General features: G+C 35.7%; 5 protein-coding genes across 11 annotated transcripts; all 5 read left to right on the forward strand.

Annotated features, from left to right (window-relative positions):
* Positions 1 to 1,353: 1,353 nt before the first annotated feature.
* On the forward strand, positions 1,354 to 25,874 carry LOC128220019 (remodeling and spacing factor 1-like). The gene is made up of 15 exons (XM_052928252.1): positions 1,354 to 1,504; positions 3,296 to 3,393; positions 6,483 to 6,581; positions 7,357 to 7,491; positions 8,006 to 8,085; positions 9,541 to 9,692; positions 11,846 to 15,921; positions 16,571 to 16,718; positions 17,464 to 17,591; positions 18,003 to 18,107; positions 19,477 to 19,553; positions 20,492 to 20,558; positions 21,402 to 21,486; positions 21,999 to 22,305; positions 22,589 to 25,874. The coding sequence occupies exons 1-15, from the start codon at positions 1,363 to 1,365 to the stop codon at positions 22,707 to 22,709; spliced, it is 5,820 nt and encodes a 1,939-aa protein (XP_052784212.1). The 5' UTR covers positions 1,354 to 1,362; the 3' UTR covers positions 22,710 to 25,874.
* A 14,341-nt stretch (positions 25,875 to 40,215) lies between these two features.
* LOC128218859 (mitochondrial fission 1 protein-like) lies at positions 40,216 to 49,503 on the forward strand. Its single transcript, XM_052926593.1, has 5 exons — positions 40,216 to 40,346; positions 46,956 to 47,088; positions 47,718 to 47,797; positions 48,081 to 48,186; positions 48,766 to 49,503. Exons 1-5 carry the CDS (start codon positions 40,302 to 40,304, stop codon positions 48,852 to 48,854), a joined length of 453 nt encoding a protein of 150 aa, XP_052782553.1. The 5' UTR covers positions 40,216 to 40,301; the 3' UTR covers positions 48,855 to 49,503.
* A 3,224-nt stretch (positions 49,504 to 52,727) lies between these two features.
* LOC128220492 (tubulin beta chain-like) lies at positions 52,728 to 65,154 on the forward strand. Its single transcript, XM_052928912.1, has 5 exons — positions 52,728 to 52,870; positions 60,420 to 60,528; positions 62,034 to 62,285; positions 62,631 to 62,734; positions 63,562 to 65,154. The coding sequence occupies exons 1-5, from the start codon at positions 52,814 to 52,816 to the stop codon at positions 64,381 to 64,383; spliced, it is 1,344 nt and encodes a 447-aa protein (XP_052784872.1). The 5' UTR covers positions 52,728 to 52,813; the 3' UTR covers positions 64,384 to 65,154.
* Positions 65,155 to 69,773: 4,619 nt separating this feature from the next.
* On the forward strand, positions 69,774 to 73,892 carry LOC128219175 (uncharacterized). The gene is made up of 3 exons (XM_052926989.1): positions 69,774 to 70,671; positions 71,037 to 71,171; positions 72,697 to 73,892. The coding sequence occupies exons 1-3, from the start codon at positions 69,774 to 69,776 to the stop codon at positions 73,527 to 73,529; spliced, it is 1,866 nt and encodes a 621-aa protein (XP_052782949.1). The 3' UTR covers positions 73,530 to 73,892.
* Positions 73,893 to 77,725: 3,833 nt separating this feature from the next.
* On the forward strand, positions 77,726 to 86,249 carry LOC128220243 (uncharacterized). Of its 7 annotated transcripts, XM_052928559.1 has the most exons (6): positions 77,726 to 77,861; positions 79,027 to 79,119; positions 81,652 to 82,593; positions 82,966 to 83,100; positions 84,939 to 85,166; positions 85,470 to 86,249. In XM_052928559.1, the coding sequence occupies exons 3-6, from the start codon at positions 81,699 to 81,701 to the stop codon at positions 85,775 to 85,777; spliced, it is 1,566 nt and encodes a 521-aa protein (XP_052784519.1). In that variant the 5' UTR covers positions 77,726 to 77,861; positions 79,027 to 79,119; positions 81,652 to 81,698; the 3' UTR covers positions 85,778 to 86,249. The 7 variants fall into 7 exon arrangements, with proteins under 7 accessions (XP_052784519.1, XP_052784513.1, XP_052784517.1 ...); XM_052928553.1 differs by having other exon boundaries at positions 84,939 to 86,249; XM_052928555.1 differs by lacking the exon at positions 77,726 to 77,861 and adding an exon at positions 78,238 to 78,451 and having other exon boundaries at positions 84,939 to 86,249.
* Positions 86,250 to 102,638: the final 16,389 nt, after the last annotated feature.

Consider the following 102,638-nt stretch of genomic DNA (forward strand, 5'->3'; position numbering starts at 1 on the left):
TTTCGTTCGCGAATCATCGCACTTTATATTTATTTTTAAAATGCAAATCACCATAAAATTCAGGAAAAACAAATAATGCAGTCCGATTAAAAGACATAGATATCTATTTTAACATACTCGTACTTAAATGCAGAATCCCTAGTTCCTGCGAAGCAATGTTGCCTCAGATCGTGCACAAAAGTTCGTGGAAGAATATTTTATCAGGGTGTTATTTTTAACAACATTTCTTAACTTAGAAATTGCGCTTAGAGTGGACACTTGTACATTTCATACCGAGACTTAATAATAAGAGGAAAAAGTACGTATGCTTCCGCCCCATCATGTGTTCAAACAAATTGAGATAATTTTCAATTTCGCCCACTCGCTCAAACAATGTTCGGCCAAAATTTGTAAAACAAAAAGTATTACCTTAGCTGCAGTTTTAAAACTATCAATTATAAAACATTTTTATTTTTTTAATTGAATGTATTAGAAATAAAATTGTTCTACAAATATTGAAAAAAGAAGAAGAAATACAGACAAAAATAATCAGGCCCCACTTCACTTTCTCGAAACTTCTTAAGCTTAACAGGCTTAAGTAGCTTATTTCAATTAGCCAAATACACACTTAAATTGAATTTTGATAAATGAAAAATGGTTTATTTTGGTTATCGTAAAAATAATTCATAGATCAAGTATAAGCACTTTTAAAGAAGTAAACATTACGTAAAGTATTGAAAAACAAAAATAGTGAGCTGAGCTTAATCCTGTTATAAGGAATTTAAGAAGTTTCGAGAAAATTGGGCCAGGACAACATATTGAGATAAGCTCACTATTTTTGTTTTTCAATACTTTACGTAACATTTACTTCTTTGTGAGTTGTTTTTTACTTTAAATTGGAAATATCTTTATTCGGTCATTTGATAACGTCGAGTAAAATAATGATAAAATTAGGGTTATCAGATGCATTTTTTTGGTCCAATAAAAATGACCGGGCGACTCCCTTAGACTTAAAGGGATGTTGAATGATTGTATTATTTTAATTATTCACTTTTCTTACAATTTTAAAATTCATCCATAGAAAAATCAGAAACGGCCTTCTGAACGCGTTTAATAATTCAAACAGTACATTGTGATAGGGGCATATAATCCAGACTTTGGTTGCAAACTGTGCCAAAAAAATGGTGCTCTGTAACCGTATAAAATTATACAAAAATAACAGTTTGTTTCGAATCATAAATATAATCAATTCCAAGGAAATGTATCGAACGACAAAATTATACAAATCAAAAGTATTAAATATGATGGAAATGACGGTATAATATATCACAAAGATATTTGGCTAATTTCTATCGCTGAGCTTACTTGCGGATTTACTGCAAAATGCAGAAATCTGACAGTTATGAGTTAGATCCTAATTTTGCTGTTGTTTGTTCCTTCCTTGAAAGATTTGGTCATCATTTCGGCGAGGAACATCGAAATGTAGCTACTGACGACCTCAAAGCATTTTTGGAAGACGAAAATGGTATAATTATTTTAAGTCGCGAAATTATGTGATTTTAAGTTCATTTCTCATCTGAACTGTTTGTTTTATTCGATATCCAAGCCTTTGCACTAGTAGCTTTTTTGTGATGGAGTTTCAGAGCAGAAATATATGCCCTTCGTACCTATCAGAACATTATTTGATATAAAGAAACGCCCTGAAGCAGGGATATAACTTAACTTTTCCAGACTAGCCAGCTGGGCTCGTAGCTTTTTAAATTAACGAGCCCAGCATCAAACCCACTAGACCAACATTTTGTATACACATTTTATTTACCTCCATTTAAAAACACTCATTTTTTATTTCAAGGGAATGACCGGTTCAAAACAATACATGTAAGTTGTCATAGACAGCTTTGTTAAGGTTTTCAAAATGTTTGCTGCCTCACAATTTCCAAAAGTCTTTCTTAACCATTTGGAAAAGAAAGGGACCGTTTGTGTGTATCACTAGTTTCATGTTTTAATACTGTCAAGTTTATACAATTCACAGTAATGACAAAAATATTTTGCAAAACTGGCAGACATACTGTACTCAAAACAAACCAAACCATGATCGGTATTGGATGGCCATGGGTGGTAGATCGCCCGTTTAAGGGAGTATTTAAGCACTGGCTGATTAATTTTTTCATATTCTCCAAAATGCTTTGTTATTCGGCCATGCAAACCTCAACACTGTCAAGAATTTTCCTCATAAGTCTACATGGGCGCGGCCATATTGGATTTTATGATTCATGATTGGCTATCGCAATTATTCTATTTCCCGTTGCCCGGTACCCATTTGCAAGAGGTATTTCTCGGCGACCAGGAGCATATTATTCGGACCCCTACGAAAAAATCGGACTCGTCTTTCAGGCGTCTTTTCAATTTCAGTCGTCCAGATCAGAAATAGGTTGACATTGGCGAGTGGGCGAGTGATAAGTTATATCCCTGTGAAGTCCTTTTAGATTTTCGTTAGTGAAAGATTCATGTGTCCATATTCTTTGCTGTTGTAATTCAATGGTTAAGGCACAGCAAAGTGATTATAAACCACCATTTGTCCTAATTTTTATTTTATCAAAAGCTGTTTTAATTTTAAAATGATATCAAACAGACTCCACGAAATCTCTTGTACAGTCAGACCTTAAAGTTTCTTCAGGAAAATGCATTCAATTTAAAAACAAAATGCTATATTAGGCATAAAAAGATTGGCAGGTGCTGGTCCGTGCCTTCCAGTAATAAGGTGTACCTACAACTGTACATTGTGTAATAAATGAACACATGTTTAAACAGGTCTTTTTTATAACAAACAGGGTATTGACAGGGTAAATATATGTTTATATGTATTTGAAACCAATTATTACTGTTTGTGGAATTGAAATGCAAATTAAGGTTATATAATTCTTCATAATTATGGCCTGGGATTGAAGGTGGAGAGTTGTGATGTTACAGGGAAACGTCCAAATGGTCCAAACTTTCCCTTAGTACAAATGTAAATCAGAAAGATTAATAAGGCCTAAAAAAATACATTAATTGCTTATATAGAAGATAACTTTAACACCATTCTCCAATGATGAAAATGACATTTTTATATAAAGCCTAATAAAAAAAAAAAAAGGATGTAACCCTAACCAAACAATTTTTTTTTTAGGCCTAAGTCCTTACACCTGCTTTGATTACATGTATTTCATGAATTGAAAATAAATTATGTTTTCTAAAAATATTAATTTTATTATGACCATAGATAATGTTCTGATTGAATATAACATAACTGTAGTTTTTTATTTCTTTTTATCAGTTGGCCAAGAGAATGTCTTCATTAAGCTGCATCGTAGACTTTTGAGAGGAATTGGAAATACTGTAAAAGCTGAACGTTTTGCCAAGGATTTGATGAAGGTATTCAGATATTTAAATCCAAAAAGTCTATAATAGACAAAGTGGCAGATATAAGCAGAAGTGATATTCTGTGGTGTACGATTTTCAGCTAGTTTCATTATTACAACATAAATATTTTTCCATAATAAAATTACAGTGAAAAAAATACATGAAAATATTGCCACTCAAGTATTAATTATAAGAGAGTCTACTTACAACACGATACTTTAACAACAAACAAATAACAAAAATAAAAATAATATGTACGGCTTGTTGGTAACACTCTGTGAAAAGAGTGTGTTATAACACTCAAAGGAAATGTGTCTTTTACTTTATCAATCATACTCAAAAATATGGTATATCAATTTTAAAGCTGTGCTCTCACAGATTTATTGTTTTGACATTTTTTTAATTTATTTGCCTTGGAATGAGCCATTTTTTGCGTAAATATCTGCATACCTGTCATATAAGACTGCTGACAAAAAATTAGATCGCAGATTTTCGATTTCCGTTTGAAAATTAATGTTTTATGGCTCAAAGCGTTACTTACAGTTTAAGAAAACTGCATAAAACATTTTTGAATTATAACATAAAAATCTTTGATCTAATTTTTTGTCAGCAATCTTATATGACTGTTTTCCATGCATATTTGCATACAGTGCTCCAGCTAGCCCGTTTTTCAATGGCGCAGCGCCCGTGCCCCTTTTCTTACCGCCCTGCCCCTTTTTTGAGTAGTGCCCTTTTCACAAGTGCTCGATTAGTGCCAATTATTCCATTAGTGCCCTTTTTACTATTGAAATCATTATGAAAGATCGGCAGCCCTTAATCCTCTGTCTTAATTGAGACAAATTACGTAATACTTGTGATAATATTGCTCCCGCTAGGTGTCACCATGCCCCAATTGACTGCTTAAAATATGCCGTACTGCCCTTTCATCTTCCCATGTGCCTTGACCAAGTCATATGACAGCTAATTGTGTATTTGTGTAATAAGCAGACGACCTGTGTATTCATAATCGGTCATCTTCTAATCCGATAATTAGGAACCGCCAAAAAGAGAAACATCGCCAGGAGGCGGGACTATTGAATGTCAGCCAATCAGAATATACATTGAGAACTCGTTCATTCAATATTGAATGTTCGTAAAATGCGAAGGGATGGTGAAAAATGTTGTCAAGCACAATTAAGTCTTTTAAATAATTGTTAAGTGTATTGTACAGACGTGAATAGCCATTTTAAACATTTTTGACTTGAAGCAGACGGTCACTGCCGATTTGCAAACATAAGAAAGGTGGCGCTAACACAGTCAAATACATCACTTTTTCAGTAAATGTTTTGAAAGTTTATTTGTAAAATATTCATGATGAAAATGACTTTGTTACCAACAAAAATATGTTGATGCTTTATGAAGTGTTTACCTATCATGTCGACGATCATGTCAAAATTCGCCGAAAACGCCATTTTGTCAGAACGAATTTCGGGGTTATTTTATCAATGTTCTATGTTTTAAAAGTGATTTTTTAAGCAAGGGCAGTGATTTTTATTGTCAATTTATTCTAAAACATCAGCATATTAAACATTGTTTTACGAAAGACAATTAAATAACAGCCAGGCTGAATGTTGCATTCGTACCCAATTCCGATCGTACCAAACAAAGATTCGTCCCCTACATATTTTATTTTTTGTGTGTACTTATTTGATTGCTTTAAATGTTTTAACTGTCATTTATTTTCTTCATTTTACATGATTTGTAGGAAAAATATGTGACATTGCAATAAAGAAGACTCCAGACAAGTACAATCATACAACCACAGACAAATTTTAATTCAAACACACCCTTCTAAATTTTGAGAAAAAAAACAAAAATTTTTCAAGTCTGGATATCATGAAAAATGATTTAAATTGAGTATGAAAACAAAACAAATTCTAGGGGGAGACCCCCCAAAACCCCCTTTGTGACAGTGGCGGACCCCTCCCACAACCACCCCAATCGCACTTACACGATTCATGTACATTTTGTAGCTTGCCCTTTTCAAAATTCCACCCTGCCCTTTTCAAATCCTGGCTGGAGCACTGGCATAGATTGGCTCATTCAAGACAAAAAATAAAGAAGTTGTCTTAACATTCAATCTGTGAGAGTGCAGCTTTAAGATTAATATCATATATATAGAGAAGATCTCACACCAGAGGTCTTTTTAATACGAAATTTATTAATTAAATTTTCTAAAATTGATAATAAGCCTTTGTTCTTTGCAATTTAAGTAAATGAGTTAATAAATTTCGTATTGAATGATCATGAACGACAGGTTCTATTATTATCATAAATATTTTTGTGATAATTTACAGAAAACATTGCCATTTTCATCCCTATTTATCAGTGTGTGTATACAACGTGATAAATTGCGTCATAAATGCTACGACGGAAGACACCATTTTGCTTCGAATGAAGACTTTAAACAAAGATAACTTTCCTATTTCTTCACCATTTAAAATGAAATAAAGCGCAGTCTACGCCCCTTACGGAGCCAGGCCTTCGGTCTTTTACCAGAGTTTGATTCAGAGTTTAGTTTCTTAAAACACTTCGACAAACCTTTTCACAAAACGGCTGTCTGACAGAGCACTGTCAAAACAATAGTTTGGAAACAGGTTTGTCGGAGTTTATGAAACTAATCACCTTATCAAACTCAAGTAATATAAGGAATGCGGGGCTCTATAAGTGGCATAGACTACCCTTTGTTTCATTTGGAATTGTGAAGTAAAAGAAAAGTTACCTTTGATTTAAGTCTTCATTTTAAGCAAAATATTGTCTTCCGACGTAGAATATATGACGGAATTTATAACGTGGTATACACACACTGTTTATTAATGACATAAAAAATACGTAATGAGGTTATTTCATATTTTTGATGCAACTTCTATGTTTTTAATAATGAAATGATTAGGATTGTAGCGATTTTCAAATGATTTCCATTGAAAGTCTTTGATGCCAATTATAAGATAATTTTTATTTTATTTTTCTGTTGTTAATAAATCAACATGTCCACTAATAGTTATTTAAATATCATGAACGGTACACCACTGAATCATATGGTTTGTTGTTTTCACTTTTAGTTTGCTGAGGATTTCCCAGAAAGAGATGACATGCTCATACAATCTGCTGGCTACAACTATGGAAAAATACCTGTGGCGGCTAAATTAAGGATTTTCAAGGTAGACCATGTAGATTATAAGTACCTTAGACCTATAAATATATGGTTTATACATGTAGGTCGGTGGATGTACATGATAAATGTATTATGGTGGAAAGTAAAGTAGTCTATATGTATTTGTACCATACTGGAATGTGTTTCGTGGGTGCATTAATTGACAGAGAATGTACCCAGTAGGTATCCTGCAGTTGTGTGTTTGTAATTCAGTGTGTTTTTCTTCACCCTTTTAGGAATTGGGCACAGGCCTACTTTTAAGGGTCATTTTCACTAAATTGGGAATTCTAGGCAAAAAGAAATGAATGAGAGCAAAAGAAAAGAGCAAGAAAATATCTTCTTTTTTAAGAATAAATAGCCCAACTCTTTTATAAAAAAAACAGTTTGGGGGTCTAATTTCTTTATTAAAGGTATAAAAGTAAAAACAAAATTGTGAATATTATTTTTGCATATGGGAAAAATATAAGTTTTAGCATTCACAATGGGGCAAATAAAAATAAGTCATAATAAACACACTGAAATCATAACAATATTTTGATAACCACACTCAACTCATTGCAAGATACATTGTAAGTGAGAATATGGTACAAAACTGTTAAGACACCCAACCATCATTACTTATGGTTGAAAATATACATAACTCACGCTTCAACCTCATTGTGAACTTGGTGAGATAACAATGAATTTTTTCATGTGTCTTTTGTCTTTTTGTGTTTAGTATGATTTCTAGTACAATGTAAGTGAATTCTTATTAATAAAACCATTTTTTGTGTTACCTGTAGAATCTGCTCGAGGACCAGTTTGAGTTCAACGACCGGTTCAATCAGCGTGTGAACGAGGATCTGGAATCCAGTGGGGACATCAGACACACACCCCTCGGCCACGACAAGCTTGGGCGAGCTTACTGGTGCTTGCTGGTAAGAGTAAAGATCAGCTTTGTACATAGTGTAATTACTGTCATCAAATTTGAACAAGCCTGAATACTTTAATTTATATGCTACAATAATTACAATTACAAAATTGAATCAAGTTTTTAACCCAATGGCACAAAATTATTATTTTTTTATCCAAATTGAGATTATTGTTTACGATCCTGGGCTTGATTTGAGCTTGTGTGCTTATTTTAATCACTGTAAAATGATAAATTTTGTAAGTTGGAATTATTTTATTGAAAAATGTATATACATATATACAAGTGTGCATAAGGTGTTTGTTATTAGCTTTATTATAACACTAAATCAGCTTTAGAAAATTGTTGAACAGTCTATCAAGTGAATTGCAAAATGTTTGAAATAAAACTTTTAAACTTGTAAAATGAAAGCATAAAATATTCATGAAAAATATAAATGTAGATCACAAATAGGAAACAGTCAAACACTTGGAAAAATTGTACCAAGTAATGTGCCTGATGCACATGTGTGTTTACTTTAGGACAAGACGGGGCGCTTGCTCCTGTACCGGAGTTTGAGAAATGAGATCACACAAGAAGAAACATGGGCGCTGGTGTGCAGGTATGAGTTTGCTGGGGTCCGGATTAATGATCACTTAAACAGTGCCGACAGTCTGTGGTCACTATTGGCGCAAGCCCCAGTACTGGTCAAATGATCAGCAGGATTTCTGAACATGTTAATTTTACGCAGCAGGGTTTATTGAACTTTTTGAACTTTGCATGCCTGTATGAAGATGATGGGTGATTTGGGTTTGCAAATGGCAGTAATGTCTTTCTAGCACACCGGATAGGCATTTCCGGTGAATTCAGCAGTGCTGGAAAACTCCATCTGGCATCCCCCCATGCCAGATGAGTCACGCGCTGTGACGTAATACTTTTTATTTCTTTTATTTTACACTCTTTGTAACCAAAATTATGAGATTTCAATGGATGAGTTCCATAAACATTAACTTTACAAAAATATACCTTCAAAACAGAACAAAATAACCCTCAAAAGACGTGATACTAAAGGAACTTCTTGACGTGGGCAGTGAATAAAAATTAGTGGGCGTCATGACATCAGTAAACATCAACGCATGCGCTTTTTGGTGAAAATACAAAAATGCGCTTTTCTACGTATGTTTTCACAAAAAAATGTAATCTAAGGTGTGCTAGAAAAAATATCAATCATGTGTTTCCGTTCCGGATAAAAAAAATCCGACCCTCGGGCACGCTGCGTGGCCGGTAACTCTGCAAGCCTCGTTACCTGGCAACGCAGGTGCCCTCGGGTCGGATTTTTCTATCCAGAACAGAAACACATGACAGATATTATTAGTCTGTCTTTCTGTATGTTGGTTGGTAGATGACCCCCATTGGTTAACATTGGAAAGTCCAAATTACAAGAAGTTTATTTATGATGGCTACACACAACATGGATAAAAAACCTGGTACGAACACATTTTGTAAATGCTAGTAATGGGCATTCAAATTGAACTTGGTACCTACATTCTTCTAAGCCCATAACTTGGGCCTGAAGAAATGCCTATTTTGAACTGAAAAACACCAGACCCCTTTTTGCAGTAGCTCCTCCGCTCTCTTGTTAATAAAGGCTATTTGAACAATAAGGTGAGCTCTACTTCTCACCTGCACACCTTGTTCAAGCTTTGCATGGAAGGACCTTCAAACATGTTATTTTAGCAAGAACATAATGTATTGCATTACATAAGGGTTCCCAACAATCCATCGTACTTAAATTAGTTAGATACAAACTCTACTTTGCATATAATGCAAATTATGGCCATTAATTATTCGACATAGAAATTCTGATAAAAGTTTTGCATGTAATCTACAATTTACAGTTATCCATGCATGTTTCACCAAAACTTTGCAATCCTTAAATATAACAGTGTTGGAATTGTTGAGTGAGCTGTCTCTGTGAGAGCTCTTGTTTTTTTATAATTATTTATACCAGGATTTACAATTGTAAACATGGCATACTTCACTCATGACCATATCTGTTTCTTATTTTGCTCTGCAGTGATGTAAGTGAATTTGGAGGTTTCATTGATCTCCTTGAGGATGGGTCAACCTTGGAAAAAAATGATGACCCCTCGATTGATGGCTCCACCTCCATACCCCTCCACACCCCCATCAAAGTCTCCGCATCAGATCTCACTGCTGCTAATTCAGGTAATTTCAAGAATTTCTGTCAGTGGCTGTTTGCTCATTAGCACTCCAACCAATTGGCATTTTCATTTTTTTTTTTACAAGGATGATCAAGTTTAGAAATAATTGAGAGCTTTTAACTTCAGACTGCGATACATTTGTAAAAAACTGTTTTTTCAAAATGTTTCTATTAAAATAGTAAGAATTAGCTTAAAATGGTTATAAATTGCTTTGAAAGTTTTTCACTAGTGACTGAGCCCATTATCTTTTATTAATTGAACCTGCCGTATATTAACTGAGTTTTAATTTGTTTGAACTTGGTTTTGTGAGTTTGTTACATACCCTGTTCGTAAAAGAAACTTGAAGTTAATTTTTACACCTTTAAAGCTGCACTCTCACAGAATTACCGTTTTAACAACTTTTTAATATTTTTTTTGTCTTGGAATGAGCGTAAATGTCAAGAAACCAGTGACATAGACTGCTGACTAAAGATCAGATCGCTGCAGGGCTCTCACTAGGCTGAAAATTTTGGGAGAAGTGACTTTTCCCTTCAATCAATGTAGGGAGAAGTGGGGAGAAGTGGGGAGACTTTAGGGAGAAGTGTTACTTTTCGTAACACCTGATACAAAAACTATGCTATACCACACACCTGAGTTTATATTCACATTCAAGTTGATAAAATATTCATAAAATAATGTATCATTTTTGGGTCAGCAAAAGTGTATTTGTCAATGTCACATAGTTTATCTCCAAATAGCATCTAAAATGAAAAAAACAACAACCCAAGACAGCTTAGGATTTGAAACAATCAAAATGACCTTATAAATGAACTGTCAACATATTGGGGGGACGAAACTTATTTTGGAACATTCAGGATAGGGTATGAATGTCACATTCAGCTATGCTGTTATTTACTTGTCTCAAGCTAAATAATTTTCAATATGTTGACATTTAAGAACCAAATTACATTTAAATCACTGTCCTTGATGAAAACTTTACCAATACATTATGGAAGGTTGAGAAATTACCTTGGAAAATTGTTCTGACAAAATGTAGCCGACAAAATGGCGATCTCGCGGATTATTTTGACATTGTAAACAGTAGAAAAATACTGTAAGTAAACTCAACATAAAGCAAAAAAAAATAATTTTGTGTTTATAAATCAATTTTTTATCATGAACATTTCACTTAAACCAATAAAATATTTGTTGATACGTCATGTTATTGATTTTCTTAGCACCACCTTGCTGATGGCCCAAGATGGCTATGACCGTCTGCTTCAGAAGCAACAATGTTTAAAATGTCTTGCATTGTTTGTCCAATACATATATCAATTACGTTTAACTTCATTAATGCTTGACACGATTTTTCATAATTATGTCGCCTTTTCTATCTCATTTTAACGAACTTGTATCATTTGATCAGGGTCTTCTCAATGTACATTCTGATTGGTTAACTTTTAACGGCCCAATTATCGGATTAGGAGATTACCAAATTTTATGAATGTCTAATTGCAATATTTTGACTAATGGGACAGTGGTAAAATACCTGCTGATTGACAGATTTACAATGTGCTAAAATTTTCGGCGAAGTCAATGTCACTTTGATGATACAAATGGGCGAAGTCTGGGAATTTTAGGCGACCACTTCGCCCAAGTCGCCCCCCTCGCGAGAGCCCTGCGCTGTTTTCGTATTAACGTTCATGTTTTGTGCAGAAAAAAATCATTTTTCTTAAAGCATTAGTAAAGCTCTTAGACACAAATCATTCATTTTCAAGTGTAAATAGTCTTGTTTTGTTGGGGAAACGCACTTGTCCAGTTTGGCGACCACTAACCAAACTCACATATGCCCAGGCTGGGAGTCGAACCAAGGCTGCCTTGTTGAGACGCGCTAACCACTGCGCTAACTGTACAACCCAAATAAAACATTCAGAAAGATTATCGACAATATGCATTAATATGATTTGTATTAAAAAAGCCAATCATTGTAATGCCTATTAATGGTGCTCATATGACATAATGCTTATCAAATCAGAGTGCAAAACTGATATATAAACATTGACATCACAATGCGTACAGTATAAATAATAAGTTTTCTCTACATAATATACTAGCAGTAGGTAAATACTTATACCATGTCAGTGTCGCTGCCTGATTTCTAACGTCTTGGCCTTTCAGCTGACTGTGCTCAAGCCCTGTTCTTCAACTCCCCACGATTCTTCAAACCCCCAAAACTGCGGAGCAAGCAACACATTCATCAGGAGGAGAAGAAATATGACATGCCCCACTGTTCAGTGAAACTGGAGAGACTAGATAAAAAGACGCTCCGCAAATACTGCAGAAAGAGTAAGGGTGCTTGGAAACAAAGTGGTAAGGAACAGGAACAAGACAAGCTTGTTGAATCCGAAGGAGTTAAGACTAATGCTGCTGGTGATGCTAGTGATGGAATGGTGAATAACGGTGGTGTTAAACCCTTAGATGAAGTAATTTGTGACATGGGTGGAGCTAGCAATGGCATTGTTAAAGGTGGTATTGATGCCTCTGGCGATGTTATTAGTGATGTGGTTGTTAAAGGAGGAGAAAGTGCCAGTAAGGAGACGATTGCTTATGAAAGTATATGCGCTAGGGACCATTTGAAAGCTACAGATAAAGTTGTGGGTGATGATGTTGAGGAAATAAAAGATCTGACTGACAATGCTGAAGAGAACAACTCAGCTACCATAAGTGATATTTCCACTTCCAAATCTGTGGAAAGTAAGGTTGTATCCAATGCAGATGATCTCAAAATTAACTGTGCAGGAGATGCTAGTTCTTTAGATGTTTGTTCGACCAAAACTGCCTATATAAGTGTAATAGACAAAGGTGATTTGTGTTCTGTTATTACCGTAAGCAATGACAATTTGACTACCAATAGAACTGTCAGTGAATCAGGCATGGAAAAGTCCTGGGCAGCCACCAATAATGCATTTACTAAGAATCAGGGAAAAGAACACAGTGTAAATTCATCCTTGAAGGAAAATGTAAAATCTCAAGATACTGATAAAGAAAAGAAAAGTGAGTCAGGTAGCTGTGAAAAAGCATTTATTGATGTTATTCAGGAATTACAGAGTCTTCAGGGAAGTGTAGGAATCTCTGATGACAGAAATGAAAATGTTACTTCTCCAAAGAACAATAAATGCTCTTCAAAAGCAATTAACCAAGACATTGAAAAGACTAAAAGCAAGGCTGAGAAAGATGATATTGAAGCAGAAGGTGAGGAGAAAGTAATTGATGAGACATTGAAGGAATTGATGGAACTTGAAGAGATCATAAGCCAATCAAGTCCAATGAGTCCAATGTCAGACATAAGAAAAGGTAACATGATTGCAATGTCAAGACCATTCGATAATACCAAAGACAAACCTGACAATGTTGTTCTTGCAAATGAGGTGCAGAATCTGTTAGATACTCCTGAAGATGCAAGTGGAAAAGATACTTTGAAAGTTGATAAGGATAGAGACTCGCACATATTTTTAACTGAACGTGAAACAAAAAATGGAGCATTAGGGCCAGGAGAAGATAAGTTGGAAGAAGAAAGATCTGAAAATATTCAAACTCAAGATAATATGAAATCATATATTTCAAAACAAGGGGAAACATGTAACCAAAGCATTGATGGCATCGAAGAGCCAACAGAAAATATTGAGATGGAAGATATTGTTAACAATCAAAGTAACACCTGTGATAATGCTGATAGAGATTGCCCAGGTGATGAATCAAGGTCTGAACTTGAAAAGGGAGCTGATTTACTTAAAAATTCTTCAGGTCAAAAGCATACAATGGAAGCAGACAAAAGCGAAAGCACAGTTGAAGCAGACGATAAAATAAATGCAGTTGCTGATGAGAAAAACAATGATCTGCTTAAAAAGGTTGAGGAAGGAAGTAAACTCAGTAAAACTGCAAAGAAAGAAGAAGATGATAAGGTTTACAACCAGAAATGTTGTGAATCCATTACTAAAGACATTAAGACCAAAATGGAAGTGGCCATTTCGCCTTCACAAACTATTAAGACTGAAAATGTACATTGCAAATTGGAAAAGAAACCTATCATTGCTGATTTAAATATACGAAATAAACAGATTAGTGATTTGAAAAACATGTATCTTCAGAAATTAGAAGTCATTAATGTTAAGAACATCAAAGAAAATGATGTCAAATGTGAAAAGCCTACATTTGCAAATAATGGGAAAGTGAAACCTGATGATTCAAAAGAGAAAATTGGAATAACTAGCATTTATACAAAGGATGAAATTGGAGATGAAATCATGTTGGATGATGGTGAAATTGTAAAGATTGAAAGAGTAAGTAGTGACACAGAGAGTGAAGAGGAAACTAAAACAGTGAAACATAGGGACGTTACAGATATGAACGAAATGAAAAATCTTTACATGCAAAGTGACAACGCTGAAACACCTGTAGAAGTCAAAGGTGATAATGCAGAAAATAAAAACATACTGGAATTAAAGAATCCCTACATGGAAATTGTTAAATCTGGTGAACTTGATACGGGCATTAAAAAGAAGACACTGTCTCCTTTGTCAAAAAATCTTGCTAAAATGGCGTTACGTACAACATCAGATAAGAAAGCTTTGACATCAAAACAGAGCTGGAAATGCCGCACACTTGGAGATTTGTTACGTGAAAAACAGTTAAATGAAACTGTCATTCCTGTAAAACAGCTTACCAAAAGCAAGTGTTCTGAAAGCAAGTTGAATCACTCAAGCCTACCAGTTTATTCAACTGCTGCTCCAGGCTGCACTACCACCTCTTTGTTAAATAATTCAAAGCAGATGTCTCCACAGACAATGAAAAGTGGCGATTCAGGAACTATTTTGCTATCTCCACTTCATGCAAGCAGCACCTTGAAAATTCTAAGTAGTCAATGTGCATCTGCATCTCCAACAGCACCAATAATAACTTGCCCACCTGCACTTATTACATCCATGTCATCATCATCACCATCTTTCACTATAAATAGCTCTAGACAAACTCTTATTATTGCCCCGAGGCCATCATCAGTTCCATACTCCATTGCTGTCGGAAGTAGCAGGTTATCGGGAACCTCAGTGTCTGTTACTTCTACATCATCTTCAAGTTCGGTGAGTTCAGTGGCAGCTTCATCATCCCCAGTGATTTTTTTACCTTTACCACAGAATACAGTGTCCTTTGCAAATGCACTGAAGCAGCAGACTTGTCCGACTCAGTTGTCAATGAGATTTCCGGTATCGACGAGTCTTATAAGGCCCTCAAGTAACACTACAATGAAAGCTGGTACGATAAAGACTTCATTGACGGAGCCCCATATATTGGTTCCCTTGTTTGGTTCATCCCCTGCATCGAGTGCACAACCGGCCACACTTAAACAAGGAAACAATGTGTTCAGATATGACATTCAGAGCAAAATGCTTGTTCCTCTAGTTGATGATAAGAAAACTTTTGCAAATGCTGGTGTTGAAAATAGGCCTTGTGTTTCTTTGATCACAAATAATCTTATGCCAAACCAATCATTACAAATAGGACCTAAACCACAGTCTCAAAGAATTCCTTTTAAGCCAGAGATTTCCATGATAGATGGTAAAAATAAGAAAAATGATGTTACCCTGGGTGTAAAAATGGAAAATTCTGCTATTAAAAAACAACTTACCAGTACACAGACTACTGTTAATGATAATCCATGCACAGTAAGAAAGAAAACTGTTGTGATTGGAAAAGATGGGGTCCATTATGATAAGGAAACTGGCAAACCCTTCCAGTATTCAGATTCTAACGGTCAGGTATTGGGAGTGTTGCTTTACTGCGGAATGGACGGGAAGTTTTATGATAGAAAAACTGGAATAGAGTTTAAAGTTCCAGGAGTTCTCAAGTTTGTTAATCATCGGCCAGGTGCAACATTCTTCATACGAACAAACACTCCCGTAGGTGGTGTAAAGGGGAAATTATTGAATGCTTTATCTTCTAAGAAAAAAAAATCATTTGTAAAGAAACATGCAAGGGATAAGAAAGAAAGTCAAAAACCAAAACCAAAGAAGTCAAATAAGAAAGGGAAGAAACAAAAAGGAAAGGGAGGAACTCCATCAACCTCTGAGTCTGACTCAGAATTTGAGAAGATGTTGGAATCTGATTCAGAAAAGAGTGAAAACGATAATGATGATGATGTAGATGAGGATCGATATATGAAGTTATCACGCCGGGTCCGGGGTGCAAAAGGAAACAGGGTGAGGTGGTGTTAAATCATTGTAAATTTGATAACATGATAAATAAAGATTTTTAAACCCAGCAATTCCTACAAAACTGAATATATTGCAGTCTTTAGGTTTCCTTCATTTATGAATCTGGTGGCCTCTTCATTCGCCGCTTTGAAAACTTTATGAATAAAATTATGAATGGGAACCCTTCTTCAAGAGCTTTTTTGGTTTCAGTGTTCAATGTATATGGGGTAGACTTGATTTAAACGACCTTTTTTTCTTGAAGTTGAAAGTATATGGGGTAGACTTGATTTAAACGACCTTTTTTCTTGAAGTTGAAAGTTTATGGGGTAGACTTGATTTAAACGACCTTTTTTCTTGAAGTTGAAAGTTTATGGGGTAGACTTGATTTAAACGACCTTTTTTCTTGAAGTTGAAAGTATATGGGGTAGACTTGATTTAAACGACCTTTTTTCTTGAAGTTGAAAGTTTATGGGGTAGACTTGATTTAAACGACCTTTTTTCTTGAAGTTGAAAGTATATACATGTAGGGTAGACTTGATTTAAACGAACTAGATCTTGTGTATGTTGTTCGGTAAATGGATTTTCTGTCATGCTTTGCATGATCAAGTAAATATGATGTCATGTTATGTGCATTGAGAGATCATATTGTTTGTAGAATGATTCCCCAGTATCAGTGGAATGTGACCGTGATGGCAAGAACAGGGCGTCTCCGGAAACCAGTGGAAGTGAGGCAGAGGAGAATCTGGATGATGGCGAGCCAATAGTACTGGGGCGTAATGCTCGCCGTGCAGCCGCCATGAATAGTAAGAAAGGGTTAATGTACATTTATATAGCAAGAGTTTTAAGTTGTCTTAGCTTGCAACATTGTTATCTTTAGCATGGCCTTTAAAGTAATGATATACTAGACTGTTAGCTGTTATGTGAGATCAAAATTGGTTGTCTTCCACTTTCTCGAATGAAAAAATAATTTTATAGTTTTGACAAAAATGAGTCCTGTGCAGGAAAACTGACATTTTCAAATTAGCAAAGCATTGCTTAGGCCTAAAAAAAATATGTTTGGTTAGGGTTACATCCTTTTCAAAAATAGGTAGGGTAGGTAGGCTTTTTTTTTTTTTATTTTTTTTTTTTTTTTATTAGGCTTAACATAAGAATGTCATTTTCATCATTGGAGAATGGTGTTAAAGTTATCTTCTATATAAGCAATTAAGGTTTTAAACTACATATTAAAAGCAAAAAAAAAAAGAACAATTTTTTTTTTTTTTTTCATTTTTTTTTTCAAACTGACTATAAAAACGTTAGGGTCGGCGCCTATTCCGTAGGTAGGGTCGGGTATCCCGAACCAAATGTATTTTTTTTTAGGCCTTAGTATAAGCAGATAATAGTTTCTATTTCGTTTTGAAAAAACACACAAATACATTGAAAAATTATCTTTCTTTTTTCTAAATTTTGTCTAAACATAAAACTTGAATAATAACTATCCTTTACCTCTACTCATTTTGTCATCAGCATAACATGTGGAAAGTCATAGTCCTTTTTTTTACCCAACAGGGGTTAACTATGCTGAAAAAGATGTGAACAGTGCTGATGATGATGAGGAAGAGGAGGAGGAGGAGGAGGAGGATATAGACGATACAGACCTGTGCAAAGTCTGTGCATCAGCAGCCATGCCACATACTGTATGTTTATTTAGCGCAGGGTATAATAAGGCTTAGCTTGAGAAAAACTAGCTAAAATGGTATGAGAGCTGTGCTTGGGAAATACTGTATATATATAGGCTTAGTTTAAGTGATACTGTGTATCCTCTCCTGTAAAGCTTTTGAAAAATGTTGACAACAGATTGAAATATGGCACATATTGATTTACAAGTTGTTGTGTGAGATGTGTCATGTCATATGTCATTTGAAATTGAAATTACTCACACATATTGATTCAACTAATTTTAAAAGTGATCAATGGTAGTTCTAAAAGATGGTAGCTTTGAAATTTTGGGAAAGTAACTCAGTATCATTTCTCAAAATATGGTGTCTGCTTTATAAAGGAAAAATCTCTGATGATGTACAATGTAAACACATGGTTATTCCTTTCAGATCCTGCTGTGTGATGGGTGTGACTCCGCGTACCACATGACCTGCCTGTCCCCACCCCTTTCCCTCGTACCCTTGGAAGACTGGTACTGTCCTGTTTGTGAACATGTGAGTAGATATTGAGTTGAAAATATTAGCCAATGAAAACTGCTTTAACATACCGTATTTCCTCGACTATAAGACGGGGAAATTGGGTCCTGATTTTGAACCTCAAAGTCTTATAGGCGAGTCTATTAGAAATTTAGAAAGAATAGAGTCAGAATCAGTAATATTCAACATACGGTGTACGACTGACTGATTTATTGTCTGCTGATGACACCCCAATAAAAGTGACAAGATCACACCCATCGGATTAAGACGACCGTCTGCTTTGTTTCACTACGATTAACATTCAATATCTTCTAATTGGCAAATGCTTGTTATCGGTCCAAACATTGTTTATCACAGGAGGCTCATTTTACTGCCTTTGCAATTAAAATATTATGAAAACAAATCATCGCGTAATTTTTTCCATGTCGGAAATAAAACTTACTTTTTCCTTATGATTAGGCTATGAGTATATCATGCAGACTTACTGGCATGCTTCAATACACATTTCATTAATCGTTTAATATACATTAATTTATCCGCAATCATCAAAGGTTATTTATTTCTCATAATTAATGTCCCATCAACTGCAATCCAAACAATTACCTGCAAAAATTTAACTTACTAACTCATGAAATGGAATGTGTCGTGTTTGTCGGCTGCAGATCAAACAGTACAAATTGTGACGTCACAGCACGAGCTGTGTAAACAACAAAGGTGCATGGCAGTGGTTCGTATTTAAATTGGTCAGCCTTTACCGTATAACCCCATTTACTCCCAAGATTGCGTCTAGGCTGGTTAGAACATACCATACGATCGGAAAAATAATCAATAATCCTGGTCTGAGAACCTTCAAATCATGGCCAATAAATATATTTGAGTTTACTACAAATATGAATGAAACTTCAGCTGTACGAAAAAAATCCTTAACCGCGTAACGTTGTTCTATTAATAACCTACCTCCACAATAGAGTTCACAGTTGACATTTAATCTGCGATTTTCATTTAAGCAAATGAACAAATTTAGTTGATAATTGACTGTATAGCTTGAACATTACCACAGACTTGGAGAAATTCAAGTGCTGGATTTGCTTTAAAAAATGACCCCGTCTTATAAACGAGTCTAGACAAAAACACCAGATTTCATGGACAAAGTTAGGGGGTCGTCTTAAAAGGGGATCGCCTTATAGTCGGGAAAATACGGTAATGTGTGTGACTATGCATACCACATGACCTGTCTATCCTAGCTCCTCTCCCACATGCTATTGGAAGACTGGTAGTGTGTGTGAACATGGAGTACCGGTATATATTGCATGGAGATTTTTAACCAATGAAAAATGCTTTTAATTATCAGTTTAATGTCAGTAATAAATGTCTTTTTATTTTTCAGAAAAAGTTAATAGAAGCCTTGAGGGCGAAACTCATAGTGGCCAGAAAAAGAAGAAACCGATACAATGCAAAAACAAGGTATAAATAAGTGCCAGGATGTAGAGAATTGTGGTAAAGGGACACAGTCACAGATTTCTTGTTGGAAAGGATTTTTTAACGTTGTTTAAATGGAATTGTTACCTCCTTTTGTGAACAATCACCAAACAGCAACTGGCACATAATACTCATATGCAGGGCTCAAAAAACCAACCAATTGCTAGTCTGGACCGATTTTGACCTGAAAATTTGTTCATTTTCGATCCAAAACTAAGTCAGTAATCTATGAAATACACAAACCGGCCGTTACCTGGTTTGTCATTCAAACAGCCCCTGACACCCCCAATAAAAGTGACAAGATCACAACCATCAGATTAACACAACCATCTGCTTTGTTTCACTACGATAAACACTCGATATTAGAAATGGCAGAGATATTTTAATGGCAGATGCTTGTAATCGGTCCAAACACATGGTAGCATACAGGAGACGCATTTTACTGACTGTATAATGCATTTTTTTTATATTGTTTGCCGTGTTATTTTTTCCATGTCCAAAATAAAACTTACTTTTTTCTTACAATTAGGCTTTGTGTATATACAGGCTAAATGGTAGACGTGTCTCAATAAACATTTTATTAATCGTTACATTTATAAATCCGCAATTATAAATGGTTATTTATTTCTCCTAATGTAGATCCCATCAACTGCAATCCAAACAAACACCTGCGAAAGTTTAAGATATAAACACATGTATTGAAATGCGTCATTAAGACAGCTACAGAGCCAATTCCAGTACTCTCTGATGTCAGAGGATGAGATTAATAGGCGCGTGGTAATGTATTGTATTTAAATCAGTCAGTCAATTACTGTATCATCCCATTTTACTCTAGGCTGGTGAACCAACTACCCAGAAATACCAGTACTGCATATGTCAACCACTACAATTTCTTACATATATATGATTGTCGTTGCTTTCAGAAAGCACTCGTGGGAGATATCAGTGGAATCATTTAGTATCAGCAGGGATAACATCGTTGGAGCCGAGGTATTTGTCATACTAAGCAAGGCTAATGTAATGGTGTCTGATATAGAAATGCGTTTGTCATTTCATTGTGTTGAACTTTGATGCCTGGTGACTGTGACCCCATATAATTTGAAATGGTATGGCATACTGATAACAAGTGTGTAAAATAAATGACCAAATATAAATGAAAAAAAAAGTTAATATAAATTAAAGAAAAAGTTATTGCAGTTTGTATTGTTGAATTTCTTCAACCAAAATCAAGCATGAAATTAACTACTTTGCAAGCTCTAGGCCGAAAAACAAATTTGTAATATTATTTTAGGTATAATTAATACAAATTCTTTCTCTTCATGCAATAACCTTTCAATCAATTGATATCAAAATATTGGGTCACAAGTAGTGATGCTCTGACAATCAATTATAATCCAACATCGATTAGTTCGGCCTGGACAATAGATTGTATCTGGTTATAATCAATAGTCGATCCAATGGGCAAGTTGTTTTTTTTCCTTTAGATAAACAAAGAAGAAATAAAATCGATACCGGATAATAATCTCGAAATAGTGATAATTTGTTGAAATGAACATTGACAACATAGGTATGAACAAATGTCCTTCCAAGACAGAGTTAAACTTTTTTATTAGTGTCAATAAAATTTAAGTGTTGACCAAAAAAAGGGGGAGGGTGGGGATGAAAATCTAGCAATTAATTTACAGTTGCCTTAAGGAGATATCAAAAACTTCAATGAGTTAAATCTAAATGATTTATGATTCTAGGGTCAGTCAAAGAACATTTTGATTAACATGTACATGTATACAGTATGTTGGTTCACATGGTTGTAATGGTTTACATGAATATTTCAAGGGGCGTGCAACTAGAAGGAAGACTGTGAATTACAGTGAACGACAGTATGATGACATCGTGAAGAAGGCTGTAAAGGACTTCAACAGTATGTAAACTCATAGATATAAATTATGTAGCGCATTTTAGGTTACAGACAAAATCCCAGTGGACAACATTGATTGATAACTGGTGTTCACTTGGGCCGAAGGTCCTGAAACTTGGTAGGGAGAGTGGTCATGACCAGCAAATGACCCCTATTGCCCTATTGATTTTGCGGTTATCAGGTCAAAAGTCAGGGCCACAGTTATCTTCAACACGAAAAAACTTGTCTGATCAATATAATGAGAAAGCTTGGACCTATGGTCCTTGAACTTAGTGGTGAGGTTGGTTATGACCTTAAATTACCCGAATGACATTTAATGCAATATGACTTATTGTCTGCCTTTTGGGGGGCATAGATTTTTACAAACGTTTCTTGTCGTCTGTTGGATTTTTATAATATTTTATATGCCTTAATGTCGAGTGGCAAGAGTGAATTGGTTGAAAGGTGTATATAATTTGACAATTTGCATTATAAAGTATATATAGAATGTTTTGAATGAAATATTTTTGTTTTAGATGAAGATGCTTCAAAGGACAGAAAACGGAAATCGAAAGAGGAGTCTAACTCAGACACAGATAGACACACATCTAAAGATGGGTCTAGTTCAGACACAGAAGAAGAAGAGTCCGGACAATTAAGACAAAATAGAGATAGACTGGTCCTCAAATTGAAGAAACATGTTAAACAAAACAAAAGAAAGTCCAATGAGCCACAAGGAGAGAAAAAGGCCACAAGACGCAGTGAAAGTAAAGGCAAGAAGAGAAGAAAGTTGACAGGATTGAGTGACCACGAGAGCTCCTCGGAAAGCGACTTTAAATGCTCGTAAGATTTTATTTTAACTTTGATATTATAAATAAATGCATTCTTTTTTTATCTGTTAAATTTTTGGTCACTGGTATCATTTTTAATTGTGCTAGGAGTTTTCATCTGTCACTAAGTAGCAGATTCATGGTCATGGTCTATTGATAAGATACTTGATATTTGCATGGCTCAAAATTTTTGGCCGGTCCCTGGGATATCGAGCCAACAGGTTTTGACTGTATGTATATCCTTATATATTGTGATGTATTGTACATGCATGTCATTGTGTTAACCTATTTTACAGTGACGGGGAATCTGAGAGCGATGATTCAGGGAAGAACGATGGGAGTGAAAACGCAGAACAGGTCGGGGAAATATACTACACATCGTCAGGACGACGGACAAAAAATGTCTCCTACACGTGATATTGTCTTGATAAATTGACTACACAACATCATGATTAAATGCCTCCCATATGTGATGTTGATCAGTGAATACACATCATCAGGAAATCGCACCAAAATGTCTCCTATACCTGATATCGATCGGATGAATTAACTACGCATCATCAGGACAAACCAACAATAATCATCTTGTAAATGTGATGTTAGGGAAATCTGTACTTTTCATGTTTACCCTCAGTCAAACCTCATCAGGGTTCTAACCAATCATGTCTCAGATATATAATTTTGGGAAAATATATGTATGCAAGGGCCAAGTTTGTTTAATGATATCTGGATAATGCACAACACATGGTCTTACATAGATACGCCTTTTTACTCCTGTACCTATAGCCTTTTTACTCTCAAGTTAAATAAGGAGGTAATTAACTTGGGAGGCTGATGTGGCCACGTCTCTATAAAGGAAAAGGTTAAGGCTATATGTGCGCATCTCGGAAATCTGAGCTGCAAATGTCAGGGACAAAGGATAAAAACCCATCTACTATATGTGATAGCTATGTCAATTTATGGCATAAGTATTATTTTACTTTTCAACTTTTTGTTGATATAAATGGCATAACAAGTAACCGTTATCACTTTAATATCTTTCTTAATGGTGACTTGCGTATATTGTTGCATTTACTTGTTTGAGTCATAAATTGACTAAAATTCCATTACCCACATGTATACTGTTAGTGTTGAACAGGGCTAATAAGGTTAGTTTATAATGCTGATATGCTCACATATTTTACATGTACTCTCATTCACTCATAAAATACTTTCATATTGTAACCTGATCATATGCCCCTATTTCTCGAAACTTCTTGAGTCCCTTATAACAGGATTAAGCTGAGCTTACTATTTCTGTTTTTTTTTTAATAAGGGTTATATTTACTTTTTTGCGAGTTTTTAGATGTTATATAGGAATTATCTGCGTTTTTAGATGTTGTTAGGAATTGTCTGTATGATAATCACAATTAACCATTTTTCATTTTTATCAAAATCGATTTTAAGTATGTATTTTGGCTAATTGAAATTAGCTTTTTTAGCCTGTTAAGCTTAAGAAGTTTTGAGAAATTGGGGCCCAGGATTTCTAGGCACCAACATTTCACTGAATATGGGTCCTTGACCTTTTTGCAATAGATCTATTTGTGGGTGTAGTACCTTAAAGTCTTTACACAATGCGAGGGTTCACGCCCAGATGAAATCTATGTGTCTGAACATGGGATGTTATTTTATACCATGATAATATTTTATTGGTATAAGATAATGCAGCTTTATTTATATTATACGATGTTATAGTGATTACCAATGCAATCATAATGTTGATTCTCATAAACTTTGTCAATCTCCTTATTCATTTTATGGTCATATCCATTTTTGTTAAGGTGAATCTCATCTCACATAAAAGTACACATTTACTTAAGTAAGTTTTTTTAACCAGTTACTCTTAGCTTCCCTGGTTTTAAAGAGAAAGTCGGGTTGTTGTGATCGTCGGTGTCAGGGTGTTTCTCATTGTGCATAAACTTAATCTTCTGCTATGACTTAAAAAAAAGTTCAAGAAATTTAAATCGGACTTGGTACAAATGTTACCCGATACAATACGCACAACTTTAATTTCTGATTTGACTTAAATAATAAATGAATTTAAATGGAACTTGGTATACATGTTGTCAGATACAATACGCATAACTTGAAATTGTGATATTACTTAAAAAATGATAAATTCAAATGGAACTTGGTACACATGTTGTCAGATACAATACGCACATGTATAGCATGGTCCATAACTATGGCTTAAATAATTGTGAAGTTATGCCCCTTGTTTGATTAAAAAACAACAAGAGCAGCATTGGCTTCCTCTCCATGGCACTCTTGTTTTCCATACCATTTGAATTGATCTGACATTATTGAGTCTCAAACAATTGAGTCATTTGTAACTATCATTTATGTTTTTGTCATAGGCTATGTGATGTTAATGTTACTTTTTGCTTGTTAAAGATACATGTACAAAGTGTTCATGAAGAAATGTTATTGCATGGTAAATATTTGAACTTCATTTGTTTATTTTTATAAACCCATTAATATGTGGTGTATAATACAAGAATTTCTTTTATGCTTTCTTGGTTGATAGTAATATTTTTTGCAAGCTATCTTTTATCCATTAAGTTGAACTTAAAGTATAGCATTGATGCGAATTCGGTGTACGGTCAAAAAGGCCCAGTACCAGAAAGGCTCGGTTCAGAGCCATTTTGGAAGTGAGCACTTTTGACCTGCATTCCTTGAACTAAAGAGGCAGCTATGAAGATTACTGGCATGATGTTGCTTAACTTTTAATAACTTCTTTTTTCTAAGAGGTTTTGAATAAAATAGAATATATATAATTGTACATAAATGTGTATTTTACATATAAACTGCTTGTTAGATTACAGTCTGTGTCATTATTTGCTAATATATATAAATTGTAGCTGATGTATTTGTATATTGAGCTAGTTAGGCTGCCATGATTTGTATATTTTGTGCTACATGTTAATTTGATTTTTTTTAAAATATAAACAAAAAAACAGAGCGGACATGTATTGACTTAAACTAAACAACTAACTGAGTTCAAAACTGTCTTGTTTTATTTTGTTTTTAGCTTTGATGTGCCATAGGCTGTGAATATATAAAAAAGAACTAGGTCACATTTGTATGTGGTTGATAACTATTGGTCTATTGAAAAACATGCACAGTTATAGTACATGCTTAAAGCTGCATTCTCACAGACTGATAGTTTTGACCTTTTTTTCAAGTTTTGTCTCTGAATCAGCTGATATTGATATAAGTTTAATCACAATAGTAGAGATCTCAACTGTTTGGAAAACTGATCAAAATTTCTATCTTATTAATGTGTAAGTAAAGCTTTTAGCGATAAAACATCCATTTTCGAATGATAATATGTGAAATTGCCATTTGATCAGCAGTCTTATATCATTCACAGGTTTTCCAAAAATTTACACTCATAATCTCATTCCAAGTAAAAAATAAATATAGAAGTTGACAAAACTGTCAATCTGTGAGAGTGCAGCTTTAATTTTAGTTGTATTTGTTAATTATTTCTAAATTGTGTTTGGTCACATTGTTATTAAGTTGAAGATAATAAATATTTGGCAAACATTTGAATTTTATTTATTTAGTGTTAAACAATGCATGTTCATAGCATAGTATGTGTTCAACAATAATAACAATTAATAAGAAAGTTCTGACCCAGCGAATCGCCAATGGTATGTGAATATACAAGTTTCTATACCTCATTTTATGTTGTCTTATGTTTGACCCAGCATAAAATATAGATCTATATCGAAAAGTTCGAGGAATAAAAAAACTTCAAAAGGCATTTACATAATAAATAAACGCTTGCTTAGCACTTGGAAGTCGACATGTGTTACCAAAACTGTTGTCTGCCTCACATGAAATGTAAACATCAATTTACTAAAACGAAGACGGCGATTGAGGACACGAGGTCGACCAAATACCACGATTAAAGGTTTGTTAAAGTAGTTTGAACCATGTTATTTATTTTTGCTTGATGTCTGTTATTTATTAAGATCAGTTTTGCTAGGATGCATGTTGTTTTTAATTAACAATATATTCGGATAAACATAATAAATGATAATTTCGGATATTATTTGAAACCACACACAAGCTGTGTGCTATGGGTTGATCTTGTCAGTTTTTACTTTCTGATATATCTAAATGCATTTCACGCTCCAGTCAACAGTCCAGGCTAACAGAATTAGCCCTTCCGAGTTATTTGATATAATAGTGTTCAAGCCCGTAAGTCTAAATTAATAGATGTTCAATATAGTTTTTTTTCTAATCCCTAATTTGATTTAAGGATTTGCCATATAAAACAATCATAAAACATCTGTCCTCATACAATTTTTTTGGACTACATAGATTGGCTACATTAATGTATGTCCTAGTCCACAGATGTATGACCTGGCTCCTATGCATTTAAATAGTTAATAGAGCTACTACATTAGGGCTTAATCTGAAGGGTCATTGAAGGTTGCTGCACCCTGTCCTTTTTTCAGTGGCACCCTTCTGCTCTCACAGAGACCAGCATGGGTAACCTTCCACCTTCATAGAATTAAATATGTTCAGCAGTATGTCGTACATGTACAAAATAACCAGCATTCACGATTTATTCAGTAAGTTTTACATAGTATTCAGTTATGCCCACAGAAATTAAGAGAGGAAAGTAATATATAAATACATTTGTTAACCAATATAATTAAGGAAAGAAAGAAAAATACAATTGTTCGTTCCAAAGTTGTCAATTGAATTCCACAATTCATCCTCAGATACCTGAATAAATGAGAAATCCCTACTAGTGGTCTGTCACCTTTGTTTAGTGATACGCAAGGGGATACATTTGTCAAATGGTCTGTATAACGAACGTGGCCCTTTTCACACTAACGGAGCATATTTAAAGTCAAGATTGCCTGACTTTCAACTAATGTGGCGTTTTCCCCACACTTACGGACTGTGTTTACGGTCAAGGCTACTCAATTAAGGCTGAACATAGGAGACAGTCTACTATAAGATAAGAAATTCATTCATTCAGTTAACTGTGCGTTCAGTCTGCATAAATCTTCACTGTGCTTCCTCCCATTTAATGGCTCATCTAACAGGCCCATGTGATTTCATTATATTTACAGGGCTCCTCCTCCTCCTCGGGTTCTGGAGTGGGTTTCGGTCCGCACACTTCTTCTGAATTCTCCTTCTTGACCGCTTTGTCCTTCCTGTAATTTAGTGAAACTACCGTGAAGGTCTCAAGAAAATTTACTCAACGCATTTTCCAACGCCCTCTTTTTATATCCTTGTACTTTTTGGTCACTTTTTTGAATTTTACAATTAGCTACATTGAACACAATGTGAAAGACCTTGACGCATTTCTTTTAAACTAAACCAATATTGACGCACCTCTTCTGAACCAACCCACGATTGCATTGTCGAGTTGAACTAGGAGCGGTTGAAAATCTCTCATAGCAGTATTGATAAAATAACAAAAAAACTGATTCAATTGAAAATTCTGCCACCTGTATTAATCAAAGCTAAAGTCGGGGAAATTTCCCACCTGGATTAAGTGGCCACCTGTCTTAAGCAGCCACTTTGACCTTTTTCAAAAGGTGGCCACTAATTACAAGTTTGACGGTACTTACTTGCATTCCATGATGCACTCGTTGGCGTGCCAGGTTTTGTTCTTCCCGCATATCCAGTCCACCTCATCTTCACATTTTCTCTCACAAGCTCCTGTTAACCAATGGAACAATATGATTAAGTTCTGTAAAATCCAATCATTGAACACAGATACATGTTATAAAAACCTATGATATTATATTGATTCATTCCTATTGGAATCTTGTACGTATTCTTTTTGTTCAAGAATTGTTTAAAATCGGGCTATTTACCTAGCAGAGAAACTTCGAGGATGCTAGTGATATTAATAGTTACGGCACCCACATCACAAGTTATTGAGATCGTAAACGAGCGCTGTCGCGTGAGTGCAAACTTCCAAGCACGAGGGTTGTGGATGATGTAACCATGTGTAAGATATGTTGTCAAGGACTATGTTCAATAACAAGCGATCGTATACTGAGTGTGTTCATTTAACCTCATGATAGTTATTACACCGTGACTGTGTAATACCGTGTTGTCATGGACAACGTTCAATAACTAGCGGTCGTGTTCTGAGTGTGTTCATTTAACCTCATGCTAGTTTTTGTGTAGACAAAAAGAGTGGAAACACTTTTAAATTTGGAACAAAATCTAATTAAAAAAATCATTAGCACATAATATACTGTCCCGACTAGAAAATGCATATATATGTTACATTACCGGTGCACCTTTCTTGAACCTTGTTTCGCTTGGCGCCCCTGAAATCATCATAATAAAAATAAGTGCTGATGTTCATCCTGAGGGGTCATGAGATAGTTCCCCTGGTGGGGATCGAATCACAACCTCATGTATAAGAGGCTAACTCCAAAATGATAAGAAAAAAAACAACGTGGTCATGTGCTAGATAAAGCCACAAGACTACTCTCACCACGATAGGGATCATACCATAAGAAAAGTTTCACCCTGATAGATATCAAACTCCTCTCTTGAGCGGAAGGCAGAAAAGTATACCAATTAACATTTTTCAGCCTAGTGAGAATCAAACCAGCAACATCTTGGATGAGAGGCAGACACCTATACAACATTCCTCTTTCACCCTGGTTGGGATCGAACCCACAACCTCTTGGGTTGGTGGTGACACCACTATCAGCCTCATGTATGTTGTGAACTGGTCAATAATTAATGAAATGATCGAGTGTTGTGAACGTCACATTCTTGACGCACAGGCAGCAGATACGTTGACTATAATCTTCCATTAAGAATTTGAAACTGGAAGTACGAACTTTCTGTCCAGCAATATTGGAAGTTTTTCACTGAAATGTGAACTGGAAGTTTGTCCCAAATACAACTTTTTCCACTATTGTTCAACTAGTATGTTAAAATAAATAAAATAATTTGCTACAATTGCTTGCAAAATTCACATATTTGTATTACAATACTTCATTTTACATCAAGTCTGATTGCAGTTGAGACCATAAAAGTAATATTAACAACATATTTTCATATTTTAAATTCCAAGCATTGGACTTAGGAACTTCAAAATTATGGAAGTTTTTGTACTTCTAAGGAATCGATTTGGGGAATTTCAACCCATTTTTAGGGAGTAATATACTTCCAAACCCTGTTGACAGGACCCACCCCTTGACCAACGTAACTGTTGCCCGTAACTTGACGTACGTGTTTATATATACATAATTATTACTTACGCGCATTTTAGGAAACACTTATTTGTGTAGGCTTTACAATCCTCATCATACACGGTCTTCTCTGGGTCAAGGTCGCATTTATCACAGCTTTTTTTGCCGTATACTGAAAGTAAAATGGGACATTCCTTTTTAATAGTCTTTCTTTCTAGATTTATTTTTCTAGTTCTTTTTCTTTCTTCCCCAAAAAGATGAATTCAGAATTTAACAAGTCGCATTCCTAAGAACCGTAGTTTTTTTTGTCAAGTTTAAAAATAAAATTTTATGTTTTTATATTTTTAAAACAATAAAAGATATTTTTTATTTTGAAATTGGAGCCCAAACCGATTTTGTATGAAGGAGTTGACGTATTCTTAAAGAAGCAAACATTATCATTATTTTATATCTTTTCTTTATATTTTTAAAGCTGCACTTTCACAGATCAACCGCTTTAACATTTCGTTTCTTGGAATGAGACTGAATCAGTTCATTACAAGACAAATTAAAAAAAAAAAAGTTGTCAAAACGGTCAATCTGTGAGAGTGCAGCTTTAAAGGGACTGTGTCACAGATTGGCACCAAAAAAAAGTTTTCAGGACTATTATCTAATAGAGTGTGTTACGCTTTGATATCATAATTGCAAAAAAAGTACCAAAACATAAAAAAATTGTGTCGGAGACTGTGTTCGAACCCTCGTCGCCAAAATTGAAATCCAGCGTCTTACTCACTGATCTATTTAGGCTTATTTTAATCGTGTGACATAATTAAGCTATACACCTACCTCGGTAATATCACGTGATAAAATCGACTAGCCAATCACGCACAAGGAATGAATTCTACCTGGTAGACATGCCCAGTAATCTTTTTAATGGAATAATACGAAATAACTGCTAAACTTAAATAAATTGTAAACTATGTGGTACTTCAGTTAGTAAGTTTCAATGCATTGCCAAAGATGTAATTTTTCGACAATTTTCTTTTTTCCCGCTATTTTATCATACGTGAGGCAGCCCCTTTAAAGCTTTCTTGTTCATTTCTAGGCAAATGTTTAAAGTCCCAATTTAAGTAAAAAATAACGCATTGTTCCCATCCTGAAAGGCCCCAGAACCATTTCCAAAATGGTATGAAAAAAACACGAGTTCATGCGCTTGATCAAGCCAGTCCCAGCACCATTCCCAAAACGGTATGAAAAAAAACGTGGTCATGCGCTTGATCAAGCCAGTCTCAGCACCATTCCGAAAATGGTATGAACAAAAAACACGAGGTCATGTTCTTGATCAAGCCAGTCACAGTAACCAAAGGATGCGATGCTGGCCCTCAGACGACATAGATTAAAATCCTGGGCCGATATTCATAACCCATCTTTCGTCATTTCTTAACTTATTTCGATTTCCTCAAAATTCATAGTCAAATTTAATGATTTTGTTTTATTAAATCCATTTATGAAGATACATAAAAAGAGGCAATATGGAATGTAAATCCTTAATTTGATGTTTTATGCATAAATGCCTATAAATGAACAAAGGGGCTTTAAAGCTGCACTCTCACAGATTGACCGTTTTGACAGCTTTCTAACATTTTGTCTTGTAATATCGAAGGGAAACTGTTGTTTTTTCACTGTTCAAAATTCAAAATAAGTTATATCCACACACTTATACAATATTTAAAATTAAAAGAGCAATTGAAAACGCACACAAAAATACGAAATAATTAGTAAACACTTACCAACAACAGCGCACAGCAGAATGGAAACAACACACAGAGTCCGCATTTTGGCGATGACTTGCACAGCTGAGAAATTATCGTTACCTTGTGGAGAACTGTTTCCTTATTATTTGGTTTGAGTTTAAGACCCTGGTTTATATAGGGTAGAGCCAATGTTCTTGGCTCCCAATAAAATGCCTAGCTACTCATCAAAAGATTATAAAATCATTCAAATTTTGATTGATTACGTGATTTATTCGTCATTCAACATTTTTATGTATTTTTGAGATTTCGTATAAAATAGTTGCCACACATTCATATGCCTTTCTGTACTTTCAGCGGGTCAATATATTCTCTTATATCTACAGTCAAAAACTCGTTATGTCGAAGTCGTTGGGACATCGGGAAGTACTTCGAGATAAGGAAAATGAGATATAACCGAAAAACAAAACGTGTTACACTGAACCCAAAATATTTGAAAGAAAGTTCGACATAACCGAAACATTAAGATTTCAGAGTTCGACATATCGGGTTTCGACTGTAGTTACATTGTTTTCATTGGTATGATGCTGCTATGAATGATTTGTCCTGTCGAGGGTTCGGGGAAGGGTGGGTGAAAACCCTGGGGATTTAGACAAACTTAACATACGCTACGGAGAGAAACTTTATAAGCTATGCTTTCGTTTCAATCCGATTCAATATATTAATGCAAATACCTAAATTATATTTAACGTGTATTATATGTATATATAGATATGTTAAAACCAACATACGTTGTCTTTATCTCATCCCTGTAGAAGAGAATTTTGTCAAAATCCCTGGGGTCGCGGTGTTTCAGGCATCTTAAGTGAACTGTCTAAAGACCCCTATATGCCCACTGTCTAAATACCCCTATATACCCGCTGTCTAAATACCCCTATATACCCGCTGTCTAAAGACCCCTATATACCCACTGTCTAAAGACCCCTATATACCCGCTGTCTAAATACCCCTATATACCCGCTGTCTAAAGACCCCTATATACCCACTGTCTAAAGACCCCTATATACCCGCTGTCTAAAGACCCCTATATATCCGCTGTCTAAATACCCCTATATACCCGCTGTCTAAAGACCCCTATATATCCGCTGTCTAAATACCCCTATATGCCCACTGTCTAAATACCCCTATATGCCCACTGTCTAAATACCCCTATATGCCCACTGTATAAATACCCCTATATATCCGCTGTCTAAAGACCCCTTTATACCCGCTGTCTAAAGACCCCTATATACCCGCTGTCTAAAGACCCCTATATACCCGCTGTCTAAATACCCCTATATACCCACTGTCTAAAGACCCCTATATACCCGCTGTCTAAATACCCCTATATGCTCGCTGTCTAAATACCCCTATATGCCCACTGTCTAAATACCCCTATATGCCCACTGTATAAATACCCCTATATGCCCACTGTCTAAATACCCCTATATGCTCGCTGTCTAAATACCCCTATATGCCCACTGTCTAAATACCCCTATATGCCCACTGTATAAATACCCCTATATGCCCACTGTCTAAATACCCCTATATGCCCACTGTCTAAATACCCCTATATGCCCACTGTATAAATACCCCTATATGCCCACTGTCTAAATACCCCTATATATCCGCTGTCTAAAGACCCCTATATGCCCACTGTCTAAATACCCCTATATGCTCGCTGTCTAAATACCCCTATATGCCCACTGTCTAAATACCCCTATATGCTCGCTGTCTAAATACCCCTATATGCCCACTGTCTAAATACCCCTATATGCCCACTGTATAAATACCCCTATATATCCGCTGTCTAAAGACCCCTTTATACCCGCTGTCTAAATACCCCTATATGCCCACTGTCTAAATACCCCTATATACCCGCTGTCTAAAGACCCCTATATATCCGCTGTCTAAAGACCCCTTTATACCCGCTGTCTAAAGACCCCTATATACCCGCTGTCTAAAGACCCCTATATACCCACTGTCTAAAGACCCCTATATACCCACTGTCTAAAGACCCCTATATATCCGCTGTCTAAAGACCCCTTTATACCCGCTGTCTAAAGACCCCTATATATCCGCTGTCTAAAGACCCCTATATATCCGCTGTCTAAAGACCCCTTTATACCCGCTGTCTAAATACCCCTATATGCCCACTGTCTAAATACCCCTATATGCCCACTGTATAAATACCCCTATATATCCGCTGTCTAAAGACCCCTATATACCCGCTGTCTAAAGACCCCTATATACCCGCTGTCTAAAGACCCCTATACATCCGCTGTCTAAAGACCCCTATATACCCACTGTCTAAAGACCCCTATATACCCGCTGTCTAAAGACCCCTTTATACCCGCTGTCTAAAGACCCCTATATACCCGCTGTCTAAAGACCCCTATATACCCACTGTCTAAAGACCCCTATATACCCACTGTCTAAATACCCCTATATGCCCACTGTATAAATACCCCTATATGCCCACTGTCTAAATACCCCTATATGCCCACTGTCTAAATACCCCTATATGCCCACTGTCTAAATACCCCTATATACCCGCTGTCTAAAGACCCCTATATATCCGCTGTCTAAAGACCCCTTTATACCCACTGTCTAAATACCCCTATATGCCCACTGTCTAAATACCCCTATATGCCCACTGTATAAATACCCCTATATATCCGCTGTCTAAAGACCCCTTTATATCCGCTGTCTAAAGACCCCTATATGCCCGCTGTCTAAATACCCCTATATGCCCACTGTCTAAATACCCCTATATGCCCACTGTATAAATACCCCTATATATCCGCTGTCTAAAGACCCCTTTATACCCACTGTCTAAATACCCCTATATGCCCACTGTCTAAATACCCCTATATGCCCACTGTCTAAATACCCCTATATGCCCACTGTCTAAAGACCCCTATATATCCGCTGTCTAAAGACCCCTTTATACCCACTGTCTAAATACCCCTATATGCCCACTGTCTAAATACCCCTATATGCCCACTGTCTAAATACCCCTATATACCCGCTGTCTAAATACCCCTATATGCCCACTGTCTAAATACCCCTATATGCCCACTGTCTAAATACCCCTATATGCCCACTGTCTAAATACCCCTATATGCCCACTGTCTAAATACCCCTATATGCCCACTGTATAAATACCCCTATATGCCCACTGTCTAAATACCCCTATATGCCCACTGTCTAAATACCCCTATATACCCGCTGTCTAAATACCCCTATATATCCGCTGTCTAAAGACCCCTATATACCCGCTGTCTAAATACCCCTATATGCCCACTGTCTAAATACCCCTATATACCCGCTGTCTAAAGACCCCTATATATCCGCTGTCTAAATACCCCTATATACCCACTGTCTAAAGACCCCTATATGCCCACTGTCTAAATACCCCTATATGCCCACTGTCTAAATACCCCTATATGCTCGCTGTCTAAATACCCCTATATACCCACTGTCTAAAGACCCCTATATGCCCACTGTCTAAATACCCCTATATGCCCACTGTATAAATACCCCTATATATCCGCTGTCTAAAGACCCCTTTATACCCGCTGTCTAAATACCCCTATATGCCCACTGTCTAAATACCCCTATATACCCGCTGTCTAAATACCCCTATATGCTCGCTGTCTAAAGAACCCTATTTATATCCGCTGTCTAAAGACCCCTATATATCCGCTGTCTAAATACCCCTTTATACCCGCTGTCTAAAGACCCCTTTATACCCACTGTCTAAATACCCCTATATGCCCACTGTCTAAATACCCCTATATGCCCACTGTATAAATACCCCTATATGCCCACTGTCTAAATACCCCTATATGCCCACTGTCTAAATACCCCTATATGCCCACTGTATAAATACCCCTATATACCCGCTGTCTAAATACCCCTATATGCCCACTGTCTAAATACCCCTATATGCCCACTGTCTAAAGACCCCTATATATCCGCTGTCTAAAGACCCCTTTATACCCACTGTCTAAATACCCCTATATGCCCACTGTCTAAATACCCCTATATGCCCACTGTATAAATACCCCTATATGCCCACTGTCTAAATACCCCTATATGCCCACTGTCTAAATACCCCTATATGCCCACTGTCTAAATACCCCTATATACCCGCTGTCTAAATACCCCTATATGCCCACTGTCTAAATACCCCTATATGCCCACTGTCTAAATACCCCTATATGCCCACTGTCTAAATACCCCTATATGCCCACTGTCTAAATACCCCTATATGCCCACTGTATAAATACCCCTATATGCCCACTGTCTAAATACCCCTATATGCCCACTGTCTAAATACCCCTATATGCCCACTGTATAAATACCCCTATATGCCCACTGTCTAAATACCCCTATATGCCCACTGTCTAAATACCCCTATATGCCCACTGTCTAAATACCCCTATATATCCGCTGTCTAAAGACCCCTATATACCCGCTGTCTAAATACCCCTATATGCCCACTGTCTAAATACCCCTATATACCCGCTGTCTAAAGACCCCTATATATCCGCTGTCTAAATACCCCTATATACCCACTGTCTAAAGACCCCTATATGCCCACTGTCTAAATACCCCTATATGCCCACTGTCTAAATACCCCTATATGCTCGCTGTCTAAATACCCCTATATACCCACTGTCTAAATACCCCTATATGCCCACTGTCTAAATACCCCTATATACCCGCTGTATAAATACCCCTATATATCCGCTGTCTAAAGACCCCTTTATACCCGCTGTCTAAATACCCCTATATGCCCACTGTCTAAATACCCCTATATACCCGCTGTCTAAATACCCCTATATGCCCACTGTCTAAATACCCCTATATGCCCACTGTCTAAATACCCCTATATGCCCACTGTATAAATACCCCTATATATCCGCTGTCTAAAGACCCCTTTATACCCGCTGTCTAAATACCCCTATATGCCCACTGTCTAAAGACCCCTATATACCCGCTGTCTAAAGACCCCTATATGCCCACTGTCTAAATACCCCTATATGCCCACTGTATAAATACCCCTATATATCCGCTGTCTAAAGACCCCTTTATACCCGCTGTCTAAATACCCCTATATGCCCACTGTCTAAATACCCCTATATACCCGCTGTCTAAATACCCCTATATGCTCGCTGTCTAAAGAACCCTATTTATATCCGCTGTCTAAAGACCCCTATATATCCGCTGTCTAAATACCCCTTTATACCCGCTGTCTAAAGACCCCTATACATCCGCTGTCTAAAGACCCCTATATACCCGCTGTCTAAAGACCCCTATATGCTCGCTGTCTAAAGACCCCTATACATCCGCTGTCTAAAGACCCCTATATACCCACTGTCTAAAGACCCCTATATGCTCGCTGTCTAAAGACCCCTATATACCCGCTGTCTAAAGACCCCTATACATCCGCTGTCTAAAGACTCCTATAAACCCGCTGTCTAAAGACCCCTATATATCCGCTGTCTAAATACCCCTTTATACCCGCTGTCTAAAGACCCCTATATATCCGCTGTCTAAAGACCCCTATATATCCGCTGTCTAAATACCCCTTTATACCCGCTGTCTAAAGACCCCTATATATCCGCTGTCTAAAGACTCCTATAAACCCGCTGTCTAAAGGCTCCTATATACCCGTTGTCTAAATACCCCTATATGCACACTGTCTAAAGACACATTTATGCCCGCTGTCAAAAGACCCCTATATGCCCGTTGTCTAAAGACCCATACATATAACCGCTGTATAAATACCCATATATGCCCGCTGTCCCCGTGGTAGGGCAAATCATTGAAAGGTGCATGACAAAATGATATCTATTTTAAAACTTTGCCATTTTTGACACGGATTTTGTAACCCTTGCTTGTGTTAACACTGAATCGAACCGTGGTCTCCTACCGCCCTTCTTATATTAAACTGATTGATATTTATGATGACTTATGAATATTGAAATGAGTTAACCTTGTTTCAATGGGACACTTTCACCACTTTTGATTTGTCTTTTAAGCACAGAAGTACCAATTAAAAACAAAAAATAACACACATTTTCTAACCCTTTCAATGATCTGCCAAAACATCTCTAAAAGTAGAGCAAAAAGGAATGATCATTAATTCCATGTGCTTTCGAATAAAAAAGTAGTGGTATTGTCATGACCTTTGTGTCGGCGTCGGCTTCACTGCCATGCAAAAACTTTGACCTTAAGTCCTTAATTCAAAGACAAATCAAGATATTCGAATGTAACCTGCAAAAGGAAATGAGCAAATGTGAAGCAAGGCCTTTGTTTCTGGCTTGTTAATTGTAAAGTTATACCCCTTGTTCGACTGAGAGAGAAACAACAAGACGAGCGTTGGCGCTGTTGTTATCCATCATGATGCATAGTTTTCATGTCCGAACATTAATGATTTATGTATTGATTTATAGTTTACACAAAGGGTGCCAAAACATGTCTTCGATGTTGTTCCAGTGTGTGTTTACCACGTGATAAATTACGTCATTAATGCTACGACGGAAGGCATCATTTTGCTTTAAATGATGACTTAAAACAAAGATACTATACTGTCCTACGACAGCTCTTGTTTTACTTCGGTCCTGCGTAACCAATCATTATGTGTACCTAAAGGTGCTTGCGTTCTACGTACAACCCTGTTGACTCCCGAGTTCTCCAGAAAATGCCCCCTGAATAACGCATACCAGAGGGGAAAGGGATCATTCTGGTATATACCATCTGATACATGTAATTGTCCATATTTTTTATTAAATTTCTTAATGTAGTTTCATTTCCGTTTCAGTTGCGTTGTAAGAATACGACAGGCCATGAAGACTCACGTTATACTTAATAGCCAGAGGATGCGCATTGCCATCGTCATTCTGGTGCTGATAGAAATATGCCATGTAATGGCTTTGGGTGCTGATAGTCTAAAAGACGGGGACCCAGCTACTACAACAAACATGTGCATCATTACCATGGTTACGGCGAAAAGTGACAGTCTCCTTGTTGCAAACTGTTCAGGGGTGAAAATGGAACAGTTTTATAAACAATTTCAGGATGTGAGGAACGCTGATGTAATAGATCTTAGTTACAGCAGCATTACTGGTGAATTAGATATGTGTCGGAGTGGTGAATTCCATAAAACTTCCAAGCTCATACTATGTCATAATCGTGTGACAAGTGTTGAAAGCATTTTCGGACATCCGAAAGCAGAAATTAACGTCTGTTTACCTAATATTCGATTTTTGATACTGAATGATAACAATATTTCAAATTTACAATACAAAGAAAGCAAAAGAGATTTTCACCTCTTAAAAGAACTGATTTTATCGAAAAATATTTTAACATCTTTGGAACTTTGTAAGGAGACGTCTATACCAGATTTAGCAGTTATGGATATCTCTCGGAATAGCTTAACAAATTTAAACACATCTCAATTTTCCAAATGTTCAAGTTTAACTTACCTGAATTTATCGAGAAATGCAATCGCATATATTGAAAGGGACGCCTTTTCAAATCTCCCTTCTCTGGAAGTTCTGGATCTATCTTTCAACTCGATCAAGTCGTTCTTGCCAGCAATATTCCAAGACCTCTCGTCTCTAACATTTCTTGATATATCTGCAAATATATTGGTAACCCTTCCTGACGCCTTACCGATTTTGGAGTGGTTTGATGTTTCACATAAAATGTGAGTGTGATAACTTCTGGCTGAAAGAACTTATTGACACACGGTCGTATTTGTTGAAAATTGTAAAAGGACTTGATGCTGAAAAGTTTATTCCAAAGTGCAGCTGGCCTGTCTATCTTCAGGGAAATTCTTTTGATGATTTGTCGTCAGTGGATTTTTCCTGTGATGAATTATCGAAAGAGGATTATCATGAAACGTTCCAAGACGACTCTGTGAAAGAAACACTACAAATGGTTGCAGAAGAAATTGGGACCAAGTTTGTTAAACTGAGATGGAAGCAAACGGAATGGACTAAACAGTTGTCGGTGGAAATTACATGCCGCTCGTTCGGCCAAAAGTCAGATGACAGTTATATCATGGTACCAGTATCTGTACAGGAATACAGAATTAAACACTTAGAGCCGGGCTCACCGTATTTCATTTGTTATAGTGTAGGAAGCGATTCATTTCGGACAGATAAAGAATGTTTTGAGATTCTTACAGAAAAGGTTGTGCATGAATATCCTAAGGAGCCTGAAGTATATTTTCCGTTAAACGTGTTTTCGAAATATTTATTCGAAATATTGATTTCTGTAATTGTTGTTTTATTGTCAATATTTGTTTGCTGTTCTTAAGGTTCATAAAATACACGAAGAAACAATTGTTCTGCTCCTCTCATCATTGACTCCAAATCATTTAATTTTATTTAATATATATCATATTTTTTTTGTATGAAGACCTATTTAATTGAAGCAAACATAATGTATACAAATCAAGCTTAATAACATAATCATCGGGATACAGTGGTATAGGTGTCCGCCTCTCACCCAAGAGGTTGGTAGGTGCGATCCCACCAAGGGTTCTTTCTCAGGACCTCTCAAAAAGCACACGGTATTGATTTCTGCCCAGAAAATGGAATCGAGCGTGATTAATATCAGCTGAAAGTCGACTTTGAATCGAGCGTGCACATAGCTTACTGTCAAAGCCAGTAACCGGTGACTAATCTCACCCTACACGTGCTGGAAATATCTGCAGTAAATGTAACGGCTTAGCATCCCGGTATCAATACCATGTTCTTTAACCGTGAAATCCACAAATTCAAACTCTTTAATATGATAAGGCGACCCCGACGGCCTAGTAAATACAGCGATAACTTTACTAAAAGGGGGAGTAACCGATGTGTAGAGATTGTTAAAAGTGTTGTCTGTTACAAACAAAATCGATTAACCTATTCGTTGAAAAGTAATCAAGTAGACAGAAACATAGAAATGTCAATTTCATTAAAGAGCATATGAAATAGTACAGAATGGAAATAATATTGAATGACACTGTTGATCCAAAGGATTTAAGGGTAATGAAACGTTCTCCATGATTTTGTCTGTATTTAATGAGATTATTACGCTGTACAAGGTGTTTAAATATGAAAGTGCATATATTTACGGACGATACAATTTTTCGGATATCTAAATATCGGGTACATAGAATTACCGGAATCTCCCTAACTACCAAAATCCACCGGAATCTACCGGAATCCCCTGAGAAATAACTTAAATTTAAAACTTAATATTGTTTTAGTTTATATAAATGTTTGGAGGTGTTTTAATTATTTACTACCCATTATATATCATTATGAGCGTATGTACGTACATACTATCTGAAAGGGTACGGGGATTCCGGTAGTTTTCATGTCAGTATACAACGACTATAATGAGTATAAGTCTGTATTTAAGGAATATGGATAAGGATTCCGGTAGTTTACCGCTGATTATGTTATGACCAAGCTACCGGAATCCCCTGTGAATTACTAAAATGACTAAATTTCAATACTATTTCAAGTATTTTAATGCTTGAATATAGAATGAAGTAAGAGTTTTAATCTAAAAGTGACAAGGATTCCGGTAGTTTACCGCTGATTATGTTTTGACCAAGCTACCGGAATCCCCTGTGAATTACTAAAATAACTAAATTTCAATACTGTTTCAAGTATGTTAATGCTTGAATATAGAATGAATTAAGAGTTTTAATCTGAAAGTGACAAGGATTCCGGTAGTTTACCGCTGATTATGTTATGACCAAGCTACCGGAATCCCCTGTGAATTACTAAAATAACTAAATTTCAATACTATTTCAAGTATTTTAATGCTTGAATATAGAAAGAAGTAAGAGTTTTAATCTAAAAGTGACAAGGATTCCGGTAGTTTACCGCTGATTATGTTTTGACCAAGCTACCGGAATCCCCTGTGAATTACTAAAATAACTAAATTTCAATACTGTTTATAGTATGTTAATGCTTGAATATAGAATGAAGTAAGAGTTTTAATCTAAAAGTGACAAGGATTCCGGTAGTTTACCGCTGATTATGTTTTGACCAAGCTACCGGAATCCCCTGTGAATTACTAAAATAACTAAATTTCAATACTGTTTCAAGTATGTTAATGCTTGAATATAGAATGAATTAAGAGTTTTAATCTGAAAGTGACAAGGATTCCGGTAGTTTACCGCTGATTATGTTATGACCAAGCTACCGGAATCCCCTGTGAATTACTAAAATAACTAAATTTCAATACTATTTCAAGTATTTTAATGCTTAAATATAGAAAGAAGTAAGAGTTTTAATCTAAAAGTGACAAGGATTCCGGTAGTTTACCGCTGATTATGTTTTGACCAAGCTACCGGAATCCCCTGTGAATTACTAAAATAACTAAATTTCAATACTGTTTCAAATATGTTAATGCTTGAATATAGAATAAGGTAAGAGTTTTAATCTAAAAGTGACAAGGTACCGGTAGTTTACCGCTGATTATGTTATGACCAAACTACCGGAATCCCCTGTGAATTACTAAAATAACTAAATTTCAATACTATTTCAAGTATTTTAATGCTTGAATATAGAAAGAAGTAAGAGTTTTAATCTAAAAGTGACAAGGATTCCGGTAGTTTACCGCTGATTATGTTATGACCAAACTACCGGAATCCCCTGCGAATTACTAAAATAACTAAATTTCAATACTGTTTCAAGTATGTTAATGCTTGAATATAGAATGAAGTAAGAGTTTTAATCTGAAAGTGACAAGGATTCCGGTAGTTTACCGCTGATTATGTTATGACCAAGCTACCGGAATCCCCTGTGAATTACTAAAATAACTAAATTTCAATACTATTTCAAGTATTTTAATGCTTGAATATAGAATAAAGTGAAAGGAAAGGGCTTACTAGGTCTTCATTGTATTACCACCCTAGTGATTAAGGGCCCCAACAACAGGTACACGGCGTATACAATGAAAACTTCGTATAGCTTAACTATCCTTCTTCGTCCGTTTTGTCAATGTAGTAGTTCTGTCATTCACCTTCCTTCTTCTTTGTCCGGGTTTCCTACCAAGGGTCTTTGGGGCCACAAGTGTAACCTGTCCGTTAGTTGACGTCAGTAGACGTGGGTTCGTGAACAGGTGATTGCGGTACTTGGAAAAGTGCCGTGACCTTTGTTCTAATGTCATAGTAACCCAGTCTGTTTTAGTCAGTTTGAACTTTTCATGAGTCGGGGCAAGTCGGAACTCGCCCGTGCCGATTATGGCACTGCGGAGTTCGGCAAATTGACTATATTATTTCTCAGGGGATTCCGGTAGCTTGGTCAAATCATTATAATCGGCAATCCGACCTGCAAACTACCGGAATCCTTGTCACTTTCTGTATATGGAAATATGATTATAAAGGTATACCTCTTAGTACATAACATATATTAAAGCTTAAAAATACCCCAAACAACATTTACGTATAGTTTAATTAGATTTTGGTACCAAAAACATTTCAGTAAAGTTTAATTATTATTTCTCAGGGGATTCCGGTAGCTTGGTCAAATCGTTATAATTGGCAATCCGACCTGAAACTACCGGAATCCTTGTCACTTTCTGTCTATGGAAATATGATTATAAAGGTATACCTCTTAGTACATAACATATATTAAAGCTTAAAAACATCCCCAAACAACATTTAAGTATAGTTTAATTATTATTTCTCAGGGGATTCCGGTAGCTTGGTCAAATCATTATAATCGGCAATCCGACCTGCAAACTACCGGAATCCTTGTCACTTTCTGTATATGGAAATATGATTATAAAGGTGCACCTCTTAGTACATTACATATATTAAAGCTTAAAAACATCCCCAAACAACATTTAAGTATAGTTTAATTATTATTTCTCAGGGGATTCCGGTAGCTTGGTCAAATCATTATAATCGGCAATCCGACCTGCAAACTACCGGAATCCTTCGGCTTGTCACTTTCTGTATATGGAAATATGATTATAAAGGTATACCTCTTAGTACATTACATATATTAAAGCTTAAAAACATCCCCAAACAACATTTAAGTATAGTTTAATTATTATTTCTCAGGGGATTCCGGTAGCTTGGTCAAATCATTATAATCGGCAATCCGACCTGCAAACTACCGGAATCCTTGTCACTTTCTGTATATGGAAATATGATTATAAAGGTATACCTCTTAGTACATAACATATATTAAAGCTTAAAAATACCCCAAACAACATTTACGTATAGTTTAATTAGATTTTGGTACCAAAAACATTTCAGTAAAGTTTAATTATTATTTCTCAGGGGATTCCGGTAGCTTGGTCAAATCGTTATAATTGGCAATCCGACCTGAAACTACCGGAATCCTTGTCACTTTCTGTCTATGGAAATATGATTATAAAGGTATACCTCTTAGTACATAACATATATTAAAGCTTAAAAACATCCCCAAACAACATTTAAGTATAGTTTAATTATTATTTCTCAGGGGATTCCGGTAGCTTGGTCAAATCATTATAATCGGCAATCCGACCTGCAAACTACCGGAATCCTTGTCACTTTCTGTATATGGAAATATGATTATAAAGGTGCACCTCTTAGTACATTACATATATTAAAGCTTAAAAACATCCCCAAACAACATTTAAGTATAGTTTAATTATTATTTCTCAGGGGATTCCGGTAGCTTGGTCAAATCATTATAATCGGCAATCCGACCTGCAAACTACCGGAATCCTTCGGCTTGTCACTTTCTGTATATGGAAATATGATTATAAAGGTATACCTCTTAGTACATTACATATATTAAAGCTTAAAAACATCCCCAAACAACATTTAAGTATAATTTAATCAGATTGTGGTAGATTCCGGTGGATTCCGGTGGATTCCGGTAATAAGGGGATTCCGGTAATTCTATGGACCGCTAAATATCCGTATTGCACCACCAGTTTTTTAATAATTGAATTCAATATTCCGTATAAATGTATCGTTTCTTTATTACCATTAATGTAAGAAATTTTCAAGTAAAAGTTATCTTGAAGTTTAACAAAACACAAGAATTGGTTAATAAACTGGTATCTATCTAGCTAGTCTAAAATAAAAGACGTGTTATACGGGATTCTTCCAATCCCTAACGTCTAAACGGGAATGTGCAAAAAACGGGGGTGTTTTAAAAATATTGAAATTGTTTTAAGTGAAGTATTTTATGGTTGAAATTGATCATAAAGAGTTATATTCATATTTTACCATGTACTTGAAATGTTATTTTGCACTAAACAAGCATTTAATGCATTAAAACAAGTTGTTTACCTTTCCAATAAAATGAAAGTTGACTGACACAGACAACAATTATGCGAAGGGGAACAACTCGATACAATCGTAATAACTCGGCCTCCTCCGACAAAGCTTCGAGATAGACCTCGTTATACAATCGTAACAACTCGGCCATGGCCGAAGTGTTCCGAGCGATTTAAAACTGTGCCCAAAAGCCTTGCAGGTGCCCTTCATGTATATATCGTTATGTTTTGACAGAATGAAATGAAGAAAAGCCGTCAAACTCATAATTATAAGTTGGATATTTATTTTTTGTGTACGGAACTAATATAAAATAACATTATCTGGTAATATTTCTTGTTTTTATTATATTTTATAGACGCAATATGCTTTAACCCGGAATCCTGATCGGAACAACTACCCACTTTTGATACTAAACAATTTGTACGTGAAGGATTTGCCATATCAAAAATCTAAAAAAAATCCGTCAACGTACAATTATTTGGACTACTATCTAGCTAAAGAACTTCAGCGAACACGTTATATATTACCTTTTTGGATGTGTTCGCTGAAGAGAACGCCATATCCAAACCCTACCAGAATTCGTGACATTTTTATGTCATGCTGTTATTTCACTTGTATGCATTGTACAGACATAATAACTGTATCCCCAGGTAAATGAAGTAAAATGTAGTTCACAAACACATTTTCAAAACCAAAAAGCGCTTTAAAGATAGTTGATTTAGCATTTTAATAAATCCTATTACAAGCATTCCTTATCTAGGTCATAGTTGTGTTCAAATTAAATCACGTGACGCCAAGATTTTCAGAAAATACCCATGTGACCTACATTTGACCTCACAAATGTAGTGTTTATATTGCTGTTATTTTTTCTATTCCGAATAATTAGTAAATAACTAATAACAAATTTGGAATAAATAAATTGTTTTTACTTATCAAAAGGTATTTTCAGCCTTACTGCAATTGGATTCAACTAAATGAACAATGTGAATCTGATGCTATAAATAGAATCCATCGACGTCATCATGGTCATGTGACTGCATTGCATCATCACACTCAATTGTTTCTGGTTGACTTTACTATGGGGGTTACGCCATAACTTTAATGTGTTGTAAACATCAAAAAAATAAATATCAAAATTAAAGTTATGGAAGCCAGAACTAGTATCTATCTATCTTAGTCCAAATAATTGTACGTTGACGGATTTTTTTAGATTTTTGATATGGCAAATCCTTCACGTACAAATTGTTTAGTATCAAAAGTGGGTAGTTGTTCCGATCAGGATTCCGGGTTAAAGCATATAGCGTCTATAAAATATCATAAAAACAAGAAATATTACCAGATAATGTTATTTTATATTAGTTCCGTACACAAAAAATAAATATCCAACTTATAATTATGAGTTTGACAGCTTTTCTTCATTTCATTCTGTCAAAACATAACGATATATACATGACGGGCACCTGCAAGGCTTCAGGGCACAGTTTTAAATCGCTCGGAACATTTCGGCCATGGCCGAGTTGCTACGATTGTGTAAAGAGGTCTATCTCGAAGCTTTTTCGGAGGAGGCCGAGTTATTACGATTGTATCGAGTTGTTCCCCTTCGCATAATTGTTTTCTGTGTCAGTCAACTTTCGTTTAATTGGAAAGGTAAACAACTTGTTTTAATGCATTAAATGCTTGTTTAGTGCAAAATAACATTTCACTTACATGGTAAAATATGAATATAACTCTTTATGATCAATTTCAACCATAAAATACTTCATTTAAAACAATTTCAATATTTTTAAAACACCCCCGTTTTTTGCACATTCCCGTTTAGACGTTAGGGATTGGAAGAATCCGGTATAACACGTCTATTATTTTAGACTACTATCTATCTCTATCTCTGTTTAATGTCAACTCCTCTTCTGAGTGTTACTGACATGAAATGTGCGCGCCGGCTTGTTAGTGAAAAAAATAAAACACTGCTGAGGCAAATCACATCAGAAAAGTGGTGGTGGTGGTATATCGAATTATGGCTTTGATATCAAGAATTGTGTTATCGGGGAAATCAGAAAACCCTGTAGAAACTACTCGTTCAATCATTATCTTAACACCTACCCACAAGCTGTGAATCAAACACAGAAAACCTTCATGAGAAATGAGTACTCTTACCACTACACTAACTGAATTAATTAATAATTAATTATGGCCGTCATTTACTTGAATACAAGACTGACAATTGAGGGTATTTTAGTTATTCTCATGATTTGTCAATTAATAATTAAATGAATTAATAAATCAATTTAACAATTAATTTATGATTATGATAAATTACCATACAATAAGACATTTAATTAATTATTATTTGCAGAACTTTCGCCACCAGTATGAGGACCAGTGTGGGCGGGGAGTTCCGAGTGAGAAGGCACAGTTTGAGTATGCCATTTGTCTGGTCAGGAGTAAACCAGAGATGGATGTGAAGCATGGAATAGCTCTCCTTGAAGGTTCATAGTAATATTGTTAACCCTTGATGTATAGCCTATTTTCATATTATTCAGCACTATATTGTATGGCTCACTACATAAACATGTAAAGGAACGTTTTAGTAATGGCTAAGTCTAACATGCAACCTTAAATTGGAATGGCTAGTCAGTGTAAAGTGCCCTTTCTGCAGAAAGAATGAATTCCTATGGAAAGTACATGCAAAATACACATTTTAATTCAATTTCAATTAACTTTTGTTTTAGTACATGAAATAAAATATGTTTGTTCTTTTTGCACATTTTGGATAATATTTGGCAGATATATTTGAGATATACATATTTTGAATTATTGGAAACTATGAATTCCAACCAAGGAAAGGTGCTTTCTGTACGAATTCGTCCTTTCTGCTTGCTCAAAATATGCAAACCACAGAGAAATTTTCCAAATATTATATAATTAAAATCTTTTATTTATTGTTATATATTGATATATATTTGATTTAAAATATGCAATTTGTAGGTACACTCCAGATTAATATGTACTTTCTAGGGAAAGTGCACGTCCCTCCTAGTAGTCATATCTGACTTGAAGTTTGTAAAAGTTAGTTATCTTTCGTTTACTGAATATTTTTTTTATAATTTTTTTCAAGACTTGTGCAAACGGACACATGACAGTGATACAAAACGAGATTGCCTGTATTATCTGGCCTTGGGCAACACAAGAATAAAAGTAAGTCTTTGTGTCTTTATATATCATAGTTAACTGTAGTATCTTTTAATAGTGTCTGATAATTACACAAGTTCTTTTTTGAACTGATTCAATTTAATAACTTTTGTGAGTTGATTACTTTACCTATCAAAAATTAATTTTGTAGCAGGCTTCTTTGAGTAACATTCTTTCAAGTAGAGGTAAGGGTTAGTTTAGGGTTTTAATCATTCATATCAATGCAAGAAGGTGATTGTTTATTCTTTTTTACAATTGTCATTTAATGTGTAAAATCTTCTCATTTCAGTTCTATGAGGCTGCATTGCGGTACTGTGATGCATTTTTAAAGATCGAACCTCAGAACCATCAAGTACGGGACCTACAAATGCATGCGAAGAAAAAGTTGAGAAATGGTACAGGCTTAAACAAATGCAACTTTAAACTAAATTTATTTACTTGTAAATATACAAGATTTTTTTTCTGAATTTAGCAACATATTTGAATTATTACTATCAAATTATTGATATTAATGTATATTAATTCTTATAAGAAATATTCAATTTTTAAAGCAATAATAAGGTAAGGCTAACATTGACATTTATTTGGATACTTAATAAGGAAGGGATGTATAAGGCTTCGTAAAATGAATATATAATGAAACCAAACTTCTGGACTAGGTACAAAGTATAATTTCTACTTTACGAAAAATAAGTTTTGTCTTTAATACATAATGTGTTTGATAAGTCTTTTAGGTACATATTTATCCAGTTTATAACTTTAATATAACCATCACATACTTTTCTGTATTACACATGTGTAATATATTAAATATTGCTCTATTTCTATTGATCACTAAAGGCTCACTTATTTATAAATTTCCTGAACTTGTTGTTTAAAGTAGTGTTCTATATGACATCTTGTGACAGTTTCTATAATATATAGAAATAATTTTGAGATTCAATGTTCATAATTGGGATTATGGTTTATTTCAGAGGGTTTAACTGGTATGGCCATTGTGGGCGGTGCAGCGCTAGCCATTGGCGGTCTTATAGGGATGGGTGTGGCCATGGCCAAGAAATGATACGCCTTATCGGGCATGTTGTCTTCGTGAACTTAAATTAGGTGTTTAACATCATATATTGTTGTGACTAAATTTCTCTCAGCAAAGAAATGAGGCCCTGACCAAAGCTTACTTGTATTCGATTTTACCTTTAATATTCCCGATAAATCAGTATGAATAGAATCTCTCATCAATTACAAATGTATAACTATTATGCAATCTAATACAAGCCAAATCCATGCTGGTTTTGTTAAAGTGTATGATTTAAAATGATATTCTCATAGCTATGTGATTTTGAGGAAATTTTCTATACATTATAACGATTGTCCCTTTGACAAATGTTGAACATTAAGGTTCATATGGTATTTTCATATAAGTTTAGCAATATTGATTATTTTTGAAAAATGCTTTTAACATTAAGGTTCTAATGGTATTTAAATATGAATCGAGCAAAGTAGTTGAAAAACAATGATACATATTTACAGTTCCGTGATACAAATTACTCAAGTCATTGTATGATTATTTTATTCACATATTAAGGTTTTTTTTGTCTACATGTTTAATGTTATAGATATATGTGCTATTGTTGTAATTATTTGTTTAAATGTGTCTAATCTAAGTCAGTATGTATGTGTATTATCTCTCAATAAATTTGTGATGAGATTGTGAATCAGATGTTGTGTTTTAAATTATTTTTGACTTCAATATATGTATGATTATCTATGTAAACAACTATCATTATCATACCTTGATAAACTTATGAACCTTGATCTTAAGATAGCGTATAAGGCCAGATGACAATTAGAACTATCCTCGACAGAATACAGGACAAAATTGTACACAAAACTTGGCAGTATACAAGACATGGCTGTATATAGGACATGGTAGTATATAGGGCATGACAGTATAAAGGGCATGTCAGTATATAGGACATGTCAGTATATAGGACATGTCAGTATATAGGACATGTCAGTATATAGGACATGACAGTAAATAGGGCATGACAGTTTACAGGAAATGGCAGTATACAGGACTTGGCAGTATATAGATCTTGGCAGTGTATGGGGCATGACAGTATACAGGTTTTGGCAGTATATAGATCTTGGCAGTGTATGGGGCATGACAGTATACAGGTCTTGGCAGTATATAGATCTTGGCAGTGTATGGGGCATGACAGTATACAGGACTTGGCAGTATATAGATCTTGGCAGTGTATGGGGCATGACAGTATACAGGTCTTGGCAGTATACATAACATGACAGTATATAGGATTCAAGACTAAGAAGTATACATGACATGACAATATACAAGACTTGGCAGTATAAATGGCATGACAATATACAAGACTTGGAAGTATACATGGCATGACAATATACAAGACTTGGCAGTATATATGGCATGACAATATACAAGACTTGGCAGTATATATGGCATGACAATATACAAGACTTGGAAGTATACATGGCATGACAATATACAAGACTTGGCAGTATATATGGCATGACAATATACAAGACTTGGCAGTATATATGGCATGACAATATACAAGACTTGGCAGTATACATGACATGACAATATACAAGACTTGGCAGTATATATGGCATGACAATATACAAGACTTGGCAGTATATATGGCATGACAATATACAAGACTTGGCAGTATACATGACATGACAATATACAAGACTTGGCAGTATATATGGCATGACAATATACAAGACTTGGAAGTATATATGGCATGACAATATACAAGACTTGGCAGTATCAGAGAAATGGCAATATACATGACCTGACAATATACAATACTTGACAGTATCAGAGAGATAACAATATACAGGACATGAAAATATACAAAACTTGGCAGTGTAAAGGACATGACAATATACAACACTTGTCAGTGTTCAGGACGTTACAATATACAATACTTGGCAGTGTATAGGACATGGCAATATGCAATACTTGACAATATACAGGACATGGCAATATGCAAGACTTGGCTATATACAGGACATGGCAATATACCAGACTTGGCAATATCCAGGATATGGCAATATACCAGACTTGGCAATATCCAGGATATGGCAATATACCAGACTTGGCAATATCCAGGATATGGCAATATACCAGACTTGGCAATATCCAGGATATGGCAATATACCAGACTTGGCAATATCCAGGATATGGCAATATACCAGACTTGGCAATATCCAGGATATGGCAATATACCAGACTTGGCAATATCCAGGATATGACAATATACCAGACTTGGCAATATCCAGGATATGACAATAAACAAAACTTTTCAAGACTTGGCAATATACAGGACATGACGATATTCAAGACTTGGCAATATCCAGAACATGACAATATACAAAACTTGGCAATATACAGGACATGACAATATTTAAGACTTGGCAATATACCGGACATGAGAATATTCAAGACTTTGCAGTATACAGGACATGACAATATTCAAGACTTGGCAATATACAGGACATGACAATATACAAGACCTGGAAATATACTGGACATGACAAAATACAAGACTTGGCAGTATACAGGACATGACAAAATACAAGACTTTGTAATTTCCAGGAAATGACAATATTCAAGACCTGAAAATATACAGAACATGACAAAATGTAAGACTTGGCAATATAATGGACGACATACAAGACATGAACATATACAAAACTTGGCAATATACAGGACATGAAAATATACAAAACTTGGCAATATACAGGACATGAAAATATACAAAACTTGGCAATATACAGGACATGAAAATATACAAAACTTGGCAATATACAGGACATGAAAATATACAAAACTTGGCAATATACAGGACATGAAAATATACAAAACTTGGCAATATACAGGACATGAAAATATACAAAACTTGGCAATATACAGGACATGAAAATATACAAAACTTGGCAATATACAGGACATGAAAATATACAAAACTTGGCAATATACAGGACATGAAAATATACAAAACTTGGCAATATACAGGACATGAAAATATACAAAACTTGGCAATATACAGGACATGAAAATATACAAAACTTGGCAATATACAGGACATGAAAATATACAAAACTTGGCAATATACAGGACATGAAAATATACAAAACTTGGCAATATACAGGACATGAAAATATACAAAACTTGGCAATATACAGGACATGAAAATATACAAAACTTGGCAATATACAGGACATGAAAATATACAAAACTTGGCAATATACAGGACATGCCAATATACTGTACTTCACAATCATGCTACAGGGAGTGACAATCTACAATATTTGTCAATATACAGGACATGATTGACAATTTACAATACTTTGCAACATTAAGGACATGACAAGATTACAGAGTATGACATTATTCAGGACATCACAGTATATACAATTATGGAATGCCTATATAAATGAAGTTGTATAGGGTGCGACATTTTACGCAACACGACTCTCTATGACAGTATATATACACCTGGCATGTCTTACTTCCTTGAAATCACAAGATTAATTTTCAGAAAACAACATCAACCATTTTATGCTTTTCCATTGAGCAGTTTGCAAATGATCTATGTTTGAAGCAATACCAACATTGTAAGTTTGAATTAATGTATTGTTCACTGCCAAACACTGTTCATTGTCGTCTGTGTGCGTAAAATGTTCAATAATAAATCACTCAACGTGAAAGAGAATAAAGTCTGTGTAAAAGGGAGGCAACTAAATATATAATTTATATGTGTTTCAATTGTCTCCCTTGTGAAGACCTGACTGCTGAGTAATGTTTTTATTTTAGAAAATGACGTAATTGTTCATGCTTTTTGACCTCGATTCTGCGCAGACGATATTTATTGTATCGTCTGATACAGCGCATGCGAGCATCCATCAGTTTTGTAGCGAGCGCCAGGGAAAGAAGAAGAGCTTCCTTAGTTCTTGAAAGGAACGAATTAAACAAACAGAATGAGGGAAATTGTGCATATACAGGCTGGCCAGTGCGGAAACCAAATTGGTGCCAAGGTTTGTGTTGTTTTTATATATTTTGTATGATAAAAATAAGCGTTTCAATACACGAACTCTCAATTTATATATATTTTTGAATGTTTCACGCAGTGTTGCTTACAGGCAATTAAGCTATACTCATGTACATTTTTCATGGATGAAATACTGATTAAAGCAGAGTGAAATGATACAGAAAAATGGAGGAAATGAATTATGTAACTTAACGCACGCCAATAGTGTGTCAGCGTTAATAAGGTTTAGATAATCGGAATATACATCCGATTTAACTGTGTGGGTTAAAACAAGTTAAAACGATCTATTGAACATGTACGTTAGAATAACAAAGACAGCTCAGTGTAAAACGTAAGTTGCCATGCCAACCAATGAGTCACGGAAATTTTCCGGCTGCAAATTATTACGAGTTCGAATTTTCCTGAGAATGTGACTCAGCCAGCATGATTAACAGACTCAATAATGTGTTGGGATTGGAATCCTTTCTGGAAAAATCAACATCGTTAAAACGTGTTTCTGTATTATTGTGTATAGCATACTATGTGTATGCTTGTAGGAATGTATAGAAAGCCGAACCAACATAAACTAGAATTTAAAGAGCTTTTCAAAAAATCCAGATCTCTTTTAATGATTTGAAGACATTTTTAAATCAATTGAAGACATCTTTATTTGATTTGAATAGGTATATAGTTATTTGTTGCTATCATAAAATAGATATAATTATTAAATAATTGAATTATAGAGTTCGTCAAATAAATCTTAGAAAGCTTTAATACTATAAATGGGCCCTATAATTCAACTGTTGACGGCATTATATCGGCTTAATTTGAAAAAAAACACAACTATATATAAAAATAGATTTTAGATACATGTATCTCCAATTAGAGGTCTCTTATTGATTTGAAGAGTTCTATAATTCAATTAAAAACCTCTTCAATTCAGTTTATTTAGAGATATCTTCAATTGAATTTGGAGAGTGTCTCTTATTTACTTGAGACTATAATTAATATAAAAAAGACCTGTTTCAATGAATTAAACGGTCTCTAATTACTACAGGAGCTCTTCAAATATTTGACTTTATGTATATTTAGCGTTCCATAGGAATGAGTCAGTTATAATTGATCTTGCTTACGTTATACATATGTATAATTTATCTCGCCGTAAGCAAAACTTTGTACTTACTGTTTAACTAAGTTTGATAATATGTGAACTTTATTTTGACCCTGTGGACTTACTGTATATATCACGCATCAGTTTATTGTATCACTATCAAAGCACATCTGATTATTGCATAAAGCATGTTACTTGTACCAATTAAAACTGAATTAAATCTCCATTTTAGCATAAAGCAATACTGATGCTGGAACTCTTTGATATCAAGAGGTGATTAAGTCTGCTCAAACTTTGGTTTCAAACTTATAATGTTACCAAAAATTACGTGCAATTCAACAATATATACATACATGTAGGTGCTGAAATTGGCAACCGTTATTCAGAAATGTGTTGTGCGGTTTGCTTGAAAGTGTAACACTTAATCACAATAAGACGAAATAACAAACCACACCAGGTTGCGGGCTTTAAATCAAGTTTGACTAAAACTAGGAAGCGAATAATTTGTCAAGATTGACATAAAAAGGGAAACGAAGTATTAACCAAGTTTGACCTACGTTTAGAAAAGGAATCGAAGTATTAATCAAGTTTAACTTAGAAAAGGAAACGAAGTATTAATCAAGTTCAACTTAGAAAAGGAAACGAAGTATAAATCAAGTTTGCCCTACGTTTAGAAAAGGAAACGAAGTATTAATCAAGTTTGACTTAGAAAAGGAAACGAAGTATGAATCAAGATTGACTTATAATAGGAAGCGAAGTATTAATCAAAATTTAATTACATTCAGAAAATGAAACGAAGTATTAATCAAGTTTGAATTAAATTAAGAAAAGGAAACGAAGTATTAATCAGGTTTGACTTAGAATAGGAAGCGAAGTATTGATCAAGTTTGAATAACATTAAGAAAATGAAACGAAGTTTTAATCAAGATTGACTTAGAATAGGAAGCGAAGTATTAATCATATTTGACCTAGAATAGGAAGCGAAGTATCAATCATATTTGACCTAAAATAGGAAGCGAAGTATTAATTAAGGCTGACTTTGAACAGGAAGCGAAGTATTAATCAAGTTTGGTTTAGAACAGGAAGCGAAGTATAAATCAAGTTTGACTTACATTAAGGAAAGGAAACGAAGTATAAATCAAGTTTGGCCTAGAAAAGGAAGAGAAGTGTTAATCAAGTTTGACTTAGAACAGGAAGCGAAGTATAAATCAAGTTTGGCTTACATTGAGAAAAGGAAACGAAGTATGAATCAAGATTGACTTATAATAGGAAGCGAAGTATTAATCAAAATTTAATTACATTCAGAAAATGAAACGAAGTATTTATCAAGTTTGAATTAAATTAAGAAAAGGAAACGAAGTATTAATCAGGTTTGACTTAGAATAGGAAGCGAAGTATTGATCAAGTTTGAATAACATTAAGAAAATGAAACGAAGTTTTAATCAGGTTTGACTTAGAATAGGAAGCGAAGTATTAATCAAGTTTGAATTAAATTAAGAAAATGAAACGAAGTTTTAATCAAGATTGACTTAGAATAGGAAGCGAAGTATTAATTAAGTTTGACGTAGAACAGGAAGCGAAGTATGAATCATATTTGACCTAGAATAGGAAGCGAAGTATTAATTAAGGCTGACTTTGAACAGGAAGCGAAGTATTAATCAAGTTTGGTTTAGAACAGGAAGCGAAGTATTAATCAAGTTTGACTTACATTAAGGAAAGGAAACGAAGTATAAATCAAGTTTGACCTAGAAAAGGAAGAGAAGTATTAATCAAGTTTGACTTAGAACAGGAAGCGAAGTATAAATCAAGTTTGGCTTACATTGAGAAAAGGAAACGAAGTATTAATCAAGTTTGACTTAGAACAGGAAACGAAGTATATATCAAGTTTGACTTACATTGAGAAAAGGAAACGAAGTATTAATCAAGTTTGGTTTAGAACAGGAAGCGAAGTATTAATAAAGTTTGACTTACATTGAGGAAAGGAAACGATGTAAAAATCAAGTTTGGCTTAGAAAAGGAAGAGAAGTATTAATCAAGTTTGACCTAGAATAGGAAGCGAAGTATTAATCAAGTTTGACTTAGAACAGGAAGCGAAGTATTAATCAAGTTTGACTTAGAACAGGAAGCGAAGTATTAATCAAGTTTGACTTAGAACAGGAAGCGAAGTATTAATCAAGTTTGACTTAGAACAGGAAGCGAAGTATTAATCAAGTTTGACTTAGTTTGAGAAAAGGAAACGAAGTATTAATCCAGTTTGGCTTAGAACAGGAAGCGAAGTATAAATCAAGTTTGACTTACATTGAGAAAAGGAAATGAAGTATAAATCAAGTTTGGCTTAGAACAGGAATCGAAGTATTAATCAAGTTTGACTTAGAACAGGAAGCGAAGTATTAATGAAGTTTGGCTTAGAACAGGATTCGAAGTAGTAATCAAGTTTGACTTAGAACAGGAATCGAAGTAGTAATCAAGTTTGACTTAGAACAGGAATCGAAGTATTAATCAAGTTTGACTTAGAACAGGAAGCGAAGTATTAATCAAGTTTGACTTAGAACAGGAAGCGAAGTATTAATCAAGTTTGACTTAGAATAGGAAGCGAAGTATTAATCATGTTTGACCTAGAACAGGAAGCGAAGTATTAATCATGTTTGACCTAGAACAGGAATCGAAGTAGTAATCAAGTTTGACTTAGAACAGGAAGCGAAGTATTAATCAAGTTTGACCTAGAACAGGAAGCGAAGTATTAATCAAGTTTGACTTAGAATAGGAAGCGAAGTATTAATGAAGTTTGGCTTAGAACAGGAATCGAAGTAGTAATCAAGTTTGACTTAGAACAGGAATCGAAGTAGTAATCAAGTTTGACTTAGAACAGGAAGCGAAGTATTAATCAAGTTTGACCTAGAACAGGAAGCGAAGTATTAATCAAGTTTGACTTAGAATAGGAAGCGAAGTATTAATCAAGTTTGACTTAAAATTAATCAAGCTTGAATCAGAATAAGAAGCGAAGTATAAGTTAAGTTTGTCTACGAATAGGAAGCTAAGTATTAAGTAAGTATTAATTTATTAATTAATTAAGCTAAGTATTAATTAAGTATTAATTTATTAATTAATTAAGTTCCACTTAATTAAGCTCTAAAATGGTATTCTTTAATTACTATGTGAGAATATGAAGCTACATATAAATAAAGTTTGACTTAAAATCAAAACTAGCATCTTTTAATATTTTTTAACATCAGTCATTTCTACGAAATTCCGGAACAGCTGATCTCAATTTTGAATATAAGACCAGGCCGGTTTTCATTAATAATGTTGTCTACATGTATCATATTTTAGAAACAACATACGCCAGCTATTTGCTAAATCCCTTTGGTTGGCGTTTTATCCGCAAAGCAAACAATGGGAGTGTATTCATGAAGTCGTATGTTTTAGTCTCGTTGCTGATGTTTCATTTCGTTGTCATGGAGACGGGTTGTACTCGAACGTCGAATATTTGCAGATCAGCTGGTTATTTGCGAGTGCTGTCTGAAATTGATCGAAGCTCCTGTAAATAGTTACAGGCCGCTCCAAGAATTCTGTATTGAACCATACAAATGTCATTCACCGGGGTTTCCACAGCATTTCGGATTAATATACCCATAATATCATCCGGTCCGGGATAAATTCTGACCTTTCGGCATCTATGTATAGTGGTCACATGATTATGGAACCATGTTAGGGACATTTTGGTCTCGTCATAAAACAACCATATAATTGTGGGTAGGCGTTATAAATCCAAACATTACCTTAACTGACTGATTGACTGACTGACCGTCCGACCGACCGACTGACTGGCTGGCTTACTGAATGGCTGACCGACCGTCCGACCGACCGACTGACTGGCTGGCTGACTGATTGACTGACTGACCGTCCGACCTACCGACTGACTGGCTTGCTGACTGAATGGCTGACCGACCGATTGACTCACCGACTGGCCGGCCGGCCGACTTACTGTCTGACTCACAGATTGATTATGCATTATGTTTTCTAAATTTGAACAATACCATAATAGATGATTCTAGCATGTCCATTTACTTTGCAGCTGACGATCGATTTGATGTCGTTGCCAAGAAAATATGGAATCATTCACATTTCATGGACCTGACTTCTAACATGTTTAAGTGAGACTCGAATAAAATACTCTTAGAAAATGCAATGTAGCTGCCTAATTAATTACTTTATATAAACAAGTGACGTTTTATTAAAATTTCCTAGGTGTGATTTCGTACCCAAAATACTGCTGTTGATTAACTCTTTAGGGTACGAAAGGGTTCCTATGATCATTGAAAAAGCGACTGCTCCTAACTAGGATAAACTTACTTAAGTCAAAATAGTTTAAAACATTCATCGGTCAGTACCATTTAATTAACAAAAAACATTGTCTGACATTCTTGAAATATCTCAATTCATGATCTAAATAATCGATTATTGGTAAATGTATGAAGTATATGTATGTAATTACCTTCAATTCCCAAGCCATCTGTCGAATGGACATTAACTATATACATCAACAGCTTCGGCGTGCTTTGAAGATATTTATGGTGTTTCCTGGTCACAATGAATTATTCAAAAGGCCGATGTTTGCGGTGTTAGACAACATCGTATAAATATATAAAAAGCAAGACAGCAAATTCTCAAAGGAAATTAAATATTTAACATATCAGTTCTACAGAAAATATTGTAAAAGTTTATACGAAGAGTTAACACGGCAGCATCACGCCATATGTTATATATGACCTTGGCCTGTGTTATGGAAATAGAAACTATACATTCATATTGAATTACAATATGTATTTACTGGAACACTGTTCATTGATTTAAATAGGATGACTTTCATTGGTTCCAACAATTGTTTTTAAAAAACAAGATTTAAGCTACCTGTCCTGATTTAAAAGCAATGCATTGTATTGCTATGCATAAAACATCATTTGTACTCTTTCTTTAAATAAATTAGTTCAAACTTTCATTATATTGTGTTTTTAGTACATAAATGAGAGAGAAACTGCCATCGATCTGCCTAACTGGGATGAGTTGTATTTGTGATCAGAGATACAATTTTCGTTTCGCTTCAGTTCTCAACCATTACGTCTGATGATAATCAGAAACATTCCTTGCATTCCAGTTTTGTGTGTGTCATATGTTAAGCTTAGAACTTGAACTTTACAAAGAAGACAGTGTTTTAACGAATCTGATAATTACTTCAAAAAAAAAAAAAAATGATCCTTTTAGTTTAACCTCATCTGACGTCATGTATCGTGAGTAAGGAAAGTAACTATTGAACAAGTAATCACAATTCATTATTGTTGTATAATTGTAGTTGTCTGGTCTTGGGACTTGAGTCTAATGCTAGAAAATAGTTTAATATAAGATGGAACTGAAAGGAAATATCAAAGGCAAAACATCACTCACAAAAATGGCATTACGATACTACTGATTGCAAATGAACTCAGCATTTCAAGTTTTTGAAGCATTGTATGGTAGTGACCCTCAGTCCGCTTTATCAACAAATGTATCCTCTATAGCCAGTTCATGGACTCGACAGCGATTTGGCATATACTTTGACCTGTCACCTGGAACTCACTACTGGGCAGGCGGGCTCATATCCCGCAAAGCGTTCATACATGTACAGTCTGCATACATATCACTTCAACTGACCAATTAACTCGTAGCTTTAAATATGGTTCGGAAGAACTATTTAGTGACATACGGAACTATTTGAAGCCGATATTGGGGCGGTACGAGTTGGTCGTCTCTTCGCTGCAAAATGAATCATTCGGAACTCCTCGGTCATTTTCCATCTTAAACTGCCTCGGATGTGTATGGACGGTTTACAATGTCAGAAATCTATACAATTGACTACGCTGCAAGGAGATCGCGTAGTAATTTCAATTTAGCAGTTGAACTTAATGACGTTACTCTTGGGAATCCTAATTATTTATGCAATAAAACTCTTCACTGACAATCAATTTAAACCTAGACATACAAACTACACGTAAAACACTACAATAATTAATACTTTAATTAAAATTCTACGAACTTCTTCTACTGATGTACTAGCATAAATACGAGTTTTTTTTCGGGGGAAAATGGCCGAGGTGTTCCGAATGAAATGACATTGTGATCGTGCTTTGTATAATAGTAAGAGCCCCCTTTAACAAAGTTTATTTGCAAACGGTAGTACGTCTATTCAAGTAGATACGTTCTCTGTCCGGTCTCTATAACCCCTACCCTCTTGTTATAGTTTTGGGAGGTGATATCTGACGAGCATGGCGTTGACCCCACCGGCACTTACCACGGGGACTCTGACCTTCAACTGGAGCGTATCAACGTCTATTTCAATGAGGCCACTGGTTAGTATTTTTGTCCGTTTTTGAGGCTAGTACTTACGTGACTCGTCACGTTTATTTTGCAGTTCTGGGAGGTGACCGCTGATGAGCACGGTATCGACCCCACGGGCACATACCATGGGGACTCCGACCTCCAGCTCGAGAGAATCAACGTGTATTTCAATGAGGCGACAGGTAACGCCGCACACTGTCATAGAAGTGGGTTTTGATAAATATAATTAGTGATACATGGCCTGTTCACCGCGTATAAAGGGGACCGAAATAAGGGTTACTGAAGCAAATTACAAAAATAAATAACTTTCTTCCTCAAATGTCTGTCAGTAAATTTCAAGACACACTTAAAGCTTTATCATTATGTAATGCTGCATACATGCACTTAGATCGAGTGTAGTTTAATAATCATGTCCGGGTTGTAATTTTGTCATGCAATGAGACATTTTCCAGTTAGTTTGCACATGTATTTGGTAGATAAAGACGACGCGTCGCGTGCTAGACCCACGTCCCTATTTCATATGCAGTCCTCCTCCGCACTTGACGTCAACCATCAAGGGACTGGCAAATGCATTCGAAACTCCTCGGCCATTTTTATCGAAAACAACCTCGGATGTATTTGGACAGTTTACATACTCAAACAGCGGTCCGTTTAAGTCCGCTGAAAGAAGATCGCGTAGTAATTTTATTTAGCAGTTAAACTTAATGATTATACTCTTGGGAATCGTGATTATGTTTGCAATAAAACACTTCACTTGCAATCAATTTTAACTTGGATCAATAAATACAACTCTAATACAAAAGCACTACATTTAATTAATGATAATGATATAATTAAAAAAATACGAACTATTGATGCACCGGCATACATCCGAGGTTGTTTTTAATAAAAATGGCCGAGTAGCTCCGAATGCGGCATATGCTTATAGTTTATGATAGCTATTCCTGAATAAAGGCATACTAGTTATTGCATAATCAATTTAATTTGATGGCACTTCGGGTATTTCGTTATTAACTATGACATCTCTCGTTATTCAATCCTTTATTCTGCACCGGCAATGGATTACGAACGATTAAGAAGTGATCGATTTAAGCAAAAGAAGATAGTTCTAAAACTTTAATTAAAGCAATCCTTTATGTTGCACCGGTAATGGAGTATGAACGATTAAGAAGTGGTCGATTTTAGCAAAAGAGGACAGTTCTAATTAAAACCTTTGTCTAAAGCAGTTGCTATTTTGTGATTCATACAATGCAGACTTCAGGTGACTCACTGTTACGTCTGGTTATACATTTCGGCGAATTATTGCAGCAGCATTGATCAGCATGTGCAGCTGGCGCTGCCATTTGGCTAACATCCACATTTTCCAGTTCAATGGAAAACCGGTAAATTGGATTTTAGCAGAAATTGACAGAAATCAATGGAGAAAAAAGACAATACTTCGTTCATATCGCTAACAATTCATTTTTCTAGAGATGTTCAACATATCAAGGCAGTACTTGCTATTCAAGTTTCAGCGCTGTATAGATTTTCTCCCCCAAAATCGTTATTATTATAATAAGGTAATGATATAGAAACGTATAGTCATCGCTAGCACATATACAAGTGTGCCTTCGATCTCCTTATAACTAACTTTATAATATTACTAACATATCATGCTCCTGCTAAGTCTCACTATTCTCTCCTTCAGGCGGTAAGTACGTCCCCCGGGCGGTTCTTCTCGATCTTGAGCCCGGCACCATGGACTCCGTGCGCTCGGGACCCTTCGGCCAGCTCTTCCGACCGGACAACTTCGTGTTCGGACAAAGCGGCGCCGGCAACAACTGGGCCAAAGGTCACTACACAGAGGGCGCTGAGCTGGTCGACTCAGTGCTCGATGTGGTACGGAAAGAGTCGGAAAACTGCGACTGCCTCCAAGGATTCCAGCTTACACACTCCCTAGGTAGGCGAAGGGTAACGGTCTTCAAAGGGATAAGCGAATTTTACTCATTGTTAGAAACGAATGAATGCAATCTTTATTTTATATGTTAGAGAAATGCAAAGTATTTTTATGTCTTGTACACAAAACATGAGTTCCAAAAATATATCGATGAACTTTTATTTTTGCATAAATTAACTTTGCTATAAATCCTCGTTTTTGCAAGAATCCACGTTCCGTATTGTACATGCATTTTTGGTCCACCATTTCGTGAAATGCAGGGGTACATGGTTCGCTTTGCACGAGTCCATGATACGTATTGCGAGTTTGCATGGTCTTCGTGCAAGTTTGAATGTTTTGTTTTTGTAGGTGGCGGCACCGGGTCCGGTATGGGAACGCTCCTTATCAGCAAGATCCGTGAGGAGTACCCCGACAGAATCATGAACACATTCTCTGTCGTGCCGTCACCTAAGGTGTGTATATCTTCCACATATACTGCATTTGAAATAGACTGAAGGTTCTATTGTGTTCTTTAAATAATCCTTATTAACCTTTGTTACTACATATACACTCGTCGAATATCTACGGCATTTGATTTGCCCTTGCCTCGTATAGCGGTGTGTAACTAGGCCGTGTATACCACCAATTCAAGCTTTCGACGGGCCCTTCTTTTCCTACTTTTCCCTTCTTTTTTTGTAAGGCTCCTACTGTTCCTCACATTTATTTGAGAAAGCCCTACTATTCCTACTTTTTTGTAAAAATGGTTCGAGAAATGATAGAAAATTCTAACTCAATGCTTTTATTGATATAATCTAAATCTTGAATTTAATAAAAAAAAGGCTATTTCTAGTAATTGTGTAGGATTTGTTTGATGCAGTGGGTTTCCAGTACTGCAAGAGAGGTTCTATGATAAGAATAAGTGGTGCATTTTGACAAGTGAGAGACATCAATTTCATGTTCATCTGCTCATCCTGTGGCTGAATCTTTCTTGAAACACTGGTTTCTTAGCAAAGATAACTACATGTACATTACAATTAATGAATAGGTTTAGTAGTCAATTATTTGCATCCAAAAAAGTAAAGTAAAGAGCCCTTCTATCCCTACTTTTTGCTCTAAATTAAAATATCCATACTTTACGTTTTCAAAGAATTCCTCCTACGTTTATCCCTACTTTTTTGTTATTGGTCACGTAGAAGCCTGCATCATTGAATATCTTAAATTTGAAATTCTTTGAAATATATACTAGTATTTAGCTTTAATAGACTAACACCTTCTCAAAGCCCGTTGCTTTTACTTGCAGGTATCCGACACAGTCGTTGAGCCCTACAATGCGACCTTGTCCGTCCACCAGCTGGTCGAGAATACAGACGAGACCTACTGTATCGACAACGAGGCTCTCTACGACATCTGCTTCAGGACTCTTAAGTTGACCACCCCGACCTACGGTGACCTCAACCATCTCGTCTCCGCCACCATGTCCGGAATAACAACGTCTCTCCGATTTCCCGGTCAACTGAACGCCGATCTGCGTAAATTGGCCGTCAACATGGTGCCCTTCCCCCGTCTCCATTTCTTCATGCCCGGGTTTGCTCCTCTCACATCCCGCGGCAGCCAACAGTACAGGGCGCTCACCGTCCCCGAGCTAACCCAGCAGATGTTTGATGCTAAGAACATGATGGCCGCATGCGACCCGCGTCACGGTAGGTACCTGACCGTCGCCGCCATGTTCCGTGGACGCATGTCCATGAAGGAAGTTGATGAGCAGATGTTGAACGTGCAGAACAAAAACACCAGCTACTTTGTGGAGTGGATTCCTAACAACGTAAAGACCGCTGTCTGCGACATCCCGCCCCGTGGCCTGAAGATGTCCGCCACCTTCGTTGGCAACAGTACCGCCATCCAGGAACTGTTCAAGCGCATCTCAGAGCAGTTCACCGCTATGTTCCGGCGTAAAGCTTTCCTCCATTGGTACACTGGCGAGGGCATGGACGAGATGGAGTTCACCGAGGCCGAGTCGAACATGAACGACCTGGTTTCCGAATACCAGCAATACCAGGACGCCACCGCCGAAGAAGAAGGCGAATTTGACGAGGATGAAGAAGAAGGAGAAGAAGCAATGTAAATCCAACATCGACAGTGTTCGGTGCTAATCGAATTCCGGAAGACTAACCGACGTCCGAAAGATCCACTATCCGGGCTACCAAGTTTCCGGAAATATTCTGCATTTTCCGATCATCATCGTTCGATTATAAGAACATGTAAAATACAAGCATATTATTTCTTTTAATTAAAGCAACTTTGTCTAAAGTAATAATCTTTCATCTATAGATGTTGTATGCTTTGTATTTAGCTTATTTTGCCTTTTAAGCTAACTGTGCAATACGTTTGCTTTGAATGTGTTCAGAAATATTAAACACAGTTAAATATCATGTGAGTAGGCAAATCTGGATCAAATGTACCTCATAAGTTCTGCTTCTTAAAGGGTCTCTCTTAAAGAATGCAGCGCATTTCTTTCCCAATATTTTCTGAAATTGAGTTGAGTTGAGTTAAACTGAAAGTTGAACATTTAGGCTTAATATTACTTTATGTAAGAACAAATTTACTCCTTTTGACTAACCGTTGTTTCAAACTGGTTGTTCACACTACATGAAAATATTAAAATCTATTTCTAACCTTATGCGACAATCGGAACTCCTCGGCCATTATCCATTATCCCGAAGCTTGCCGGAGATAGCCGAGTTCTTCCGATTGACTTTAAAAGAGTCCCTTTGATCATTTTTACCTGTCATCAGTTTTTGTAGCAAGTTTTATTTGCTGGTATGTGATATCTTAGGACCATTCATACACATTTCTGGTCATTATTCTTTAGAATAAACCAGTTAGGTCAACTAAAGTGTTCTTTTATTTTTCATGAAGGGGTTCCAAGGTTTAGATTAATTCTGAAATCAGGATCGAGGGCTTGTACTATTGAACCGTTGTAATGATTGATTTTTGCTCAAAAAAAGGTAGGAGGTGCCTTAAAATGAATACTTATGTGATTGAAACTATGCGGAAATGGATATATAATCTTTGTAACAATATTGGGACAATAACCGGCTTAAACTGTTTTTGGAAGACCTTCCTGTTGATAAAGTATCATATATTTTGGATAAAATTAATTATTTTAGCTTGTTGGTATTGCGAGCTGAAAACTGACATGTATCGCTCTCGATCCGTTTCCTGGGCTCAAAAGAGGAATGTGTCATTACATTGAAAGGATAAGAGATACTTCCCCTTGTCGGTCTCGAACCCACGGCCCGAGGGCGAGAGGCGGACACCTATACTTTTTGAACATATCGAGCCAAGCGGGAATGTTTACATAGATTAAAAATAAATCGGTCCTTTACATCAAGGCCAACGAGGAAATCGAGCCAAGCGATATTGAGCCAACAGGTTTCCACTGTATTAATTATTCTAGCATGTGCATCAGTATTCGAACCCTTTTAATTCTGACGAAAGGCACCATGAGTACTTGTATGATTAGCTTGAAATTACCAGGCAAACTATGGAATACAAATACGGGCACTTCATTGCAAACTCGCTCAAAAATACTGGAATCAGTTGAATAAGGGTAATAACGTATCCAAAAGTAGGTCACCGTCGATTGAAGTACCAACACTATGTAAACTATTCGATATAGTGGTTTAATTCCGGACGGATGGCTTATTAGAGCGATTAAGCCATTACACAAAAGCAAGGGATCATCCATGGACCCACAAAGACCAATCACACTTCTAAGTTGTCTAGGCCAACTATTTACGTCTATTCTTAATGAACCCATTAACATGCCCCTCGGTGAAAATTATTTATTAATATATACATTTCCGTTCGAAAGTTAATGTTTTATGGCTTACACCGTTACTAACGGTTTAAGAAAAATGCATAAAACATCAATTTTTGAACTTAAATATGAAATTCTCGGATCTGAATTTTTGTCAGAAGTCTTATATCACTGGCTTTCATGGATTTTCGCAAAAATTAGCTCGTTCCGGGACATTTTTTTTTTGTCAAAACGTTCAATCTGTGAGAGTGCAGCTTTAAGCGAGAACTGTTATATATTAGTTTGCTGGTTCAATAAGAAACAGTCGATGTACATTTATGTACAGTTTATTTACATGATATAGAGTGAACTAGCAGCTACAGGAATGTCTAGGCAAAAGTGTATATATTCATAGCTTATCATGTGATATCAAGTTACAATGGCTTTGCTTAAACAAGGTATACAGCAAGAACCAAGTGGGTTTCCGTGCAAATTATTCAACGTGCGATGACCCTCATTTTGCATTTTCTTATAAATAAGCTTAGACCACAACATATTTTGTTTTTATTTTGCTCATTTATTGAATTTTCAGCTGTTTTTGACACTGTTTGGCGTATAGTATGTGGCACAAATGAATGAAGTCTGGTTATTAGGGCAAATTTCTTACAATATTATATCAAATCATGCGTACATATCAATGGTCAACTGTCCCCAAGCGTTTGCGGTGTTTGACAAGGAGAAAGGCTTTCTCTGAATTTATTTGAAATTCAACTTGATGATTTTCATAAAAGCACATGCACAGGCGTTTCCATAGACATAGATGCCAATGATACTACTATGTATCTCCAATTACTTGTCCTTTTATACGCTGACTGACAATATCGTGCTCTTAGCAGACAACGAGCGTGATTTCCACCAGTTAAATGCGTATTGCATGCGTTTTCCGCTCTCTTTGCATAACATAGTTGTATATGCTTTACGTGCAGATGAACTGTTTTTATCTCCCTGAGTAGCGAAAGACAAGATATGTGGAGTCCGCATGCATACTTGAGCCCCAGTGACCAGTAGTATGACTTATGCCGGATTTGTACCAAAAAGACAAATCCCACCCTGTGGGCAACGGTTTTTAATGCGTATAGCATGCGTCTCGGTCTCTATTAATGACCGAACCATTATAAAAAAGGGCTGAAAACACCATTTTTTTTTACAGATTTAAATGCACTTGTTGAGAAAAAGCTATTGGCAAAATCAAGACGTCGCACCAACTAACACTTGCTCTGTAATAAGTGTCAGTAAAACCTCCAGTATATTCGAGAACACGATCGAATTCCGTAAATGTGATGACGTAACACATGCTTCTTCCCCATCGTCCAGATCCATTTGATGTATATAAACAATAGAACAGCTTTGTGAGAATAGTTTTTTGTGCTGTGTCACCTCATGAACAGTGGAAAACAATACTGTTGCATTCAAACATGGCAGTTAGTCTAAGTTCGCTGTGTTTAAACAATAAACAGCATATAAACTAAATTTCATTTATTAAATGCTTTACAAAGCATGTAAAACAAGAGATGTTACGACTGATACCACTCAAGGGAGAAAACTGTTAAAACTGAAATTGCCGTCTGCCACTTATATTGTAAGTCGTTTATTAAACAACTGCCATTACCTCCCTTATGTGCAAAGCTGGCATTGTCTCTGCGGATTGTACAACAGTGCCGTTTACAACGTTGTAAATTTAAATGGTTCTGAACAATCGGCCCATTTAAAGCTTAAAATATTGAACCCATTTATATACGCATGTATATGACCCAATAACAATCAAAACTATTACCTGCCTTTATATCTCATATTTGTATCTACATATTATATTGTCGAACATTATCGTGGTTCAAGGTTCAACAGTACAAAACCTTGTGTGTGTGCATCATCATGTACTTTCTGTTTCTCTAGTTCATCCGGAGACATAAACATATTGAATTTGACGCAAGGTTTGTCAAGTTTTTTACCAATATGTAAACTTATATTTCCCATGCCTTGTAAAACCTACTCGCATTACATTTGAGGACATTATATTATGAACATATTTATATATTTTTAAATCTAATTTTATACTGATTTATTATATCTAGATTGTGAAGTCTTATGCTAACAGATATAAATCACTCGCCGGTTTAGTTGCTTTACCAGTACATGTGCTTTTTGAGAGGCCGTGAGAAAATACCTCTGGACGGGATCGAACCCACAATCTCTTGATAGAATGGTCAGAACTACCGCGAACCACTCTCGTCCGGGTGATGATCGAACCCACAACCTCTTGACAGGCGGTCAGCACAACCACTAAACCATTCTCATCCTGGTGGTGATCGAACCCATAGCCAGTCGGTCAGAACAACCGCTAAACAACTCTCATCCTGTTGGTGATCGAACCCACAGCCTCTTGATGTACGGTCAGAACTACCGCTAAACCACTCTTATCCTGTTGGTGATCGAACCCACAGCCTCTTGATGTACGGTCAGAACTACCGCTAAACCACTCTTATCCTGGTGGTGATCGAACCCACAGCCTCTTGATGTACGGTCAGAACTACCGCTAAACCACTCTTATCCTGGTGGTGATCGAACCCACAGCCTCTTGATGTACGGTCAGAACTACCGTTAAAACACTATTATCCTGGTGGTGATCGAACCCACAGCCTCTTGATAGGCGGTCAGAACAACCGCTAAACCACTCTCACCCTGTTGGTGATCGAACCCACAGCGTTTTGATAGGCGGTAAGAACAACCGCTAAACCACTCGTATCCTGGTGGTAATCGAACCCACAGCCTCTTGCCTCTTGATAGGCGGTCAGAACAACCGCTAAACCACTCTTATCCTGGTGGTGATCGAACCCACAGCGTTTTGATAGGCGGTCAGAACAACCTCTAAACCACTCGTATCCTGGTGGTAATCGAACCCACAGCGTTTTGATAGGCGGTCAGAACAACCGCTAAACCACTCCCATCCTGGTGGTGATCGAACCCACAGCCTCTTGATAGGTGCTGAAAACAACCGCTAAACCACTCTCATTCTGTTGGTGATCGAACCTCTTGATAGGCGGTCAGACAACCGCTAAACCTCTCTCATCCTGGCGGTGGTTGAACCCAAAACCTGTGTGAGAGGCAAACGCCGAAACAGCTGGACCACACTGATTTTGGTGGGTTTGAACCTGCAATAACACCAGACCGCTCTCATCCTAGGGGGTGATAGAGCGCTCTCAACCTGATGGGAACCGAACCAAAAAACTGTTGGGTGTCAGCCGGGCACCATTTCACTAAGACCTTTCTTATCCGGGTGGTGATCGAACCCACAACCTGTTAGGTGAATGACGGTTACTTATTCACTTAGATAAATTTCACCAGGGTTGTTATCAAACCCACAACTTGTTGGGTTAGAGGCGGTCACCAATATCACTAAACCACTCTCTTCTGTTCAAATAGTATGGACCCTTTTATTATCGATACTTATATAGAAATCTAGTTGGTTAGCCTTACCGATCATACATTATATCATTTATTTACCATACAATCTACCTTATTTACATTATTTAAAATTATTATTTACTGGCCAAAATGATTGATCTAAATGCTACTTTTATAAAGCTACATTATTATACTATATCTGAAAAAAGTAGGAACATAGTAAATATCAGTTGTGCTAACTCAGGCAACTAATGGATCAAGTCCCGGGCAGAAAACCCCAGGCAGACGCCTGTGTATTGGACGTGACCTTTTGCCAGCCTTGTTTCCAGGATGGTGAAACGCGTCCAGTCGAAGATTACTGTACCATCTGCAAGGAGTGTATGTGCTCCATCTGCACAAACGTACACAAGAAACAAAAAACGACTAAGTCCCATACATTTCTTGACAAGAGCAACCTGCCTAGTACAATGCGAGATCTTACAACCAGTGAAGAAGAAAGCAAACATTACTGCGACATCCACCCTGGGGAATATATCAAATACTTCTGTCCGACCCATCAGACACTTAATTGCGGTCATTGCTCAGTTCTTAATCATCAATCTTGTAAACAGCAGATAATTTCGGAAATTGGTAAAGCCTTCAAAGAGGGCAAGGGTTATGAAGCAATCAAACAAGATATTGTCGAATTACTGAGAGAAACTGAAGCATGTGTGTCTGAGGTTAAAGAAAACATTAAGCTCGTAGAAGGCTTTGGGGAATATGCGATAACTGAGATAAGGAACTATCGAGATAAGATCAACAAATACTTTGATGAACGTGAAAACGCACTGCTGATGATCATTACCCAGATGCAAAGCATAGACGAAACCTTTCTGGGCTCTCTGAAATCAGAATGTGACAACCTTAAGATGGAGGTCAATGCAATCAAAGCAAAACTAGTAGCTCGCGAGAACAACACTTGCCAGCTATTCGTTGAGGCCCACGTAACCAAGGACGTGCTGAAGGGACTACAATTAACTCTTGCCGACATAAACATGAAAAATTCAATTCACCAGTATCGGTTTAGAAAGGACCCAACCACTGAGAAACTGCTAGGTTCTAAGACTGGTTTCGGCTCTATTGAAGATCTGGCTAATGCAAATGCTCTAGGTACCTGTATTTGTTTAAGTTGCTTTGCTATTATTCAAAAATGATTTATTTTGTTGTTCCTATTGAACTTCGACATACTGTGTACATTTAAGAGCAACTTTTCAAACATATATTTTCTAGACATGTTTTATTCCTAAAACTGTTGACTTTTGATGCTTTTGTATGAAGAGACAAATTGATATAACAATAACATGTTTGAAAAGAGAATTAAACATCAGTAAAGTTTGATTGATTTCATAAAATTCGTTAAATGTTTGTTGTTGTTTTTTGTTAAATTACATACCAAAGATATGAGCGAACAGCGAAGGACAAAGGCGACAAGAACACTACTTTTGATGTTTTTATCAATACCAATGTACACGCAGGTTTGGACGAGCACACCCCTTCAGCAGTTGTCGATAACCAAGCTGCCGAAACAACTAAGACATTCTCGGCCAATACAGTTACAACATTATATTTGAATCCTAGTGGAGCTCAAATATCTGCAAAACCAAAACATGGTAAATCTGTTTTTTTTATAATCGGATACCTTTGATATATATATTACTACATATTAGGTGTTTACATAACAACCAGTCCTTCAAAGGCACGTATACGATTGCAATTCCATATAACTCTCTACATCGGGTTGCTATTTTATACTAGAATTCCGCAGGCCAGCCATGTTCCCTGGCGGGACATTGTTTTTTATGGCTTACGATCTTGGCCTTTGACGTATTTACAAAGAAGTCCGAATGTGTTAAAAATGCTGAGCAATTGACACAAAGAATTTTCAAAACATAAAACTGTAATACACAGGATTTATTTTTAAAGCCTGGCTCTCACTACCACATCTAAAGCTACGGTTGCCCTCGGTCTGTGATTATAATCGTTGTGAACCGTAGACTCTTGATACAATTTGGCACGTTCTTACAATCTTCAGTCGTAGAAATTCGTTTCTTATCGTGAATGTTCGCCGTGTATGGCGATTAAGGATGACTAGTCAAGAATGACCTATGTTCTAGTACGACATATAACGTATACAACACATTCTCCCTATGATCTCTGAACGATTAATAACGATACTAACCTACCATTAGGCACCATTTTGCAACGATAAAGGGCGAAGCTAATATGGATGTACCGATATTATTACGAAAGCATCACAACTGCTATAGATAGTTCCTGAACAATACTAGGAGGAATACATGAAGCACATGGTACACAATACAACGGAAATCGTCCTCCGTTTTATATGCCTTCGAAGTTCTAGCAGCTAGGCAACGACATTATCATATCGCCGTCAGTTCTCGTTTCAGTTCTACCAGGTTGTACGCTAAGAGTAGCTTTTAAAAATACAAGGGACATCAATTAGCATAGCAGATGTTTAGTGCTCGAATACCTAATACATCCATGGACAAAATAGTTTATAGATTAGATTAAGAATAGATAAATATGTATTCAATAATTACGAAACGCGTATGTCTTGATAGCTTGTATACCTCAAATCATTAAGATCGGTCGTACTATAATTTTCTGCAAGCTCGAAAGATCGTTAAAAATCGCCTGTTATCTTATATTAGCATTGCAAGGTATAAACGCAATCATGACTCAAGGTACTTGACCGTTCATTATATGTGTATAATCCGTACACTCGCATCTCATTGTTTTAGTCTTTCCAACACCATGTTTTGTCTTTTGTACGAAGCGTGGCCCTCCTCTCATAACGACTTATCGCGATTTAGACGGCAACAATCTATCAAGATATGAATCCTAACCCTGTCCGTGATAGTAAGAGCCAGGCTTCAAATGTTGCAGCATTTAAAAACCAGTGTACATGTGCACTATAACTCCACAAAACAAGCGCTATATTCACTATATAGTGTCTTGTATAATTGCATTGCATGTTCTCTTTGATTTTATAACTTGACATTTACCATGGGTTCGTGCGATATACTTTTTACAACAACTCGAACATATACTACCCAAAAAGTTATTTTTTTTAAAAGAATAACATTGAAAAGTTACGAGCTGTTGTATTTCCAGAAAAGCGGAACATAGTCTATGACCTGACAAGCCTGACGTTTACCCCAGCCCGAGATATACTAGTGAAGTCACCATATGACAGCAAAGACGGCTGGCTGACCAGCTTGCTCCTTCTGCCTGGAGACAGGCTGCTACTTGCTGACAATTACAACGATACAGTGAAGCTTGTAGACCTCAACACCAGCAGCCTAGTGGCCGAGGTCAGTGTCACAAAAGAGCTATGGGACATGTGTCTCCTCCTTTGGGACTGGGTAGCTATTTGTTCGACTGGTAGTATCCAGTTCCTGGACACTCGGGGGCAGCTCTCCCTTAGGCATACCATCAAGGTGGATGGCGAATGTCATGGTGTTGGTTACGATGACAATAACTTATTTGTGTCATACTGCGGCGGGAAAGTGGAGAAGATGGATATGGAAGGGAAAGTGTTGAAGAAAGTATCAAAAGGTTGGTTTTCTAACAGCCCGTTTAAGAAACCTTTCTACCTTACAGTAGTCAGTGAAGGTCCGTCAAAGGCCATTTATGTGTCAGACCATGGCACAGACACAATCACCAAGCTGGACATGAATCTTAACATTCTCCAGACATTTCAGGACCCTGCATTGAGAGATCCAAGGGGCATCACTGTAGTGGGAAACCAACTGATTATCTGTTGTCGAGAAAGTAGCCATATAAAGTGCCTGGACTTGCTCAGTGGCCATATGACTCAGCTACTGGGAAAGAAAGATGGGATAGCGTCGCCACGCAATGTCACCTACAGTCAGCAGCATAACAAGATGTACGTTACTATCGACACCTATGTGAATGCAGACTATGTTAAGGTGTATAAGGCCTAGAAAATATGTCTGTTTCGGATAACCCGACCCTACCTATAAAAATGCGCCGACCCTAACTATTTTTTTTCCGTTTCAGAGCAAAAAAAAATATTCGTTAGCGAATAGAGAGTTACGAAGGGCGGATAAATGCAGATTTTAATCAGAATTATTGTTTATATGATAAAACAAAGTCAGGCAATGACAGTAATGTATGAAAGACTGCCATGTGCAAGAAAACACTCTGAACTTACGACAGATTTTGAAAAAAATCAATAAAAAAAATCCCTACCTACCCTACCTAGAAATTTTGGGAAGGTTACCCGAAACAAACAATTTTTTTTTGGCCTAAGACATAAAAGTTTTATTAGATATATTCCATAAGCAACGGAGTCAAGTTGTCCATTTGGTCTTAAATTCCATAAAACGCATACCCTTTTTCCTTCGTCTAATGATGGTTTCAGTGAGTGTTGTGAAGAACATATTATTATGTTTTAAAGAGACAAGTTTATGTGAATAGGGTCAGTTATCGAAGAAAAAATATTTTTATATGAATTAGGAGCAAACTGCTTGCAATGTCTAATAATAAACATCTGAAAATGTTTTAAAAAAACCTATATGGTTCACAATTATTTGAAATTGCTTTTCCTTGCCGAAAAGCGTAAGTAGAGCATTTAAAAGTCATAGACTTTCGTCTTCGATTTACAAGCTTTTGCTCAAATAAAAATCTTAGTTAGATGACATTTACAAGTTTTTATTTAATTATTTATAATTCGTTCTTGATTACATGATTTTTTTGTTCTTTATTTTTTTTATAGCAATTTTCCGCTGCATTACTCGATTTGGACATTGTATTTGTATAATTATTTGATTTGGTCTCCTGTATATAGTGGGACCTATTACTAGTATTTATTAATCAAATAAAAGTTGATATGTGCAAACGTTTCTTCAAAATAAAGTGAAACTGCGTTCCTCGAACAAGCGGTCGTTCGAGAACCGGCGTTCCCTCGAGGTCGGAGCTTGGTCCCGAACTTTTTCCTTCTATTTTCATATAAAATATACCCACGCTGCATCGAAACCTAATTATGTCGAGGAGTCGAGCAATATCCTCGGTCCCAAGTACACACATCGTGCACATAACCTTATGGCTCCCTCGAGGTCATAATTTCACACTTTTTCCCGAACGCGTGTTCCAAAATAAAAAAAAATATTTGCTAGGTGTTAAAATTTTCGCAAGATATAAAAATTGCAATGACAGTTGAAACGCAATTTGATAAGGTGTGAAAACCCGTTTACTACTGTTAACGCATGACCGATATTAGTTGATATTGGCATTTGAGATGATAATTATGAGAAGTTAAGGACGAGAAGTTAATTGTGAGAAATGTAAATGAGTAATACAAATATGAATAAACACTATCATATCGATCCAACATCGGAATCTATGAAAATAATTCCTTCTTGTCATTTTGCTTTGCAATATGGCAATTTTGTAAAAATAAAAACATTCTATTTATTAATTTATTGATATTACTTTTAAAATTTATATTTAGTATACATATAGTATACGACAGCCTTTTAACATATGAGCGATTTCCACAACGCAACACATAATCGGTGTCTTAGTAAAGAGACGACTTCAAACTTAAAAAACGCTGAAAGATATTTCATAACAGACTGGAGAATTGAAAATCGGGTCGTTCGAAACATCGGTTCCCTCGAGGTTTAGACTCGGTCCCCGGCGACCACGAGCGATCGCAGTTTTACTGTATTTACTAAAATAACACAAGTTGCTCATTATTTGAAACAATATCAAGACGTTACGTCAAAATGCAGGCTTAAGATCGTGCGGCTTAAAATATCCGGTGTCACGTCTTCCGCGTACTTTGCGTTTAAATAAAAAATAATGCTAGGACATTGATCGCATAAATTCAGCTTGTAACTTTACGGGTGTACCTGATCACTAATAGGCAGCCTAAGGTTTCCGACAAAGATATCTGATTGAAAATTGGGACAAGTAAACTCGAGCATGCTTATACATGGTTGAAGTATTAAATACGGCACTAAGTAACACAACTTTCCGTTGACGCCATTAACGCCATTTTAGCGTTGTACTTATTAGCCTGCCCTTTCGACCTAACGTCCATAAGTCTTATAATTGATACACACTTTGCTTCTACTTCAGAGTTTAAATTTTGCATTAATTTTAATTGTATCTATGTTGGTTTACTTGAAATGTCCTTATAATTAATCCATTAGTTTTAACTGAGATTGGAACTAAGTATAGTAAAGAGTCTTTATGTATTGAAGACAATTTCCATACCCGAGATTTAAATAAAGTATAAAAGAAAATGTAAATGTATGTGTTAAATACAATTTCCATTGTGAAAATAAGAAATTTGAACACTCTCCTAGATAATGTCGGATTCATTCTTCACTGTTTGGGATCAAGATAAACAAATGTTGGTTTTCTGTTTCAGATAGGAGTAAGTCAGTTAAAATTAATTTTTATTCCACCATTCCATGTAACGCTCTGATGCATTTTGAGATAATTAATTGAACATATCTTCGTAAGCGCCAGTAGGAAAGAAATAATTCAACAAAATTTTAAAACGTTAAAGAAATAATTCGGGCATAGCCAGTATTTTACGAAGCACATAATCGGGTCTTATGGTGTATTGAACACCAAATCCATTTTGCTCATGTCATCTCTCATGGTATTAATTTTCAAAACTTGAAAAGTCTGGTCCTGTATTCAGTACACCAATCATACTTGTCCTTATATTTTAGACATGCACATGTGCTTCAATTCTGTGTATTGATCACTTGATTTTACAGTCCAATGAAAGTACGGACATATTTCTCCTTGAGAATAATATTAGATAAGTTTTAAATATGGCCTCATAAACAACATATATACGAATCCCCGCCTTACCCTTTCCTGAAGAGAATACCATCTTCGGAAGGGGTTGTCAAATTTGCAGTACTCAAAGCTAATAATGACTTCACCGAAGAACTTGTTTTGACCGAGCCAGTTATTTTACCAGACTCTCACCCTCAAGGTTTGTTTTGAAAGCTCACTACTGATTAACTGGTAATTATAGTACTTCTAGAAGAATATGAATCGGATTTGAACAGGATAAACGTTTTCAATTTACTTCCAAACATAACTTAAATTGACACTCTTATTCCAAATCAATACATACACATGTAAAACATATATACATGCATACACTTTAAATGAAACACCCTCAACAACTTAATAAATAATGCATTTATGAAAAAAAGTATTAATTACTATAAACAATATTATAACCTTGTATTTAATAGCTGAAAATGCAAAAGTATTAAATGATTGGTGAATGCTTACATATTTACTGCGATCTACTATGGTCTACTAAGGTAGCAAGCAATACCGTGTTTTCTGCACATTTATTTTTAATCTAACTCGGAATCCTTCATAAGCATCATTGTTTCGACATTTGTTCATCCGTTTTGGTATAATTAAGAAATTTGTATTCATTGTGTTAAATCTTATTTGGGAGTAAGAGTGCATCTTTAAGTCTTAAATTCAAAACAAACTACAGGTCTCTTTACAAATAAACTCTTTTTAATGCATACAATCTCATAATGTCTCAATAGAACATACATACCCCCTTTCCTCTATTTTGCTGTTGACATCAAGACAACAGTTGCATCTGTACACACTTATACAAAACGAGAGAAAACAAATTACAAAATGTTCCATCGACATTTAATTAAGATTTACAACCCTTGCACCATCAGTAGACAATAATGAAAACAATTTACTGAAGATATACTATTATTTCAACTATCAATGTACTTTATCTATTGCCAGGGCAACAACACATTCAAAATATCTCTTTTCACTATCTACAGTTGATCAGATCGACCCTACCATGAGTGTTTCATTCAACTGCGGACATTTTCTTCAACAATTAATTAATAATTTGGCTTTCAAAACGTTTGTTTGTACCCATAAGTCCTTTAAAATTGACGGACACGGGCGCTGTTCCAATAAAGATCGCACGTTTCTATTCGTAGCCCCGATTTTTTGCGTAAACTGCGTTTCAATAAAACATATCGTAATAATATTTATCGATTGATTCTCCTCGTTGATAAACATATCCGCTTTAAACGATGTCTTTTCATCATAATGTTTACAATGCAAACACTGGTGAATAAATGCAATCCTGAATACTATGTTTTACCTTTGTATTTAACCAATCATGCCATGGCTATGCAAATGCAAAGCATGTATTTAAGCTGTACAACTGAGTGTGTGCATTACAATGTACTTTCTGTTTCAATAATTCGAACAGAGGGATTTTGAAGGTTTGTTTATTTTGTTTTACCAATAAGTTAATTATGTATTGTCTATTTTCAGTCACATACTTTTAAATCTTGCTATGTGCTGATTTAATATAATCGATTGTGAAGACTGCTGATAGCAGATATGAATCATTCCAGTCTATTTACTTTACCGGTACCTGTGTGTGTGTTTGAGAGGCCGCGAGAAAGTATCCAAACATCATTCGGATCTCCTCGGCCATTTTATCGAAAACAACCTCGGAAGTATTTGGACGGTTTACATACTCAAAAAGTGGTACGTTTAAGTCCGCTGCAAGTAGATCGCGTAGTAATTTTATTTAGCAGTTAAACTTTGTGACTTAACTCTTGGAATTCTTAATTATGTTTGCAATAATTCAATTCAATGGCAATCAATTTAAACTTAGATCAATAAATACAACTCTGAAACATTACATTTAATTAACGATATAATTCAAAATTTTACGAACTACTTCAACTGATGTACCTGCATACATCCGAGGTTGTTTTCGATAAAATGGCCGAGGAGATCCGAATGACCAAACATCTGTTGCTTGAGAGGCGTCCACCAATACCACTAGACCGTTCTAATAAAGGTACCGCATCCTGTTGGTGAGGGGCGGACAGTGGTGATCAGACACACAGTATGTTGGGTGAGAGGCGGTCACCAACACCACTAGTCTGCTCTCATCCCGCAGGGGATCGAACCCACAAGCTGTTGGGTGAGAGAAGGTTAGCATTACCACTAGTTTACACTCATCCTTGTGGGGATCGAGACCACAATCTGTTGGGTGAGAGAAGGTTAGCATTACCACTAGTTTACACTCATCCTTGTGGGGATCGAGACCACAAGCTGTTGGGTGAGAGAAGGTAACCAATATCACTAGACCGTTCTCATCCTGATTGACATCGACCCCGAAACCTGTTTGGTTAAGGTCGGATTCTAATGCCATTTGGTAAAGCTCATCGTCGTGGTGATAGAACCAACAACCTATTGGGTAATAGGCAGTCGACAGTACCACTAGACCGCTCTCATCATGGTAGAAATCGAACTCATAACCTGTTGTGTGAGAGGGGGTTACCAACATCTCAAGGCCTTTCTCTCTTATTTACATTTTTAAATATTTCGCTTAACAGCACACATGTTAATAGTTTTCTCTGCCTTTCAAAGGGGATACCATCTTGAGTAGTCAAACGTGCAGAACTCAAAGTTGATCGTGACTTCACCTAGGATCGTTCACTGTGCTGGATTGTAACCCATAGGGTATGATTTGATAGCTCATTAAGAACTCACAACTGGTTAACTGGTACTGATATATGATACTGATACACGATAAAAAATCTATAAGTATTGAAAAGGGCAAACCATTTAAAATTCATCCCAACTTAAATCCTAAATTAAAAAGGTCATTTTCTTTACAAATAAATATACTTCATGGGATACATCAGTATGCTTCAACTGAACATACATACTTTCCCCCTTCCTCTGTTTTGCTATTTATATTAAGATATGTAGCCAACAGTAGGATCTGTTTGACAATAACGTACCGAAGAGAGAAAACAAATGGCCATGCAATTTGATTAAGATTCACCCCCCATACACCATAAGTTATAATAACAATGACACATAGGCAACAAAAATCCTGACATCTCATTTTACTATCTAGAGTTGTTTCCTATACAGCTTCCATTGAGTGTTTTATCCAACTGTAAACCTTTTCTTCTTACGTAATTTAACAATAATGCTTTCAACACATTTGTTTGGATCCTATAGTAGTGTACGTTAAGATTGACCAAAGGCTCTGTTTCAATAAAGAATATCATTTAGATTCTGGCCTTATATTATCTTTTATCTTAGTCGTTAACCAGAAATACGCCCTTAATTAAAAAAAAACAAACTTTTGTACGATGTCATGCAAACAGGAATTCAAGTTAAATAAATAACAACAAATAATACGTGTACAATTTTGTTTTGTTACTTATGTGTAAAACTCGGGGTGATATAAACTTTTCATTTTTTTATAAACTTAAAGCCTTTGAATGTTGTGGCTAAAACTGTGTTATAAAGTTTTTATGTAAGATCATTTAACTATAAATTCTGGCACTATTTCAATCAGATATAATAGTAGTAAACCTGAACAAAACTTTATAAAAAAGAAATTCAATACGTTTACAAAACCATTTTTAACAATGTGTTAAACTCGGACTGACATAAACCTTTCAAAAATATTTTAAAGCTAAATAAGGCAAAATATCCCGCAAGCATTCTTGATTTTAACGCCATGTTTATGAAATGCAATACAAGTATTTAAAATAATGAATGGTTGAGGTATGAGCCCCGTTAAGGACACAGGTATATGACCAGATTGCATAATAGATTTCTCCCATTATACCTCTCTGTAGACAATATATTGGAATACATTATCATGCGAATGTAAATTATTTAAGCAGTATAAATTTTGTCTGTGTAACATGTACTTTCTCTTTCAATAGTTCATTCAACGACGTAAACGTATTTAATTAAACACAAGGTTTGTCAGTTAAACTGTTTTTACTAATACATGTAGGTTAATAATATATTCTTTTTATTCTTTTTTACGCCTCACATTTTGAAGCTTACTTTGTGCTGCTTTATCATAACACGATTGTGATGACTTGCGCTCATTTCCTTAACCTGTATGTGTGTGCTCTTTGAGGGGCCGTAAAAAGTAATTTTGGTAGGAATAGCACCAAACACCTCTTCAACGGCGGCCGGAAATATCGCTAGATCGCTCTTGGTGGTGTTCGAGCTAACAACATCCTGTCTGAGATTGCACCATAGTTAGGGACAGTCTATCACGATTGTAACTTGTAATCTTACATTGTGCTGAAATAGTTTGACTCGAGTGTGTAGACTGCGGATTTCGTTTACCACTACCTCATCCGGAACTACTCGGCCATTTTCTATCGAAACAATCCCGGATGTATATGGACGGTTTACAATGTTAGAAATCGGTTTACTTTAACTACGCTGCAAGTAAATTGTATAGTATTTTTTATTTAGCATTTAAACTTAATGACTTAACTCTTGTGAAACTTGATTACGTTGGCAATAATACACTTCACTGGCAATCAATTTTAACTTGGATATACAATTACAAGCTAAAAGACTTCATACAATTAATACTATAATTGAAGATTTTACGAACTACTTCTACTGATGTACCGGCATACATCCGAGGCTGTTTCGATAAAAATGGCCGAGGAGTTCCGAATGACCAGTACCTGTCTGTTTTTGAAAGCCATAAAAAGGAACCTCTGGTAGGGATCGAACCGAAAACCTCTTGAGAGGTAGTCAGAATATCGCTTGACTACTCTTATCAAGTAAGTGATCGAAACCACAAACTGTTTGTGACGGACAGTCACCAAAACCCCATAATTTGTTAGGCAAGGGGCGGACAGCAATGCCACAAACTTAATCTTATCTTGGTGGTGATCAAACCGACAACCTGTAAGGTGAGAGGCGGTCACCAAAAAAACCTAGACCATTCTCAGCCGCATTTGGATCGAACCCACAACATCTTGTGTGAGAGGCATTCACCTAAACCAAAACCACTCTCGCCCATTTGAATATTATGGACATTTTATCATCGATAATTATATACAGAAATCTAGATGGTTAGCCTTATTGATCTTACATGGACTCCTCTCTATTTTATCATTATCTTCAAAAGCTGTGACTGACTGGCCAACGTGTTTGTTGTATCTAGATGCTACTTCTATAATGTTTAATGGTTTTCTTTTTATCTGAAAATAGTCGGAACGCAGTAAATAAATTCACAGTTGTGCTAGCCAAGGCAGCTCATGGATGAAGTCCCGGGCAAGAAACTCCAGACAGACGCCTCTGCTCTGGAGACGAACCACTGCCAGCCCTGTTTCCAGGATGGAGAAACCCTTCCAGCCGAAGCCTATTGTACCTTCTGCAAGGAGTTTATGTGCTCCAATTACACACACGTACACAGGAAACAAAGAATAACAAAGTCACATACACTTCTTGACAAGAGCAGCATGCCTCCTACTATGCAAGATTTTACAATCAAAGAAGAGAGCACACAGCCTTGTGACATCCACCCTGAAGAATGTATAAAATACTTTTGTCCGACCCATCAGACACTTAACTGCGGACATTGTTCAGTCCTTGATCATCAATCTTGTAAACAGCAGATCATTTCAGAAATTGCTAAAGCCTTCAAAGAGGGTCAAGGTTATGAAGCAATAAAACAAATCATTGTTCAATTACTGAGAGATACTGATGTATGCGTGGACAATATTAAAGAAAACATTAAGCTCGTAGAAGGCTTTGGGGAACATGAGATTGCTAATATAAGAAATTATCGAGATCAGATAAACAAATACTTTGATGAACGTGAAAACGCACTTCTGAAGATCATTGCACAGATGCAAAGCATGAACGAAACCCTACTGGACTCTCTGAAATCAGAATGTGACAACCTTAAGATAGAGGTAAATAAAATCAAAGAAGAACTAGAAGCTCACGAGAATAACAATTACCAGCTGTTTATTGAGGCCCACACAGCCAAGAACGTGCTGAAGAAACTGCAATCAACTCTTGTCGAGATAAACATAAAACATTCAATTCACGAGTATCAGTTTAGAAAGGACCCCATCACTGAGGAAGTGCTTGGTTCCAAGACCGGCATCGGTTCTATTGAAGAAACGACTACTGCAAATGCTCTAGGTACTTGTATTTGTTTAAGTTGCTTTTATGCAAAAGTAATTTATTTTGATCTTTCTATAACATTTCAACATATCTTGTACATTTTAGTGTCGCTTTTAGTTCAAACATAGATTTTTGAGTCGCGTATTATCCTTTAAAATGCCGAAATTTGATACTATTGAATCGAGAGATAAATTGATATAACAATTATACCATGTTGAAAAGTAGAATAAAACATAGGTGAGGTCTGATTCATTTAATGAAAATAGTTATATGTTTTTTCACTACAAAAAGATACAAACCAGATATGTGAGAGAGCAATATCCACAACAAACGACTAGGGCGACAAGGACACTATGTTTGATGTTTTTACCATTAACAATGTGCATGCAGGTTGGGACGGGCATACAACTTCAGCAGATAGCGACATCCAGGCTACCGAAACGACCAAGACATTCTCGGCCAATACAGAAACAGAATCACCCCTGAATCCTAGTGGGACGCAAACATCTGCAAAACAAAAACACGGTAATGTTTTTGTGTGTGTTTTTTTAAACCTTTTATTTAACCTATATTACCCTTTAACTAAACAGTATTTGTTTTCATAACAACCTGTCTTTCAAAGGCACTCACAGGATTACAATTCCATTCAACTCTCTATATGGGGTTGCTTTTTGATACTAGATTTCCGCATGTCGGATAAGTCGCCTGGCGGGACATCGTTTTTATGACTAATTAAGGTTACCACGACCTTGTCCTTTGAGTTATTTACAAAGAAGTTGCAATATGTTTAAAATCATGAGCAGGTGACTCAAAGAATATTTTGAAAATAATAATACACAGGACTTTCTTTATACATGTCAAATTTTAAAGCCTGGCTGTCACTTTTACGGCTATTGCTACGATTGTGGTGATTCTGGAGAAATTATGATTTTTTTCGTAGCTAATCTTCATAAAGTTTGGAAAGTGGTGTGTGATCCTGTGAAATCATGAAGTAAACCCTTTAAAACTGTCGTTGTGTAGTTGCGGTTTTTATAAATCGTAGACTATTGCATCAATTTGGCACATTCTTTTAACCATCAGACGTGGCAATTCGTAGCTAATCGTGTATGTTTGTCGTCGATAGCAGTTAAGAATGACCTATGTTCTAAAACGACCTATTGCGTATACAATGCGCACTCCCTTTGCTTTATGAACGATTAATAACGAGAATTACTTACGCAACGATAAATGGCGAGGCTAATATAGTTTACGCCGAGAGTACTACAAAAGCATCGCAACTGCTATCTAAAGTTCCACAACAATGCTAGGAGCAATACATAGAACACATGAAACACGATATAACAGAAATCGTCCTCCATTTTATATTTCTTCAAAATGCAATCAGCTCGGCCAGTTCTCGATCCTGTTATGCCAGGTTGTGTAGGCTAAGAATAGCCTTTAAAAAATACAAGGAACATTTATAAGCGGTTGTTTAGAGCTAAAAGACCTTAAACATCCTCATGGACAATTTTTTTCCGATGGCATATTAAGTACGGATTCATGTGTCTCCAATCATTGCGAAAGGTGTGAAGTCTTGGTACACCGTATTTCCTCGTGATCGGTCGTACTACAATTTTCTGCAAGCTCAAGTGATTGCTAGTAATTGCCTGTAATCGTATGATATCATTGCAAGGTCTAAACGCAATTGTGGCTTACCGTACTTGACCGTGGTTAATACGTATATTACCGTTACCTCACCGTTACCGTACAATCGCACATAATCTACGTTCCTACACCGTTAAGTCACACATACGAAGCATGGCCAACGTCTCCCAACGACTCATCCCGATTAAAACGACTACAATCAATGAGGATATACCGTATATAATCGTAAAATTATCCTCGATTGTAAGACTCATACTTCAAATATTGCATCATTTAAAAGACAGTTTAGTCTAGTGCACAAAGTCAACTTAAGTCCCTCAATACAAATTGCTATATTTACTTTAAATTGTCTTGTATATTTGTATAAAAATAATAAATATAGTCGGTTTATCTGTTGTATTGTATCACTTTACATTTACTATAATCTCGTGCGATATGGAATTGAAGCAACAACTCGAAGATATACGACACCACAAATCAATCAATTAATTTGATATTTCCTATTAACATACTGTGTTTGCAAAATGTTGCAAAAAAAAACTGTAAAATTATGTTGGTTTAACGATATTCACCACATATATATATATTATCAAGAACAACATTAAAAAGGCAAACGTGAACAACATACATGTAACGACATCTACATTCAACATTGTAACAAAAGTACTAAAGTTTTAACAATGTTGTGGTGTATGGTTACATAGTTGTCATTTTTACAGAAAAGCAGACAACAATCAGAACTGGCCTGGCCAAACTGAAGTACACTCCAACCGCAGGCATCCTTGTCAAGACATCATCTAACACCAGCGAATGCTGGCTGACCAGCTTGCTCGAACTGCCTGGAGATAGACTGCTACTGGCTGACTTCAATAGCATAACAGTGGAGCTGGTGGACCTCAACACCTGCAGCTTAGTGGACGAGTTCAGAGTGCCAACAGGGCTATTGGGTATGTGTCTCCTCCCTGGAGACAGGGTAGCTGTTAGTTCACATAGGAGTATTCTGCTCCTGGAGACATGTGGACAACTCTCCCTTGGGAATTCCATCAGTGTGGATGGTGAATGTTGTAGTGTTGGTTACGATAACAATAATTTATTTGTTTCATACAACGACGGGGTAGTGGAGAAGATGGATATGGAAGGGAAAGTAATAAAGAAAGTTACTAAAGGTTGGTTTTCTAACAGCCCGTTTAAGAAACCTTCCTATCTGAAAGTTGTCAGTGAAGGTCCGACAAAGGCAATTTATGTTTCAGACTATGAAACGAACACAATCACCAGACTGGACATGAATCTAAACATTCTCCAGACATTCCAGGACCCTGCTCTGAGAGGACCAACAGGGATCACTGAGGTGGGAAACCAGTTGCTTATCTGTGGTGGGTTAAGTAATAATATAATGTGCCTGGACCTGCCAAGTGGCCTGATGACTCAGCTAGCGGGAAAGAAAGATGGGATAGAGTCGCCAAACAATGTCTGCTACATTCAGCAGCAGAACAAGATGTACGTTACTGTCGATTCATTTCCGAATACAAACTATGTCAAGGTGTATGAGACAACATGAACATTTTATTATATATATTAGCTTTGAATAGGCAACTGAACAAGATGTGACTTATATGTGAACGAAGGTTTGAAAGTGAATACGACAAACTGAACGTTTTATTAGATATGTTTTCTTTGAATAAGCAGCTGTGTCAAGTTGAGTATTTGAACTCAAAATTCCATCAAATACATACTTGTTTTCCTTCGTCTAATTATGTATTCATTGCCTAATATAATGTTATAAAAAGACAAGTTAATAAAAATGTAAATAGGGTCAGACTTAGAAAACGTATGCTCATGAGACTTGTGACTAAAATGCTTGTAGCAATGATAAACATATTAGAATGTTTAAATAAAACATTATTGCTAAGAATTTTTTAAAATATGACTAAAAATGCTTTCCTTTGCCGAAAAGCGTAAGTAAAGCATTTGAAAATCATTGACTTTCGGCTTTGATTAACCATAACTTTCTCAAATAATTATCTGCTGGTACAAATTTAAATAATAATAATAATAATAATAATAATAATAATAATAATAATAATAATAATAATAAAAATAATAATAATAATAAAAATTTCACTTACTGGCCAACGCGTTTGTTGTTTCTCAGTGATATTTCTGTAATGAAGTTTCTTACAACGGTACGAACAAACTTAATAAAGTTTACCAAGCAGCTAATGGATGAAGCCACGGGCAAGAAACTCCTCATTCAATATACCAGCATACTCCTTATGAGTAGATTTGCCCCTGTGATTCCGTTTAGTGTATAGGGCATTGTGTTTACAGCTCAATAAAAGTATTCACTCCTTATATAGAGATCAATCCAAGATAACGTTCAATTATTGCCGTTTAACAACACACATGAAAATAGTTATCCCGCCTTACTAAGGGGATACCATCTTGTTAAGGAATAGCCAAACGTTTGAGCACTCAAAGTTGATCGTGGCTTCACCGAGAAGCGTTCATTGTGCTAGATTATAAACGATTGGGCATGATTTGGTAGCTCATCAATAACTCACAATTGGTAAACCGGTACTGATATATGGAACTGATATAAGAAAAAATAGTTTTTGATCCGGACAAACCATTTCAAATTACTTATCAGAATAACTTCATAACTGAACAGGTCATATTCTTTACCAATAAAATATACTTCATTCAATACATCAGCATGCTTCAACTGAACATACATACTTCCCCTTCCTCTGTTTTGCTATTAAGATGTTAAGACAGCATGACCATCTGTTGACTTAATTACAATAATGTACCAAAGGGAGAAAACAAATGACAATCTTTTCCATGCAATTAAATTAAGAGTTACCTCCCCTACACCATCTGTGATCAATAACAAAAACTCCTTTTTCTCATAATAATGAAGGGCATCATAATATTCAACATATATCTTATTATCATCTACATTGGTTTCCCATACGCGCCACCCTTCATCCAAGTGTTTCATCCAACTGTTGAACCTTTCTTACAACATAATTTATTTATTAATTAGCATTTGTTTGGATCCTTTTGTCCTTTATATATATAATGACAGACCAGAGGGCGCTATTTCAATAAAGATCGAAGGCCTTAATATGGTAAGTTTCCAGGCGCAACCCCGTTTTTTTTTGTATACACTGCGTCTCAATAAAAATATTTAAATATCATTTATCGTAAAGATTCTGGGCACATTTTAATCATATACCTTAGTCGTTAACCTTACGCCCATTCTTTTAAAAGAATTGTGTGACGTTATGCAAGTATTCTTGTTATATTAAAACTTTAACCAAGTGATACATTTACAATACTATTTTTTTAGTTATAAGTAAATACGGAGTCTCAGAAACTTAACATATTATTGAAAACCTATTTAAGGCAAGACAACTCGCAATAAATAAATAAAATAAAAATGTCACTTTCACCTCCTAAAGAGTGATCTACTTTCATTTCCAACGCAGTTATTTTTAAGATGCACTCTTACTACCAAAAACAATATTTACCACAATTAATATTATTGTTTTGATATTTGAAGAAGGATGAATACATGTCGAAAACAATGGCTCTTATGATGGATACCGAGTTTATTTTGAATGAAATGAGCTTAAAACACGTTTTTTTACTTTATAAGACTATAGTAGACCACAGTAAATCTTTTAGCATTCACCAATCATTTTAATATTTTTGCGCTTTCTGCTTTTAAATACAAGGTTACAATATTGTAATCAGTAATTAATATTTTTCATAAATGCATTAAGTAGTTAAAGGTTTATCAGTAAAAATTAATTAATATTTGTCATAAATGCATTCTTTAGTAAATAGTTAAAGGTTTATCAGTAAAAAATAATGATTGGTATACAATGATAACTTTTACAAATGCTTGGGCGTAACACAAAAAATAACATTCCTGTTTGCATCTGACCTTATTTGGTATTACCAGCATTCAATTGTTTTTGAACGTCATGTTTTTGTCATTTTGGTTAAGTTTTTTGCTCTGTACCCAGATTGGATTTCAGGTTAAAAATGATTTTAAGACACAACTGTTATATTTATTGGCATAACAGATCCACTGAAAATGATTGCTTTCATTATAAAATTTACAAGGCAAAAAGTGGTTAATTTTATGCAACCTTTACAAAATATGTTAACCTTCATTTAAAAAAATGCCATGTTTATAAAAACGCCTTGCAAGTATTCAAATAATTAAAGTGGTTGTAATATGTAGCCAAATTACATACACATGTATACGACCCTATGTCAATTAAAACAATTATCTGTATTTATATCTGTCGGTGCTCGGTAGCAATGAGTACGTTATCGTGTTATCATATTTTAGCAGTACAAAGTTAGTGTTTGTATTATGCACTTGTTGATTAAACACTTCGAAAACGTAGACGAATTGAATCTGACGCAAGGTTTGTCATCTTTTTTACCTATTAATTATTAAAAATCATTGTAATTTTGTTGGTATCACAATTAATTAAACTTATTGACTTTTTTAATTTTAAAACTGTGAAAACTGGTTTAAGCAGATATGAGTCATTCAATTTCTTTTCCGTAAACAATACATGCGCACCATTTGAGAGGCCATGAGAAAGAACATCTGGAAGGGATCGAACCCAAAACCTCTTGAGAAGCCGGCAATTATACCGCTATACTACTCTCATCCAGGTAGTGATCAAAACCACAAACTGCTGGGTGAAGGGCGGTAAAAAATACCACTAAAACCCTTTCACCCTAGCGGTGATCGAAACCACAACCTGTTTAGTGAGGGGCGGACACCAGTGCCACAAGATCACTCTTATCCAGGTGGTGATCGAACCCACATCCTGTTGTATGAGAGATGTGTCACCAATTAACCTAGACTATTTTCCGCCTGATTAGGATCGAACCAACAACCTCGTGTGAGAGGCATCCACCAATTACCAAACCATTGCTCCTATTTAAATATTATCCGAGTTATTATCATCGTTAGATATACAGGTATTTAGCTGGTTAGCCTTACTGTTAATACATGGAATGCTATCTCTTTTCACAAGTATGTGAACAAAGTTTACACTAACTGACCAACATGTTTGTTGTATCTGGATGCTTATTTTTTATAGTAACATGATTTTCTTTTTCTGTCAAAAGTAAGAACAGTAAATATCTTCAGACTTTGCTATATCAGACAGCCAATGGATGAGGTCCCGGGCAAGACACTCCAGGCAGATTCCTCTGCCCTGGATGTGATCTACTGCCAGCCTTGCTCCCAGGATGGGGAAAAGCTTCCCGCCGCAGCATACTGTACCGTCTGCAATGAATTGATGTGCTCCAATTGCAGAAGGTTACTCAAGAACCAAAGAATGACAAAGTCCCATACACTTCTTGACAAATCCAGCATGCCTACTTCTTTGAGTGATCTAAAAAACATATGAAGATTTTAAACTTCCCTGCGTAATCCACCCTGAAGAATGTATTAAACACTTCTGAACAACCCATCTAACACTTAATTGTAGACATTGTTCAGTGCTTGATCATCAATCTTGTAAACAGCAGATCATTTCGGAAATTGCTACAGCCTTCAAAAGGGGCCAGGGTTATGAAGCAATCAAAAACGTGATTGTCCAATAACTGAGAGATACTGATGTATGCGTGTCTAATATTAAAGAAAATATTAAGCTCGTAGAAGGCTTTGGGGAACATGAGATTGCTGAGATAAGGAATTTTTGAGTTCAGATCAACAAATACTTGGATGAACGTGAAAACGCACTGCTGAAGATCATTGCCCAGATGCAAAGCATGGACGAAACCCTCCTGGACACTCTGAAATCAGAATGTGCCATCATTAAGATATAGGTTAATGAAATCAAAGAAAAACTAGAAAGTAACGAAATTAACACTTGTCAGCTGTTCGTTGAGGCCCACATAGCTAAGGGCGTGCTAAAGAGACTGCAATCAGATCTTGCCGAGATCAACATGAAACATTAAATTCACCAATATCGGTTTAGAAAGGACCCCACCACTGAGAAACTGTTTTAGAGTCGCTTTCAATTAAAACCTACATTTTAGAGTCGCGGTAAATCCCTTAAATGTTGAATGTTGATAGTGTGTGAATCAAGGGAAATTTGGTATAACAGTACCATGCTGAAAAAAAGAATAAAAAATGTGGTTTGACTCATATCGAAAAAATTGTTAAAATATATTTGTTTAAACTTACAAACCAAATGTGTGAGGTGGCAATGTTTATAACAAACGACAAAGGCGACACGGACACTAATTTGATGTTTTTACTTGTTCTGATGTACACACAGTTTCTGGCAAAAACACCTCTTCAGCAGTTAGCAACATTCAGGATGCCGAAAGAATTAATACTTTTTCGGCAAATACAAAAAGAGAACCACTTTTGAATCCTAGTGGAACACAAACGAAAAGAAAGTAAATATGTTTATTTTTGATCGATTATCTTTATTCAAATATTACTATACGTTATATGTTTTCATCACAACAAATCCTTCAAAGTTACTTATAGGATTTCAATTCCATACCACTCTCTGCTTGGGGTTGCTTTTTATACTAGGATTCCGCAGGTCAAATTATTCGCATTGCAGGACATCGTTTATATGGCTTATTACGGTTACCACGACCTTGGTCATCTTGGTGCAACTGGGCACGTTCCGTCAACCATCAGTCGTGGCAATTCGTAGCTTATCGTGAATGTTCGTCGTCAATGACGATTAAGTGATTAAGAATTACTTGTACAATGCGCACTCCCTATATAGATAATTACTCATGATTGGGCACGATTATGCAACGATATAGTTGAGCGCAAGCAAAACAACTCCTACCGTTGGTTCCACAGCAATGCTAGGAACAATACATCGAGCACATGTTACATGATACAACAGAAATCGTCCCGTTGCATATTTCTTCGAAGCTTTTGCAGCTCGGCCAGTTCTCGTTTCATTTATGCAAGGTCGTGTATGCTAAGAGTAGCCTTTGAAAAAATACAAGGAATATTAATAAGCCCTTAAACATCCTTATAGACAAATATGTCAGATGGATTTTTAAGTACTGATTTATATGTATCCAATCATTACTAAACATATGAAACCTTAATTCATCGTAATCGGTCGTACTATAATTTTCATCAAGATCGAGTGTTCGTTAGTAATTGCCTGTAATCGTATAGTTTATTATCATGACAAGGTCTGAACGCGATCGTGGCTAACCGTACTCGACCGTCACGGTGGTTACTAAGTCTATTATCGTAACACACTTCGGTACAATCGCACATAATCTACATTAAGTTGTTCTAAAACCGCTGATATTTATACGTACGAGGCATGGCCAAAGTCTCCCGATTCATCAAGATTTAGACGACCACAATCAATCAGGATATGAATCGTAACATTATCGTGATAGCAAGACCCAGACTTCAAATATTGCAATATTTAAAAGACAGTTTAGTCTAGTGTACATAGGCAATTATAGTCCTACAATACAAGTGTCATATTCACTTACAAATTGTCTTGTGTTTTTTTATTGAAAAAATAAATACTTTGATAGTCGGTAAATATGTTGAATTTTGTCCCTTTACATTTACTATGATCTCGAGCGATATGGATTTTCTGCAACTATTCCAATAAAAAGCAAAAAAAAACAAAAACATTTTACATTATTACTCAAGAATAACAATGAAATGGAAAACATGAACCAACATGGTATCAAAACGACTATTATTTCTGAAAGTGTTTACCATGTTGTGATGTATGGTTACATGGTTGTTAAATTTCCAGAAACGCAGACCATAATCAGAACTGACCTGACCAGACTGAAGTACACCCGAGCGTCAGACATCCTAGTCAAGTCACCATCTAACATCATCAGATGCTTGCTCACCAGCTTGCTTCTTCTGCCTGAAGATCGGCTGCTACTGGCTGACTTTAACAATGATACAGTAAAGATTGTAGACCTCAACACCAGAAGACTAGTGGCCGAGGTCAATGTATCAACAGGGGTTTGGGGCATGTGTCTCCTCCCTGTAGACAGGGTAGCTGTTTGTTTGACTGGTAATATTCAGTTTATGGAGACTCGTGGTCACCTCTCCCTTGGGAAGGTCGATGGTGAATGTTGTGGTATTGGTTACGATAACAATAACTAATTTGTTTCATTCAACAGCGGGATAGTGGAGAAGATGGATATGGAAGGGAAAGTGTTGAAGAAAGTATCAAGAGGTTGGTTTTCTAACAGCCCGTTCATTAAACCTTTCTACCTTACAGTGGTCAATGAAGGCCCGACAAAGGCTGTTTATGTGTCAGACATTGAAATGAACACAATCACCAAGCTGGACATGGATCTGAACATTCACCAGACATTCCTGGACCCTGCACTGAAAGCACCACATGTCATCACTACAGTGGGAAACCAGCTTCTTATTTGTGGTTTAGCAAGTAACAATATAATATGCCTGGACCTTCCCAGTGGACGGATGACCCAGCTACTGGGGAAGAATAAAGGGATAAATGGGCCACTTGGTGTCTGCTACAGTCAGAAGCAGAACAAGATTTACGTCACCGTTGGCTCAAATAAAAATGAAAGCGATTATTTGAAGGTGTATAAAACAATATGAACGTTTCATTAGACTCTTCTTCTTTAAATCAGCACATGAGTAAAGTTAATCATTTGAACTTTAATTTTACTGCAAGTACAGACTGTTTTTCCTACGTCTGTTTATGTATCCGGTGGTTATGTATCCAGTGGTTGTTTTGAATTAATAATATCATGTTTTAAAGAGGATTATCAAATAAAGAATTTATTGTTCACAAATATTTCAAACATGACAGAAATTGCTTTGCTGGGTGCAATGGTCATACTACTTCTCTTTACTGGGTACTACTACTACTACTACTACTACTACTACTACTACTACTATTACTACTACTACTACTACTACTACTACTACTACTACTACTACTACTACTACTACTACTACTACTACTACTCTACTACTACTACTATCACACAGGAGTTAATGATTGATATATGTATATCGTTTGTATTTATAATATTTATTAAATGGAATTCAGTTATTTAATCCGAATTAACAAATTAACAAATAAATTGTTGATGGTGTGCCATTTAATTGTTATCATAATCAAAGTCTCTTCATGAATTATATTATAGGGCTTATCAGCTAGAACATGCAGCTCAATGGATGTTATATTAGTGTAGTTACCAAAGAGAAGTTGACCAGATTTTAATATTGCACCTGCTCTGGTGATTCTTCTGAAAATAGCTTGGGCGACTGCTTTATAACTGGGTCAGTAGATGTATGTGCATAGAGTCGGCTGTCCATATATTTAATTCGCGGTGAGGTCAGGTTAATAATAGCTAACAAATTTCCAATTATATAAGTAAATTTTAAATAACTTTGTGGAACTATATGAGAATAAAGAGTAGAATAAGAAGACATTGTATTTGATTGCATTTTTAAATGTTTTGCGTTGTTTTATTTTACTTGCATGTTGACAGCGAGAAACAATCAAAGCACGGATAGTGCTAAACGGCTTCCCTCCATGTGATATTCAAAAAAATATCATGTGAATGATAACAATGCATTCGCACGCTCGCGTTCACGCCTCCCCGTCCACACACCCAACCTGGTGACACACCGCCAGCCCACTTACTCACACACCACTCAAAGTTAACTCAAAACCAAAGCCGGCCAACATAGTGATTCTCTGTATTCGTTGATCAACAGAATAAAACGTACATCATAGCAAAAGTAGTATTCAGATCTAACTTAACTTGTATACAAGTGTGTTATTCCATTATGCCTTTAGATTATCAACCTCAATTTTAAGAGAATGTGAGCATAGTTGTAGTATAGAATTTAATTCCGATCATAGCTTAAATAAAGACAGTATATCAAACAATTTACAAATGTTTAGACCAATTATCCGTAACAGTACTTTATGAAAAAATCCTCATTAGAATGTTAATAAGCATATGACTTACATACGCAGGCGTGGATTTTGATTAACTTTCACACACATACATAGCAATACAGAGGAAAATGACACAGCTCACCTTGAAGTTGGCGGGAGTATGAACGCCAATACATGATAAAATTGGTGTTCGTCCTAGCGAAACGATTTCTTACGTCTGTGAGAGGACACTTTTGAAGAAAAACGAGTAAACGTATCTGACTTCTACGACGATATGTGTATTACAAATATTAGTGAGCAAATAAATGCATTTACAAGTAACTAAATACAGATTTATAAATAGATTAATAGAAATATTTTTCCGAAATATAAACTTAAGATTATTTAATGGCCTCTGTAAATACAATGTTTCGGCTAGTGGGATTACTCGAAATCTCGTGCACGGTCCGCTTAAAATGGTAAGAAGACACTCTTTAATAGCTCTGCTGGGGTTATGGTCGTATAAGCATGATTAAATAATGAAATGATGTTTACACAAAAATATTCTTAATTATAAAATTCAATTTGTTATTTAAAAGGGGATGTTCTATCACTTTTGCTTCGACATTAAATATCTGATCTTAGAAATTATAGAAGAAAAGCATGTATAAAGATATGTTTCTTCAAAATCAGGATCCCAGCAAATAAATTTAGTTTTTCGTCCTGTTTGTTAAAACTAATCGAATAAATGCCTTTTGGATAAACATCTGATTTAAGCTAGCAACTATCAGAAACTAATAAGGAAGGTTTCGAAGGGTTTAGCCCTCTACTCTTCTTCTCACACCGAATGCAAGAGGCAATCGCCGTCAATCTTGTCATTTGAAAAGGATCTAGTTTTCCCAAAGTGTGATTGCAAATGCTCATCAGAAAGATTCATGTTCGAATAGATTGTGTCTATATTACCGCCGTGTGTATCGCCTAGGTCAGTATACACGTTTGGCAAACGCATTCCAAGATCTTCATACTCATTGATGGTCGCATACTCGTCATTGTCAACTTTGCATTCATCATATTTAGTAAAAAAAAACTGTCCTCGGCGAACATACTCCAGTTGGTGATTCATTCTGCCTTCTTGGGTGGCCCCTAAAGGAATAACATGGTTTTGGAATTACAAAAATGTTTAACTCAAAGCGATCTTTTTTTTCACTGGCCGTTCCAAAGCGTTAAGTACAACATTTATTAATGACGATATTTTATTTATAACATTTGCGTATCGTGGGCTAAGTGCAAGACATTTGTATCTCAATATAAAAATATCAAGCGTAACAGCAGTCTTACGCTCAGCGCTCGATATGTTATCTTGTTATGTTGTCTGTTTTTTTCGACGACTTAAGCTTTGTTCTTCATACATTTAAACATAAGCATAAAAAAGGTATATATAGCTGTAGTAACAAAGGCCAGATGTAGTTTAGTTCGTGATAGGCTATACGTAGGAAACAAAATCTATAATTGGAATACTGATCAGTTAAAAATTTTCTAAATCGAACATCATCCCGCACATCATATGAACCACGGTAACCAGCACATCAAAGCAACTGATCAAAGTTCCCCCAGATTCCGACGCGCCTCGAGAAACCACAATCGACCTGAGCCAAACCGGATCCGTCCAGCCGGATCGCGGTCCGAGAGGCCAGACGCAATGTTTTAGGCCCGGTACTATAAATATTCTGGTGTCCCTTCGGTACAAACTATACCGTTTCAAAATACACATGTAACTTCGGAAACAATAGAGTCATTGATCTGTTACATGGATTTCAATAGCTCGAAATTCACCTTTTTTAGGTCACTAAATAACTCTTTATACCATAATGATAATGTATGTTTGCACCGACATGTTCTCAATGTTCTCTCATTGAATGTGTGTGGCTTAAATTCAAAACATAATGACCCTGAGTTTTGCAATTTCATTGATAAATATGACATAATTGGCAACTAAAAGTGATAGTTTAGACATTATTGAATTTAAGAATTCTAATCTATACTTCAAACACAGGTGGACAATTATGGCCAGACAGACAGGCGAATTATGCCTGGCTATTAAAAAGCACTTAGATGGATATGTGTCCGATATTGATAAACGAAGTAGATATATTTTATGATTTAAATTCCATAACAGATTTACCATGTGTGGAGATTTACTATACCGTGTAGTTTACCTGCCACTAGAGAGGGCTCAAATTATTAAAAACGACGATGCATTTATTAAAATACAAAATGAAATGTATTTATTATCTAAAAGATTTTCAAATTAGTGTTTATTTGGCGACTGGAACATAAGGACAAAATAACTACACGATTATGTTAGGCCCGATTATGATATTTTCCGTGAAAATAATATTTTATTCGTGATGAACATTTATTTTTTGAAGCAGGATTCAAATTGTACAGAAATAATCGGGATAGTATGACGAATAAGCATTGTTACAAGCTGGTAGACTTTTAGCACCAAAAATATTATGCATATATTATAATACTTAACGGTAGAGTGTAGGGAGATAACTCCGGTATTGTTACATGTAAATGTAGTAGCACAGTGGTCTACGTTATGTGTTCACCGACTTAATTTAACAGCGTTTTAAGTGTTAGATATCTCTACACTTCTTACATATGTACATTGCCCTGTAGAAGTGTTGTTTACTTTTGAAAAATATAATATCAAGCAGCTACATGAAAAAGTCTCAAAAATAATTTTTTGGACGAAGGGAAGGACAATAAATTTGTTGAGAATATTTATATTAACAACATGTTAAATGTCACCTACAACAATTAATGTGCCTGAAAACAAATAGTATGTACTCTGTTGATGCTATTGAAAAGATTGATGAAAGCATTTGCGATGTTTATCATACGAGTTATAGAAAGAGTTTAAATATAAACAAACGTAGAAGTGTAGAAATTTAAAAAAATCAGAACACAACTAAGTGGTTTTATAATAAGTGTATTCATGCTCGAAAAAAAAAATGCAATAGACAAAATATTTTTACAAGTTACGAAAATGTGACGATAACAAGGAATTGTTAAGTCCGCAAGCAAATTCCAAAAGACAGAAGTTATTTTGGATAATGTTAAACGGCAAAAAGAAAACAAATATTTCTTCTATTAAACCTAAGTGGTTTAGAAACTAAATTTTGAAATGCTAATGTTGATGATATGAAATACGATACCGGTATACTAATTACTGTCCAAAATAATAACTCCGATGCAAATAATATTAATTGTTTTTAAAAGGAGTATATAAAACGTTTGGCTGTACATATATACATATAATCACATGTGAACAACAATAAGAGCTACTTTAATCTTATTGATATCACACATGTTTGTTTAATGCATTGTTAAACATATGTCTCTCCCATTAATTTTTGCTAAATGTATATGTGAATATTGCATGCTTTTTTGGGGGATATTATTCTCCTTTTAGCCTCATTTCTTATAATGTATTCCTTTGTTTCAAATACTCATGCTGTCATGTTATCATAAACATGGTACTTTGAAATAAACTTCTAAACCAGCCCTGTACTACAACTGTAATACACAAATATCAAATTTAGTATCAACAAATTCTTTTATGCAAATAAAATGCCGATGCTAAGGTTGAATCATAGTTTGTAAGCATTTGTGATCAACTGTTAGCATTTTATATTATAAAGCAATTTAATTAGTAAGTTAGTTAAAAGAAACTTTTGTTTTTAACGCGGAGAGAAAATTGGTAAGTTCCTAACAAAATGTGTAAACAATAGGTCATCATGTTAAAAAAGTAGACTGACATTTTACTAAGCTATATTCAACATCATACTATTAAACGACATATCATTTAAGATGATGGTGATACATGAGTCTAGTCTACATACATTGAATTTCCTCGTATCCTTGGTGAAGCCTGCGTTGAACGTTTTTTTTCAGGTTGGTTATAATTTTGCTTTAAATACTAAAATAGAATTATGCGTAAAGTGTCTGTTAAATGCAAATTATCGCTTTGCCTTTACATAATTTTGGAAAACTAGTATCAATTCCTAGTTGATCGAAATTCCATGTGAGCCAATATTCGTTTAAACAGAAATGGTGGGACACCCGAAAATAAAACGTAAAACGTATACAAACGTTTTAAAATAGTAAATACAAGTTGGTAGCACATAATTGTTTCACAAAATTATTAAAAAATGGTTGGATCGAGACAATATACACGAAACAGTAAAACGGCTTCTTTGTCAAGTTTGCATGCGGGAAGGGCGACAACATTTACATGTGACAGTCATGTCATGAGGGAACGTTGTCGAAGAAGCATGATCAATGCAAACCGCCATCACAAATAGTGGTCAACGTCTTTTGTCATGTTTTCAACTACCTGTTAGCGAAAGCGCTACAAAAATAGGCGCTTGGTTTAAACAATATCTATTTCGATATAATATTTACAATTAGTTTAGTTTAACAAATTTGAGGATAATCAACGTTAACAAAGACCAAATATGAAATGCATATAAACAACGAATATGTTAATTAAGCACAAAACAATAGTGTAAACAGAATTGAGAAGAAAGCCTTAAGGCTTATACTATGTCTCGCTTCTGTAGGTCTGCGCAAGTTGCGGTGACTCGGATAAATATAATCTTAAAGTCGTATTGTGTAAACTATGGTATGTAAAACAAGTTGTTTTAGTCTGAAATCATTTAGTTAGAAGGAGGAAAAGATAACGATAGAATAAAAGGAAGCTGAACGAGAGAGGTGGTACAGGCACTGGTCAGATCGGGATTGGGATAAGGTTATAATGTGTACTCAAAAACGTTTAGATTGGCGTATATAGTTCTGGACGCTATCAAAGATAAGTTTGTTCTTTTGATATGAGGCTTCCTTCGACCCAAAGAGTAACAGCTGAAGAGACAATTGCCCAACGGTTGATAACTGAACAATCAGATGATTTCTTTGGACGCTATATAAATAGGCGCCTGTCCAGGTTATCATCCGCAATACCGACCACCACTGTGTAACAGTAATATATCACCTGCCTCCTCTTCCAGACATAACAGAAGGCCAGAATCGTGATGATAAGCATGGCTACGAAATATCCCACAGAGATACCTGAAAGTTTTGAAATCAAGCGTGTTTTAAAGACGAATTTCATAAACAAACTATTCTATAAAGTGACACTCTTATTTGAAATCAATGCATACTCATGTACAACAAATATCAATTTTGACTTATATACCTTTAACTACTTACTAAATAGTGCATTTATGGAAAATATTAATTACTGATAACAAGATTGTATATAAAAGCAGAAACCGAAAAAAAATATTGGTGAATATTAAAGATTTACTGTGGTCTACTATAATCTCACGAGGTAGAAATACATTTTATGCTCATTTCTTTCAAATTAAACATGGTATCCTTCATAAGAACCACTGTTTTCGACATTTGTTTATCCTTTTTGATGAATTAAAACAACTTTATTAATTGTGTTAATCTTATTTGGGAATACATCTTTAAATGTGACCATCCAATATTGAAAGAACATATAATCACATATACATGCCTAAAAAAACACGTTTAAGGGTTCATTTCAATCGCCATATATGTGTCCAAAACCTGACAAAAACAGTTAAAAACTGCCAATTTCCTGAGCAAAAACTATTAATGATGTCGGTTTCGACAGGCCATATGAAATTACCCTCATAAGGGGAGAGTGGCAGATACCTTAAGCAATAAATTACTCTCATCTTCACCGAGTATTAACGCTTAACGCCGTGCGGTTTGTAAAGAACCCAAATTCGTGCAATTTTGTCACACCTTTTAACGTTATTGTTTTCATGAAAATACGTACATTCAGGGTGAGGTGTCACATGACATATCATCGTTAGGTATGTGATATGGCTGAAGGCTATTATTAATATATTTCCCCTTTATTATGAGTTTTCATTAAGAAATAGTTCAGAATTAATAAAATATGAAATAATATACTCTAATGCCAAGCCAATTCCTACCTATGGTTATTTGATTAGAAAGTCCGTAGATAGTGGCTGCTGTAGTCGCTAAAATACCAACACACAACGCTCATTCATAGTAGCACGTAAGAAGTATTGTTTAAACAATTATATTTTATCATTATCAATTATTACAACTTATGAGTTATATCATAAACATCAGAATCGATAACTGATGAGAATGGAATTGATTTTCGTTTTTTCTTGTGAAATAAGCCATAGGCTGGATTACTTCCTTCTCTCCCTATCATCTTTATGTCATTGTCTTTTGGAACCAAACTTTAACCCATATACTACCATTACTTGTCATAGTACTTTGGGAGTATCCCCATTGCATCAACATAACGTTAAAAGGCTGCATTTTCTATAAATACATGTCACAAACAATCAAATCAAACAATAATACAGACACCGGAAATTGTACACACAACAAATGGTTACAGTTATGTGTTTTTACATGAGACAGCAAACTAAACCGAATCTTGAACATTGACATTCTATAAGCCGGAATAGGAATTATTGTAATGCATAGGACAATGACATTGAATACATTCTCAAAAAAATCAATAATTACACACTACTAATTAATTTCCTTATACATTTCAGTGCAAATAGGTAAACTGCACACTGAAAACAATGCCAAGTTTTAGCGTTCCACGTATGTGACAATCATTTATTTTCTAAACAATCAATTCACATCCAATTGATTTAAGCAATATAAAAAGTATTCCATGTCTACGTTTGCTTCATGCTATCCTTTTTGCGTAAGTTCGGAAGTAAGCAAACCTCTAGTCCAACACAACGTATATTAATTTCCGAACTCTTCATGTCATTCTAATTGCAGTCATGACTATAATAAGGTATAACAACTACTTATTATTTGCATCATTCAGGCTTGAACAAAATATAAAACTTCAAGCATCATAGACTAAACGTATCTTATAATACTTTCAAAGAAAGTTTTAAGTTTTAAACGATATATCAATGACAAACATTTGTGCGCTAATAGTAAACGCGTTCCCTCTACTATATGTGCAAAACGAACTGACGATCATAAAATGTTTAAATTGATATAATGCGAGGAAGTCAAAACTAGTAAGAGTTGAGGAAATCAATAAGTCTTCATATGAAATAACTCTGTCTGAAAGAATTATCTTTCCTGAAACAGACTGAAGTTTGAGAATATTCATCTGACACAATATACTAATTATAATCCAAAATACATATTTACTACTAATTGTGCATTTATGCTACATATCTTCTACTGCATGCACGTATCTGCTATATGTACACACTTGAACATATTTACAACATGTAACACCTTGACAAAACTTCTTCATTTCAACACGTTGACATATTTTCTACATGTACACACATTGCCATATCTACTACATGTATACAATTTGGCATATATTCTACAACATGTATTGACTTTGGCATGTATTTAACTGCAAGTATTCGCTTTGGCATATATTCTACTACATGTATTCACTTTGACATACATTCTACAGCATGTATACATTTTGACATATACTCTACGAAATATACACATTTTGACATAAATTATATTGTATGTATAGACTTTGGCATATATTCTACAACAAATCTTGACTTTGGCATGTGTTTTACTGCATGTATACACTTTTGCATATATTCTACTGTATACATTCACTTTGGTATATATTCTACAACATATATTCACTTTGGCATATATTCTACTGCATGTATTCAGTTTGGCATATTTTCCATTGCTTGTATTCACTTTGGCATATATTCTACAACATGCATCCACTTTGTCATATATTCAAATGCACGTTTACGCTTTGGCATATATTTTACTGCATGTATATACTTTGGCATATATTCTACAACATGTAAACTATTTGAAATTTATTTTGCATGTACATATCTTGCCATATCTACTACACGTATACACTTTGGCGTTTATTCTACTGCATGTATTCACTTTGGCATTTATCTACTGCATGTATTCACTTTTGCATTTATTCTACTGCATGTAATCATTTTGGCATTTATTCTACTGCATATATTCACTTTTGTATTTATTCTACTGCATGTATTCACTTTGGCATTTATTCTACTGCATGTATTCACCTTGGCATTTATTCTACTGCAAGCATTCACTTTTGCCTATATTTTTCAACAGGTAAACACATTGACATACATTCCAGTGCATGTTCACATTTTGACATATAAATACTTCTTAACGTACACACTATGACATAGACACAACGATTTGTGTACAGCTAAATTCATTAAAGTATGTTCGACTTCTGAACCCAATATTGCAGGCCACATTGGCATAACTAAGTTGTTTTATATCCACATTTTTGTTCAAGATTTACTCTCTTTAGAACATTGATCAATGATATATAAAATAGAAATATAAAACTCGATAAAATTCAAACAATACATACAGGGG

This window comes from Mya arenaria, chromosome 15 (assembly GCF_026914265.1).
Source record: "Mya arenaria isolate MELC-2E11 chromosome 15, ASM2691426v1".
Classification (NCBI taxonomy): domain Eukaryota; kingdom Metazoa; phylum Mollusca; class Bivalvia; order Myida; family Myidae; genus Mya; species Mya arenaria.

Bases quoted from the DNA above. Each gene is read 5' to 3' on its own strand.
- LOC128220019 (XM_052928252.1), top strand. From the start codon at position 1,363: ATGCAGAAATCTGACAGTTATGAGTTAGATCCTAATTTTGCTGTTGTT. The intron at 9,693-11,845 runs GTAATTTCAAGA...TTGGCCTTTCAG, and splicing joins TCTCACTGCTGCTAATTCAG to CTGACTGTGCTCAAGCCCTG. The intron at 16,719-17,463 runs GTAAGAAAGGGT...TTTACCCAACAG, and splicing joins CCGTGCAGCCGCCATGAATA to GGGTTAACTATGCTGAAAAA.
- LOC128218859 (XM_052926593.1), top strand. From the start codon at position 40,302: ATGGAAATAATATTGAATGACACTGTTGATCCAAAGGATTTAAGG. The intron at 40,347-46,955 runs GTAATGAAACGT...TATTATTTGCAG, and splicing joins TTGATCCAAAGGATTTAAGG to AACTTTCGCCACCAGTATGA. The intron at 47,798-48,080 runs GTAAGTCTTTGT...TTCTCATTTCAG, and splicing joins TGGGCAACACAAGAATAAAA to TTCTATGAGGCTGCATTGCG.
- LOC128220243 (XM_052928553.1), top strand. From the start codon at position 81,699: ATGGATGAAGTCCCGGGCAAGAAACTCCAGACAGACGCCTCTGCTCTG. The intron at 82,594-82,965 runs GTACTTGTATTT...ATGTGCATGCAG, and splicing joins GACTACTGCAAATGCTCTAG to GTTGGGACGGGCATACAACT. The intron at 83,101-84,938 runs GTAATGTTTTTG...TCATTTTTACAG, and splicing joins ATCTGCAAAACAAAAACACG to AAAAGCAGACAACAATCAGA.
- LOC128220492 (XM_052928912.1), top strand. From the start codon at position 52,814: ATGAGGGAAATTGTGCATATACAGGCTGGCCAGTGCGGAAACCAAATT. The intron at 62,286-62,630 runs GTAGGCGAAGGG...TTGTTTTTGTAG, and splicing joins CCAGCTTACACACTCCCTAG to GTGGCGGCACCGGGTCCGGT. The intron at 62,735-63,561 runs GTGTGTATATCT...TTTTACTTGCAG, and splicing joins CTGTCGTGCCGTCACCTAAG to GTATCCGACACAGTCGTTGA.
- LOC128219175 (XM_052926989.1), top strand. From the start codon at position 69,774: ATGGATCAAGTCCCGGGCAGAAAACCCCAGGCAGACGCCTGTGTATTG. The intron at 70,672-71,036 runs GTACCTGTATTT...ATGTACACGCAG, and splicing joins GGCTAATGCAAATGCTCTAG to GTTTGGACGAGCACACCCCT. The intron at 71,172-72,696 runs GTAAATCTGTTT...TTGTATTTCCAG, and splicing joins ATCTGCAAAACCAAAACATG to AAAAGCGGAACATAGTCTAT.